At 49.9% G+C, this 127909-nt stretch overlaps 6 protein-coding genes and 1 pseudogene across 18 annotated transcripts; 6 read left to right on the top strand and 1 right to left on the bottom strand.

The window, feature by feature from the left end:
* The first annotated feature begins 16404 nt into the window (after nucleotides 1-16404).
* Rhebl1 (RHEB like 1) lies at nucleotides 16405-19826 on the top strand. Its single transcript, XM_038343188.1, has 8 exons — nucleotides 16405-16652; nucleotides 17220-17291; nucleotides 17842-17909; nucleotides 18168-18250; nucleotides 18339-18395; nucleotides 18598-18645; nucleotides 19091-19172; nucleotides 19335-19826. The coding sequence occupies exons 1-8, from the start codon at nucleotides 16601-16603 to the stop codon at nucleotides 19422-19424; spliced, it is 552 nt and encodes a 183-aa protein (XP_038199116.1). The 5' UTR covers nucleotides 16405-16600; the 3' UTR covers nucleotides 19425-19826.
* A 5499-nt stretch (nucleotides 19827-25325) lies between these two features.
* Kmt2d (lysine methyltransferase 2D) lies at nucleotides 25326-61932 on the top strand. 12 transcript variants are annotated; one of them, XM_038344236.2, is made up of 56 exons: nucleotides 25326-25503; nucleotides 29708-29793; nucleotides 30059-30185; nucleotides 30350-30573; nucleotides 30679-30788; nucleotides 30881-31043; nucleotides 31228-31393; nucleotides 31487-31601; nucleotides 31728-31876; nucleotides 32054-32199; nucleotides 32335-33768; nucleotides 33859-34955; nucleotides 35272-35382; nucleotides 35680-35790; nucleotides 36599-36703; nucleotides 37871-38052; nucleotides 38240-38404; nucleotides 38492-38601; nucleotides 38696-38743; nucleotides 39195-39416; nucleotides 39639-39758; nucleotides 39847-39951; nucleotides 40172-40302; nucleotides 40386-40530; nucleotides 40698-40763; nucleotides 40926-41042; nucleotides 41185-41322; nucleotides 41422-41506; nucleotides 41748-41989; nucleotides 42079-42152; nucleotides 42371-42421; nucleotides 42505-44319; nucleotides 44424-44606; nucleotides 44682-44818; nucleotides 45027-46879; nucleotides 48557-48680; nucleotides 48807-48891; nucleotides 48987-49053; nucleotides 49150-49382; nucleotides 49480-52224; nucleotides 52340-52480; nucleotides 52609-52776; nucleotides 52933-53092; nucleotides 53771-53846; nucleotides 53987-54162; nucleotides 54271-54401; nucleotides 54909-55041; nucleotides 55112-55239; nucleotides 55391-56531; nucleotides 57914-58050; nucleotides 58141-58271; nucleotides 58719-58766; nucleotides 59888-60173; nucleotides 60335-60408; nucleotides 60504-60612; nucleotides 60764-61932. In XM_038344236.2, exons 2-56 carry the CDS (start codon nucleotides 29745-29747, stop codon nucleotides 60854-60856), a joined length of 16482 nt encoding a protein of 5493 aa, XP_038200164.1. In that variant the 5' UTR covers nucleotides 25326-25503; nucleotides 29708-29744; the 3' UTR covers nucleotides 60857-61932. The 12 variants fall into 12 exon arrangements, with proteins under 12 accessions (XP_038200164.1, XP_038200161.1, XP_038200163.1 ...); XM_038344233.2 differs by having other exon boundaries at nucleotides 39847-39960; XM_038344235.2 differs by having other exon boundaries at nucleotides 35272-35385.
* A 1882-nt stretch (nucleotides 61933-63814) lies between these two features.
* Prkag1 (protein kinase AMP-activated non-catalytic subunit gamma 1) lies at nucleotides 63815-78937 on the top strand. Of its 2 annotated transcripts, none has more exons than XM_038342327.1 (12): nucleotides 63815-63892; nucleotides 70446-70491; nucleotides 75877-75986; nucleotides 76145-76226; nucleotides 76327-76385; nucleotides 76536-76581; nucleotides 76682-76736; nucleotides 77095-77221; nucleotides 77408-77573; nucleotides 77729-77766; nucleotides 78014-78160; nucleotides 78247-78937. In XM_038342327.1, the coding sequence occupies exons 1-12, from the start codon at nucleotides 63884-63886 to the stop codon at nucleotides 78352-78354; spliced, it is 993 nt and encodes a 330-aa protein (XP_038198255.1). In that variant the 5' UTR covers nucleotides 63815-63883; the 3' UTR covers nucleotides 78355-78937. The 2 variants fall into 2 exon arrangements, with proteins under 2 accessions (XP_038198255.1, XP_038198256.1); XM_038342328.2 differs by lacking the exon at nucleotides 63815-63892 and adding an exon at nucleotides 64117-64374.
* A 4401-nt stretch (nucleotides 78938-83338) lies between these two features.
* Nucleotides 83339-85887, top strand: Ddn (dendrin). The gene is given in 3 exon segments (XM_038341140.1): nucleotides 83339-83544; nucleotides 83956-85340; nucleotides 85343-85887. Coding segments are annotated over 3 exon segments (2136 nt in total).
* Nucleotides 85888-89478: 3591 nt separating this feature from the next.
* On the top strand, nucleotides 89479-89576 carry LOC119824088 (annotated as a pseudogene).
* An 8487-nt stretch (nucleotides 89577-98063) lies between these two features.
* Nucleotides 98064-100946, bottom strand: Wnt1 (Wnt family member 1). Its single transcript, XM_038344253.1, has 4 exons — nucleotides 100843-100946; nucleotides 99966-100219; nucleotides 99014-99279; nucleotides 98064-98552 (listed from the first exon to the last, which is right to left on the bottom strand). Exons 1-4 carry the CDS (start codon nucleotides 100944-100946, stop codon nucleotides 98064-98066), a joined length of 1113 nt encoding a protein of 370 aa, XP_038200181.1.
* Nucleotides 100947-113281: 12335 nt separating this feature from the next.
* On the top strand, nucleotides 113282-117587 carry Wnt10b (Wnt family member 10B). The gene is made up of 4 exons (XM_038343972.1): nucleotides 113282-113355; nucleotides 113465-113727; nucleotides 115770-116143; nucleotides 117129-117587. Exons 1-4 carry the CDS (start codon nucleotides 113282-113284, stop codon nucleotides 117585-117587), a joined length of 1170 nt encoding a protein of 389 aa, XP_038199900.1.
* Nucleotides 117588-127909: the final 10322 nt, after the last annotated feature.

The following is a 127909-nucleotide window of genomic DNA, read 5'->3' as shown; positions in this document are numbered from 1 at the left end:
ACATCCCAACTCGGGGGTGGGGTGGGGCTTACCGAGGGAGCCTGAAGGCTGATGCTCAATGCATTTGTAGTCTTCTATGAGCTGTTTTGGCCTATCCCTGTCGACTATAAACCAGACCAGCCGCCTCCTGCCCACTGATGGGATTTTGCTAGGCCAGTTTATGAATCATGGGTGTTCCTTACAGTTCACACACATTTGTGGCCTAGACAAAAATCCTAGAGTGACCAGGAATGGTGGTACCTGCCTATAATTTCAACACTCTGGAAATGGAGAAAGGACAAAACAGGAGGACTATGAGTTCAAGGCTAACTTGGGCTGCATTGTAAGGGGGGGTGGGAGAAGAGAAACTGGGGAGAGAACAGGTTTTTGCTTGGGTATATCCGAGGGAAACAGGCTCCTCTGTCAAGTTCTAGCATTACAGTGCGAGTTTCTTCCTCAAGTGCTACTCTGCCAGCTTCTCATCTCCCCCATTTCTTTCCCTTCTGTTACTGACTGTGTTTCTTTGGCTTGGGTGTTGTGGGAAATCTTGGGATTCTAACACAGTAGACACCTGAGATGCAGGTAGATCGATGCCCCTAGCTAGGAGTGCACAGGTAGAGACTGCTCTGGAACTGGGGTATGTAGGATCCTCGGGATCAACAGTCAATGTACTACCAGGGCCTGCCTGGGCTGAAACCTGTTAAGTCTTGTTGCTAGGAAGATTTACTCTGAATTTCTGAGCCGAGGCCGTTCTATGAATATGCTGCCCTCTGGTGGCATTAAGGAGAATTCTAAGCCTAGGGACACAAACAGTTGTGTGTCCGTGTCCCCCCTCCCGTTCTCTCTCTCTCTCTCTCTCTCTCTCTCTCTCTCTCTCTCTCTCTCTCTCACACACACACACACACACACACACACGCTGGACCAAAGGGGAATGTATTGCATGGTGCAATGGACTTGCTCACGGGAACCATGTCTGAGGAGGCAGAAGTGACGCACGGGGCTTGTTAAACTTTTAGCACTGTGCCAGTGTCGGAAGACCTGAGGGACCTGCTTGCTTGCTTTTCCTTCAGTCCTTGGCATTTTTAATAGCCTAGTTCAGCTCGTGGCTCTGGGAAGCAGGAGATATAGGTAATAGTGTAGACGTCCTCATGTCTCTCTGGTGACCCTCAAATCTTGTGGTCCAGAGGTAAAAGCAAATAGAGCTCCAAACAGTGCCTGATGAAGGTCCTCCCATTCACCAACATCCCCAGTCTACATCCTCCGGTACCCATTACCGACCTGCCTTCTCCTGGCCTCAGAGACACATCCCAAACAATAGTCTTTTCTACTTTCTTTCTTACCCTCCTCTTGTCTGCTTCTCTTAGATCCTGGTACCTTTTTTCCTATCACCCAGGTGATGAGCAATCTGATAAGTTAGTCTTTCTGTGTAGCTGGGCGACCTGTGTTTACTATGTTTCCCAAGTATTACAATGTATCTAAACTGCTGAGACTAAGGCTTTCAACCAGAAAACCATAATGGCTGGCTGGGAATATAGCTCAGTAGTAGAGCATTAGCCTAGTGCTCACAGAGCCCCAGGCTCAATCCCCAGTACCTCTCAAATGGCAATATATATGTGTATATATATATATATATATATATATATATATATATATATATATATATGTATACATATTACATATTTGGGGATAAGGAGAACACATTGGTTTTCATTAAATCACATCCTGTAGGTTACTTCCCAGGCTGTAGGATCACATGCCCCCTCTAAAGTCATCCCTTGAGGCCCCTCCCCTCATTCTGTCCCCTTGAAGCTCCTCCCAGCTATCTAAAAAATAATAATAATAATCCAGATGCTGTTTACAAGCAGGTAAATGCACCACCTGCTTGAAGCAGGCACGCTAACTCGCCACACAGCACCTTCCAGCTGCAGCAGCTCTCTCCAGCACAGGAACGCAGCAAACGTTGCCTACCCTCTGCATTCTTTTCTCACTGCTGCACTGCTTCCTGCGGTCATACTCCACTAAGAGCATTGCCAATGCAAGCAGTTAGGGGCTGAGTTTTGTTTTGTGTTTCAAGATGAGCATGATAGCCAGTGCCCATAATCCTAGCACCGAAGGCTAAGGAAGGAGAATAGTCTTTAGTTCAAAGGCAGCCTGGGCTACTTTGTAAGACCCTGCCACAAACAAACTTAGTTTTTAAAAATCAGATGCAATATGACACATTTGAATTTATTTATTTAGAAACTTAGGCTCCCCTTGATCTTACAATATTTCTGCCTCAGAATGCTCCTGCTTCCAGAATGGTGGGGTTGCAAGTATCTTAAAATGACAGTATAATTATGCAGGTGGTGGTGGTGCACACCTTTAATCCCAGCACTCTGGAAGCAGAGACAAGCAGATCTCTGAATTTGAAGCCAGCCTGGTCTACAGAGTACCAGGATGACCAGGGCTACACAGAGAAACACTTTTTCAAAAACCTATACAAAAAAAAAAAGGAAGGAAAGAAAGAATTATCACAAGTAATTGTTGCTGGGCACGTTGGTCTGTTAGTGCACAGCTTTAATTCCCACACTTGGGAGGCAGAGGCAGCTGGATCTCTGTGAATATGAGGCTAGCCTGATCTACTGAGAGAGCTCCAGGCTAACCAGGGCTACACAGAGAGACCTGGTCTCAGAAACAATAATAGACCTTCCAAGACAAAGATAGAAACATTTTGAGTGGAGAGATGGCTCAGAAGTTAAGAATAAATAGACAAACACACACAAAAAAACCCAAAACTAATGCTCTTTTGAGAATTTCAGACCATTTTGTGATAGCCCTGACAAGACCTCTACATACAGGGCCATCAGGGTTAGGGCCACTACCTAAAGGTTCAGCCAACTTTAAGTTCATCCTTTCCTCAAGCAAGAATTGCTGGACACTCACAGTTACACTGTGCTAGGCTTTGAAAACCACACAAAAGACCAAGAAACCACATTCTAGAGAAGTAACCATTAATGTATAAATGCAAAGGCTTACTAAAGCAATATTATTATCTAGGACAAACCCAGCTGGCAGCATATGCCATATTGGTACAGAAAAGGCCTTGTGGATAGAGAAGGGTTGAAAAAGGGTTGTTGATCATTATATAGGTGGGCAAGGTTGGAAACGGTGTCTCGGGCAAGAATTTGGCATCTGAGAGGATATGTGGCCTTTGACAATAGAATACTGGGGCTATGTGGTTTATGTTTCCTGAGGACTCAGTGCACATTGGGCCGTATTCTATTGTGGTATGTGCATTCTTATTCGGTCCTCACAATATTACAGTAAACCCACAGATGAGAAACCCAGGAAGACACATATTTGTTTGCATTTTTAACCCTTCCATGACATGGTATTCTTCTGTAGCCTGGGCTTAGAGTTCACTGTGTTGCTCACATTGGCTTTAAACTCCAGGCAGCTCTCCTGCCGTAGGCTCTGGAGTGCTGGGAGTCCAGGTGAGCCACCGCGTCCAGCTTAAGGCCAAGAGCTGTAAGCCATTCTCCTAGGGTAATACAGCCGATGCATGATAGAATGGGGAAGGTGTATATGAACGAGAAGAGTGTTCAGATGGCCGGGTGGGATATGTGGTCTTACGCTGCCATTCATTTTGCTTGGTCCTCTCATTACATCACTATAAAGCCCACACATCCCCCCCCCCACTTCAAAGTAGCAGAGTCATTTTATTTAGAGCAGAGAAGTAGAATACGTTACATGAGAGCAGTGGAACACATGGGTGAAGATATTCAGGGGACACTCACAGTTTAAAGACTTAGCTGGGCAATGGTAGCTCAGGGCTTTAATCCCATCACTTGGAGGCAGAGGCAGTCAGATCTATGAGTTTGAGGCCATCCTGGTCTACAGAGAGAGTTAGTTCCAGGACAGCCAAGGGTGCACAAGGAAATACTGTCTCCAAAACCAAAGCCAACCTCCCCCCGAAACGATATATCCATTTATTATTTTCTGTGTATGAGTGTTTGCCTATTTGTGTGCCTCTGCACCACATGCATGCCTAGTGCTAATGGAGGCCACAAGAGGGCACCAGATCCTCTGGTACTGGAGTTACAGTTATGAGCCACCATGTGTGTTTGTTGGGAGCCAAATGAGGGCTCTCTGCAAGAGCAGTAATTACTCATAATTACTGAGCCCTCTCTTAAGCACTCCCTGATATGTATTTGACAATTATTTATCATTCTCTTTTTTGAAATTTTCTTATTTAATTAATTTATTTTGCGAGTGTGTATGGATGTGTGTGTGTGTGTGTGTGTGTGTGTGTGTGTGTGTGTGTGTGTGTGCATGTGTGGATATGCATGTGCCAAGGCAAATATGTAGAGGTCAGAGGACAGTCTTTTAGAGTTGTCAGGCCTGGCAGCAAGCACCTTTACCCACCGAACCATCTTACTTATCCTTAGTTCTTATGTTCTTTTGCTCTTCTTCTACATTAAATGGCTATCCTCCTTAATTAAAACTAAATAAGCCAGCCGGGTGGTGGCGGCTCATGCCTTTAATCCCAGCACTCGGGAGGCAGAGGCAGGCGGATCTCTGTGAGTTGAGGCCAGCCTGGTCTACAAGAGCTAGTTCCAGGACAGGCTCCAAAGCTACAGAGAAACCCTGTCTAGAAAACAAAAACAAAAACAAAAACAAACAAACAAACGAAAAACTATATAAGCCGTCCGGTTAAGAAGACGTATGTCTGCCATCAGCCTTCAGGCAGTTGGGAAAAGGAAGCTGCTCACTGTTGGAGAGAGCATTCCGAGTACACAGTGAGCTCCAGATCATCAAGGTGGCCGGGAGGCAGAGGCAGACAGATCACTACAAGTTCAAGGCCAGCCTGGTCTACAGTGAGTTCAAGGTTGGCCAATGCAAATAAGACCCTATCTTTAAAAAAAAAAACTTCAGGTGTGGTGGGTCATTCATGTAATCCCAGCATTTAGGAGGCAGAGGAGGAATCCAAGGTCCTCCTTGAAGGCCATCTGGCCTGCATGATTCCCTGTCTGTAAAAATGTCAAGGGGGCTGGAGAGATGGCTGCTCTTCCAGAGGTCCTGAATTCAATTCCCGGCAACCACATGGTGACTCGCAACCATCTGTAACGAGATCTGGTGCCCTCTTCTGGCCTGCAGACATACAGAACAATGTATTCATAAGAAACACACAAATCTTTAAAAAATAATAAATTATGTTTATTAATTAAAACAAAACAAAACAAACATCAAAACAAAAGGTAGAATAAAGCTGTAACTGTGAACGGTGTCCTGGTGCTCAGGACTAGTGCACTCGTAAGAAATATCAAGCCTGGCAGTGGTAGCACAGGTCTTTAATCCTAGCACTCAGGAGGCAGTGGCAGGTAGATCTCTGAGTTTGAGGCAGCCTGGTCTACAGAGCAAGTTCCAGGACAGCCAGGGCTACACAGAGAAACCTTGTTGTGAAAAAATGAAAGAAAGAAAGAAAGAAAGAAAGAAAGAAAGAAAGAAAGAAAGAAAGAAAGAAAGGAAGGAAGAAGAAAAGAAAGAAGAAATATCAAAACATCCCATACATATGTTTTTAAATTTTTATTTATTTTTATTTTATATGTGTGTGTGTTTTTTTTTTTTTTTTTTTGGTTTTTTGAGACAGGGTTTCTCTGTGGCTTTGGAGCCTGTCCTGGAACTAGCTCTTGTAGACCAGGCTGGTCTCGAACTCACAGAGATCCGCCTGCCTCTGCCTCCCAAGTGCTGGGATTAAAGGCGTGCGCCACCATCGCCTGGCTTTTATGTGTGTTTTGACAGCTTGTATGTATACTGTTTGAGTGTAGTTCTGCTATAGGTCAGAAGAGGGCATTATTCCCTTTAAACTGAAGTTAGTTAAGGCAGTTAAAGAGCTACCATGTGGGTGCTGGGAACCAAATTCAGGTCCTCTGTAAAAGCAGTTAGCCACTGAGCCATCTCTCCAGCTCTCCCTACCTCTTGAGGAAGGACCACATATGAGAACATACGTGAAGGCTTTGTCTCTAACTTTTACTAGAAATTGAATTTGGAAGAACATTGATTTGGGTATTATGACATTACTATGATAAATCAATTATTTATTTTTTATTATTACAAGGGAGGGTCTCATTCTATAGCCCATGCTGACCTGCTGTGCACTTGGTAAACCAAGCTGGCCTCAATCTCATGGCAATTGTGCCTCAGTCTCCCTAATGTTAGGAATGCAGATGTGAGCCTACATGCCCAGCTAATATCTGGGATGTTTTATCACGATAACTAAAGAAGAAATACAGGCTTCCAGTCTTTAGGAAGAGACCAGTGTTAAGCAAAAGCTTTATTTAATGAAAAGAATCTTTGCTTTTGCTGGGTCTAGCAGCTCACAATATAACCCTGCTGTCAGAAGCAGAAGCAGGGAGATCAGAGGTCTGGGCCAACTTTGGATACGTGGTGAGCTTTAGAGCAGCCTGAGATTCTATCTCAAAAAAACAAAAAAGATCTGGAGAGATGGCTCAGTGGTTAAGAGCACTGGCTGCTTTTCATAAGGACTAAGGTTCAATTCCCAGCACCTACATGGCAGTTCACAACTGTCTTTAATTCTAGTTTCAGGAAATCTCACACCCTCACACAGACATATATATGTGGGCAAAACACCAATTCATATAAAATAAAAATAAATTATTAAAAAAAAATCTGGAGAGACGACTCAGCCATTAAGAGCAATCACTGTTCTTCCAGAGGACCAGAGTTCGGTTTGCAGAAACCACATAGGGCCATTCTCAACTATTGGTAACTTTAGCTCCAGGGGATCCAACACCCTCTTCTGGCTTCTGCAAGCACTGCACCCATGTGCTGCACACATAATTAAAAGCTAAAAGTAGAACTTTAAAAAATCATCATCTATCTTTTTTTATACATAATTTATTTTTATTTTATGTTCATTGGTAGTCTGTCTGCATGTGTGTCTGTGTCAGAAGCCCCAGAACTGGAGTTACAGACAGGTGTGAGCTGCCACGTGGGTGCTGGGAATAGAACTTAGGTCCTCTGGAAGATCAGCCAGTGCTCTTAACCACTGGGCCTTCTCTCCAGCCCTGAAACTTATCATCCCTTAAAAAAAAGAACAAAACAAAAAACCCAAAAATGATAAAAGAATGAAAAAAGGAAAAAGAAAAAGAGCATTTCTGATTAAGAAACTTGTATGAATCCATAACTATGCTTTTGTGGACTGTACTTTCTTTTTCTTTTTTTTCTTTTTTTTAATGTTTTCTTTATTATTTATTATGTATACAGTATTCTTCCTGCATATACACCTGCAGGCTAGAAGAGGGCATTAGATCTCATTACAGATGGTTGTGAGCTACCATGTGGGGTTGCTGGGAATTAATTTAGGACCATTCTGAAGAGCAGTCAGTGATCTTAACCTCTGAGCCATCTCTCCAGCCCTGTACTTTCTTTTTCTAATAAAACTTTCCTCTCAAGTGGAGAAACTGAGGCAGCTGTCTATTGAGAAAAAGACCATAAACTAGCTATGGTGGCACATGCCCTTAATCCCAGCACTTGGAAGGCAGAGGTAGATGAATCTCTAAATTTAAGGCCAGCCTGGTCTATAGAGTGAGTTTCAGGACAGCCTGGTCTACACAGAGAAACATTGTCTCAAAAAAACAAAAACAACAATAAAAACAAGCAAACAAACAGATTTGGAATTTTGAGCTGAAGTAGAAATGTAATTGAAAAATTAGAAGCAAGTAATTAAACTTGTATTTTTATCTTTTTCCTTTTATTTTGATGCCAGTTGGTTTGGTTTGTTCACTTGCTTTTTGAGACACAGTCTCTCTAAGTAGTCCAGACTGTTCTGGAACTCACAAGATCCACCTGCCTTCAGCCACCTGAGTGCTGGGATTAAAGATGGGTGCCACCACACCTGCCTGAATTTGTGTTTTAAAAGGGAAACTGAGGATAGGAGAGCCGGCTCAGTGGCTAACAGAATGTGTTACTTTTGTAGAGGACCCACCTGGGTGCCTCACAGTTGCCTGCAAGTCCAGTTCCAGGGGATCTGACATCTGGCCCCCACTTCCACCAGACAAAGGGCACACAGACATGCATGTGAGCAAACACCCACACACCAAATAAATAAAATAAAATAGAGACTAGCACTGGACAGGGCTCCGGGGTGGTCTTTATCTCTAGATGGAGTCTCTTGTCTGAACAACTGAGTTTCCTTGCCGCAGCTTCAGCTGTGAGTAGGAAATGTCCTCACGCTCATGCAGGGCGCTCCACGAACAGACGGAGGGACAGTGCAGGGATGTGACAGCAGGGTGGGCTGGGACAGGAGAGCAGGGTGGGCTGGGACAGGATAGCTTTCTGTTGTATCTCTAGTCTTGGCTTTGCTTCTTTGGAAACCCAAGTCCAAACTGTCTCTAAACCTATCTCCGTTGGGTCCTAAAACCTAAGTACGACAACTAAATAAAACTCTTTAGAACTCTTTCTCTGTTGCTTTAAAGTGGTCCTATCAGGAGAGCCTTGGCTTAACTAGGAGCTGATGTCCACAGGCTAAGACAGAGCTGCCACCTAACAGCCAGGCCTGGGCTGAACACTGCAGCTGCCCAGGGAACAGCTGCTTAAGCCCCCAGCAGCTGCAGCAGCTGATGGTAATCTCATTTTCACCATACACATCTCTTCGTTGTTGTGGTCCTTGGCTAGTCTACGCGATCTCATAGATTTGTTTTTTTAAAGACACGCTCTCAGTGTGCAGCCTTGGCTGCCCTAGAACTGGCTGTGTAGACCAGCCTGGCCTTGAACTGAGATATATCCTCCTGCCTCTGCTGGGATTCAAAGTGTATGCCACCACGCCCAATTTAAGATTACCTAAAATCTTTGAGAGTGGGTATTATGGATCTCTTTTTCTTTTAAACTAAATGAGCCAAGCCTCATATGTAATTTTCTGTGGCACTGGGGGCCCCGAGCCCCTTGCACTGCTCTAGTCTGAAGCTCACACACACCCTCCCTTTCTCTCTCCTTTTAGAAAATGGTGAGGATGGAGTTTTTGAGTGTGTAGAGGAAGAATGGAGTTTGGTTTTCAATAACCAAGTTGTCCAGGTATGAAGGCCCTCATCTGGCAAGGATGAGAGGTGGTAGATTTCTGTTTCTTTCGGAGACAGAAATTAGCATAGGCTAAGTCTGGGAAACTGTTGGAAGTGTCTTGGAGAGCATGAGTACCATGCCTGAGGTAGTCACTTTTATTTTATTTTAAGTGCACATTTGTCTGTGTGAGCGTGTTGGGTTCCCTGGAACTGGAGTTACAGACAGTTGTGAGCTGCCATGTGGGTATTGGGAATTGAACCTGGGTCCTCTGGAAGAGCAGCCTGTGCTCTTAACTTCTGAGCCATCTCTCCCGTAGTCACTTTAAAACTGATTGCATTTCATGGGACGGCGATTCTACATTTGAAAACCAATAGATCTATATATGTACTCTTAGGAGGTTCTTATTCGTCAGATAATAAGTGTGTTGTTGAGAAAATCACTTTGCCCAGGGTGCCAGAGGCCACCATGAAGTGCTGGACAAGGTTGGAAAATTAAACAAGGAGAATTAACACATAAGAAGAGGTCCGATACAGGGACTCTCCCTGCCATGACGATCAGGCCCTGCAAATATTGATAGGCTTTATACTGTACAAAGGATATTTTATACCACGCTCCCTTTCTGGTTATGCTGAAAGTCTTTTTTTTTGTTTTTTTTTTTAAAGATTTATTTATTATGTATACAACATTCTGCCTCCATGTACGCGCACACACCAGAGGAGGGCACCAGATCTCATTACAGATGGTTGTGAGCCACCATGTGGTTGCTGGAAATTGAACTCAAGACCTCCAGAAGAGCAACCAGTGCTCTTAACCACTGAGCCATCTCTCCAGCCCCCCCCCTTTTTTTTTTTTGGTTTTTTGGAGACAGGGTTTCCCTGTAGTTTCTAGAGCCTGTCCTGGAACTAGCTCTTGTGGACCAGGCTGGCCTCGAACTCGAGATCCGCCTGCCTCTGCCTCCCGAGTGCTGGGATTAAAGGCGTGCGCCACCACTGCCCGGCCTATGCTGAAAGTCTTGCTGCCTTGCCTACCCAGCCCTGAGCACCCGACTCCACTTGAGTATCAAAGAGATACTCCTGCCCCAACTAACCCAATAGCTGAGATTATAGGCGTCCGCCACCACACTCAGGAGACTTTGGAGATGGAGTTGAGTAGGTAAAGGAATACAATTAAGTTTTAGCTTGCAGGGGATGGTAGGATCAGACCTTGGGCCTGTAATTTAAGGCTAGCCTGGGTAACTTAGGAAGACTCTGACTCAAAATATAAGTTTAAAGATTTATTATTTGTATTTTAGGTGTATGACTGCTTTGCCTGCCTGCATGTATGTGCACCAAAAAGGGGCCCAAAAAGAGCATCAGATTCCATGGACCTGGAGTTATAGATGGTTGTGAGCTGCCATGTGGGTGCTAGGAGCTGAACCAGAGTCCTCAGGAAGACTAGTAAGTACGTTTAAGTGCTGAGCCATGTCAGTCAGCCCTACAAAACATACATTTAAAAACTAGATAGGGGGCTGGAGAGATGGCTCAGAGGTTAAGAGCATTGCCTGCTCTTCCAAAGGTCCTGAGTTCAATTCCCAGCAACCACATAGTGGCTCACAACCATCTGTAATGAGATCTGGTGTCCTCTTCTGGCCTGCAGTCATACACACAGACAGAATATTGTATACATAATAAATAAATAAATATTTAAAAAAACTAGATAGGAACATAGCTCAGACTCAGTAGTGTAGAGCTTGCCTAGAATATGTGGGCCCTGCATACAATTCCCAGGACGACCACCATCACTATTAATATGCATACAAATATATGAATTTGTTTATGTGTAAGTAAATGAGACCCAAGTATACAAGTGTAATACTAGCACTTCATAGGTGGAGGCAATAGGCCCCAGAGTTTAAAGTCCAGTTTCTCAATTTTGCAGCAAATTTTAGACCATCTTAGGTAACAAGATACCTGTCTCAAAAACAAACACACAAACAAACTAAAATACAATCAAAATAAAATCGACAGGGCTGGGAAGGTGGTTCAGTAGCATGTTAGAGATACAAGTATGAGCCCCTGAATTTGGTCCCCAGTGCCAGGTCTAAAGCTGCATGTGGAGTCCTGCTCGTGTAGTCCCAGCAATGGAACAAGTAGGAAGAGTCCTGGGGTTCACTGGCAGACAGCCTAGCCTTGTAAACCCAGGGTTCCAGTGAGAGACCGTGTCTGAAAAACACAGGGTGAGGCTGGTGAGAGAGCTCAGTGGGTAAAGGGTTCGCCTTGAAAGTCTGGCAGCCTGAGCTCAATCCTGGGAAGCCACAAAAAGGTGACAAGAGAAAAAAAAACCCACAAAGTTGTTCTTTGACCTTCACATGTGTGCCATTCTCCAACACTGTACACAGAAAATAATAATAATAATAACTACAAGCAAAACAAAACCCAAAGTGGATAGGTCCTGAGAAATGACATCCAAGATTGATATTTGACCTCTACATACACATGTTCACTCCTGTGAATGCACACGCACACACACACACTTTTGTCTATTTATCTTTGTGGGGCTCTTGTTTTGTTTTGTTTTGTTTGAGACAGGGTCTCTCTCTATGTAGCCCTGGCTATCCTGGAACTCAATATGTACACCAGGCTGGCTTCAAACTCACATTGCCTGTCTCCTGAGTGATGGTGCTAAAGGCATGTGCCATGGTGTCTGGTCAATATTTAATTTCATTTTAGTTACATGTATATATTTGTGTGTATGCCATGAGTGGGCACCAAGAAGGGCAGAGGCAGCATCTGATGCCCTGGAGCTGGAGTCACAGGACTACTCCATAAGCAGCCTGACATGAGTCAGGAGGAGCAGTATGCAGATTTAACTGCTGGGTCTTCTCTACTGCCCTCCCCCAAAAAAATTAAAGAAAAAAACCATGAATGAGTAAATTGATAAGAATCACCTGCTGGGCAGTGGTGGCACACATCTTTAATCCTAGCACTCAGGAGGCAGAGGCAGGTGGATCTCTGTGAGTCCGAGGCCAGCCTGGTCTACAAAGAAAGTTCCAGGGGCTGGAGAGATGGCTCAGAGGTTAAGATCACTGACTGCTTTTCCAAAGGTCCTGTTCAATTCCCAGCAATCACATGGTAGCTCACAACTGTGTGTAATGAGATCTGATGCCCTCTTTTGGCCTGCAGGTGTACATGCAGGCAGAATACTGTATACACAATAACAAAAACCATAAAAACAGAAAGTTCCAGGACATCCAGTGCTCCACAGAGAAACTGTCTTGAAAACAGCAAAACAAAAAATTATAGTTTCATTTGAACTTTTTAACATGAAAATTTTGCTTTTAAGTATCAATACAAAATATTAGAACTTAGATGTGATACCTGAAGGTGACCTAGTTGTGAGGCCATGAGGTGACAACATCAGAAAAAAGTCAAGAATGATAGAGGTGCCAGACCATCTTAATACCACTTTCTTCAGCTTTGTTATGAGGTTTGTCTAAAGTGTCAGAGCTGTGCTTTCTGTAATTGTATCCATGTAAGGTTTATTATTATTATTATTATTATTATTATTATTATTATTATTATTATTATTATTATTATTATATTGTACCCAGGCCTTGTGTTTTCTCACAGGTGCTTTCCTATTGAGCTATGTCCTCAATAATCTCGAGTAGGTTCTTAACACTCAAGTAACTAAAATAAACTAGATACCGGCAAGTTCAAGTGCCTGTAGGTTAGATACTCAGCTTGGAGGTTTCCATAGTTGACACAGATGACCTCGTTGTGTCGTCTGCTATGATGCTCAAGAGTGGGTGGATGGGGACGGTAGAGTAGTAGGACTCAGTTACAGATGTGGAAGGATGCTTGCCTGGCTAAGTGGAGAACTCCAGCCGTCATGACCAACATAATCTATTGTGAGTGGGGAACCTGCCCTAGGTGCTAGAAGAGAGATGGCTCAGTGATGAAGAGCACTAGCTGGGAACTGGGTTCATTCCCCAGCACCCACCTAGAGACTCATAACTATAACTCCAGTTCCAGGGATGGCGATGCACTCATCTGATGCCCACAGGCATCACACGAGCATGTGGTGCACAAACATACATACATGCAGGAAAACACACACACACACACACACACACACACACAAAACAAAATAAATAGAAAGAATTGCCACAATACTTCTCTGCTCTTATCAACAATTAGTCTATCTCACGACTTGAATCTGGGGGGACCTGTACCCCTTTTGGAGTAATAATGTGTGGAAGAAGTCATGTTATTGGATGAACTGACTCCGGATGCAAAGCCCGAGAGACTTCAGAAGAAGGCAAGAGTTGAGCCTGAAGTTCAGTTCTGGCTGGATCACTCACTGATGAAAGACTCACATGGTGGGGTTTGGGGGGATAGAGACAGAGAGTCTGACTTAGCCAATAGTCAGCACCCAGGCCAAAGGCTCAAGATCCTTCTGGACTTTCTACTTCCATTGAGATTTCAGCCCCATTAGCAAATATAGGACAGGAAACAAGAGAATGGCTAATTCAACCCACAGATCCCTAAGAAAGATACATTGTTTTTCTGAGCCAGTACTTAGAAGACAGAGGCAACTGCATCTCTCAGAGTTCAAGATTAGGATCTATGGGAAAGAGTGCTTTAGGCCAGCCAGTGCTACATAGTAACATGTTGCCTCAGACAAAAATACAACAAAAACAAACCCGGCTTTGTGGCGCACACCTTTGTCCCAACACTCAGGAGGCAGAGGCAAGTGGATCTCTGAGTTCGAGGCCAGCCTGGTCTACAGAGTGCGTTCCAGGATAGCCAGAGCTATGGAGAGAGACCTTGTCTTAAAAAAAAAAATACAAAAACAAAAGTATCCCCCAGGCCCCAAATTGTTTTAAGCCATAGCTATTAAGTATTGATGTTTATTATTATTTATTATTGCCTTTTTGAGACAGGGTTTCTCTGTATAGCCGTGGCTGTCCCTCTGTAGGGATCTCTGGCTTTGAACTCACAGAGATCAGCCTGCTTTGCCTCCTGAGTGCTGGGATTAAAGGTATGCACCACCATACCCAGTGTTGTTTATGATGATAGTGACGCTTATCAAACATCAGCAAGACAGTGAACTCTTTTTATTTTTAATAATTTGTTTTTGTTTTATGTACATTGGTGTTTTGCCTGTGTGTATGTCTGTGTGAGGGTGTAGGGTCCCCTGGAACTGGAGTTCAGACAGTTGTGAGCTGCCATGTGAGTGCTGGGAATTAAACCTTGATCCTCTGGAAGAGCAGCCAGTGCTCTTAACTGCTAAGCCATCTCTCCAGCCTCAAGACAGTTGAACTCTTAGCTGTGGAAAACAAAGAAGCCCTATAAAACATTGCATTAGTCAGAATTTTGTATCGCTGTGACCCAAGAAAAACTACCTCAAGGAGAGAGAGATCTCTTTTGGCTCTGAATTCTTTAGGGTTAGTCTATGGTCACTTGGTTCTCTTGCACACTGTGAAGTGTCTCATTGACAGTAGGAACATGTGATGGTGTCACAGTAGTCAGGAAGCAAAAGGAGGCCAGTTGTGAGCTGCCATGTGGGTGTTTGAATTGAACCTGGGTCCTCTGGAAGAGAAGTCAGTGCTCTTAACTGCTGAGCCATCTCTCTAGCACCCACCCCGCCCCACTTTGTGTGTGCGCGCACGCATGCTCACTCATGTGCACACATATGTTCTGCGGTTGAACACAAGGCAGGCCTCATGCATGCCATTGAGTTACAACCTCAACCTCTGTGAATAAATTTAAATGCCAGGAAAACAGAGATGCCTATCTCTTTCAGCAAACCTGGGACAGTGTCTGGTTCAGCATGTGTAAAATATACTCAGTAGACTTTTTCGTTTTTTATGACAAGGCTCTTGGGCTCACACTCACTACGTAGCTGAGGCCATAATGAGTTTGAACTCCTGACCTTCCTGCCTTCACCTCATAAATCCTGTGATTATAGGCCTAGGCCACCAAGCCTGGCTTTTTTTTTCTTGACAAGGTCTTACATATGAGTCTTGGGTGGCTTGATAATTGTTTAGCCCAGACTGATCTTAAATTCTCAGCATCTTCCTGCCTCAACTCTCAAGTTCAGAAATCAAAAAATATTTGTTGAGCCCGGCGGTGGTAACACAGGCCTTTAATCTCGGCATTCAGGAGGCAGAGGCAGGTGGATCTCTTGAGTTCAAAGCCAGCTTAGTCTACAGAGGGACAGTCAAGGCTACACAGCGAAACCTTGTCTTGAAAAACTAAAACAATTCAAAACTGTTGAATAAATCAATGTCCTGATTATAAAAATGAAACCTCAGACTGCACAATCACACGCTGAAGCTATTTCCCCAAGAATAAGAACTCCAGGCCTGTGACTATGTCCTAGACGACTAACAACTACCAACAAGAGGTCCAGCCTGAATGCCGGGGAAAGCAGGGATATACTGGAATTCTGTTTATTATGCTTTTTTCCCCCTAACCCAAGGATGCTAGAGACAGAAAAGGAAGACCCAGAATCTTTTTTCCCCTCCCCACAAAGAAGCTTTCTTTCTTTCTTTCTTTTTTTTTTTTTTAAATTACTTATTTGTTTACATTGTTCTGCCTGCATGTATGCCTGCAGGCAAGAAGAGGGTACCAGATTTCATTACAGATGGTTGTGAGCCACCATGTGGTTACTGGGAATTGAACTCAGGACCTCTGGAAGAACAGTCAGTGCTCTTAACCTCTGAGCCAACTCTCCAGCCCCACAAAGAAGCTTTCTTCGTGTAGCTCTGGATGTTCTGGAATTCACTCTGTAGAGCAGGATGGAAGGCCTCTGCCTCCTGAGTATTGGGATTATAGGCATGTGCCACCATTGCCGGTTTCAGAGGCCTAGAATCTTTTCGATACAACCTCCTGTCCAAAGCTACGTGTAGCGGTGCAATCCTTTAATCAGTACTGGGGAAACAATTGAATCTCTTGTGAGTTTGAAGCCAGCATGATCTATATAGAGAGTTGCAGGCCAGTCAGAGTTTCAAGGTGAGACCCTGTCTCAAAAACACAAAACCAAAAACCAACACTCCAGTCAACCACAGCAGGTATTTTCCTTTTCCTTTTATGTTTTCACAACAGGTGTTTTCCATCTACATTCACAGCCTCTGTGGCTAGACTGCAAATGGGCAAGTACCTCTAGGACCCCGAGTTTCTCTTTCTTTATGAATGAACAAGTTCAGGTCTACGCATGTGCAGCTCCTAAAGCTCCCGCTCCACGTGAGGCCCACCGGTCCCTCCTTGTGGGCGACTCCGCCCGCCTTCATTCTAATGGACCAATGGGGAGCAACCTAGGGGGCGGAGCCTGGAGCCGCCCGGCCGGGTATTCCGCCCCTCCCCAGCCCCCGGTGCCCGGCTCCCTTGCGTAGAGCCGCTGTGTTGTGATCACGTGGGCTTCCCGGGGCGCGCGGCTTGTTTTGGTTTTTCTTCCGCTTGCCGGGCGTAGCTTCGGTGAGCTGCTGTCCTTCCCGGGCTCCACCGCCGCCTGCACCCCGGCTGGTGTTCGGGCTCTCTCGGCCCGCGCTCTTAGGAGTCCTTCCGGGCGGCGTCCTGTCATGCCGCTGGTGCGCTATAGGAAGGTGGCCATTCTTGGGTACCGCTCCGTAGGTGAGTCTCCGCCCTCCGGAGAGCACCAGCGCACCGTTGCTTTGTGGCCAGAAGAGGCGCGCTGTCGCGGGAACGTGACACGAGGAGCCAATGTGGCCTGGGAAGAAGTCAGCTTTTCTGCTAGGCTATGGAAGGGTGGAGGGATGCTGGAAGAGGAGCGCTCAAGGGTTAAAGTGGACGGGGCTGTGGTTGCATCAGTGGTCCCCGCATTACTCTGGGAGCAGGGGTGGGGTCAGCATCTGAAGGCTTGGTGGAAATCTACACTTGCAAGTGTCCTTGGGCTGGTGCACTAGATCCTGGGGAGTCCTGGATCTTCCAAAGGGTGAGGTGGGGTGGGGCACGGAAAGGCTTCCTGCGGCGCCGCTGAATGCATCCCAATAATCAAACTGCTGCGGAATCAACGCGTTAGGATGTTGGTAATAATAGGCCAACGGGAAGCATTGGTTGGGGTCTCTCACTGACTGGGAAGCTGATTTGGGGTGTGTTTTGGTCCTGGTCACAGTCCGAAAGGACAAAAGTGTAAATATGGATGGATGATTGTATTACAACAATCTCTGGTCCTTAAAGGGAAGACATCTTTGGCACATCAATTTGTGGAAGGCGAGTTCCTGGAAGGCTACGATCCTACAGTGGAGAATAGTGAGTAGTGTTCTTTAGTGTGAAGGGGGTGAACCTAGATAGATTGGGTGCCCTTTCCAGCTCCATAATTTGAGATTTCTTTGTTGCTAAGGGGCTGATTTATTTGTGTTAATCAGTTCTGGGAACCCTGTTCTGTGAGTGTCTAGACAGCAGTGCTTCTCAGCCTTCCTAATGCTGTGAACCTTTAATACAGTTCATGTTGGGATGATTCCCCCAACCATAAAATTATTTCGCGGCAATTTCGTAACTGAATTGTTAATATCTGATATGCAGGATATGTGATACTTAATCCTCCAAAAGATTGTGACCCACAGATTGAGAACCGGTGGTCTAGAGAGTTCTGCAAGGTTCTAGCCCAGAATAGTGTAGAATCTATGCTGTACTATAGATGAGGACAGCAAGAACCCTAGCGTGTCTCTCCAGTTTTCTGGAGAGTTCCCTGGAACTAGTCTGTCTGTGTCACTGCCAGGGTCAGGCATATAAAGGAAGACACGTTACTGGCCCTACAAAGCACCTCACAGTAAATACATTTTCTTCTTTGTTTTTCCAGCTTACAGCAAGACAGTGACTCTTGGCAAAGATGAGTTTCACCTACATCTAGTGGACACAGCAGGGCAGGTACAAGTTGGGGTAGGGTGCCCAAATGTTGCAGTTCAGCCCTACGTAGTCTTGTGGTCTGTGTGGTTCGTGTGTGACGTAGTATGGAAAGAAAAACGTTTTAGCTGTTAAACAGTGTGCAAGGCTCATTGGAGCTACTACATATTTGTTTAATGGGAATAAGAAACATCCCAGGGAGGGTCACTTGTATGGTATCTCACCAGTTTATGCTATTTGAATGGTGTGGCCCCAAATACTCATGTTTCTGTTTCTTGTTAGGATGAGTACAGCATTCTGCCCTACTCGTTCATCATTGGGGTTCACGGTTATGTGCTTGTGTACTCTGTCACCTCTCTGCATAGGTATGTGACTAAGATTCTGAGTGGGGCTTGGCAGGGCTCAGCAGTTATCCTAGAACTAAGATTATTGCTCTATTTCTTATGTTTGAAGCTTCCAAATCATTAAGAGCCTGTACCAAAAGCTACATGAAGGCCATGGTAAAACTCGGTAAGTGGCCCTAGGAAGTAGAGTGTGGGCATGAGGGTGTGGAAGAAGGCAAAAGTGTGAATTCCGAAGAGACTGGACATAGGTCATGCCTGACTTATTTGGGGGAATCATCCAGCTTTGCTGTCGTTGGAGTAGTTGGGATCCGTAGAGAATGGGAAGGGGCTGTAATTGTGATCCAGTAGTAACTGCTGCTTCATCACAGGCTGCCGGTGGTGCTTGTGGGGAACAAGGCAGACCTCTCTCCAGACAGGTGTGTAAGTCTCTGCTGCTCAAGGCATAGGAAAGAGAGTCGTACTAGAGATCAGTCAAGCTGTAGTCCTTCCTTGACTCTGAGACAGGATTTTCACCTTGTAGCCCAGGCTGTCCTTGAGCTCCCTGGCTTCCTGCCTTTCTGAGAGTGACGGCTGAAGTTTTAGGGTGGCTCCCCACGCCTAGCCATTTTCCCCTTTTCATCATTACCTTGATGGTTATTTAAGGCTAGTCCTATCATACAGCAATAATTCATATTTCCAGCTTCAGTCTTAACTTTTACCCATCATGCTTTTGTTTACGTGTATTTTCTCTCACCTTGCCCTCATCAGACCTTGGGGGAGGGGTGTGAAACATCAGAGGAAATCTAAATCTTAAAGAATTCTCAGAGAGCTTACGGACATTGTTCTCTGCCTTCCATCTTTATGTTCCACATTTGCTTCCAGAGAGGTGCAGGCCATCGAAGGGAAGAAGCTAGCAGAGTCCTGGGGCGCAACGTTTGTGGAGTCGTCTGCTAGAGATAATCAGGTGCCTAACCCAAAGACTAACTTGGTGATATGGTTGACAGTGTCTTTCCTTACACACCTCTTGGTGGTGGGGATGGTGAGGGAGTGGTGTGTTTGCCTCAGGGCTGTGTAGTATTGGCACCCAGCCAACTGACTGACTTCTGAATCTGCTTATTCCTTGTAGCTAACTCAAGACATCTTCATCAAAGTCATCCAGGAGATTGCCCGTGTGGAGAATTCTTATGGGCCAGACCGCCGATGCTATCTTATGTGAGCTCTTGGCATGGAATAACTGCTTTGTTTCTGCTGCAGGCATTTTCCAGCTTGCAGTGGGGGGCAGACCCTCAGGACTTAACTGGTATGGTTGCCAACTATGTCCCTGGCCCTCTGGGCACACAGTATGGTACCCTCATTTTTGCACACTCATCCCAGGTTCTGGTAGCCTGGATGTTAATGTTTACAAAGGGGCAAGATGTCTCATGGACACTGGCTTCTAACTCCTTGTTTTTCTAAATGAACTTTTACAGTCTGCACAGTTGGGATATGAGTCTTGGGCACTGATTATCCAGACCCCACCCTCCTGGGTAGGTTTTGGGTGTTGGTTGGGTAAGGGTATTTGTTGCTTGGCAGTTCTGAAAGTAGAGCTGGTTCCTGGGCTGACAATGTGTATTTGCAAATAAACTGAGAAATCTTTCGTTGTCGACTTCTGTGTCTGGGGAGCACTGAGGAGTGGACAGTACAAAATCTTGTCTTACTTCTCATTCACTAAGGACCACTACCCTCAGCTTTAACTACTTGCCCTTTTCACTTATTTTGCTGTTTGTTTTCTAAACTTCACCAAGTTCTATCGGGCTGCCCCACCCATCTCCCATCTAAGTTTGTGGGTGCTGAAGATCCCCCTTAACTGCAGATCTACTGCCCCCTAGTGACCAGCTGCCATGTGCTGACCAGCTGTTGTCCTCGGACCTTGACAATTGCTACACTCAGCATGGAGGAAGTAGAATGAAGGAAGCCCCTCATTTCTAATGAAGTCAAGGAGAGTAGAGGCAGAGGCTAGAAGTATGTGAAACCTAAGAAAATTGAGAAAAGCAAGAAATGATGTTTTTGGTGGACATTAGTTCTGCCATCCCTAATGTCCCTTGTTCCTTTCAATATAGTGCTTTTTAAAATTTTTTTTGTCTTTTTCTTTTATCCATTTAGTTATCTTTTTGCCTTGCGCACCTTTGGAATATATATAAAATGCTATATATTTTAAGTGTCAAGGACTTGTTTCTGCCCTGTCTGATTAACTGTTACAGTAGGATGGATATTTCAGCTAGTAAGGGGCGGGCCTTTTTCACTCGACTGTTAAAATTATGTGTGGGGGGTGTACATGTGAGTGCAGGTACCTGAGGAGGCAGCAGCATCTGATTCCTTGGAACTGTAGTTCCCAGTGGTGGTGAACACGGGTACCGGAAACTGGACATGGTCCTGCATAAGCTGAGCTGTCTCTCCAGCCCCTGCCTCTGTCTTCCTTGACCTCTCACCCACCTCCACAAATTCATCTCAAGGGGAGTTGTAAGGGTTACCTAAGAGGCACCATAGTGTAACAGAAAACAATGACCTTCTCTGCTAAGTGGAGAAAGCTGAAGTACCCAGTTAGCCTGATTTTCCCATTTGTGAAGTATGGTTAAATTGGCTTCAGGTGTGGTGGTACACCTCCAATCCTAGCATTTTGAAGGCTGAGGAAGGAGGAGGGGGGCATCCTGGGCTGTATATGAAGATTTCACATATCAGCCAAGTACTCTGCCACTGAGTTATAGTTCCAGTCCGTTTTGCTGTTGAGACAGGGTTTCTCTGTGCAGCCCTGACTCTTCTGGAACTCATTCATTCTGTAGATCAGATCTCGAACTCAGATATCTGCCTGCCTTTGCCTCCAGAGTGCTGGGATTGAAGGTATGTATTAGCATCACCCAGATATTCCTTTTTTAAAAAATTAGTATTTTAAAAATATTATGTGTGGGCATATGATAGCATTTAAGTGGAGGTTAGAAGGCAACTTGCAAGAGTTGATTCTCTTCTACAATGTGTCCTGGGGATCGAACTCAGATCTTCAGGTATGGCAAAAAGTGTCTTTTATTCATTGGGCCAGTTAGCCCTCTAGCGAGTTCTTTTTAAGTTTGTTTTTTTTTAATTTTATTTTATTTATTCATTTTTTTATTTTAGCTGGGTGGTGGTGGTGCATGCCTTTAATTCTAGCATTTGGGAGGTAGAAGCCAGTCTGGTCTACAGAGTGAGTTCTGGGACAGCCAGGGCTACACAGAGAAACCATGTTTTGAAAAAACAAACAAAAACAACCAACCAAACAACAAAAAAGATTTATTTTTAGCGTATGGGTGTTTTGTCTACAGGCACACCTGTGCCCCACTCACGTATTGTGCCTTCTGAGGCCAGAAGAGGGCATCAGATCTTTTGGAAATGGAGTTATGGATGGTTGTTAGCCACCAAGAAGGTTCTGGGAATCAAACCTAGGTCAGCTGGAAGATCAAGCAGTGCGTGTTTTTAACCGCTGAAATTCAGCCTCTGAATATACTAAAATAGAGTCTCCCTTAATTGCCTAGGCAGGCGTTGACCCTGTCAGTGCTGTTAATCCTCCCAATAGCTGGAATTACAGATTGGTGCCACCAAGCCTGCTATTTTTTTGAAAATTGTTTTTGTTGTCCTTTTGATAGGATTGTGTGTGTCTGTGTGTAAAACATGCTGTGGTGCATTGTGGAGATCAGAGAGCAACTTTCAGGAATTAATTCTCTCCATCCACTGTCCTGGGGATCAAACAGCCTTGGTAGCAAACTACTTTACCTCCTGAGCCATTTAACTCCGGCCTTCACATTACTGCAGTACCAAACTCGGGTTAAGACTTTATATTAAAAAGAAGCCTTGGGGCTGGAGAGATGGCTCAGTGGTTAAGAACACGTATTTGTCTTACAAATGGACCAAAGTTCAATTCCCAGCACCCACACTAGGCAGCTTACAAGTGCTTATAATTCTAGCTTCAAGGGGTGGCCCTAACCTAAGGTACATGTAAATTAAAAAAAAAAAAAAAAAGAAAGAAAGAAAAAAAGACTTGGAGCTCAGTGGTTAATAGTGCATAATGCTTTTGCAGAGGACGAAAGTTTGGTTCCCAGTCCCCACATAGTGGCTCCCAAGTGCCTGTAACTACAGTTCTAGGGGCTCCACTGCCCTCTTCTGGCCTCTGGAGGCTCATGCATCTATGTAGTACACACAAACTCACAAGGATACATACAAATACACATATAACTAAAAGTTTTAAGTCTGTTTCAGAGGAAAAGTGAGAAATGAGGGGCCAGGTGTAGCACGTCTTTAATTCCAGTGCTCAGGAGGCAGAAGCAACATGGATTTAAGTTAGAGGATAGCCTTATCTAGATGGCAGAGTCCAGGTGGGTCAGGGTTACATAATATGACCTTGTCTTAAAACAAAAATGTGAGAATTGAGGTAATATACATAATGTTCATGATAGTGCATCATAGATTAACCAGTCAGTACTAGTATCTTCTAGTAAGGGTCTGCTTTTCCTTTTTGGGTACAGCCAGCAGAGAGGTGCCTTCTAGTTTTCAATTCCTAGTTCTTCTACAGCTTGGGATCATTTAGAAATTTCTTCTTTAAAAAAAATTGCTGAAATAGGGTTTAGTGGTTCAGTGTTGAGACTAGAAAACATGATGCCAATGTATGGATAGCAGGATGTGTCTGCTACTGATCCCTCCTACGGCCATGGCCTGATCAGCACTATCCAATATGGAAGGTCACACGTGACTAAGTTTAACATAGTTATAATTAAGTTGCTGAGTTGCACCACCTACCAACATTTCAAAGTACTCAATAGCTACATGTATCTAATGGCTATATTCCTGTGGATACAGCACATTTCCATCAGAATGAATCATTCTCTGCTTTTCCCACAAACGTTGCCTCAGACCTAATTTGCCAGCTTCTTTCTTTTTCCTCTTAAAAAAAAACTTTTCAAAGTTACACTGATTTATTACTGTGTGTGTGGGGGGCACAATGGGTATGTGAAGGTTGGGGGGCACAATGGGTATGTTAAGGCCAGAGGACAACTTGTTCTCCGTTCTCTCTCACTAGGTGGGCCTCAGGGGTCGAACCAGGTCTTCCGTTTACCCTTCAGGCCATCTCATTTTCAGGCCTTTAATTTTTTTTTTTTTAAATCTACGGGGAAAACGTTGCCTTTGGTTTGAATTATGGATTAATTTCTTAGGGTGATTCCTTGATTTCCTTTAGTTTAGCCTCAGTCTTTTCATCTGTAATATGGAGATAATTCTCACCAATGCTGGTGAGAAAAGCTAAGTCGATATAAAGTATCAAGTAAACAGTTAATTTGTCTCAACCTGCTTACTCCATGTATAGTCTATGCAGAAAAAGTAATTCTATTTTCCCTATCATTCAGACTTGGGGTGCGAGCGCTTGCCAAGGTCTTATCCAGATTAACAAAATTCCAGCCAACTAGCAGGGTATTTAGCTTTTTTTTTTTTTTTTTTTTTTTTTTTAAGAAAAGAGAGAGAGAGGCAGGTTCAGAAAATTTTCGGGAAAAATTAAATACGGGATGGGATACTCTAGATAGATGTTTTGGGGATCGTGAGAACACCGACAGTCCTTCGGCACGAAAGGGTCTTGGAGTTAGAAGACCTGAGACTCGTCCAGCTCTCTTCCGGCCCCCGAACGTGGCAAGAACCCACCCTTTGCAGCGCCAGGCGCCGTGCCTCACTTTCTCCATTTGCGGACTCCAGTTCCCAGGATGCAGAGCAGCGGCCAATCTCGAGGCTCTTTTTCCATTCCCCCCCCCCCACCCCATGGCAAAGATTGTCCCCAGCCAAAACAAGGAGTTTCAAGGGCCAATGACTTTAGGAAACAGAATTAAGAAGTGGCTAAACTCTTAATTTCACCACCCAGGAGGTAAAGGAGGCAGTTCCTGAGCCGCGGCGAAGAAGAGGGGGGCTTTATTCCCACGTGTCTGCCCGGCGGCCAGCCTGGCGCAGTAGGGGTTAACCTGCGGCGGAAGGATCCCGAAGCGTGTGCGTAGAACTGCAGAGTCACAGCCTTTCCTGCGAGAGGGTTGTACCCCTCCGCCGCCCCGCTCCAACACAAAATAGGGCCTCCTCTTCTCCTTTCTCCCCTTCTTGAGTGGGGTTCCCTAGGCAAAAGGCACCCCCTGGACCTCGCTCCGGACGCTCCTCGAGTCTCTACGACCGCTGCCCAGATCTCTGGCGAGGAAATAGGCTCTTCGCAGGAACCACCCTACCGGCCGAGCAGGAGGCGGAGGGGGGGGGAGGCGGAGCGGCGCCGTGCTGCACTACTTTCCTCTCCGGTTGCAAATGGCTGCCTCGTTCCCCACTTTCCGCTCAGTTTCCTGACCCCCCGGCGCCGGGAGCCGGGGCTGGACCATGCACCTCTAGACCCCCCGCGATCATAGCCTGCCGGGGGTCTAGGGGGTGCTGCGGACTACAGCCGGCCAGGCCGGGGGCGGGGCAGCTCCCGAGGCCAGAGGGGAAGGGAGGCGAGCGCTGGGCCTGGAGCGGCCGGAGGGGAGCGGGCAGAGGGCTCGCACCGCCCGCCCCTTCCTCTTCCTCGCCCACCAACCCTCCTCCCTTCCCCGGGGGGGGGGAGCAGAAGGTGGGGGGCTCGAAGCCGCCGAGGGGGGACGCTCGGGGTCGCGGAGCCCGGCGCTTGGGTGTGTGTCAGGTTCGGCCCCGCCGGCTCCGCGGGCTCCGTGTCGCCGTAGCTCGCGCGGCCCTGGGGCGCCGGCCGGGCGGGGAGAGGGGCTCGGCGCGGCTGCGAGGGGCTCACGTTCCATCCGGGCCCGGCGTGCGGCGCGGCGCGGCGCGGCGCGGCGCGGCATTCCTTCCGGGCTGCTGGGGAGGCGCCTCGACGTTCCATCTGGAGAGCCTCGACGTTCCGCCCGAGCCCGGCGCGGGCGGCCGGGGCGCTGGCCGGGCCCTAGGACTGGGAGGCCGCCCGGCGACGCTGATGCGGAGCCTGCTCGCCCAAGATCAAAGCCACCGGTGCTCTCTTTGTGTCCGCTCGGGATTCGCCGCCCTGGGGCTGTCCATGGAAACCTAAACTGCTGGAACCCGAGGCAGAGAACCCCTCTTGGCTTCTTGCTTTTTTTTTTTTTCTTCCCGGGGAAAGGGTGGCCACTCCGACCTGGATTTACCGTTCTTGGCCCCCTTAAGCCCCCCCGAGTGGGGGGCGGCTGTGATCGCTCTGGCGGTTGGAGGTCGGGGAGCGGCCCGGGCTCTGGCCATGTTCTCGGATGAGGATTTCTGGATCGCCCTGTGAAGAGGTGAGTGAAGTCCGCCCGGCCTGGGCCCAGAAAGGGTTTGACTGGGGGCACAGCCAGATGGACTATCTTGGCCGGTGCTGGCCTTTAGGTTGGAGAAGGGGGTGCCAGAGTTGGGAAGGGTTCCTTTGGCAGGGTCTGTCAAGGGAACCTGAGCCAGTCACCAAAGCAGAGCTGAGGCCTGGTTTCTTGGGGTGTGCCTCTTTAAAGATTTGGGGTTCAGGGAACTACAGGAGTTTGGGAACATGTCCAGATAGCCTCTCTGCCTGTTTATTTTTGTGTTGAGGGAGTTCCACCAAACTAGGACCCAGGCCCTGATGCCAAAACCAATCCTAGGCTGTTGTCCCCCACCCCCAACCTCCAGGATTCCTTGGGACCTGGAGATCGACCTGGAGTGGGGGTGCCGCTGCCAGGTCGGACTTACTGCCAGATTGGACTTTAATGTTGTTCCTACCTAGCCGGGCACCCACAACAGTCTGGGAAACTCAAGGAGCTGTGGGTCCTTCAGCAGGGGGAGGGTGGGTGGAAACTGGTGTGATGAAGAGGGGTGGCTGGGGCAAGGAGGTGGGGCTGGGGCAGCTCTGGCCTTGCTGGTTCAACTTTAAACTACCCCTGCCTGGCAAAGTGACCCCAGAAAGGCCTAGTGGTGTGTTAACCTGCTTTGCCTCCCTTCCTCTCGGGATGGACATAATCTCCAGGGGATTATAGAGGAGGCCGTTGAGATTTGTTCTCTACGAATGTGGGCTGCAAAAAAATGGCTTTTGTCTCCTGCTTTCTCTGGGCCTAGTGTAGAGAGTTAGCTGTCCATGAGTCCCTGACCAATCCTGAAGGCCCCTGCCAGACCTCTAAAATGCTTTTCTGGCTACTGAGTGGTAAATAGTTCTCTGATGCTCTCCTGGCCCTTCAGAATAAGGTGGCTTGTACCTCTTTGGTGGAGAAATGACTTTATTTGTGCTCTTTTCTGCTGGAAGCCAGTGTTTCCACCCCTGGTAGGAGGTGCTGGGGAGAAGGGGTGTGTATGTGCTGCAGGAAGGGTGCAGCATGAACCTCCCGCCTCAGCCTCTGGGCCCTGGGCTGGGACAGCCTCTCACACCTGTCGTGTTGCCCAGCAGGGATTTGGCTAGTGCATTTTGCTCCCTTATTTCACCCCCTCTAAAATACATTTGCTAGATCTCCTTGAGTCTTGTCTCAGAGAGGGGAAAGTAAGGGCTCTCTCCTTGAAAGGTTTCGGAGAGGTGGCACAGGAGTGGTGGAGTAAGGTGAGCTGTCACCTGTGGTCTCTGTGCCTGTTGTCTGCTCTCCAGTGACTTTCTTAGGTGGCACTGTACCTTGTTAGCTCTCACTACCCCCTAGGCTGACCCGACCCAGGGACAATGTGTTACCATTTGGCTCCTTCCTAGAGGACTGCCCGAAAATGGGGGTGGAGAGAGGTGTGGTTTGATTCTCTAGCTGGGAACCAGGAAGTCCTGAGCCCCACTGAAGAGCTGTTCACTCAAGGGCCTGCTCCAGCCTTTCACCCCTCCAAGCCTCCATTTCCTCCCTTGCAGAGAAAATGGAGTGAAATCTATTGGTCTAGGGTGAACACAGGAAGGAGAGTGGCTGAGTAAATCTCTGCCTTCTTTCTTGTTGTTTGGGCCTTTTAGATGTAAGACTAAGAGGTGTCAGCTCCTAGAACAGAGGAAGCCTGGCCCAGGTACTAGCCTAGTTTCGATCCAGGGAAAACCCCCTTGGGATATATATGTGTGTGTCTGTGTTTACTGACTGAATGATGGGATGTGGGATGGGGGACCTTTGCCTTTATTTGTTTAAATGCCTCCAGGGACTTGATTGCTGTGCGCTTGGTATTTCGGTATAGATGTTGGACTTCAGGCTCGAATAGTCAGGGTCTAAGGTTTCAGCTTCTTGGAGATGCTCCTGGATTCTTTATGGTACAGAAAAAGGACAGTTTGCTCTTTGCTGTTGAGTCTTTCACCCTCCCTAGCTCTATGAGTGGGACTCTTACTTTGGAGGACATTGCTGCTCTGTTCCTCAAGGCTAGATGAAGAAGGTAGTTTCTGTACCTTCTTGGGCAGTGCTAGCTTGCTTTACCAGCCTGAGAAAGCTGTGCTTGGGGGAGGGCAGAGGAATTTGTCCCTCTGGCCTTGTGTGAGGCGGCCCTCCTACCCACTGTGTTATCACTGTTGCTTTCTATTTGTTGCTGATTGTGGCGCCTTTGGCCTCCACTCTGAGAACAGAGTTGGTGGAGGGTCTGTGAGGAAAATATGATAAGGTGCAAACATTTAGAAAATTTTGAAGTCCTCTTGGACCTTTGGTGTCACCACTGAGTAGGAAGAGGGGGCTGACTTGAGTCTTGACCTCCAGTTCCCTCTTACCACAGGTGACTTGTAAGGGCCTCTTGAAGTTCAGAGCCCTTTTCTGTAAGCTGGCCAGATAAGCATCCTGCTTTCTTTTAAATGGACTGTTGTGTGTAAGGTTTGGGAAAAGGTGGTTTGGGAATGGAGGTAATAGGTGTCAGGTGAAGCTTTGAGTCCCTTACCTGGCGAGGCCTGAGTGGTCGGAGGAAAGTAAGGTAACATCCTTTACTTCGACATGGCTGGGGGGGGGGGGGTATTGCCAGCGTTGGAAATGAAATTGTGAATGTAGGGAAGGAAAACTGATGCCATGCTAGCTGGGGAATTGATTTCTGATCGTGGGCACTCTGAGTGTTTCCCTTGTTGTTTAGCTTCCAAGTGATTGACCGGGATATTTGCTGTCCAGTGTTAGAGCACAGGATTATCTGTACCCAGGTTGGTGTGATCACTGGCTAAACAGGAGGAGAGGGAATGATGGGAGATGAATTTCCCAGACCGTTAGTATTTACAGTTTTTTTTCTGGGTTCTCTGCACCTCACCATCGCCATCTGATTAAGAAAAGGGCCCACCCTTCTCACCAACAGCTGCAGGCACTTATCCTTTTCACCCTTCTTACGTAGGGTTCCTTTCCTAGTTATAATCTGGTAATTCTTGTCTGTTTAAACAGTTTAACTATGTAGCTCTGACTGGCCTGGAGCTCTCTGTGTAGACCAGGCTGGCCTCCAACTTGGATTGATCCCTCTGTTTCTGTCTCCCAAGAAATGGCATTATTGAATGTGCCACCAGGCCTAGTATCTCTGTAATTCTTACTCTTGACTCCTCTCGGCCTTTGTACAATACTTACTGTGCTGCCTTAGAGGTCAAGGAAAATTCACCAAATGTCCTGTGGGTCTTAAGCTTTTCAGGTGTAGATTTGTATATTTCATTGGGTTTTGATATATGATGGACTCTATGAGAAGGGAGAGAGGGACCGTTAACTGAGAGTATTTGGAAACCCTGCTTGACTTAAGAGGAAGGAAACTATTCTGCTCTGTTATGTCCTGCCCCATTTAGCCCTCCTCCAAGTAGCAATGTGCTTCCTGAGACTACAACTCCCAGCATGCTTAGCCCCAGGCCTGCTTACACATGCTCAGTAACTCTTAAGGCCCACTTCTGTTAACTACTAAGAGCCTCTAAGGAAGAAGGGCAGTTGGCGTTGCCAAGGGCAACAACCTGAGGCCTTCATGCTAAGTGAGACCCAGAGCTCCTTTAGGGCTGGGGCCAGTGGTGGTCCTGAGTCTCATGACTGGCAACTGAGGGTTCTGTTTGTTGTGTTTGGGATGTCCTTGTTGAAAGCAGTGGAGATCCATTCACAGCTAGCCTTTAGTTTAGTGCTGTGTTGAATTTCTTGCAAGACCCTAGGACTCTTCCTTTTGAGAAAGGGATTTTGGCATGACTGAGACTTCTGGGTCATGATTACCCAGTGATTACTTCCAGGACTGTAGGATAGTAGCTAACCTGAGACCTGAGAATAAAGGCCAGGGAATAGGGCCCAGGAGTTAAGATGAGACAATGAATTCTGCTAAATGTAACTGGATGTATTTTTAGTTATATGTGATTGCCCTAGGAACTGTTATGGAGTAGGGTAGAAGTGGGAAAGTGGGAACCAGGATGAGAGGAGGTATGTGTTTGGGGAAGAGGTTGGTAGTGGAATACTATTTCGAATACTTTTACTTGTCATTACTATAGAAGTTTGCAAGACAAGGTTTGTCTCTGATGTTTAAAGGGTCTGATTACCATTAGTTGATTTCTTATAATGGGAAAAAGGCTCATTGGAGAAGTTTACTGCACATACGAGTATCTTTTGGCACCAACAGGTCTCCCCGAGAGGGCCCTGCCCAGTCGGAGAGAGGGATGGACAGCCAGAAGCCGCCTGGTGAAGATAAAGATTCAGAACCGGCAGGTAAGTAAGGACAATTTTTTTTTTTTTTTTTTTGGTTTTTTGAAACAGGGTTTCCCTGTAGTTTCTAGAGAGTAAGGACAATTTTTATGTCTAGTTCTGGCACAAGTCCTGGCTAAGTCTGTAATAGACAGGAAATTGGCGAACTTTGTTCTTTGAGACAAAAGTTTCAATGCCACTGTGAGCTATTGAGGGTTTAGGTAATTTTCATGCATCCGATGAGTAAACTTGGTAATCTAAGTCAGTACTGTTCTGTTTGTTTATTCAGCTGATGGACCTGCAGCCTCTGAGGAGCCGGGTACCACTGAGCCAGACCTTCCTAACCTGTGTGTTGGGGAGGTCTCTGTCCCCAGCTCTGGGAGTCCCAGGCTTCAAAAGCTTCCTCATGACTGCAGGTAACTGTGTGTGGAAACGGGACTTTCTGTGCACATAAAGATTTGATTAGTGTGTCTAGGGCTCTACAGGAGAGGCTGTGGGGAATAAAAAGAGGAGGATGCATGCATATGGCCATCATGTGGTCATCAGGGCCTGCATAGTGCTGATGTTTGTGTGTCCACAGCGGGGGTCCAGCACGGCGGTGTGCTCTCTGTAACTGCGGGGAGCCCAGCCTGCATGGGCAGAGGGAGCTGCAGCGCTTTGAATTGCCATTTGACTGGCCCCGGTCTCCAGCGGTGTCCTCTGGGGGAAACCTGGGGCCCTGTGAAGCAGTGCTGCTCAGTGAGGACCTGTCACAAATTGGTTTCCCTGAGGGCCTTACACCTGCCCACCTAGGAGAACCTGGAGGTAAGTGAGAGAGGTGGGCTGGAAGCAAAGTAGAGGCTGGGCAGTCTTGAGCTCCTGGTCACTGTGTTAACTTGTTCCTCTCTTTACCCCTTCCCACCTATAAAGGGCACTGCTGGGCACATCACTGGTGTGCCGTGTGGTCAGCAGGTGTGTGGGGGCAGGAGGGCCCAGAACTATGTGGTGTGGACAAGGCCATCTTCTCAGGGATCTCCCAGGTAGGGCTGAGCTGACAGTTGAGTAGGTGAAAGCAGGGTAGAGTGGGGCACTCTGAGCCTAGAGAGAGCTGACGTTCTTCTCATCCTCACAGCGCTGCTCCCACTGCACCAGGTTCGGTGCCTCCATTCCCTGCCGCTCACCTGGATGTCCACGGCTTTACCACTTTCCCTGTGCAGCTGCCAGTGGTTCCTTCTTATCAATGAAAACCCTGCGGCTGCTCTGCCCAGACCACAGTGAGGGGGCTGCACATTTGGGTGAGAAGTCCTGTTCTGTGGATACAGAGAAAATGAAGGGCCAGGTGTCCTCCATAAAGCATTCTTCAAATCTAAAATTACATAGAGTCATTCTGAACCAAATGCGTGGTAGTTATATTTTACAGTGTTCAGTGGTATGGGCACCCCAAAGCTGACCTGCACTGTCCTTTCCTTCCTGTTGCAGAGGAGGCTCGCTGTGCAGTGTGTGAGGGGCCGGGGGAGCTCTGTGACCTCTTCTTCTGCACTAGCTGTGGGCATCACTATCATGGAGCCTGTCTGGACACTGCTCTGACTGCCCGCAAGCGTGCTGGCTGGCAGTGCCCTGAATGCAAAGAGTGCCAAGCCTGCAGGTAAGAGTGTAAGGGCTGAAGTGTAGCCATATGCAAAGTATGAGCAGAAAACGGTACCAGGAAGGACCCCATAACGTGTCCTGTGCCCCTCAGGAAACCTGGTAATGACTCTAAGATGTTGGTCTGTGAGGCGTGTGACAAAGGATATCATACTTTCTGCTTACAACCGCCCATCGAGGAGCTACCTGCTCACTCGTGGAAATGTACGGTGAGTGTCTTCTGATGCCAGCTCCTTCAGCATCTCCAGAGTTTCTTGCGTTTGCCAGTTGTGTGTACTTCTTTGTTTTCCACTGTGGTTTGAGTAGTGCCTGTCTTGCCTGCTTGCTTCCCCTAGACATGCCGGGTATGTCGGGCCTGTGGGACAGGCTCAGCAGAATTGAATCCGAACTCTGAGTGGTTTGAGAACTATTCACTCTGTCACCGTTGTCATAAAACCCAGGGAAGTCAGCATGTTGCTGAGCAGCGCCCACCTGGCTGTAGCAGGTAAGTGGTATAGACAGATTGGGATGGGGTATCAGAAGGGGTGAGACTGGCAGGGGCCATGTTAAAAGTGGGCAGTCAGTAGTACAATCCATAGTATTTATGCCTTGCCCCAGTATGCTCTCTGGGAGTTGTTAGCTGGTGAGAGCCACAGTGCCTGCTCCCCTGTACCCTCTGCAGATTTTCACCCCCAGAGCCTGGTGATATCCCCACTGATGAGCCCGATGCTCTGTACGTTGCATGCCAAGGGCAGCCAAAGGGTGGGCACGTGACCTCTATGCAACCCAAGGAACCGGGGCCCCTGCAATGTGAAGCCAAACCACTAGGTGAGTAGGGTTTAAAGGTCCCTGAAATTACTGTTTTGTTCTGTGGTAGAGGCAGAGTTTGCTTTCTCCAGACCCTGCACTCTTTGTGGAGTTAGGATCTGAGCTAGGTGGGAATAGACTGTGTTGTGTCTACAGGGAGAGCAGGGACCCAGCTTGAAGCCCAGTTGGAGGCTCCCCTAAATGAGGAGATGCCACTGCTGCCTCCGCCAGAGGAGTCACCCCTGTCCCCACCACCTGAGGAATCCCCTTCATCTCCACCACCTGAGGCCTCACGCCTGTCCCCACCACCTGAGGAATCACCTGAATCCATGCTACCTGAGACATCACACCTGTCCCCACCGACTGAGGACTCTCCTTTGTCTCCCCCACCTGAATCATCACCTTTTTCTCCACTGGAGGAGTCAGCCCCCTCTCCTGCATTAGAGACGCCCCTGTCCCCACCTCTTGAAGCCTCACTCCTGTCTCCACCATTTGAGGAATCTCCTCTGTCCCCTCCACCTGAGGAATTGCCCACTTCCCCACCACCTGAAGCATCTCGCCTATCTCCACCGCCTGAAGAATCACCCATGTCCCCTCCACCTGAAGACTCACCCATGTCCCCTCCACCCGAGGCCTCTCGTCTGTTCCCACCATTTGAAGAGTCTCCTCTGTCTCCTCCACCTGAAGAGTCTCCTCTGTCCCCACCTCCGGAGGCATCACGCCTGTCCCCACCCCCTGAGGACTCACCCATGTCTCCCCCACCTGAAGACTCACCTATGTCCCCCCCACCTGAAGTGTCACGCTTCTCCCCTCTGCCTGTCCTGTCACACTTATCTCCCCTGCCTGAGGTCTCACGGCTGTCCCCACCACCTGAGGAATCTCCCCTCTCCCCTCCACCTGAGGACTCTCCCACATCACCTCCACCTGAGGCTTCACGACTCTCCCCTCCCCCTGAAGACTCTCCAGCTTCACCGCCACCAGAGGACTCACTTATGTCCCTGCCGCTGGAAGAGTCGCCCTTGTCACCACTGCCTGAGGAACCGAGACTCTGCCCTCAGTCTGAGGAACCATACCTGTCTCCTCAGCCTGAGGAGCCCCGACTCTGTCCCCAGCCTGAGGAACTGCCTCTGTCTCCACGGTCTGAGGAGCCATGCCTGTCCCCTGTGCTTGCAGAGCCGTGTCTATCTTCTCAGCCTGAGGAGCTACGCTTGTCCCCTGTGCCTCAGGAACAACATCTGTCCCCTCAGCCTGAGGAACCACACCTATCCCCTCAGCCTAAGGAACCACATCTGTCTCCCCAATCTGAGGAGCCTTGCCTGTCCCCTATGCCTGAGGAGCCATGCCTGTCCCCCAAGCCTGAGGAACTATACCGATCTCCTCGGCCTGAAGAACCTCCTGAGGAATCAAGCCAGTGCCCTGCACCGAAGGAGTTGTCCTTGTTTCCCCCAACTGGGGAGCCACCTTTATCCCCCATGCTTGGAGAGCAAGCCGTGTCTGAGCCTGGGGAACCACCTTTATCCCCACTTCCTGAGGAGCTGCCCTTGTCCCTTTCCGGGGAGCCAGCCTTGTCACCTCGGCTGATGCCACCAGGTAAGGATATGCTAATGTCCCTCTGCTCTGGGGCAGTCTTAACACTTTACAGCACATCTAATCTAAGTCTCTCTTTTTCTTCTCCCTCAGATCCTCTTCCTCCTCCACTCTCACCCATTATCCCAGCTGCAGCGCCTCCCGCCTTGTCTCCTTTGGGGGAGTTAGAGTACCCCTTTGGTGCCAAAGGGGACAGTGACCCTGAGTCACCGTTGGCTGCCCCAATCCTAGAGACACCTATCAGCCCTCCACCAGAAGCTAACTGCACTGACCCTGAGCCCGTACCCCCAATGATCCTTCCTCCATCTCCAGGCTCCCCCATGGGACCTGCTTCTCCTCTCCTCATGGAGACCCTTCCTCCACCTTGCTCTCCACTCCTTCAGCATTCCTTGCCTCCTCCAAGTTCTCCTGCTTCCCAGTGTTCACCTCCCGCTCTGCCGCTGTCTGTCCCCTCCCCATTGAGTCCTGTGCAGAAGGCAGTGGATGTCTCGGATGAAGCTGAGCTGCATGAAATGGAGACTGAGAAAGGTCCAGAACCTGAGTGCCCAGCCTTGGAACCCAGTGCCACCAGTCCTCTGCCATCCCCTATGGAGGACCTTTCTTGCCCTGCCCCCAGCCCTGCCCCCGCCCTGGATGACTTCTCTGGCTTGGGAGAAGACACGGCCCCTCTAGATGGGACTTCAGAGTCACAGGCTGGACAGACCCCCGGCAGTCTGCCTAGTGAACTTAAAGGTTCTCCTGTGCTCCTGGATCCTGAGGAGCTGACTCCTGTGACCCCTATGGAGGTCTATGGCCCAGATTGCAAACAGGCAGGGCAGGGCTCACCCTGTGAAGAGCAGGAGGAGCCTGGTGCACCAGTGGCCCCCATGCCACCCACTCTCATCAAATCAGACATTGTTAATGAGATCTCTAATCTGAGCCAGGGCGATGCTAGTGCCAGTTTTCCTGGTTCAGAGCCCCTCCTGGGCTCTCCAGATCCTGAGGGGGGTGGCTCCTTGTCCATGGAGCTGGGAGTGTCTACAGATGTCAGTCCAGCCCGGGATGAGGGCTCCTTGCGCCTCTGTACCGACTCACTGCCAGAGACTGATGACTCACTGTTGTGTGACACCGGGACAACTGTCAGTGGAGGCAAAGCGGAGGGAGACAAAGGCCGGCGGCGCAGCTCCCCAGCCCGTTCCCGAATCAAACAGGTAAGAGGCTTCTCAGCCACCCGATGTCAGTTACAGCCCTGAGCTCCGAGCTGCCTTTGCACCTGACTGCGTAGTCTAGACTCACACAGAGATTCTTTAGTCCAGCTTTGCCTAGCCTACTACTGTGCGTAGAGGAGTAAATGGTTGACTCAGGTTCATGGTCACTCAGAAAGACAACTGGGCATAAAACGTTGGTCCTCTCAAGTCATTTTTGTTGTTGTTCTTTCTGTCCTTATCTCCCATTCACCATTCTTGGTCATCTTTCTTCCCTCCAGGGCTGCTATGGAGCCTTGTAATGTCCTCTTCTCTGTCGCAGGGTCGGAGCAGTAGTTTCCCAGGACGACGCCGGCCTCGTGGAGGAGCGCACGGAGGACGGGGGAGAGGGCGGGCCCGACTGAAGTCCACCACATCTTCTGTTGAGACCCTGGTAGTAAGGACGGGCTTTGCCACCCTGCCCCACACCCTGCAAAGCATGCTTCCCCTGCTCCTGGAGAGATGAGCACTGTTAAAATCCTGTCAGTCCTTTGCCTGCTAGCCTAGGGCTTGATTAGGGTTTTTAAAACCTCTGCCCTTGGGTCCCCCAGCTGGGGAATTGGAAGTTTTCTGCCTCTTAGGCCTTCATCTTAGCCAGGAATTTACAGCTCTTTCCTGAATGTTGGAGAGAGGACAGCTTAACTGGGGCAGGCTTCTCTTCTTCACTTTCTGCAACTTTTTCCTTGTTCAGGTGGCTGATATTGATAGTTCTCCGAGCAAGGAGGAAGAGGAGGAAGACGATGATACCATGCAAAACACCGTGGTTCTCTTTTCTAACACAGACAAATTTGTCCTAATGCAGGTACCGTAGTGAACTGGGATGGCTCCAGCTTTAGTGGTGAGAGTAGGCACGCAGAGCTGTGTATGTATATGTGTGTGTACACGTGTGCAAACCTACTTTGCTGAGAGGGTGGATAGGCAAAACAGGGACCTACTTTGCTTCTTGGGATACTGAGCTAAGAGGAAGTGGCTGGGAGTGTGAATTGTTGAAGCCTGTATGTGTTGCCACCTACATAACCTTGAAGCCGCTGTGTTCTTTGTCACTTATGACTCTTCCCAGACAAGTCTTCACCCTGGCTTGTCTTCCTGTGGCTTCTTACATTTGCCGATTTCTGGTTACTTGACCAGACCAAGAGGGCATTCTAAGGAGGTGCAGCTTTTGTGAGATGGGTGGGGGATACAAGGGACCCTTGGTGGCCTAGTAAGTGTCTTAATACTATGACATGGGCTTCTGATTGCCTCCTAGTCTTTGTCTGGGACTCACTTGCAGGGCTAGGTAGATGGCTTAGGCGTAATGTTTGCTCTGTAAGCAAGAGGACCTGAGTTAAGATACCCAATACTTATTTAAAAGCTGGATATGGCCATACATGCCTGCACTTCAAGTGTTGTGGGGAGGAGACAGATAGATCCCAGGAACTTGTTGGCCAACCACCTTAGGTGAAACTGTGACCTTCAGGATCGCTGAGAGACCTTATTTCAAAAAATATGCTGGAAAGTAGTAGAAGAAATCTTTGACTTCTTCCACATTGCCTCCCCTGCCCCCCCCACCCCACCAGACACACATACAGAGGCAGAGGCATGCTCAGATGTTCGGTTTTCTGTTTCCACAGGACATGTGTGTGGTGTGTGGCAGCTTTGGCCGAGGGGCCGAGGGCCACCTCTTGGCCTGTTCCCAGTGTTCCCAGTGCTATCATCCTTACTGTGTCAACAGCAAGGTGAGTTCAGGGCTCAAGATGTGTGGGCTGCAGACAGTCAGTCACCCTAGTCCCCAATTCTTGCCACACTGTGCTTATTAGTTTATTACGTTTATCTGGTGTGTATGGTGGGGGAAGGGGACCATGCATGTGTCAGAGTGTAATTGTTGAGGTCAGAGGACCACTTGTGGGATCATTTCTTTCCTTCCACCATGTAGATTTCAGGGATCAAATTCAGGTCACCAGACTTGGTGACAAGAGCCTTTATCTGCTGAGCCCTCTCATCAGCCTGACACACGAAATCTTAAAGTGACTGTGGCTGTTAGAAGTCATTGATTAGTTGTCAGTGCTGTCAAACTCAGAGAGAAGTGCTTGGGAATTCATTGCAGACTTTGTAGTTTCTTTTTATTTATTTTTTTGTTTTTTGCTGGAGCTTTGGAGCCTGTCCTAGAACTCGCTCTGTAAAGTGGTCTGGATCTCTGGTCTCGAACTCACAGAGATCCGCCTGCCTCTGCCTCCCGAGTGCTGGGATTAAATGCTGTGCCACCACCACCTGGCGACTTTGTAGTTTGTTTGCATAGACAAAACTTGCTGGTGTAATTTAGTCCACTGTATAAGTGCCGACAATTTTACTAGTAGAAAACATGGTATATGGCCAGGAGTGGCAGCATACCTTTAATCCCAGCCACAGGCAGGCAGGTCTTTTGTGAGTTTGAGGTCAGCCTGGTCTATATAGTGAGCTCCAGGATAGCCAGAGCTACATAGTTGAGACCCTGTTTCAGCAAAACAAAACCAGGGTATAGTCTGGAATTAGATCATGAACTCAAAACAAATAGATAGCAATGTCTTTAACCTAAGGCATAATCAGTCCTTTGGGGTTTTCCCAAAACTGTTTATTAATTAATCTACTGCTACATATATTAACTTATATTAGTAACAGGTTCTAAAAGGTGAATAAAAGTGGGGGCTGCTTAGTGAAGGGTGTGTCATTCATTCTCAGAGTATAGCTGTGGCTAGTGAGATTGTTCTGTGTTCAGCAGAGACCCCAGGAGCCTCTGGAGATGTACTTTGCAGGGGGAGCAAAGAGTGATCTGTACAAATCTCTCTGCTCAGAGGTCTGGCCTTCAGCCATATAAGCCCTGTGAATCTCCCCTCCCCACAACTGAGGCATCTCTTTCTCTGTACCAGATCACCAAGGTGATGTTGCTAAAGGGTTGGCGTTGTGTGGAGTGTATCGTGTGTGAGGTATGCGGCCAGGCCTCCGACCCTTCACGCCTGCTGCTCTGTGATGATTGTGACATTAGCTACCATACGTACTGCCTGGACCCTCCACTGCTCACTGTGCCCAAGGGTGGCTGGAAATGCAAATGGTAAGGAGCCTGGGAGTCTTTCAAGGGTATGACAGGAGATGGTGACTGGGCCTGAGATACAGTTAGAGTATCCAGTGTTGAATGCATGATGACCTGTGTTTAGGAGACCAGCCTGCTGATTTGATTCTCAGTTGAGGTACCTCCGGGAACCTAGGTTAGGCGCTGAAGGTCTTTCTGTGTCTCCTAGGTGTGTGTCTTGTATGGAGTGTGGGGCTGCCTCCCCTGGCTTCCACTGTGAATGGCAGAATAGTTACACACATTGCGGGCCCTGTGCCAGCCTGGTGACCTGTCCTATCTGTCATGCTCCCTATGTGGAGGAAGACTTGCTAATCCAGTGTCGCCACTGTGAACGGTGAGAGCATTTCTTTCTCCTCATGTCTGTTCTATGTGCTACTGTCAGCTGGCTTTGCCTGTGCTCATCCCATCTCCCTATGTCTAGGTGGATGCATGCTGGCTGTGAGAGCCTCTTCACAGAGGATGAAGTGGAACAGGCTGCCGATGAAGGCTTTGACTGTGTTTCCTGTCAGCCCTATGTGGTGAAGCCTGTGGGTGAGTGTCAGCTTGGAAGAGCAAAGAGGACACAGGTGTGTCTTAATTTGGTACAGTGTCCTAAGCTGCCTATGGTTTGTCGTTCTTCCCTTAGCACCTGTTGCCCCCCCAGAATTGGTACCTGTGAAGGTAAAAGAGCCAGGTAAGTCACAGAGATTCTGAATACCCAAACCAGCTAAAACCATAGACTATCTCCTCTACTCCATCCTCAGGGTAAATGGCCTACCTAAGGTCACTTACCAAGTTAGTGGCAAAGTTATTGTTAGAACTAAAGCTTTCATATCTCCAGATGTGTTCCTTTTACCAGGCAAGTCAGCTTCTCTATTATGAGAATTACATTCAAGAGAGCACACCTTCTTCTTACAGAAGGGGTTAATAGGTTCTGGACATAGCTAGGTTTCTGTAGTAGCAGACTCATCTCAGGACCCCTCAGTCACTGGTAGAGCCTCTGGTGCTATTATCTCTAGCCCTTGGAGTCTGACAGGACTTGGCTGTCACTGCTTATGTCTCAGCTGGGAACAGGGGTTGAAATTTGGAGTTTTGGTTTCCCTGGGCTTCCGTCCAGGGGTCATATGTTCTTCCCTGTTGTCCAGAACCCCAGTTCTTTCGCTTCGAGGGTGTGTGGCTGACAGAAACTGGCATGGCGGTGCTGCGTAACCTGACCATGTCACCACTGCACAAGCGGCGCCAGCGGCGAGGACGGCTAGGCCTCCCAGGCGAGGCAGGGCTGGAGGGTTCTGAGCCCTCAGATGCCCTTGGCCCTGATGACAAGAAGGATGGGGACCTGGACACTGACGAGCTGCTCAAGGGTGAAGGTTGTGCTGGGGAATCTCAGAGAAAGGCAGATAGTGGGAGAAGCACAGCCTGCTGGAGTTGGGATGTTGGGTAGGGCTACATAGCTGCTACTGGCCATCCTCCAGCACTGTTGGTCTTGCTCAGGTGGCACCGTGGCAGGTTCCTGGGTTCCCTCTTGCAGGATGCTAAGGATAAAAGGGCCCATCCCTCTGACCTGCCTCTGTCTCTCGTGTTACGTGCAGGTGGTGTGGAGCACATGGAGTGTGAAATTAAACTAGAAGGCCCTGCCAGCCCTGAGGCAGAGCCTGGCAAAGAAGAGACAGAGGAAAGCAAAAAACGCAAGCGCAAACCCTATCGTCCGGGTACGGCCCTGGAGTGAGGTTGTGGGGCAGTAAAGACCACTCACCAGGTCTCTAGTGGCTTCTCGTTCCTAATTCTGCTTTCTTGCAGGCATTGGTGGTTTCATGGTACGACAGCGAAAGTCTCATCCACGTGTGAAAAGGGGGCCTGCTGCACAAGCGGAGGTGTTGAGTGGGGATGGGCAGCCCGACGAGGGTGAGACGGGTGAGGGCACCAGTGGGGCCTGGGAAGAAGGTGGGGATCACGGCACATGGGCAGTGCCAATGAGACCAGGGTGTGAATTCACTTCAAGGGCAAGGTGGGTGGAGGGTTTAATTGGGTGGGAAAGGAGTAGTTAGGGGGAGTCTCCCCACAGAGTTGACCCTGCCATGCTTGGTGTCTCCAGAAAGCCTGAGCCTTTCTCCTTTGTCCATAGTGATTCCTGCTGATCTGCCTGCAGAGGGCTCTGTGGAACCAAGCCTTGCTGAGGGGGATGAGAAGAAGAAGCAGCAGCGAAGGGCTCGCAAAAAGAGCAAGCTGGAAGACATGTTCCCTGCTTATTTGCAGGTAGGTTTCAGACTCCCTGGGGTGAAGGGAGGGTCTGCATCCACAGGGCATCAAAAAACCATTTCTCTTGACTCCTCCTGCAGGAAGCCTTCTTTGGTAAGGAACTTCTGGACCTGAGTCGGAAGGCCCTTTTTGCAGTTGGAGTGGGCCGGCCAAGTGGACCAGGAACTCAAAAGCCCCGGGGGGATGGGGGTTCAGAGAAGAAGGAGCTCTCGGCCTTGCACAAAGGTCAGTTGATGGAAGTGACGTGTTCTGGTGTGTTCACCTTACCTTTCTGCTTTGTAGTTGGCAAAGGTGTCTAGGAGGAGGGCTGGTCAACTAAGGGTGGTCCAAGGGACCCATTCTGGGCGTCACGTGTCCCTGACGTCTGATGGGAGTGGTACTGTTGTTCCTAGGAGATGATGGTCCAGATGTGGCAGATGAAGAGTCCCGTGGGCCTGAGGGTGTGGCTGATATACCAGGTGAGGGCTGTTGGGGGGTTGGGTGCTGTCTTGGTTTTGCTTATTGTCTCTGCCCAGAACATTGCCAGAGCTAGTGCCTGAGTGCTGTTCCATGTGTCCTGGGGTTCATACTGGCCTGTGTAGTACCTCTATACCTCTGTAATTGGTGGTTTTCTTCTGAAGTTACAGGGCTTGAGGATGGGGGTGTCAAAGCATCACCAGTGCCCAGTGACCCTGAGAAGCCAGGGACCCCAGCTGAAGGAATGCTTAGCTCCGACTTAGACAGGATTCCCACAGAAGGTGAGGCTTGTATGAGGTCTTCTGTAGAAGGGTCCTCCATGGGAAAAGAAGGTCTTGTCTGTGGGCCTGATCTGGTGATCTCGTTGGCCATGACCATGTATAGACCTCATACTCAGCAGTGTGCTTTGTCATTCTCCTACAGAACTGCCCAAGATGGAGTCCAAGGACCTGCAGCAGCTCTTTAAGGATGTCTTGGGTTCAGAAAGAGAACAGCCTTTGGGTTGTGGAACTCCTGGCCTAGAAGGCAGCCGTACACCACTGCAGAGGCCCTTTCTCCAAGGTGCTTATGGCAGGGGGCTGATTCCAAGTCTGCCGAAGCTAGCCTTGTTCTCTGAGTAGATCCACTGCTCCTTTTTCTCTGATCCCATTGCTCTTGCAGGTGGACTCCCTTTGGGCAGCCTCTCTTCCAGTAGCCCAATGGATTCCTACCCAGGCCTCTGCCAGTCTCCCTTCTTGGATTCTAGGTTGGTATCTATTCTTAATTGTCATGGTGGTCCCTATTGTCCTTTCCCTCTACGTAGTCCCTACTGTGCCTCCTTTTGACTCTGAGCCACTAAGAGATTACTCTCTTGCTCTTCGTACACTACACCCTTATTAGTGATCTTCCTCAAGTGGGTCAGAGCAGTGGCTTCGGGCTCTGGGCAGTTTGTCTGGGGTGGGTCTTGAAATCCTTACCCTCTGTGACTCTCTGCCCCTGCGCCCCAGGGAGCGCGGGGGCTTCTTTAGCCCAGAACCCGGTGAGCCAGACAGCCCTTGGACAGGCTCAGGGGGCACCACGCCCTCCACTCCTACTACCCCTACCACAGAGGGTGAGGGCGACGGGCTGTCCTATAACCAGCGGAGTCTACAGCGCTGGGAAAAAGATGAAGAACTGGGCCAGCTCTCCACTATTTCACCTGTACTCTATGCCAACATTAACTTCCCTAATCTCAAGCAAGATTACCCAGGTACCCCTGGGCGAGGGCAAGGGAAACAACCTGTCAGTTGGAGGAGTCACCTGCCAAGCCTCCTTTGACTTAATCTTTCTGCTCTCCAGATTGGTCCAGCCGATGTAAACAAATCATGAAACTCTGGAGGAAGGTTCCGGCCGCTGACAAAGCCCCCTACCTGGTAAGGCAGAGTATGGGCCAGCGTGAGACCTGAAGCAGAGCATCTTTAGGGGCTCATCTCAGTTCCTTCCTCTCCTTCTGTCCCTCTTACCCTGTCTCCTGCCACCCCTAAAGCAGCTGGGATAGGAAGGACTGATTTCTGGAGGAGGCAATGTGGCAAGGTTGGGGGCTGAGCTTGAGGCTAAGCGTGAAGCCCTGTGTTGTATCCTTGTCCCTTAGCAAAAGGCCAAAGATAACCGGGCTGCTCACCGCATCAACAAGGTGCAAAAGGTAAGTGGATGGCTTTTCTAGGACTTGGGGCCATGGTTCATTTCTACAGCAGTCTGACTGTTCTACTTCGTCAATCTCCGTAGCAGGCTGAGAGCCAGATCAACAAGCAGGCCAAGGTGGGCGACATAGCCCGTAAGACTGATCGACCGGCCCTCCATCTCCGCATTCCCTCCCAGCCAGGGGCACTGGGCAGTCCGCCCCCTGCTGCGGCCCCCACCATATTCATTGGCAGTCCCACCACCCCTGCTGGCTTGTCTACCTCTGCAGACGGGTTCCTGAAGCCACCAGCGGGCACAGTGCCCGGCCCTGACTCACCTGGTGAGCTCTTCCTCAAGCTCCCGCCCCAGGTGCCCGCCCAAGTGCCTTCGCAGGACCCCTTTGGACTGGCCCCTGCCTACCCCCCAGAGCCCCGCTTCTCTGCGGCACCACCCACCTATCCTCCTTACCCAAGCCCGTCTGGAGCCCCTGCCCAGCCTCCAATACTGGGCACCACAACTCGACCTGGGACTGGCCAGCCAGGGGAATTCCACACTACCCCACCGGGTACCCCCAGACACCAGCCTTCCACGCCTGATCCCTTTCTCAAACCCCGCTGCCCGTCATTGGACAACCTGGCTGTGCCTGAGAGCCCAGGGGTAGCAGGAGGCAAGGCTTCCGAGCCTCTACTCTCACCCCCACCTTTTGGGGAGTCCCGGAAAACCCTAGAGGTGAAGAAGGAAGAGCTTGGGGCATCCTCTCCTGGCTATGGACCCCCAAACCTGGGCTGTGTTGACTCACCCTCCTCAGGCGCCCACCTGGGTGGCCTGGAGTTAAAGGCACCTGATGTCTTCAAAGCCCCCCTAACCCCTCGGGCATCTCAGGTAGAGCCCCAGAGCCCAGGCCTGGGCTTAAGGGCCCAGGAGCCACCCCCTGCCCAGGCTTTGGCCCCTTCTTCTCCCAGCCACCCAGAAGTCTTTCGTTCTGCTTCCTACCCTGACCCGTATGCCCAGCCCCCATTGACTCCTCGGCCCCAACCCCCACCTCCTGAGAGCTGCTGTGCCCTGCCTCCTCGATCACTGCCCTCTGACCCTTTCTCCAGAGTGCCCGCTAGTCCTCAATCCCAGTCCAGTTCCCAGTCCCCATTGACTCCACGTCCTCTGTCTGCTGAGGCTTTCTGCCCATCCCCTGTTACCCCTCGCTTCCAGTCCCCTGACCCTTATTCTCGTCCACCCTCACGCCCTCAGTCCCGTGACCCTTTTGCCCCATTGCATAAGCCACCCCGACCCCAGCCCCCTGAAGTTGCCTTTAAGGCTGGACCCCTAGCCCACACTCCGCTGGGAGCTGGGGGTTTCCCAGCAGCCCTGCCGTCTGGTCCAGCCGGTGAGCTCCATGCCAAGGTCCCAAGTGGGCAACCCCCCAATTTTGCCCGTTCTCCTGGGACAGGCGCATTTGTGGGCACCCCATCTCCCATGCGGTTCACTTTCCCGCAGGGGGTAGGTGAGCCTTCCCTAAAGCCCCCTGTCCCTCAGACTGGTCTCCCTCCACCCCATGGGATCAACAGCCATTTTGGGCCTGGCCCCACCTTGGGCAAGCCTCAAAGCACAAACTACGCAGTAGCCACGGGGAGCTTTCACCCATCAGGCAGCCCCCTGGGGCCCAACAGTGGGCCCACAGGGGAGGGCTATGGGCTGTCCCCACTACGCCCCGCATCAGTTCTGCCACCTCCCACACCCGATGGATCCCTCCCCTACTTGTCCCATGGAGCCTCACAAAGGGCAGGCATCACTTCTCCAGTGGAAAAGCGAGAAGATGCAGGAGCTACGATGAATAGTAGCTCTTTGGTAACACCTGAACTCTCAAGTGCCCAGGATGCAGGCATGTCTAGCCTCAGCCAGACGGAACTGGAGAAGCAACGGCAGGTGAGTGAGTGGATGTCCTATAACTGGTCCCACCATATTTCTATTCTTTCCACCAGCCCTATGATGAGAATGGAAAGAGGCTTAGTTTTCTGTTTTCTGGACAGCGCCAGAGACTACGGGAACTGCTGATTCGGCAGCAGATCCAGCGTAACACCCTGCGGCAGGAGAAGGAAACAGCTGCAGCAGCTGCAGGTGCAGTGGGGCCTCCAGGCAATTGGGGCACTGAACCCAGCAGCCCTGCCTTTGAGCAGCTGAGTCGAGGCCAGACCCCTTTCACTGGGTCCCAGGTAGGTAGATGGACAGTGGGTGGTGGGTCTAGCATACCGAAGGTGGCTATACCCTCATCTGCTTTTGCCGTCTAGGATAAGAACAGTATTGTGGGGCTACCTTCAAGCAAGCTAGGTGGTCCCATCCTGGGACCAGGAGCCTTCTCCAGTGATGACCGACTCTCCCGGCCACTTCCACCAGCCACACCTTCCTCTATGGATGTGAACAGCAGGTGAGGTTCAGGAGAGAGAGAATGGACAGATTTTCACCGTCGCTGTGCTCTCCCTCTGATCTTCCCTTGTCATCAGTCCTCTGTTGTTCCTTTTCCTTTGTCATTCTTTCCCTCACTGTTTCTTCTTTTGTCTTACATCACTATCTTAAGCCTCTGTTCTGGCTCTCCATGCTGATGGCTTCTCACTGACTACTGAATATTTTTCTAGGCAACTTGTTGGAGGCTCCCAGGCCTTCTATCAGCGTACACCCTATCCTGGGTCCCTGCCCTTGCAGCAGCAACAGCAGCAGCAGCAACAGCAGCAGCAATTGTGGCAGCAGCAGCAGCAGCAGGCAACAGCAGCGACCTCCATGCGACTTGCTATGTCTGCCCGATTTCCATCCACTCCTGGACCTGAACTTGGCCGCCAAGCACTAGGTTCTCCCTTGACAGGAATCCCCACCCGCCTTCCAGGCCCGGCTGAGCCAGTGCCTGGTCCAGCTGGTCCTGCTCAGTTCATTGAGTTGCGACACAATGTACAGAAAGGACTTGGACCTGGAGGACCTCCGTTTCCTGGTCAGGGTCCCCCTCAAAGGCCCCGTTTTTACCCGGTAAATGAGGAACCTCATCGACTGGCTCCTGAAGGTCTTCGGGGCATGGCTGTTTCAGGCCTTCCCCCACAAAAACCCTCAGCCCCACCAGCCTCTGATCTGAACAACAGCCTCCATCAGACACCCCATGCCAAGGGTCCTGCCCTACCAACTGGCTTGGAGCTGGTCAGCCGCCCACCATCAAGCACTGAACTTGTTCGTCCTCCTCTAGCCTTGGAAGCTGGGAAGTTGCCTTGTGAGGATCCTGAGCTAGACGATGACTTTGATGCTCACAAAGCCCTAGAGGATGATGAAGAGCTTGCTCACTTGGGTCTGGGTGTAGATGTGGCCAAGGGTGATGATGAACTCGGCACCCTGGAAAACCTGGAGACTAATGATCCCCACCTAGATGACCTCCTCAATGGAGATGAATTTGACCTGCTAGCATATACTGACCCTGAGCTAGATACTGGGGACAAGAAGGACATCTTCAATGAGCACCTAAGGCTGGTGGAGTCAGCAAATGAGAAGGCTGAGCGAGAAGCCCTGCTGCGGGGGGTGGAGCCAGTATCCTTGGGCCCTGAGGAACGTCCTCAGCCTGCCACAGATAATTCTGAGCCTTGCCTAACGTCTGTGCTCCCTGAGGTGAAGCCCAAAGTGGAGGAGGGAGGGCGCCATCCTTCTCCTTGCCAGTTCAACATTAACACCCCCAAGGTGGAGCCAGCAGCTCCTGTCACTCCCCTCAGCCTAGGACTGAAGCCAGGTCAGACTGTGATGGGCAGCCGGGACACTCGAGTAGGTGCAGTGCCATTCCCCAGCAGTGGGCACACAGCTGAGAAGGGCCCATTTGGGACCACAGGAGGAACACCAGCTCACGTGCTGAACCCCAACTCTCTGAGTGGCCCAGGTGGATCCTCCCTTCTGGAAAAATTTGAGCTAGAGAGTGGGGCTCTAACCTTGCCCAGTGGACATGCAGCATCTGGGGATGAGCTGGACAAAATGGATAGTTCACTGGTCGCCAGCGAGTTGCCTCTGCTCATCGAGGACCTGTTAGAGCATGAAAAGAAGGAACTGCAGAAGAAGCAGCAGCAGCAGCAGCAACAGCAGCAACAGCCGCCACCACATTCCCTCCATCCCACGCCAGGCCCTGCACAGACCCTGCCTTTGCCACATGAGGCTGGGCCCCCACAGCAGCTTGCGCTGGGTCTTGGAAGTACTCGACAGCCAGGTTTGGGCCAGTCACTGATGCCCACCCAGTCACCAGCTCATGCCCTTCAGCAGCGCCTGGCCCCATCTGTGGCTATGGTGTCTAACCAAGGGCATATGCTAAGTGGGCAACAAGCAGGGCAGACAGGCTTGGTGCCCCAACAGAGCTCTCAGCCAGTGTTAGCACAGAAAACCATGAATGCCATGCCAGCTTCCATGTGCATGAAGCCCCAGCAGCTGGCATTGCAGCAGCAGCAGCTGGCTAACAGCTTTTTCCCAGATACAGGTAACTTGATGCTGGTGTTGTTAAGTGTGGTCATGGTTATCACTGAGTGGGTACTTAGTACCCTGAGATATGTCTTAGTTAAGGGAGGTAGAATACCACCAGGTCTTCAGCTAAACTGCGATGTTCTGTAGGCAGAAGCAGTGGCCTTTGGAGAGGAGAGATGAAATGACTGACTGACTGAATGAGTCCTGATGAGTAAAGGCTCTGTGTCTGTGATGAAGGTTAAATTTGTCCTCAGAGAAAGACTATAAGGATAAGCACACCACATAAATGGAAGAGTAAATGAAGCTACAGGGCAGGAAAAACCTATGGAGAGCAATGAGTGATGGCAGAGGGGAGTGGGCACTGCTGTTATTTTGGAGAGGGATGAAGTGAGACCATATTGAGGAACACCCCACACTGATTTCATTTATTGAATAGTTACTGTATTGAACTGTACTATTTGCCATTGGTTGTTTGATTTCATCATAGCAGATTCATCAAATGGGTACTGTAGTTGGCTTTGATTACAAAAGAGGAAACAGGCAAAAGTAATGTATCTAAGATTATACAACTAGCAGAGCTAGGTCTGAACTTACAGCCTTAGAATCAGTCCTTACAAAGGTGAGTTTTCTGAGCAGATGGTGCACTCTGTAGAACTTGAGAGGCAGAGGCAGGAGGATCTCTGAGAATTCAAGGCCAGTCTACTCCGTATAACTGAGTTCCAGATGGCTAGGACTACTTAGAACCTCCCTTAAACAAACGGATGGATGGATGGATGGATGGATGGATGGATGGATGGAAAGAAACGAAGAAAAGAACCCCAAAACAAAATGTAGGATTTTAGGAAAGTTTGAGTTTTGGGGTTTTTTTTTTTGCGATTATTTCTTTATGGTTTATTTATTTTTGAGTGGGAGGCTGAGAGTAGGGTGGGAGGTGAGCTATAGTCTCCAGTGTCCCAGGCTAACCTCGCTATGTAACTCAGGATGAAGATTACTTTAAATTTAGGATTGTCCTGTTTTCATCTATCAAGTGCTGGAATTACAAGCATACTCCATCACACCTGGTTTATTCTGATTTGTTTTGTTTTTTTGAGGCAGGATCTCACTACATAGCACAGACTGGCCTTAAATTCAAAATCTTCATGTTATAGCTTCTGAGATTACAGTTATACACCACTGTGCCTAGTTAATTTTTTTCAAAACTGTCATAGACTGGCAGGACAGTGGGTTATTAGGTGATGTTTTTATGTCACAAACTGCTCTGTTGTCTAGGGTTCTGCCACAGTGCCTATACCTTGGGTTCTTGAGCTGTGTTGGCTGTAGACTACTACTTTGAAGAGGACCGTCTGGCTCACATAGCATATAGCATGCCTTTATTCTTGTCACATGATCTTCTGTAACACAGTGAAATAGGCAGAGTAGCAATCATGGTCTCTCTTCAAATGAGGGAAACTCAGGCTTAAAAAGGTGTAGTAACGCTGACTGAGTGACTCCCTTAAGCAGTGTGCAAATACAGGACTGTGAGTTCAGTTAATGTTAGTGCTGCAGCTCCAGGTCGTGTGGCTCCTGCATAGCATAGCTGAGTGCACTTGCCACATTGTTCCACATGTAGAGGTCAGAGTGTTGGGAAAGAACAGCCATCGTGCCCTGGAGCCTTGACCTCCTAACCCAGCTTATTTATCTCTTCCCTCTTCAGACCTGGACAAATTCGCTGCAGAAGATATCATTGATCCTATCGCAAAGGCCAAGATGGTGGCTTTGAAAGGCATCAAGAAAGTGATGGCTCAGGGCAGCATTGGGGTGGCACCTGGTATGAACAGGTGAGACTCCAGGCTGGTGTGCGCAGACTTCTTGTCACACTGTTCTCTTGGGTTCCGTTCCAACTTTTTCCATTGCCCTGTGTTTGAACTGTGCCCTCACTGACCCCTATGTTTTATGGACTATAGGCAGCAAGTCTCACTGCTGGCCCAGAGGCTCTCTGGGGGCCCTGGCAATGATCTGCAGAACCATGTGGCACCTGGGAGTGGCCAGGTAAGGGAAAAATAGGAACTTGTGTACTATTTCACTGGGCTACGTTTCTTAGGGTCTGGCATAGAACAATGACCTAGAAATCTCTCTTTCCACAGGAGCGGAGTGCTAGTGACCCTTCCCAGCCACGGCCCAACCCACCCACTTTTGCCCAAGGAGTGATCAGTGAGTTTGGGCAGAGAAGGAGGCTGTAAAGAAGTGGTTAGGAATCTGGAAGGGGTCACTGTTTTGCAGATCTTAACATACAAGTTCTATTCCCAGATGAGGCTGACCAGCGACAATATGAAGAATGGCTGTTCCATACCCAGCAGCTCCTGCAGATGCAGCTGAAGGTGCTAGAAGAGCAGATTGGTGTGCACCGCAAGTCTCGGAAGGCTCTGTGTGCTAAGCAGCGCACTGCCAAAAAGGCTGGCCGTGAGTTTCCAGAAGCTGATGCTGAGAAGCTTAAGCTGGTTACAGAGCAGCAAAGCAAGATCCAGAAACAGCTGGATCAGGTGGGAAAAACAAAGTTTAGCCAAGTACCCAGAAACCAGGGATAAGGGGTGATGAATGGGCAGCCCCTGACTGACCTCTCTAACCCTCCAATGTTAGGTCCGGAAACAGCAGAAGGAGCATACAAATCTCATGGCAGAATATCGCAACAAGCAGCAGCAGCAGCAACAGCAGCAGCAACAGCAGCAGCAACAGCAGCAGCAGCAGCACTCAGCTGTACTGGCTCTCAGCCCTTCTCAGAGTTCTCGGGTACTGACCAAGCTCCCTGGCCAGCTGCTCCCTGGCCATGGATTACAGCCACCACAGGCACCTCCAGGTGGGCAAGCTGGAGGTCTTCGCCTGCCTCCAGGAGGTATGGTACTACCTGGACAGCCTGGTGGTCCATTCCTCAATACTGCCTTGGCCCAGCAGCAGCAACAGCAGCATCCTGGTGTGGCTGGATCCTTGACTGGCCCCTCAGGGAGCTTCTTCCCTGGCAATCTTGCTCTCCGAAGCCTTGGACCTGACTCAAGGCTTTTACAGGAAAGGCAACTACAGCTACAGCAGCAACGAATGCAGCTGGCCCAGAAATTACAGCAGCAGCAGCAGCAGCAACAACAACAACAGCAGCAGCAGCAACAGCAACAGCAACAGCAACAGCAACACCTCTTAGGGCAGGTGGCAGTCCAACAGCAACAGGGTCCCGGAGTACAGAACCAGGCTCTGGGTCCCAAGCCTCAGGGCCTTCTGCCTCCCAGCAACCACCAGGGCCTCCTGGTCCAACAATTGTCTCCCCAGCAATCACAGGGGTCCCAGGGCATGCTGGGTCCTGCCCAGGTTGCAGTGCTGCAGCAGCAGCACTCTGGAGCTTTGGGTCCTCAGGGCCCTCACAGACAGGTGCTTATGACTCCGTCCAGGGTGCTGAGTTCTCCTCAGCTGGCGCAGCAGGGTCACAGTCTTATAGGACACCGACTGCTCACAGCCCAGCAGCAACAGCAGCAGCACCAACAACAGGGATCTATGACAGGGCTCTCTCATCTTCAGCAAGGAATGATGTCACATGGTGGACAGTCCAAAATGAGTACTCAGGCGTTGGGCTCCTTACAGCAGCAGCAGCAACAACAGCAACAGCTGCACCTTCAGCAGCAGCTGCACCAGCAACAACAACTTCAGCAGCAACAACATCTACAGCAACAGCAGCTGCAGCAGCAACAGCAACAGCAGCAGCAGCAGATGGGCCTTTTGAATCAGAATCGAACTTTACTGTCTCCTCCTCAACAACAGCAGCAGCAGCAGCAGCAGCAGCAGCAGCAGCAGCAGCAGCAGCAGCAGCAGCAGGTGACACTTGGCCCTGGCATGCCAGCCAAGCCTTTTCAACACTTTTCTAGCCCTGGAGCCCTAGGCCCAACCCTCCTTCTAACAGGCAAGGAACAAAACATTGCAGAGACATCACTTCCTTCAGAGGTCACTGAGGGACCCACAGCACATCAAGGAGGGCCACTAACAGTGGGGACCACACCTGAGTCAATGTCTGTTGAACCAGGGGAGGTAAAGCCCTCCATTTCCGGAGACTCACAACTCCTACTTGGCCAATCCCAGGGCCAGTCTCAACCCACCTCAATGCAGCTGCAGCCACCGCTAAGGCTCCCAGGACAACCCCAGCAGCAAGTTAACTTGCTCCACCCAGCAGGTGGAGGAAACCACGGGCAGCAGCTAGGGAGTGGGTCCTCTTCTGAGGCTTCCTCTATACCCCACCTGCTGGCCCAACCCTCTATTTCCTTAGGGGAGCAGTCTGGGCCTATGGCCCAGAACCTTCTGGGTTCCCAACAGCCCCTTGGGCCCATTCAAAATAACACAGGACCACAGCATCCCAAGCCAGGACCTGCCCCTCAGTCTGGGCAGGGTCTTCCTGGGGTTGGAGTCATGCCGACAGTGGGTCAGCTTCGAGCGCAGCTCCAAGGAGTCCTGGCCAAAAACCCACAGCTGCGGCACTTGAGCCCTCAGCAGCAGCAGCAGCTGCAGGCACTCCTCATACAGCGGCAACTGCAGCAGAGTCAGGCAGTACGCCAGACTCCGCCGATCCAGGAGCCTGGGACCCAGCCCTCTCCCCTCCAGGGCCTCCTGGGCTGCCAACCTCAATCTGGGGGTTTTTCTGGATCTCAGACTGGACCCCTACAGGAGCTAGGGGCAGGGCCTCGACCTCAAGGCCCACCCCGGCTCCCTGTCCCACAAGGAGCCTTATCTACAGGACCTGTGCTTGGCCCTGTACATCCCCCACCTCCACCATCCAGTCCCCAAGAGCCAAAGAGACCTTCACAGTTACCTTCCCCCAGTGCCCAGCTAACTCCCACCCATCCAGGGACTCCAAAGCCCCAGGGGCCAACCTTGGAGCTGCCTCCTGGGAGGGTCTCACCTGCTGCTGCCCAGCTTGCAGATACTTTCTTTGGCAAGGGGCTGGGACCTTGGGACCCCTCAGACAACCTAACCGAAGCCCAGAAGCCAGAGCAGAGCAGCCTGGTATCCGGGCATCTGGAGCAGGTGAATGGACAGGTGGTCCATGAGCCACCCCAACTCAGTATCAAACAGGAGCCTCGGGAAGAGCCATGTGCCCTGGGTGCACAGGCAGTGAAAAGGGAGGCCAGTGGGGAGCCAGTAGGGACACCAGGCACCAGCAACCACCTTCTGCTAGCAGGCTCCCGCTCAGAGGCTGGCCATCTGCTCTTGCAGAAGCTTCTACGAGCAAAGAATGTACAACTTGGTGCTGGGCGGGGGCCTGAGGGGCCTCGAGCTGAGATCAATGGACACATTGACAGCAAACTGTCAGGGCTGGAGCAGAAGCTACAGGGTACTGCCAGCAACAAAGAGGTGAGTACTTTGACTAATGGGGTATGACATTGAAACCTGTAATTACAGAGGTCAGATGAGCAGGGCTAGGTCAGACAAGGTAGGGCAGCACCCTTCATAGACTTCTCTGGTTTAGGATGCAGCCACAAGAAAGCCTTTGACAGCGAAGCCTAAGCGGGTACAGAAGACAAGCGACAGGTTGGTGAGCTCCCGGAAGAAGCTGCGGAAAGAAGATGGGGTCAGGGCCAATGAGGCCTTACTGAAACAGCTAAAACAGGTGATCCCCGAGGAGCCTGTCCGTTGTTTGTCCCATCTCGGGATGGGGGATGGCTGCCTGCCTCCTGAGGTCTGAAGGTCTAGCTGCGAATGCTGTACTTTTCCGACTTTGTCATCTTGCCCCCCTAGGAACTGTCCCAGCTGCCCCTGACGGAGCCCACCATCACCGCCAATTTTAGCCTCTTTGCTCCCTTTGGCAGTGGCTGCCTAATCAGTGGGCAGAGTCAACTTAGGGGGGCCTTTGGAAGTGGGGCTCTACACACCGGCCCTGACTACTATTCTCAGCTGCTCACCAAGGTCAGAAACATCGCAATACTTTTTGGGAATAATAAAATTCCTGGGGTTGGAGGTAGGGATGGAAGACTGGAGGAAAATGCTGATGTAATGAGGGGCCAGGAGATTATGCCAGTCTCCCTATGCCATCTTGCACACAACACCCACCCCACCCCCCAGAATAACCTGAGTAACCCGCCGACACCACCCTCGTCGCTGCCCCCCACCCCACCCCCATCGGTGCAGCAGAAGATGGTGAATGGTGTTACTCCCTCTGACGAGCTGGGGGAGCACCCCAAGGATGCAGCCTCTGCCCAGGATACTGAAGGAACATTGAGGGGTAAGTGAGAAGCTGGTCTCCTGTTGCCAGTGGGACTCGATGGATGAGTGTTATCCTGCTGCTCAGTATCAGAAATGAGTATGTTGCATACTGCTTTGTGCACTTAGGCAACAGATATTTGGTGGGAAGGGCCCTTTCATGGTTGTTTGGTTCAGGACAGTATGGGCTTCTAGAGCCTGTTGCAAAGGCAACAGTAGGGAACAGTGAATCTGAGCTTTTCTGAGAAGAAGCAGTCCAGCATTCGTGGATATGGAGCCACAGTCTGACCTACATTTGAACTCCAGCACACGAGCGTATTTAGCTGTGTTACTTAGATAAGTAACCTGACTTTTGCAAACCTTGATTTCCTCCCTATAACCTGGATACTGTAAATTTCTCCGAACAGTTGTTAAAGGATTTAAATAGTATTAATGGTAATGGATGATCCCAGCCGACACTGAGAAGAAAAACAACAGGGCTTAAGAGTTTGAAGTCAACTAGCCTGTGCTACTGCATAAACGAGAGTCTGTCTTTAAATCAGTGTGGTACACAAGAAAGGTTCAGTGTCTGCATCGTTCTGCTGGCCACAGCTGTTAGTTGAGTAGAAAGCTGACAACTGTGACTAGTGGACCTGGAATGCTGGGACAGCAGCACCAGCTCTCCACTCACCTTGACTTTTCTTCCCTCCGCACCCCTCAGATGCTGCAGAGGTGAAGAGTTTAGACCTGCTGGCTGCTCTGCCTACACCCCCTCACAATCAGACTGAGGATGTCAGGTGGGAATGGGGTGGAGGACAGATGGTCTTGTATCTTCTTAGCTGGGGTCTAAGGATTCAGTCATGGCTATGCCTGATCGCTGCCTTTAAGAGGTAGAATCCATGGCCTGAACCAACACCTGTTTGCATTTGGCCTTCAGGATGGAGAGTGATGAGGACAGTGATTCTCCTGATAGCATCGTGCCGGCTTCATCCCCTGAGAGCATTCTTGGGGAGGAAGCTCCACGTTTTCCACAGCTGGGCTCTGGCCGGTGGGAGCAGGACACTCGGGCTCTCTCCCCTGTCATCCCCATCATTCCCCGTGCCAGCATCCCTGGTATGTGCGACTCCTGGCATGGGCAGGCCCAGTGTGGCTGGGTTGTCAGAAGTCAGGGACTCAATCTACACAGGGTTCTCTTTTTTTTTTTTTTTCTCTCTCATCCAGTCTTCTCAGATACAAAACCTTACGGGACCCTTGACCTGGAGGTCCCTGGAAAGCTGCCTGCTACAGCTTGGGAAAAAGGCAAAGGAAGTGAGGTGTCCGTCATGCTGACAGTCTCTGCTGCTGCCGCCAAGGTGTGTCCTAGGGGTGGGGGGGGTACCCTGAGGCCAAGGAAAACTTGGGTCAGAAGGCAGTCTTTGGAACTTGTCTGGACTGGAAAAAAATTTTTTTTCAACTGTCCAAATATTTGTCCTAAGTACCTGCTTTGTTTGAAAGACTGACCTAGGGACTTTGGAGGAGCAGGGGAAGTAGGGTCTTATAGGATAAAGATAACCAACAGAACGTCAAGTGACAGTTGCTACAAGACCACTCTCCGGTCACATTTGGTAGTCCCCTGCTACAGGGTTCTATGGTCAAAGCTGGGAAACAGTCAAAACAGCAGTACAGGTTTCTTTGCAAACAATCTGCAGTGTCGTCCATGCCCTCTGTGGAACTCCTGTGTGCACCTGGCATGGTTTAAGAGAAGGTGTGTGAGGAGAGCTCGCATGGACCAGGGGACACTGGTTTGTGTCCTTGCCTTTCCCTAGCAGGGCTCACTGAAGATGCTGCTGTTTTCTCCCATCCTTTCTTCTGCCCAACAGAATCTGAATGGTGTGATGGTAGCAGTGGCAGAGTTACTAAGCATGAAGATACCCAACTCCTACGAGGTGCTGTTCCCAGACAGCCCTGCCCGGGCAGGCCTTGAGCCTAAGAAGGTGGAAGCCGAGGGTCCTGGTGAGTAGAACAGACCACTTTCAGATCAGAAGATAGTTCTGGTGAAAGACTGACCCTTTTCTTTCTATAGGTGGGAAAGAAAAAGGTTTGAGTGGCAAGGGCCCAGACACTGGACCTGATTGGCTAAGGCAGTTTGATGCAGTGTTGCCTGGCTACACCCTCAAGAGCCAGTTAGACATCTTGAGCCTCCTGAAACAGGTAGGTCTGGGAGAAGGGTCAGTTTTAAGAAGAACTTTGCTCCCAGGGCAAAGAAAACAATTGCTTTTGAGGGATTGGAGTCTGGTTGAGAGGAGGGAGTGATTAGTTAGCTGAAGAACTGGCACTAATCACCCAGGGTGCCCTCCCGTAGGAGAGTCCTGCCCCAGAGCCGTCCACCCAGCACAGCTACACCTACAATGTCTCCAACCTGGACGTGAGGCAGCTCTCCGCCCCGCCTCCCGAGGAACCTTCCCCACCTCCGTCCCCTTTGGCACCCTCTCCTGCCAGCCCCCCCGCTGAGCCCCTGGTTGAACTTCAGGCTGAACCCTCTGTTGAGCCCCCAATCCCTTCACCTCTACCACTGGCTTCATCCCCTGAATCTGCCCGGCCCAAACCTCGAGCCCGGCCCCCTGAAGAGAGTGAAGATTCCCGTCCCCCTCGCCTCAAAAAGTGGAAGGGGGTACGCTGGAAGCGGCTGCGACTACTGCTGACCATCCAGAAGGGCAGTGGGCGACAAGAGGACGAACGGGAGGTGGCAGAGTTTATGGAACAGCTTGGTACAGCCTTGAGACCAAACAAGGTGCCTCGAGACATGCGGCGATGCTGCTTCTGTCATGAAGAGGGAGATGGTGCCACCGATGGGCCTGCCCGCCTGCTCAACCTTGACCTGGACCTCTGGGTACACCTCAACTGTGCCTTATGGTCCACGGAGGTGTATGAAACCCAGGGTGGGGCACTGATGAATGTGGAGGTTGCCCTGCATCGAGGATTGCTAACCAAGTGCTCCTTGTGCCAGCGAACTGGTGCCACTAGCAGCTGCAACCGCATGCGTTGCCCCAGTGTCTACCATTTTGCCTGTGCCATCCGTGCTAAGTGCATGTTCTTCAAGGACAAGACCATGCTGTGTCCAATGCACAAGATCAAGGGGCCTTGTGAGCAGGAATTGAGCTCCTTTGCTGTCTTCCGGAGGGTCTACATTGAGCGAGATGAGGTGAAGCAGATCGCCAGCATCATCCAGCGGGGAGAACGACTACATATGTTCCGTGTAGGAGGTCTTGTGTTCCATGCCATTGGACAGCTGCTCCCACACCAGATGGCTGACTTCCACAGTGCCACTGCCCTCTATCCTGTGGGCTATGAGGCCACTCGCATCTACTGGAGTCTTCGTACCAACAATCGCCGCTGCTGCTACCGCTGCTCCATCAGTGAGAATAATGGACGGCCTGAGTTTGTGATCAAAGTCATTGAGCAGGGTTTAGAGGACCTGGTCTTCACTGATGCCTCTCCCCAAGGTGAGCACGAAATGGGATTGGGCAGGTTTTTCTCAGAAGTCAGTTTACAGAGTCAAGAAGCTGCACGGCTTTTATGTAGTGCCCTGCGCCTACCTCACATGGCATGATGTCTTGAAAATAATGGGGTTCAACTGTACTCAAACACTTTAAATACCTTTGCAATTGAAAATACTTCTGTGGTATCTCACCCCTATAATACCAATACTTGGAAGATTAAGGCAGGAAGATCCTGAGTTCAAGGTCACATCCTTAGCTTATGTAGTGAACTGGAAGCCAGTCTGGGCTACAGGAGACTGTTTCTCAAAAGAAAACAAGTTTCATGTTTAGCTTTTTCCCCTAACCTTGGTAGATTAAATGATGACGTTTTTATGTGGGTTTTTGTTTGTTTGTTTTTTGTTTTTTGGGTTTTTTTTTTTTTTTTTTTTTTGAGACAGGGTTTCTTTCTGTAGCCCTGGCTATCCTGAAACTCTCCTTGCAGACCAGGCTGTCCTTGAACTCAAAGGCCCAACTGTCTGTGTCTCCTAAATGCTGAGATTAGAGGCATGTACTGCCACCACCCAGTTGAATGGTGATGTTTTGAGATCCTGTTATTTGTTATACACAATTCTAAATTCACTCTTTTTTGTCCGTATGTAAAATCTGTTTTAGAGTTTTGTTTCTGTGGTACTGGGGATAGAACCCAGGACTGGACATGGTAGGCAAACTTCTACCATTGAGGTATAACCCCACCCTACCACACATAAAATTTTTTTTCCATTTTAATTTTTGTGTGTATGGGTGATTTGCCTGAATGTATGTCTGTGTATCTTGTTCATTTAGGGCCCATGGAGGCCAGAAGAAAGTGTGTTAGATTCTCCGAGACTAGAGTTAAAAACAGTCGTGAGTAGGCTTGTGGGTACTGGGAGCCAAACCTGGCTCCTGGAAGAGCAGCCATTGCTCTGAACTGCTGAGGCTATTCCGTTTATCTTTGTTTCTGTGTTGATGATAAAGCAGCAGTAAGTGTGTAATCATGTAGGTTGTGTTGTCCATGTAGCCCGAGAAGGGGAGTATGGTCATTATGATGTAATGAAGACATACAGCGAGGGGACATGGGTATTTGGCTTAAGTCCCATAGCCATTACTCAAACTTAAACATAATTTTCCCAACTCCAAAGCATGTGTGTTCATTCAGTAGGAGCTGTGACTTCTGCTGGGTCTCTGGGATCTATGCTTGTCATTCCTCTCCAGAATTGAAGCTTCTGGGACTAGGAGACCAGGAGTGGGTCCTGAAGAGTCACAGGGAGGTGACAGTCACACGGTGGAAAGTAGTGCTCAGGAATGGGGTAAGGGTTGGAGATTCGTAAGTAAATGTTATTCTAGAGTGCTGTCTGTCTCACTCCTAGCTGTATGGAATCGCATCATTGAACCTGTGGCTGCCATGAGAAAAGAAGCCGACATGCTGAGGCTCTTCCCTGAGTACCTGAAGGGCGAAGAGCTCTTTGGGCTGACCGTGCATGCTGTGCTCCGCATAGCTGAATCGGTAAGCAAGCAGTGAGGAGCAGCAGCAAGGTGGGCTCTGGGAATCTTGGCTCTGCCTCAGAGGGGCTAAGACAGCTTTCTGTGCCCACAGCTACCTGGGGTGGAGAACTGTCAGAACTATTTATTCCGCTATGGGCGCCACCCCTTGATGGAACTGCCACTCATGATCAACCCCACCGGCTGTGCCAGATCAGAACCTAAAATCCTCACACACTACAAACGGTGAGCTTGTGCAACCGGGGCCGTGGGCTGTGGGTGTGGGCAGGACTGTCTGGCCACATTGTGGGGGTTTGAGGTGCAGATCAGTCACCCATAGACCTGGGTAGAGGTACACAAATGGCACTGGGGTGTCCCTTTCCTCTTCCTCGTCAGCTCAGGTGTCCTGGGTTGGCCAGGGATGCAGGGCAGAGTGCTCTGGGTACCCTGGGAATGGCTGCTGGGGAGGTTCTTGTTAGACAATGGCGAGATATGCATGGGAGCTGGTCACTTCTTCCTTCTTTGGTCTTGTTTCCAGAGGGGCCGGTGATACTCCCAAACCTCAGACACCCCATGAGTGCTAGGGTCACCATCCCTCTCCAAAGCTGAGTTGGTTTAGAAATAATTAGAAGTATTATAGAAAAATAATACAACCTTACATTTGTATAGCACTTTATACTTTTTTTTTCAAAGCGTTTTCACATCCATTATCTCATTTGATCCTCACAACAACCTTATGAGGTAGGTAGGGCAGGTGGTATGATCCCCATTTTATAGCTGAGAAAACTGACGCCCAGAAAGACTGCGTGACTAGATAAAGGTCACACAGCTGGGACTAGACCCTCCTCTTTTAACTGTGGGTTGCTGGTCTTTCTGTGTACCACAGGAGCCCAGCCATGGTCCTTGGGTAGAGGGAGGCAGAAACCATGGCTGGTATCAGGTCTTTCCATGAAGGCCGTTGGTGGCTCAAAGGCTGTCACAGAACATTGAACATTCTACCCTAGTTAGCCCTAGTCCTTGATGCTCTCCCGCAGTGGTTTTCAAACTCTAAGTCCGTGTGTCCAGATCCAAATCCCCAGAACACAGACTTGCCCTTCTGTGTGTAACTTCACCTTCCTCGGATTGCATTAGCCAGAGGAATTCCATTTTCACCTATGGATTGGTGTTGCAATCAACATTTTGCTGAAGAAAAGAAATTCTGCTAAATAAAACAGAAAAGCACCACAGATGTTTGAAAACCACTGCTCCGGGCAAGACTTTGGCTGGTGCCGGAGGGTGGAAGCTACCACCAGGCAGCCAGCAGTCCTTCCCCTGCACTGAGCCGCCTGCACAGCACCCAGCCAGAGCTGTGCTGCAGAGCAGGACGGTCTGAAGAAAGGCAAGGATACCGTCAGGCTGTGACTTCATAGCCATTTAAAAACCAGACACAGCCACTGTAGTACAGGGGGCCCCCGTTTTCAGGGTGTATAGCATATGCAGGAAATAGGACTCAGATGACTGAACAAACCATCAGCTTAAATTCTGGGCCTGGGCTACTTGGGGATGACCTCTAAGAGTATGGCCTTGAGCATGGTTTGGCCAGGGGGTGGTAGGAAGTGTGAAGTGGGAGAGCAGGCTCAGTGTAGGGGAATTGTGCCTCTTCCCTCTCTATACCTACTCCCTACCGTGGGCAGTCTGCTACTCAGGGTGTCCAGAAGGATCCCTGTGGCTAATTCCTGCCTCTTTCAAGCTGACACCCGGGTGTTTCCTCTCCATTCCCAAGGCAGCAAGCACTTGTAGTACTTGCTGATAGCACATATCCCAGGGAGGTGGCGGGCAGTGTATGCTTGGTCTGTCTTGTCATGGACTGTATCACCTCCCAGGCCCCATACCTTGAACAGCACCAGCATGTCTAAGGCGTATCAGAGCACCTTCACAGGCGAGACCAACACCCCATACAGCAAGCAGTTTGTGCACTCCAAGTCGTCTCAATACCGGCGCCTGCGCACTGAGTGGAAGAACAATGTTTATCTGGCTCGCTCCCGTATCCAGGGCCTAGGGCTCTATGCAGCCAAGGACCTAGAAAAGCACACGATGGTCATCGAGTACATTGGTACCATCATTCGCAACGAGGTGGCCAATCGGCGGGAGAAAATCTATGAGGAGCAGGTACTGCAGGGTGGCTGGGGAGCAGAATAGTGGAGTCCACCCTCTGCCAAGGAGCACGGGGCAAATTGGGATCTAGGACATAGTTGGAAACCTGCAGGGAGGGAGAAGGCAGGAGGAATTTCCTAAAGTTCTTATTCCTTCCACAACTTCTGCCTGTCTAGAATCGAGGCATCTACATGTTCCGGATAAACAATGAACACGTGATTGATGCTACATTGACAGGAGGCCCTGCCAGGTGAGCGAGGAAGGCTTATGTGTCTTCTAGTGGCCACTTTCTGGGTGCTTCTGGTTGCCCGGCATCACTAACGCTGACTTTGTCTTGCCATCTAGGTACATTAACCACTCCTGTGCCCCTAACTGTGTAGCAGAAGTTGTGACATTTGACAAGGAGGACAAAATCATCATCATCTCCAGCCGGCGAATCCCCAAAGGAGAGGAGGTGAGAGGAAGCTTCCTGAGTGGGTGACAAAGCAGTCCCTCTTCTCCTCTGCCACTGCCTAAGAGTTGGAGTTCAAGGCTACTGCCCTCAGATAGCATCTTGGTCCTTTACCCCCTTCCTCACCTTGATTCTGTGTGTCTTTTCTTCCCAGCTGACCTATGACTATCAGTTTGATTTTGAGGACGATCAGCACAAGATCCCCTGTCACTGTGGAGCCTGGAACTGTCGGAAATGGATGAACTAAGAAGCTTTGAGGCTACCAGGCAGGGGAACCCCCCCACCACCCGCCTCTTCCCTGAAAGGAATGAGGGGTCAGAGCGGTAGCAGCCAGAGCTAGGACCCAGGGCTGGGGCTGCCGGCTGACCGGAGCCCCTGGAGCAGGAGGCTGGGGCAGAGGGCCCTAGGCCAAGCCTACCCTGGGTACCAGGGACAACCTTCTTCCCTGCCACCAGCCCTTAGGCTGGCATCTCTGCCCCCAGCTTCAGGAGGGGACAGACAGAAGCAGCCACTGGGCATCTCAGGTTTGAGGGGGATATGGGCCGGGAACTACCCAGAAGTGTCTGGGAGGCAGCAGAGAGGGAGGAGGATGTGTGGCCGGGTCTCACAGCCCTGCTGCCTCTGCCGACCTCTCTGGCCCAACTCAAGGCTGCAAAGAGACTTGACTAAAGCTTGACAATCCCAAAGGCCGGGTCCCACACCTGGCCCTGCCTGCCGGGTCCTGCCCCTACCCTCACCCCCATCCCCTTCCTCTCGATCTGTCTCTGTCTCCCTCTTTTCCTCTGTGTTTCTGTCTCTCTATGGGTTGTGTTTCCTTGTTTTCCACTCTGACAAATGCAACATGATGGGAAAGAGGCATCCAGGTGCCCAGGAGGGCAAGCTGGGCAAGCCGGGCAAGGAGACCCCGCACCCACACCTACCTCATTTAAGTGTTGGATTTTTTGCTGTTTTGAAATGTGAGACCCTCTCCAAGCCCCCTACTGCCCCAACTCTCTCCCCCACCTCACTGCCCTCTTCTAGTGGGTGGAAGGGGGGTAGGAGGAGGAAAACAACAACAATAACAACAACAAAAATCCATCTTTGTTTTTAATTATGGGCATGGGATCGTGGTTGAGGCAAATGGTGATGAAGATTGGGGATGACTGGTCCCTAGTTGCTCTAGAACTTCCTTCTCCATCTGGACATGGAGGCAGGAAGGGTGTGCTAAACCTAGGACCAGGAACTCTCTCTCTCCTGTTTTCCCAGCCTCATCCTGAGCCCATTTGCCCTCCAGCCCCTGGATGGGGTGTGGGGGTAGGGTGAGGGCTATCCCGTGTGGCATGCCCATACCCAGTGAGGCAGGGTGTGGCCCAGAGCTCTCACTTTCCCTCAGTCACCAAACTGCTGCTGGTCTGGTGGGAACGGGTGGTGATGTGGGGGTGGGGAGCTTAGTGTCAGCGCGGGGAGGGTGGGGGGTATTTATCTATTTATACATGGGGTTGTACATAGTCTTGTGGGGCATGGGGGAGCCGGCAGGAGGTGAGAACCCTCCCCTCTCCCCCAACCCCCGGGGAGAGCAAATGTAAAACTACTAATTTTTGTGCTTTATATATTCTATATAAATATATCTATTTTCTTTTTACAAAACCAGTTTATAAATGGTAGGGGGGTGTGGGGCGGCCACATGGAGCTCCCCTTGTGGGGGGGCCCCCTCCACTACCCAACCTACCGCCCTTTCCTCACCTTTCCCACCCCCTGGCTGTGACTGCTGTAAGGTGGGGTATAGAGAGAAGCTGGGTGATCCTCACCCCAGTTGTATAGTTGGACTATGTTATAACGCACAAAAGTAAGCTGGCCCCAGGGGGAGCCAGAGGGTGCTGGGTTCCCTTATCTTCCTTTTTCCTTCCTCTTTCTGCCCAAGCTTGTGCTGCAGTTGAACCTCTTCCTGGGGGTGGTGGTAGGGTAGGGGGTGTGTGAGGCCTCAGACCCCTCTCTGGTAGCAACCATGGGGATGAAAACGAAGCTTATATGCAGTTCTCTCCTGGGGGCTGTGGGCAAAGGGCATTTTGTAATTAATATTTTCAAGAATCAGAATCTGGATTGTAGAGACGGGCTTGATGGTGGCAAATGGGCAGGCCTGCTGGAGTGGGTAGCACGGTTGCTGTTGTGATTTTTAGGGTTTTGTTTTGTTTTAAATTTGGGGGATTGTGGATCGATGGGGGTAGGGAGTTTTTTTTTCCTGGCTTTTTTTTTTTTTTAAGCTGCTTCCTCAACTGTTTCAAGCTGCAATGTTTAAGAGAATAACAACTCCCCCCACACACTCCCACAGAAACCATTGTAATTAGATCAGACAGTGGGAAGTCTGGGCTGCTGTCCCCAAAGCCACAGCTCTGAAAGGTCTAAGCACTAGGTGGGGGAGACTGTCTCCTGTGAGTCAGGCTCTGGTTGGGGCTTGGGCCCTAGAACTGCGGAAGGAGAAGGGGCAGACTTTGTAAGCATATGCTAGGTATTCGATAGTCCTGTAGAATTTAGTGAAGAAACCTTATACTTTTTAATTTTTATATAAACTATAACTCAGACCCACGCTACAAGGTTGGAATTTTGGTTGTTGGTTTTTTTGTTTTGTTTTGTTTTGTTTTAAGTACCCCGCCTGTATAATCGCATCAGAATCCCACCCCCGTGTTTGTATTTTGGGTTGGTTTACACTTGCACATACTCAATTTTCAGTTTCCCCCTTTACCTTCTACCCTCACCTCCAGGACCCTCCCCCTTTTTAAAAAATAAATCGCTGACAAGTGTGAAACCCGTGAAGAACTTTATTTTGTGTTGTGTGTATCCTGTACAGCAAGGTTGGTCCTTCGTAACAACGAATGAAATGGCTCCCTTTTTTAAAGCGCTCTCTCTTCCTCCACCCCCAGCGCCCCTGTCCTTGGCATGTTTTGTATCAGCGATCATTCTGAACTGTACATAATTTATGTTGCGAGAGGCAAAGGGCAAGTTTTGGATTTTGCTTCTTCAAAGTTTGTTTTTAAACGACAAATAAAAAAAGAACATTTTAAATACAAGCGCCTCCGTCCCATGACCCTCGCCGTCAGCCAGCTCTAAAGGTCCTAGAGGACCTGGGGAAGGGAGGTTACCCAAGCCAGGCTCAGCCACTGCCGGAAGGGTGGGTTCCCCGCCTTCCGCCCCGGGGCTGAGGTGTCGTGACGTAGCGGAAGTGGCGTGAGGCACCGGATATGGGGCGGGGTCTGCTGCTGGGGAGTTTTCTAAGCTGAGGAACTGGCGGGCGATTGCGATGGAGTCGGTGAGTGGCGCGGGAGGGCGGCGGGGGGCGCTGTGGAGCCGGGGAGGCCGAGCAGGGCTTGGTGCCGGAGTCCCCGACTCCCCTCTGCCTCGGTGGGCGCCTCGACTGGGCCACGCCCGTGCCGTCCTGGGGTCCGCAGTTCCCTGGGAGAGCGGGTTGTGAGCTTGGAGCCACGAGCGCCGCGGTAGTCTTGGCCTCCTGCTCGTGAGCGCCTCAAGCCTTTTCAGAAGTTTGCATGAGAGCGGGATTGTGAGTCCCGATTGCAGGGAACTCCGGGACCCCGTTTTGTGCAACTGTTTACTGCAATTTTTGGCACGGACATCTAAAAGACTGTACTGTATCCAGCGAGGCTACATTCCTTTAATAAGTTCAAGAACTGAAGTTTCCGTGAAGGAAGGAATCCAAGAGGCCACTGTGTCCCTTGGACAAGTTTAGGTCGTGTCCTGATCGCTATGCATGCGTGTTGACATAGCTTGTTTTTGGTAAGCAGCGTTGACCAATGGAGGCAGGTCCCTGTCATCTCTTACAGATGCTGCAGGTTACCTGCTACTTGTTTGACCTCCCTCATTCTTTGGAGCCTTTCTCTGGTACTCCGAAAGCCATAGTTTTTAACGGTGTATCCCCTGTGGGCATCTTGGGTTTTGTCATCCCCGCTGTGCAGACAGGTCACACCCACAGGTTCACTCTGCTTCTTTTTCTCCTCTTCTTTGAGTCAGATACTTGGTCAGAGTAGTTTTTGCGCCACACCTTTGTCTGTGAGTCGTGTACTTTAACTTAACAAAGAAAACAGATACAATGGGAAAAGTAGGATGCAATTGGTCATCCATGCTAGGATTTCGTTTTCTACAGAGAGGGCATTTTAAGCAAAAGTAGTCTAATTACATTAAATTTAAAACAATGCTGTCATTTTTTTACTTGCTATAAAAATATTATACTATAATGTTTTTAAACTATAATAACTATAACTTTTAAATTTTAAAAATTTATTTATTTCTGTTTTCTATGCATTGGTGTTTGTCATGGGTGTCAGGTCCCCTGGAACTGGAGTTAAAGACAGTTGTGAGCTGCCATGTGGGCGCTAAGAATTGAACCCAGATCCTCTGAAAAAGCAGTTAGTGCTCTTAACCACTGAGCCATCTCTCCAGCCTCTAAAAACCATTTTTATGTATATTTCCAAATTTAACCTTTATGCTATATATATGTGTGTGTGTGTGTGTGTGTGTGTGTGTGTATGTGTATGTGTATATATACTGAATTTCAGAGAGAGCAAGACTAGAGAGGCATAAGGAGAGATGTTAGTGAAGGTAGACTGTAGTGCCAGGCTTGGTGGCGCACGCCTTTAATCCCAGCACTTGGAAGGCAGAGGCAGTTGGATCTCTGTGGGTTCAGGGTCAGCCTGGTCTACAGAGTGAGTTCCAGGACAGCCAGGGCTAAACATAGAGAAACCCTGTCTCAAAAAACAAAACAAAATATAAAAAGCTGAGAGCATAAAAAGAAGGAAAAATTACACTGAGCCCAGGAGCACATTATAAATTGTGGAAGAGTGTGGGCCCACGCTCGAGGTTGTTGAGACTTTGGATTTTGGTCTTGGTGTAAGAAAAGTCAGTCAAGACCAAGTTGGAAAAAATATGCTGTGCTAAGGTAGACACACACTCATACACAATTATTTATTGAGACAGGATCTCAGTAGATGGCTCCAATCTTCTGCCTCAGCATAGGCCTCACTCCCAGCTCTGACTTTTGTAATAAGGGAGCTTGTGGAAGCTTTATGAGCAAGGCAGAGAATGCGCTTTTGAGAGTATCCTTAGCAGCTTTCTGTGAGTAGACGGAACCACTTAGAAAGTAAGGTTTTAAATTTTGAATTGTATTTATTGTGTGTAAGAGAGGAAAGAAAGATTGGGGTGCACGGGTGGCATGGGATGAATGTGGAGGCAGAGGGCAACTTTGTGGAGTTGGGTTTGGGGGTCCCTCACACTCAGGTCATCTGGCTTACTGAGTCAGCTCCGTTACTCCCTGGACCATCTTGCAAGCCTTGGAAAGTATTTTTACATGGCTAAAGATGAAAATCTCTCCAAAGGAGCTGATTTGGTTAGAGAACTTGGTCACAGCCCAAAGATAATTGAGGAGGCAATGGATGTGGGGCAAGGAGACTAGCATTGAGGGTGCTGTGCATCTGGAGCTGGGGCTTAGTGCCTGCCCACGATCCAGCACCGTCCAGCGAAGGCAGTGCAGAAGTGGGTGGTGAAAATGAAGAGAGAGAGGCTGAGGCTGCTTAACAGTTGGTTAGCATCGCAAGCTCCTCCGTGTTGAAGAAAACAGAAGAACTACAGCCCCAGACACCAGGGAGGTAGCAGAACTGCCCTGAAAAGAGAACAGGGTTGAAGGACAGACACTCCGTACTAAAGAGTGTGTTATGAACACTCCGTCCCACATGGGTGGCGCACAGCGGAAGCACAGGTTCTGTCTTAGTATCCGACCTAGCCTTTTTCTGTAGTAATGCCTTATACTTACATAAGTGATATATTCTTGACTCCCTAAAACGTTTTGTTTTGGGTGTTTTGTTGTTACTGTTTTGAGTATGAGTCTAACGTAGCATAGGCTAACCTTGAATTCACTCTGTAGCTGAGGCTGGTCTTGAACTCCTAATCCTTCTAACTCTACCTGCTGAGTTCTGGGAATACAGTTGTACCCCGTCTTATTAAAAGAAGAGGGGAGTAGACATAATTTGCCCACTCGTGGAGAAACAGGCAGGATAAAATCTTGTTTAATTGTGTCTGTGATGGCCAGGTCTGTCAACTTGATACAATCTAGAATTACCTGGGAAGAGAGTCTCAATGAGGGGTCAGTCTGTCTCATTGGGTTGGCAAGTGGGCGTGTCTGTGTAGTATTGTCTCAGTTAACGTGGGAAGACGTGTGAGTAGCACCAGTCTCTAGGTAGAAGGAAGGTCTTAGACTGTAAGAGTGGAGAACAGAAACAACACAGCAGGCCACAAATGAGAGTGTGTGTTATTGTGTGATGTTTTGCTCTTTTGACTTTTTGAGGAGCCCATCACCCAGCTCCCAAATAAATCACAGAGGTTTATTCTTAGTTATAAATTCCCAGCCTTAGCTTGTGTTGTTTCTAGCAGCTTTTTTTTTGTTTTGTTTTGTTTTTTTGTTTTTGTTTTTGTTTTTTGTTTTTCGAGACAGGGTTTCTCTGTGGCTTTGGAGCCTGTCCTGGAACTAGCTCTTGTAGACCAGGCTGGTCTCGAACTCACAGAGATCCGCCTGCCTCTGCCTCCCGAGTGCTGGGATTAAAGGCGTGCGCCCGGCTCTAGCAGCTTTTTAAAAAATTATCCTGACTACCTTTTGCGTCTAGGCTTTTACCTTTCTCTGTTTCTGTATAGCTTTACTTCTTTCTCTGTGGCTTGCTGTGTAACTGGGTGGCTGGCCCCTGATGTTCTCCTCTCCTTGTTCTCTTGCTCCTCCTCTTCCTCACTTCTCCTTCTATTTATTGTCTCTGCCTGCCAGCCCCACCTATCCTTGCCCCTGCCTTGCTATTGGCCGTTCAGCTCTTTATTAGACCATCAGGTATTTTAGACAGGCAAAGAATCACAGCTTCACAGAGTTAAACAAATGCAACATAAACAAAAGCAACTCACCTTAAAATAATATTCCCCAACAATATACATTCATTTCTCGCTACTCTTGACTGTGGCATGATGCAGTCTGCTCCCTGAAGTTCCTCCTGCTGTGGTCTCCCCACAGTGATGGGCTGTAGCCTGGAATTGTCAGCTAAGATAAGCCCCTCCTCCCCTAAATTGCAAATTGCTTTTTTTTTTTTTTTTTTTTTTTTGGTTTTTCGAGACAGGGTTTCCCTGTAGTTTCTAGAGCCTGTCCTGGAACTAGCTCTTGTAGACCAGGCTGGCCTCGAACTCAGAGATCTGCCTGCCTCTGCCTCCTGAGTGCTGGGATTAAAGGCGTGCGCCACCACTGCCCGGCTGCAAATTGCTTTTTAGCAGGGCATTTACCACAGCAACAGAAAAGAAACAAGAACATCTCTGATTCTTTCGTTGGTATCTGTATCTCCAGCTGTTCACCTGTTTACATCATTATAGGATTTCTGTGAACTGTAAATTATGTACAGTGCCTCATGCTAGGGGAGTCAAATACAAGGTACAAGGTAGTTGAAGGCTTCTGGGAATTTATAATGTTTCCGTAGATAATACACTAAGTAACTGTAGCACTGCGATGTGTTGTGAGATGTGGGTGCCATCTCTTTCAGAAGCAGCTACTTGTGTGCCTTTGTGTGGATCACAGACTGGTATGTGCGTCTTTGCTGTGGAAGAGCCCTCTCCGGGTTTTGTTCTGTTTTTATGTTGTTTTTGTTCTTTGTGTTGTTTTTGGTTTTTCAAGACAGGATTTCTCTGTAGCTTTGGAGCCTGTCCTGGAACTCCCTATGTAGACCAGGCTGCCTTGAATTCACAGAGATTTGCCTGTCTCTGCTTCCCGTGTGCTGGGATTAAAGGCTGCCCTCTCAAGTTTTAAGCAATAGGCTGTTGTTTGGCAATGAGCTTTGCCAAAAAAGCCAGACCAGACTGCTGGCTTTATCAAGCCCAGAGAGAAGAGAGAATTAGTTGCTCACTTCAGTGTACTGGAGGAAGATTTAGGGTTGTCTTGCCCACTTCACCCTGTTTGTTCACCCAGGGCTTTTCTCTTCATATCACTTCATAAGCTGTGAAAGTGAAATAATTTTTTTGTGTAGGGGACATCACCCAGAGCAGATGGAGCCAAAGTATGGATGACAGCAGCTAAACATTTTCATGATCCCTTTTGGGTTCCTAGATAGCAATACAATTTTTAAATGTTCCACTCAAAAGAGCTCTGTGTCTCTCTCTCTCTCTGTTTTCTTTCTTCTTCTTTTTTTTTGTTTTTTTTTGTTTTTGTTTTTGTTTTTCGAGACAGGGTTTCTCTGCAGCTTTTTAAGAGCCTGTCCTGGAACTAGCTCTTGTAGACCAGGCTGGCCTCGAACTCACAGAGATCCGCCTGCCTCTGCCTCCCAAGTGCTGGGATTAAAGGCATGCGCCACCACCGCCCAGCCTTTCTTCTTTTTTTTTTGAGACCGGGTTTCTCTGTGTAGCTCTGATAGTCCTGGAACTCGCTCTATAGACCAGGCTGACCTTGAACTCAGAGATCCACCTGCCCGCTTCCTGAGTTCTGGGATCAAAGGTGTGCGCTACTACACCAAGCCCAGGATTTTTAGACTTAACTCTTGTTTTGTTTTGGGATTTTTGGGACAGATTCTTACTGAGTAGCCCTCGCTAACCTGGAATTCACTGTGTAGAACAGGCTAGTCTCACCTTGCTATGATCCCCCATCTCTGCCTCCTGAGTGCTGATATTACCAGCATGCTCTACCACAGCTGTTTTTAGACTTAATGTTTTGTTTTGCATTGTAATATACACCTATAATCCTGGCACTAGGAAGGCTAAGGCAGGAGGATTGCGTTTAACCTCACCTAGTTAGTCTACACATTGAAACATTACCTTAAATAACCAACCAGCCAACAAAAAAAGACTTATTATTTCATTAGAAAATGTGGCCTATAAGAATGTGAGGGCTGGAGAATGACTCAGAGGTTAAGAGCCCTGACTGCTTTTCCAGAGATTCTGAGTGCAATTCCCAGCAACCACGTGGTGACTCACAGCCATCTGTATTGAGATCTGGTGCCCTCTTCTGGCCTGCGGGATACATGCAGGCAGAACACTGTATACATAATAAATCAATCTTAAAAAAAAGAATATGAGCTTTCCCAGGCAGTGGTGGCCCACTGCTTTAATTCCAGCACTTGGGAGATCTCTGTAATTTCAAGGCCAGCCTGGTCTACAGAGCAAGTTCCAGGACAGCCAGGGATGTACAGAGAAACCCTCCTCAAAACCAACCAAACAAAAAAACGTAAGCTTTGGAGTTCCTACTTCACCTTTTAACAGCCGTGTGAGCTTGGGCAGGAGGTTCCTTGTGGACACTTAACTCTCATTTTTCTACTGTTAATAACTGTGTTTACCTCAGGGTTGTTAGAAAAACTAAACTAGACACAATAGTATTTCTTTCTCTCTTCTTTGGGGGCATGTTGAGACAGAGTCTTATGTAGCCCAGGCTGACCTCAAATCTATTATATAGCCAAGGCTTGTCTCAAGCTCCTGATCCTCCTTCCCTCGCCCTCCCAAGTGGTGGGTGCCACCATACTTAGCTGCAATAATATTTCTTGAAGAGCCTTGCAATCCTTTTTAAAGGAAATCATTAGTTCACCAACCCTCTTTATAAGTACTTAAACATATACTGGGAATTGAGCCTAGGGCCTCACACGTGTTCTCCCACTGCTCTGTATCCCTAGCCATACCAGCAGGTTTCTTGTTTTTTGTTTTTGCCTTTTTGAGATGGGATTTTGCTTATATAAGCCAGGCTGACCTGGCTTCAAATTCATGATGCTGTTCCTCCTTTCGCCTTGTTCTAATGGGAGGCTAAGAGAGGACAGAGTCTCAGTTAAGGTGACTGTGCTTTTCTTGTCTTCCAGGTTGCTTCAGAGAATTTTCCAGCTTCAGAGAATGAGCACTTCCAAGGTATGTTTACCACGAAGTCAGCTAAGGAAAAGCCCAGATGTGAAAGCTGTGGCCTGAGCTTGGCTTCAGTGCTGCTTTAGAATCCTGGGATTCTCCTACGGAGAGGGGCAGGATTTCTAGGGGTGTAGTTCAGTGGTAGAGCACTTGCCTAGCATGTGTGAGGCCTTTGGTTCAAACCCTAGTACCACGAATGAATGAAAGAATCAGTTTGCCACCTTTCTGGGAAAGAATTTTGCCTGGGAGCACTTTTGTTTTTCCTAAGAATTTTACCTTTATTGTGTTAGACACATTTCCCCAAAAGATTAAAATAGAGACTGGGTATTAATTTCAAAAGATTAAAATAGAGACTGGGTATTAATTTCAAGAGATTATACAATGGAGCTGGAGAGATGGTGGTCTGGTGTTTTAAGAGCACTTCCTGGGGCTGGAGAGGCGGCTCAGACGGTAAGAACACCGGCTGCTCTTCCAGAGGTCCTGAGTTCAATTCGCAGCATCCACATGGTGGCTCACAACCATCTATAATGAGATCTGGTGCCCTCTTCTGGCCTGCAGGCAGAACACTGTATTCAAATAAATAAATCTTAAAAGAAGAACACTTCCCATGCAGTCGTGAGGACTGGAATTCACATCCAGGTGTTCCACACATCCTACAGCCCAAACTCCAAGGATCCCTGGGGCTTGCTGGCTGGCTGAGAAAACATGAGCTCTAGCTTCAGGAGAGACCTTGCCTCCAAGGAGTAGGTGGAGGGCAATAGAGAATGACACCCTCTTCTAGACTCCACCCACGAACAGTACTCGATCATGTCCCCTATGTGGACAGTCTTCCTGTAAGACTTACTGTTTAGACCTCGGCCCTCCTACACCAAGCCTTTCAGGTTTCTTAGGATTTGTTTGCATCACAGAGTCTCATGGAGCCCAGGCTGAGCTTAGATTTGATTTGTAGCAGTGCTGTCTAGTTTTATGTCAGTTTGACACAAGCTAGAGTCATCTGAGAAGAAACCTCAATTGAGAAAATGCCTCCATAAGATCTGGCTGTAGGCAGGCCTGTAGGGAATTTAATTAGTGATTCATGTGGGAGGGCCCACTCATTATGAGTGGTGCATCCCTGGATCCCGAGCGATATTAGGAAGCTAGTTTAGCAGGCCAGTAAGCAGTACTCCTCCATAGCCTCTGCTCCAGCTCTTGGCTCCAGGTGCCCTCCCAGTTTCCCTCAGTGGACTGTGATTCAGGGTATGCAAGCCAAATAAACCCATTCTTGCCCAAGTTGCTTTTGGTCATAACCCTAAGACATTAGCTGAGCTTCCGGTCGTCTTGTCTTCCAGCCCCTAAGCACAACTGTCCCTATTATTTGCAGGGCCTGGAATTGAATCCAGGGCTTTGTGCGTACTAGGGAAGTACAACAAGTGAGCCACACCCCAACCTGAACAATCCCCTTTATAAGTTTAATAATAATTTGTTTATTTATGTGTGTACCACATGTGTGCCTAGTCCCTGTAGAGGCCAAAAGAGGGTGTTGGGTCTTCTGAGACGAGAGTTACAGGCAGTTGTGAACCACCATGTGGGTGCTGGGAAATGACCCTGGATCCTCTGAAAGAGCAGCTAGTGTTGTCTGAGTCATCTCTCCAGCCCCTAAATTCCCTTTCTAAAAAAAAAATATCTTTTACTGGTTTCGTGATGAAATGTTTTTACTCGCGTGTGTTACATTGTTATCAAGGTTCCTGTTCTGTGTACAGGTTCCCTGAGCTTTCCCTCCAGTTGCCCATTTCTGTTTGTTTCCTTGTACTGCTGTATTTGGTATGGGGGCAACTTGGATCACCTTTATATTCTAAAAAACTTTTTTGCATGTGTTAGTGTTTTGCCTCTGTATATCTGTGCATTGTGTCTGTGCTAGTGCCTGTGGAGGTCAGAAGAGGGTGGTGGCTCCTCTAGCACTGGGATTACAGATGGTTGTGAGTCACCATGTGAGTGCTCAGAGCTGAACACCACTGAGACATCTTCCTGGGCCCTGCACTTTCTTTGGATGTTTGTGAGTCCTTGGTTTAAAACAAAATTCAAGGCTCTTGCCTTGAAAGTGGAGTTTGAATTTCCAGAACTTGGGTAAATGTTGAGCATGGAGGGCCTGTAGTCCCAGCACTCAGGAGTCAAAGATGGATTTCCCAGACCAAACTGTCTGTACAGATTAGTAAAGACCAGTGAGATTCTGCTCAATAAATGAAGTGGAAGGAGAGTGATTGATCAAGGGATACACTCAGCATCAAGCTTGAATCTCTGCACACACATGTACACTCTGCACACACATGTACACTCACATATATACACTCAGCATCAAGCTTGAATCTCTGCACACACATGTACACTCACATATATACACTCAGCATCAAGCTTGAATCTCTGCACACACATGTACACTCACATATATACACTCAGCATCAAGCTTGAATCTCTGCACACACATGTACACTCACATATATACACTCAGCATCAAGCTTGAATCTCTGCACACACATGTACACTCACATATATACACTCAGCATCAAGCTTGAATCTCTGCACACACATGTACACTCACATATATACACTCAGCATCAAGCTTGAATCTCTGCACACACATGTACACTCTGCACACACATGTACACTCACATATATACATGAGAAAAACAGGATTCAAATAATAGACTCAGATGCACAGAAACACAAAATTTTAAAAAGGTGGTCAACCAGGCAGTGGTGGTGCATACCCTGAAGCCCAGCACTCAAGAGGCAGAGGCAGGCAATCTCTGTGAGCTCAAGGCCAGCCTGGTCTACAAAGTGAGTTCCAGGACAGCCAAGGCTTCACAGAGAAACCCTGTCTCAAAACAAAACAAAACAAAACAAAACAAAAAACCTAGTATCCAACAAAATCCAAAGACATGTTATTAAGACTTCTCTGAGGGGCTGGAGAGATGGCTCAGTGGTTAAGAGCATTGCCTGCTCTTCCAAAGGTCCTGAGTTCAATTCCCAGCAACCACGTGGTGGCTCACAACCATCTGTAATGAGATCTGGTGCCCTCTTCTGGCCTGCAGACATACACACAGAATATTGTATACATAATAAATAAATATTATTAAAAAAAAGGCTTCTCTGAGTTCTTAACAAGAGATTTAAATTGTTCTGTTTTATTGGCTTAAAAAAATCAGCGGATTATAGGCATTATCTAGTAAAAAAAAAATCAGCTGAGCTGGGCAGTGGTGGCACATGCCTTTAATCCCAGCACTGGGAAGGCAGAGGAAGGTGGATCTCTGTGAGTTCAAGGCCAGCCTGGTATACTGAGCAAGTTCTAAAACAAGCCAGGACTACATAGAGAAACCCTGTGTCTTATTTATGGTTTCTATTGCTGCAAAGAAACACCATGACCACAGCAACTCTTAAAAAGAAAACATTTAATTGGGGCAGGCTTACAGTTTAGAGGTTTAGTTCATCGTCATCATGATGGGAAACATGGTAGCACGAATCAGACATGGTGCAGGAGAAGGGGCTGAGAGTTCTACATTCTGATCCAAAGACAGCAGAGAGAGAGAGAAAACCTCTGGACTTGGCTTAGCGTTTTAAAACCCCAAAGCCCACCACCAGTGACGTACTTCCTCCAACAAGGCTACACCTGCTCCAACACGACCACATCTCCTAATGCCACTTCCTAAGCATTCAAATATGATTTCCTGGTGGCCATTCTTATTCAGACCACCACACCCTGTCTTTAAAAACAAAAAGCAAATCAGTGTTACTGCCTGTTTCATAATCTAGATGACTTCTCATAACTGAATACCACACATGATATCCGTACTATTGTGTGTTTCTGAGTATGTCCATTGTAGCTCCAAAACAAGCAGCAGAATTCAGTTGTTCCTGTGGACCAGGCAGATGAGGAGGACTAAATATGACAAGTAACAACTTATAAACCTTGTGTCCCGCTTCAAAGGAGACAGCAGCTGTCTATAGCTGCTCAATGAAGACCTATTTTTGTGAAGAAACTGAGAATTTGGGATTTTTATATAAATTTGTAGAGTTTTTAAATTTGGAAAGTGATTTAAATTATTTTTAAAACTAGAAAATCCAAGTCCAATATGTTTGTAGGCTGTTGTCTTAAAATGATGTGTCTAAGTCGGTGTAGTATATCTTCATCTGGTATCTAAAGCTATGTCTTGGTAGCTGTGAGTTGGGTTTCCATATCTGAAAAACCGTGGAAGTCTTCAGCTAACATGGTAGATGGAGTGCCTCCATCCACCTTCAGACCTTTGAAAAACAAAACAAGGGGCTCAGAGATAACTCAGCCATTAAGAGCGCTGGTTGCTCTTCTAGAGGACCTGGTTTAATTCCTACCACCCCTATGGCACCTCATGCTGTCTTGTCTGTAATTCCAGTTCCAGGGGATCTGATGCCCTCTTCTGGCCGCCACAGGAACTGCATAAACATAATACTAGGCAGACACAGATTCAAGCAAGCAGTTGAAAACACAGACTGCCTGACATGGTGTTGCATGCCTGAAATCTCAGCACTTGAAGAACCAAGGCAATAAGATTACTACAATCTTGAGGCGAGCCTAGGCTACATATCAAGACTCTGTCTCAAGAGAATGAAGGGTTGGAGAGCTAGTTCAGTGGAAGAAGACTGGCTTTTCTTCCAGAAAACTCAAGTTCAGTTCCCAGCACCCACATGGCAGCTTACAACTGTTAGTAACTCCCAGGGACTCCAACACCCTCTTGGCCTCAACCCGCACCAGGCACACATATGGTACACATAAATACAAGTAAAACACCCATACACACAGAGAGAAGTTATTTATTTTAAAAAACTTAGTTATTGCCGGGCGGCGGTGGCTCACGCCTTTAATCCCAGCACTCGGGAGGCAGAGGCAGGCGGATCTCTGTGAGTTCGAGACCAGCCTGGTCTACAAGAGCTAGTTCCAGGACAGGCTCCAAAGCTACAGAGAAACCCTGTCTTGAAAAACCAAAAAACAAAAAAAAAAAACAAAAAAAACAAAACAAAAAAAAAAACAGTATTTAAAAAGAAATACATAAATCAGAAGAATGGAGGTAAATGTAGCCAGGCTTTCCCTTTGGGATTTCTGACTCACAACTGTTATTCTGAGTGTCCTGGCCAAGTTGATTGAGTACTTGATGTTGTTAGAACCATGAATTTCCCACCTGCAGGTCTTCAACAGACATAAAGAAAAGACAATTGAAAATATGTTAAACAGGAAGAAAAACTCTAATGAAAAGATGAGAGACAATAAAAACAAAGCAGAAACATCTTCAGAGTTGAGAAGCTAGAGCTCTTTTTTTGGTTTTCTGTCTCTTCTGACTATGAGTTCTTGCATAAAAGAAAGACATCAACTTTCTCCATGTGCAGAGAACCCAGAATCGAACAATGGTGTGTATACGTCCTTCATGAAGTCTCATCGCTGCTACGACCTGATCCCCACGAGCTCCAAGTTGGTTGTGTTTGATACTTCCCTGCAGGTGAGAGGGACTCTTTCCTTCCTCCATATTCCTCAGACCCACTGCCTCTGTGCCCCTTTTCACACCTCACACTTCCTCACGCCCCCCCTCTTCACACCTCACACTTCCACACGCCCCCCTCTTCCAGCCGCCTTAGGACCTCACTCTTTTGGCTGTAGGTAAAGAAAGCTTTCTTTGCCCTGGTGACCAATGGTGTTCGAGCTGCCCCTCTGTGGGATAGTAAGAAGCAGAGTTTTGTGGGTAAGCAGAAGTTCTTTCTGAAATACACCTTTTGGCATCTTTTGCTGGTTGGGTGGAAGAAGCCTTGAACTGTGCTGAGGGCTCTTGTCTTGACCTCTAGGCATGCTGACCATCACTGACTTCATCAACATCCTGCACCGATACTATAAGTCAGCCTTGGTAAGGAGCCTGAGCCGCCAAAGCAAACCACACCCCTAGCTTTGGTCCTCACCTGTAGGCCCTTCAGGCCTGGTTTTTCCCTCCAAGCAAAACCATATGGGTTAATGAAGAAGGGAGAGCAAGTCTCAGATCTGCTACTTCTGCTTCTAGGTACAGATCTATGAACTGGAAGAACACAAGATAGAAACTTGGAGAGGTACATAAAGAATTGGAGGTTGTGGAAGATGAAGGGATGGAGGGTTTCCTGGGAAACACTGACATGGCGGTGTTTTGTGAACTACCCCTTTTCCCTTCAGAGGTATACCTGCAAGACTCCTTCAAGCCCCTGGTCTGCATTTCTCCAAATGCCAGGTAAGCTCTGGCTGTGTGTTTATCCCTAAATACCTGAAGGCCCAGGAGCAAGGACATGACAGAGGGGAACTTCTTCCAATGCACACAGCCATGGTTTTTTTTTTTTTGTTTGTTTGTTTGTTTGTTTCTTTTTTGAGAAAAATATCTCTCACAAAGCCAAGACTGGCCTTGCTCTTACTCCAGAGTTCAGGCCGGCCTGAACTTGTGACTCTTCCGCTTGTCCTCAGGCTGACAGTACAGGTGCATTTCCACACCACTCTCAGTCTGTGTACTCACTGCCCCTTCCTCTGATGCTGAGCTTTCGCTGGCTGTAAACACTATCTAAGGAACCTAACCCTGACCTTCTACCTCTTCACAGTTTGTTTGATGCTGTCTCTTCACTAATTCGAAATAAGATCCACAGGCTTCCAGTTATTGACCCAGAGTCAGGCAACACCCTGTACATCCTTACTCACAAGCGCATCCTCAAGTTCCTCAAGTTGTTTGTAAGTGTACTTTAACCTAGATCTTATGTCTTATGTGCTGGATTGGAGGTATAGACTCGGCAGTTTGGGGGGGGGCCTTAAAAGTCAAGCCGACTTAGTGTTTTGCTTACTAAGGACTAAAACCAGCATTTTATGCTCTACCATAGATACCATAGAACCCCCTAATGCCGATGATTCTCCCCTCAGATCACTGAGTTCCCCAAGCCAGAATTCATGTCTAAGTCTCTGGAAGAGCTGCAGATTGGTACCTATGCCAACATTGCTATGGTCCGTACTACCACGCCTGTCTATGTGGCTCTAGGCATCTTTGTACAGCACCGAGTTTCCGCCTTGCCTGTGGTGGATGAGAAAGGTGAGAGACTGGAAAAGAAGAGGGAGGATCCTGGGGATCAGGTAACTCTGGGAAAACCTGCTTTCCCCTCAGATCGGCCTGGAAGGTGATCCTGTGGGTAGTAAGAACTTTGGCTAGCAGATTTTTTTTTTCCTGAGCTGTCTCTGTCTCCCTAGGGCGTGTTGTGGACATCTACTCCAAGTTTGATGTGATTGTAAGTGACAGTGGAGGGGCTTGGGAGGGAGAGGAGGGAGGTGTGTCGAATATGGAGAGGGGATAGAAGGGGGCTCTTCGGTGTCAGGCGTTTCTGTGTTTTGAGTCCTGTCTGAACAGTATCTGAATGGACTGGTCATGGCTTGTGAGCAGAGCTAAAGAGTGCCCTCAGGTCCTCTCGTGAGGTTGGGTTGGTCCGGTGTTTGGGACCTGGCCCCTTTCAAGCACACACCCCCCCCCACCTCCAGAACTTGGCAGCAGAAAAGACCTACAACAACCTAGATGTGTCTGTGACGAAAGCTCTGCAGCACCGGTCCCACTACTTTGAGGGTGTTCTCAAGTGCTATCTCCACGAGACACTGGAGACCATCATCAATAGACTGGTGGAAGCGGAGGTAGGAAGCCAGCACCCCCTCAAGCCACTAGGCCCTCGCCCTAACGGAAGTTGGCACTGACGTTACTTCCTGGTGCCCTGTTCTAGGTTCACCGTCTGGTGGTGGTGGATGAGAATGATGTGGTCAAGGGCATTGTATCGCTGTCCGACATCCTGCAGGCTCTGGTGCTCACAGGTGGAGAGAAGAAGCCCTGAGCATGGGGAGGGACAGGCAAGCCGCTCCAGTGCCCTCCTTGGCCCCTCCTTGCCTCCCGGAAGCTCTGGGAATCATGAAATCCTGGAGGAACTGAGTCTGTTCCCTCAGGAGCTCCATAGCCACTGTCTGGAACTACAGGAGACCGGGCAATGAAGAGAAAGGACTTTAGCTTCCCTTGCCATCATGTGTACATTTGAGAGAACTTTCAGCCTAGCCAGTCCTAGAACCTGTGCCCTTAGACTTGGCCCGCTTCTGGGTGAACCATGGGCTTTGTGCTCCTTGGGCGGATTCTGATCTCTAAGAGATCCCTCCACCTCCCCGTGCTCCACCTGTCTCTGCGCTCACTCTCTGCAAAGGTCTTCTTAAAAATATATCTATTCATCCTGCTTCATTTCTGTGGAGGAGGCTGAGTCCATTTAATGTCACTCCTTCCCGTGAATGTTGTGGGGAGGTGCATGTCTGGGTTCCTGTTCTGTGTGCATTGAAGGCAGATGGCTATGTGGAGGAGGGCAATGGGTAGGTAGCCAAGATTAATGCTTTTTGTGGCAAATCTAATTAAATAATGAGGTTTTCATCATGGTATTGCAGTGTTTGATTTCTGCATTTGATAGACACTGTTTCTACATCCTTACTCCATGAAGCTGCTTCATCTCATTATTAACAGCAGCAATAATAGTACATATAAAAGCTTTAACTACACTGCTTGTGTGGGACCATAAGTGTTTTGGTTTTGGGAGGAATTATGATTATTTTTTTGAGACAGGATTTTGTACTACACGTAGCTCAGGCTGGCCTCAGATTTGCAGTAATCCTCATGCCTCCGACCCCTAAGTACTGGGATTAGAGGCACATGCTGCTGCTGCACTGGGGTCAGTCTCTGGGATTAGAAGAGGCACATGCTGCTGCTGCATCAGGGTCAGTCTCTGGGATTAGAGGAGGCACATGCTGCTGCTGTACCAGGGTCAGTCTTTAAGGAAGGTCTTTGTGAGCTGGGCATGGTGGTGCATGCCTTTAATCCCCAGAGGCAATCTCTTGAGTTTGAAGCCAGCCTGGTCTACAGAGTGAGTTCCAGGATAGCCAGGGCTACACTGTGAAACCCTGTTGGGAAAAAAAAAAACCAACAAAACAACCTTTTGTGTATGCTTGTGTGTAGTAATGGTGAGTAATGGTGGCTGGAGGACAACCTTGGGTGACAGTCCTCGCCTTGCACTTTATTTGACACAGGGTTTGGTTTGGTCTCGCACTTTTTTCTTGAGACAACGTCTCACTGGCTTGGGATCTCACCACATAGGGTCAGCTGGGCAGCTCGGGGCTGCTGCTCCAAGGATCCGTGGAATTAAAAGCACACACTACCAGATACGGCTTTTTATGTTGGTTCTAGGGAGCTGAACGTAGTTCCTCAAGCTTTCGAGGTGAGTATTTCTACCAACTGAGCCATCTCCCCGCACCTTTTCTAGTTCTGTTTATTTTTCTTGGTTTGGTTTGGTTTAGTTTTTCAAGACAGGATAGGGTTTCTCTATGTAGCCCTAGCTGTCCTAGGACTCACTGTAGATCCACCTGCCTCTGCTTCCCAAGGGCTGTGATCAAAGTCCTAGGCTGCAGCTACCACCACCACTGCCACCACCGCCATTACCACTGCTGCCACCACCACCACCACTGCTGCCGCCACCACTACCACTGCCACCACCACCACTGCCGCCGCCACCACCACTGCTGCCACCACCACTACCACTGCCACCACCGCCACTGCTGCCACCACCACCACCACCACCACTGCTGCCACCACCACCACCACCACCACTGCTGCCGCCACCACCACCACCACCACTGCTGCCGCCACCACCACCACTGCTGCCACCGCCACCGCCATTACCACTGCTGCCACCACCACCGCCACCACCACTGCTGCCGCCACTGCTGCCACCACCACTGCTGCCCAGCAACCTTTAGCAGTTTTAAGAGAATTTGAGACAAAAGCACATACTTACTTACAAGTTGGCCCAGAGCCACAAACCTGATAAAAAGCAGAGCTAAGAGTAAAGGCCCTTGCCAAGCAAGCCTAGCTACCTGAGTTTAGTTGCCAGAACCCATTTAGAGGTAGAGAAAAAACAGGCTCCACAAAATTGTCCTCTCATATCCACGTGCAATCATGGCATGCACCGACATACACCATGCTGCATATTCATGAATCAGTGTTTTTAAAGCAGAGCCGGTAGGTATGGAGACGTGTCTTTAGTTCTGGCAGAGGCAAACAGATCTCTTGAGTTTGAGGCTAGCCTGATCTACATAGCAAGTTCCAGGTGCTACACAGTAAGACTGTCTCAAAAAAAAAAAAAGGCTAATGTTTAAACTTAAACTGTCTGGTTCAAGGTTTTATTCTTCCCTGTCTTTACACTAATTTTCCTTTCTAATTCTTCTCTCAGGACTGTTCCTATCTTATTTCCTGTAGTTCTCTTATCTTGGACCATAGTTAGGGTCCAGGGTAAATTCAGAGAGATCTGCCAACATTATCAGGGTTTCTAGGGAAAGGTTGAATTGTTTGGATTTTTGACTGGCATTGTGAACCCACAGATCCCTTTCTTGGAGAGTAAATCATAAAGAATCAGCCCACAGACCCACCGTCTGTGCTGAAACCTTACACAGACTGAACGTGGCACCCAACACCATGAGTACCGCCAGACTGGGTTCCTTTCTACCAGTGCTTTGCTGATAGGACAGTTTGCATCCAAGCCAGGAGTAGGTTCTGAATAATTCCTTGGCTCTTGTTCCTTTGCCTATGCCTTCAGAGGAACCTCTGCCATATTATTCTTGTTCTTCCAAAGCAGGTTTGCTAATGGGACCCAGGGAAACATCATCTCTTGGAAGAGGCCAGCTTGCAATGCTGGCGACGGAGCCACGGCCCCTGCATCTGCATCCTCCCAGCTCAGCACATTCCCAAGCTTGGGGGAGGAAGGCTTCCAAATATTAGAGCGTGTTTGTGTGTGTGTGTGTGTGTGTGTGTGTGTGTGTGTGTGTGTAGGGGGACACGTGGTGGGAAGGACAAATGTCTCCTTGTGTCACATTCCTTCATCAAGGAGGATTTGTCTAGGGAAGAGACAAGGCTTTAAAAGCCGTGGGACTCTGGTGGGACCTTGTGGAAAGCAGCACCGGGAAGCCATCTTCAGTGCAGCTGGTAGGTGCAAGGTATCATTGGGGGGAGTGGATGGGACAGCAGAGAGGCGGGTTCTACTTGCCTGTTCTTCAGTGAGTCCTGTCTCTGCCCTTTTATTTATTTATTTATTTTGGTTTTTCGAGACAGGGTTTCTCTGCAGCTTTTTTAGAGCCTGTCCTGGAACTAGCTCTTGTAGACCAGGCTGGCCTCGAACTCACAGAGATCCGCCTGCCTCTGCCTCCCGAGTGCTGGGATTAAAGGCGTGCACCACCACCGCCCGGCCTGTCTCTGCCCTTTTAATAACCCTTTTGGTCCCTGTCCCCTTAAAAAGAAGTCTCTGTACCCAGATGTTCCATGTACTTTTTTGAACTACAAACAGGGATCTCTCATTTCTCTCATTTCCCCCCTAAATTCCCACCAAGTCTCCATCTGAGGATGGTGCTGAAGACACAAGGGTTATGACAATTTGGAAGCTCACAAGCTCCTGCTCCTAAAAGTCAGGAGAAGCAAATGGACCCTTCTTCCTCAGGAGCCATCGCCATTCTCTTTCCCTCTCCCTGCACCCCTCCACTCTACTGAGCTGCTGCCATGGTTGCCAGGCATGGTTGCTAAGTCTCTGCATGGAAGGGTTGGCGTGGGCTGTGCTGCCACTAACATTACCATGGTGAATCAGGGGACACCTGGTACAGGCTTAGGGGGAGGAAGCCTGAGGATGCAAGCAACAACCCCCCTCCCCCGAACAGAGTAAGTCCAAAAGGTGAGCTGCACTTGAGGGTGGCCAAGTGAACTAGACAATTGTGAGCTAGACATCCTAGGAAAGGGAGGCTACTTTTATCCTTTCTGTTGCTAGGGGATTTGGCACACCATGCTTCCTCCACCCCTCTCTGTTAGGGTACAAGTGTATATAAGCGCTCTGTCTGCACCCCACATAAGGCTTGGTAGAGCTGTGTGGGCACAGAACTGTGTAATCCCAGAATCCTGGCTTCTGGGTTAGGGGAGCCAGCATGCCCAAGGGCACCCATATCTCCAGTGAGAGTTGTCCTGTTGCTTAGGTGGCCAGGACAGACTGAGTTCTGCCTTACACACCTGCAGAGAAAAAGGTGAGGAGTGAAGGTTACAGGAGCCACCATTGTGGGGAGGGCCTGGGGGAGAAGCTGTCCCCCAGAGTCGCACAAAAGCTTCCTGAAAGCTTCTCTCCACTGCTTGAACTGGTTACTCATCCGCACCCGAATGCCACCGACGCTAAAAATAGCCCGCCCCCCCCAGCTGTGGGCCAGCCTCTCCTGCACCCCAACCCCATGGAAGCCAGCAGAGAGTGGCAGGCAGAGACCTTAGTTCTATTCTCACCACTCCCTGTCAGAGAAGAGTCCAGGCAGACAGGGATAGACCACTGGTGGTCAGGCAACCTGACAAGCAGGAAAGCAAAGGGTTAAAACTTCGGGAAGTGTGCAGAAATAGAGGCTGGAGGAGGGGGCACTGTAAGCTTGGTAAGAATCAGAAGTCTCTCCTCCGCCCATTTGTGGGTCCCTTTAGGCTTGGGGGACCCAAGCAGTGGGAAGGGGCGTCCAATCCCAGGCCCCAGGGGGCGGCCGTGTACATGGGGGAGGTAGCAACGCAGAGCCGTCCACGGCAGCGTGTCACATGCGCGCGCGCCCGCGCGCGAGCACACACACACACACACACACACACAGGCAGGCACACACGTGTGCCCGGGTATATATAGTTGCCAGTCCCTGGGCCTGCCGCTCTGCAGTGGGCGCCGGCTCCCTGGGTTGGGAGGGGGCTCACGGGGCGGGGGGGGGGGGGGGGGGGGGGGGGGTGGGGGGGGCAGGATGCTGGATGGCCCGTTATTCTCCGAGGGGCCCAACAGCCCCCGGGAGCTACAGGATGAGGAGTTGGGCAGCTGCCTTTGGGTGCAGAAGTCCAAGCTGCTGGTGATTGAAGTGAAGACTATTTCCTGTCATTATAGTCGCGCCCCTTCTCGACAGTCCATGGACGTCCAGGCCAGCTACTGGGCCCGTGGGCCCCAGAGCCGCACGTGAGTGAAGGAGGGGGTGAGGGGCAGCAAGTGGTGGGGTGGGAAGTGGGGTCCAGACCTCCCCGCTGGCACCAGCAATTACTGCTGGCCCCTTCTCTTTCCCGCGCCTCCCTTCCCCTACTCGTCGAGGACTGGGGCCTGACTTATTCAGCGCTGTTTAGGGGGACAGAAGAGGTAGTGAGAAAGGGCAGGAGGTGAGATGGGGCAGTCGCTGCTAAAGTGTGCATGGAGAGATGGCGAGGAGTCTCGTTTCGACTTCAGCCCTAACATATACGCACGTGCACTCGCACACACACTCACGCATACCCTCCCACATGGCTGCCCCAAGTGGTCTCCAGTACTCCCAGCTCCCCGGACCTCGGCTCCCTTTCCCCACAAACTGCTCACCTGGGTTCCTGCTCATTGTCCCAGGTGTAGGCTACGCCCAGGATCCCCTGAGCCGCCACCCCGCCGACCCTGGGCCACCAGGGTGCTGCAGGAGGCGACCAACTGGCGGGCGGGGACCCTCGCCGAGGTCCGAGCCCGGGAACAAGAAAAAAGGAAGGCGGCGTCGCAGGAGCGGGAGGCCAAGGAGACCGAGAGAAAAAGGCGCAAGGCTGGCGGGGCCCGACGGAGTCCCCTAGGTCAGCCCCGCCCAGAGACCCGGAACGCCCTTCGGGCGGCCCAACCAACAGGGTTCCCAGTTTTCTCCAGACCAGAGCGCTTCGGGCAGGTGGGGCGAGCGCCCCGTCCATCCGCGCTCCAGCAGAGCGACCCAGGGGTGGCATGGGCGGGGCCGTGGGGAGGTAGGAGACCAGGGCCCCCTAGCTACGAGGCCCACCTGCTGCTGAGAGGCACTGCAGGCACAGCCCCAAGACGCCGCTGGGACCGGCCGCCACCCTATGTGGCTCCACCTTCTTATGAAGGCCCCCACAGGACCCTGGGGACTAAGCGAGGCCCGGAGCTCTCCCGGGCGCCCACCTCATCAGCCCCAGTTCCAGTCGCCACCAGGACAGAGGCAGGGCGCGCGAAGAAGAGGCTGGATCCTCGAATCTACCGGGATGTTCTAGGGGCTTGGGGTCTCAGACAGGGACGGGGACTCTTAGGAGGAGCTCCAGGCTGTGCAGCGGCCAGAGCCAGGCCAGAGTCCTGCAAAGGGGCGATAGAGAAAAGCTCGGGCCTAGCTGCTGCTGGCCTGAATAGTGGTGGCGAGGGCCGTCCCCAAGCCAAAGCTACTGGCAGTCCAGGCACTACGGAGGCAGCTCCAGCTGGGTCTACGACCCGCAGCCCCCCATGTCCTGCTCCCAGGTCCAGGCAGCACCTCAAGGGCTCAAGGGAAAGGAAAGAAGGAAGTGAACATATCTGGCTTCCCAGGTGTTGGCTTTCCTCCCCTACAAAGCCTCCAGTTAGGCACAGCCAGACTCTCCCCAGACCCTGGGCTCCTGGGGGCACCGGGTGGAGAGAGTCCCTGGGTCAAAGAGAGGGGACAGAACATGAAACCCTGGAAATTTGGAAGGCGACCCGCCGCGCCCACACCCTGCCCCGCAGTTCCCGAGGCCCCTCTCGTAGAGAAGGCATCTTTGTCATTGATGCCACGTGCGTGGTGATAAAGTCCCAGTATGTTCCGACCCTTCGGACCCAGCAGGTGCAACTCTTGCCCTCTGGGGAACCATGCATTGTGAACGACAGCCCCAGGCAACCCAAGCCCTGCCACGAGGAGGGTGAGGGGGTCGCTGCCAATCCCTCAGTTTGCCAAAATCTACTGTTGAGCAGTGACATCTCAAACCAGCTGGGCGGGGGTCGCGAGTGCGAACGCCGCAGGGACGGATGAGCCCTGGGGGGATTCTTCCACTGGAGGACCGCGCCTCCTGCAGTTTAGGGTTCCCTGTCGGCGAAGTGAACCTACGAGACGCCCCCACGCAGCCAGGTAGCCCTGAGCACCCGACCTTAGGCCCAGCGGCTCCGGGATGCGCGGGCAGCGTGAAGGGCTCAGAAGCGGTTGGGGTCCTGCGGCGCACGGGCGGGGGCTGGGCGCGGACTCCAGGACCCTACGCTGGGGCGTTGCGGGAAGCCGTGTCCCGCATCCGCCGCCACACCGCCCCAGATTCGGACTCAGATGAAACTGAGGAGCTCAGCGTCCATAGTGGCTCCTCTGATGGAAGCGACACAGACGCCCCAGGCGCCTCCTGGCGGAATGAGAGAACCCTGCCTGCGGTTGGAAACACCCATCCCAGGGAAGGCGGGAAGAGAGCCGAAGTGAGCGACAGCATCCGGGAGATTCTAGATGTCATCAGTCAAACTGAGGAAGGCCCCTTCGGGGAGGACACCAGGAAAACGCCACAGGGGAAAAGAGAGAGAGAGTGAGCGATGCCCCATTTTGTTCTCGTGTGGCTCAGCCCATCCATCCTCGGGCTCACTGGCCTCCTTTACTCTCTACAGGCTTCGTTTGCTTCCCTTTTCTTCTTTCCCCACCTATACCTGTTCCCACACTTGAAATAGAGGAAAGAGAGGCAAGACAGCAATCGCCAATCCAAGCACTAGCTTTCAGGGAGATGGGTCTAGATTCAACCCTGCTACACCTGGGCGGACCGCTTGCTCAGAATGCGAAGGGCGGGAATGTTGGCAATTATAAGAAAGGCAATGGTCAGGTCAGAATCTCCTGGCAGGAGAAAAAAACCAGTAACCGGAAGAGGGCCTTGAACCTAGTGACCACGGGTACAGGTGATAGAGGGGCTCTTTGGCAGAGAAGGACGGCTGCATACCAACAAGCAACTGGAAGAGGGCTGTCTTTGATGTTATAAGCAGCTCTGCCACTTAGCTGATTGGATAGACCTAGGACTAACTACTTTTGCCCACCTAAGCATCCCGGATTCCTGTAAATGTCAAATGAGCGATCTCTGCCGCCCCATTCTTCCATCCCCTGGAACCTTGGGAATAGTGAATAGAATCTGAGGCTATATCCGTTTCACTCTTCCTCAGTTCGGAAGACTGTCAAGGATTTCAGATCTAAATGGACAAAGGGCTTCTATCCCAACTTCCCAAGTTTAGGTGAGTGTTTCGCAAGGCAGAACAGGATACCAGCCCGATCTCTGCCTCTGGCCTGTGGTGGACCAAAGTGGAGAGGGAAGGTAGCCAATGAATAAATCAGCTTGGGACGTTTTTTAGGCCTTCCTCCTTTCCTCCATCTCCGTGTCCTTAGTGATGCTCTCAAGTGTTAGCGGGATTTCCCACGCAGATGGTATCGCCCTCCTGAGAGGACCCTGACAATTTCTGCATCTCTCCTAGAAAACAGCCAGGCGAGGGGGGGAAGGCTGATCTTCAGCGGTCGGTGTGGGGTGTGATACTCGCTGGAGCCACTACGGGGCGCGCGCAGGTCGCAGATTTCCCCCGGTTGCTGGTGCTCGAGTGCCCCCACACCAGCACTGCCAGTTACCTAGTTATCTGGATCCCTAGTAACCGAGCGCCGGTTTCCCGCCTTGACACCTCCAAGCAGCGCGCGGGGCCGGGAGCAGGCCTCCGGTCTCCCAGACCTCTGGGGCGCGCCGAGCCCTTCTTTGTATTGATCCATGCCCATGCCAACAGGCTTATTAAGACTGACGTTTAAGCCTTTTTTTTTTTTTCTTCTTCTTCTTCTTCTTTCCAACCTTGGGCACTTCCTCTGTGTCTGCCATTTACTAGCCATGTGACCTTGGCCAAATCACTTCACCTCCCTGAGCCTCAGTTTCCTCATCTGTCAAATGGGGTTTATAAACACCTACCTCGCAGGGTTGTTGTGAGGATTTAATGCGATAATGTATATAAGGCGCCTTGCACAGTGCCTGGCACATAGTAGGCACCCAATAAATCTACTTTTCCCTTTATGCAGCTCTGGAGTCTTTCTTTTGATCTAGCTCCACCTGTCCCTCCCTCGAGCCTTCTTGCCTTCTTCCCGCTCACTGTAAAGGGGGGGGGGCACTCCTCTCTGGTGGAAACTTCGGGTCCATCCTGTCTTCCTGGCTGGGACTCTCCCTTTCTTGTCCCCCCTCCCGCCCCACCCCTGCCCGCTCTTCCCTCTGCCCTCGTGCACCACCCCGCCCCCCATTCCGGGCAAGGGCTGAGTCAGTCTAGGTAAATTTAGCCACTGGGCAGGAGCGGGGGCTTCGCCCAGACTCGGTTGCCAGGTCGAACCCGTCCCCCGCCCGCCTCTGTCCCTATTCCCATCGAATCCCGCCAACCCCGACTCCCGCAACTCTTTAGACCGCTTTCAAACCACTTAGACTTTCATTCTTCAATTAGCTTGACAACACACCCGGAGAGACCCAAAGGCGGGACGCGGAGGGGGCAGGGCTCCCGGTCCACAGCCAGCCGCGGGTCTTGGTTCAGCGGATAAGGGTCTCCCATTCGGGTTTCCCAAGTCTAGGGGCGGCGTTCACCAGTCGGAGCTTCCCAGGAATATTCACCTGCCATCTTGTTTGTCACCTACACATTTCCTGTTGCTCTTGGTGGAGGAGGACAAGGAGGGGCCAGGTCACCTTGGGCAAAGATCAAAGGTACCAAAGGTCTTACCCTTTTCCCTGCAGTTCTAACCTACTATTTCTGAGCGCCGCCTGGGCTAGAAAGAGTAGAAATGGCAAGGCCTGCCTGGCGATGTGATAAAGATGAGAACTGAACTCTTGCGTCAAATTCTGGGAGGAGCCTGTCAAGAGAGATCCTAGTTTTATAAGATCCAGGGAAAGTCCATGGAGGAGAAGACATTTAGATACAAATTAGAAAGGAACCTGGTTGATGGCGCACACCTTTAATCCCAGCACTCAGGAGGCAGAGGCAGGTGGATCTCTGGGTGTTTTAAGGTCAGCCTGGTCTACAGAGTGAGTTCCAGGGCATCCGGGCAAAAATAAACATATATTTTAAAAAGAGAAAGACTCCAGGCATGGTGGCACTTTCCTGTAAACTGGAGGCAGAGATAGGAGAATGGTTTTAAGTTTGAGCCTAGCCTGGTTTACATAGTGAATTCCAGCCCAGTCCAGCCCATCAAGATCCTCTCTCTAAAAAAGTAGGGGTCAGGGAGCACAACCCATGCCCGGGAGAGGAAGGTTGAAGGGCTCAGCGGTACTATGGTGGTCTAGACAGTACAAAGTCCTCAGTTTGATTCTCAGCACTGAAAATTACAAATCCTAGGTTAGATAACAGCCACCCCCTTCGTGCAAGAACCATTTGGGTCTTTAGGGTGTGGGGAAACACATGCCTTCTTCCAGAGTTTGCCAAGGATGAAGTCAGAACCAGCTGCCAAAGTTCTGGGAGAGAAGGAGAGAGAGGGAGAGAGGAATAGCTACAGGGTTCAGGGCCGGACCCTGGTAAATAGTATCTTAGGCTGTCCCCACGGGGCTCTGTGGGTGGCAGGTTAGAGACTCCCTGCTGTGAAAATGACTTCTAAATCTAGCTGTGTCTGCTAGCCACCCAGCCTCCTGAAGGAGGCCACAACCATCCCCCTCCTTGGAACTGCCTCTCTGATTGGGAGAAAGGAGAGCAGGTGCAGGGGGACTACTTGATTAGGGCACCAGATCTTAGGTTAACAGGGGACTGCAAACAGGGACTCTCGGATTCCCCAGCAGCCAAGTTCTTCCTTGAGATATTTTCTACCCCACACTTCTGTCATACTTGATAAGGTGTTAGGGAAGCCTGGAACCCTGTCCTTTTCAGATTTAGGAGAACTCGGAGATGTCCTGAGGCTAGCTGGATAAGGAGACCCAGACACAAGTTGTAACTGCATCACCAGAGAAATCAGTGGTGTGGATGTGCTCTTGAGAGAGGAGAGGGGGGCAGGAGAAACCGCTACCACAGGGAGGGACTTGGGATGTGTGCAAAGTGTGTCCACGGAAGATAAGATAGTGGTCTTTCAGTAATTCGTCATTTGCTCACTCGTCCCTTTACCATGTGTGCCAGGAGCGCAGAAATTCAGTCATGCTTCTGCCTTCAGGGAGCTCACACATACTAAAATTGGAGCCATACAGGGGAGATCAGCATGGTATCTGTGCAAGGGTGACATTCAAATTGGGGAACCCTCCCAGCATGTTAAATAGGATTGGTGAGGGGCTGGAGAGATGGCTCAGTGATTAAGAGCATTGCCTCGTCTTCCAAAGGTCCTGAGTTCAATTCCCGGCAACCACATGGTGGCTCACAACCATCTGTAATGAGGTCTGGTGCCCTCTTCTGGCCTGCAGGCATACACGCAGACAGAATATTGTATACATAATAAATAAACAAGTGTCAAATAAGCCAACCAAAATATACAGCCTGATTAAGATTGGTATTTAAAATAAATAAATAAATAAATAGGATTGGTGAGTCGTTTTGTGGATGGATGCTCCATCCATGCATCCAGGCATTCGTGCATGCATGCAGGCACACATGCATGAATCCATACATCCCACCTATCCATTTACTTATCTATCCACTGACTCACCTGCCATCCATCTGAGCCCCTCTCCATTTCCAGCTACCCATGCGTCTATTTTCTCATCCATGAATTCACCTATTCATCGTTTAATGGGGCCATATGATGCCCCCATCTCAGGGCTGGAAAGGATGGCACAGAGCTTGTGTCCTCAGCCAAGTAACCTAGTCCATCCCATACAAGGATGGCCAGTGGATGTCATCAAGAAAAGTCCTGGGCTGGAGAGATGGCTCAGAGGTTAAGAGCATTGTCTGATCTTCCAAAGGTCCTGAGTTCAATTCCCAGCAACCACATGGTGGCTCACAACCATCTGTAATGGGGTCTGATGCCTTCTTCTGGCCTGCAGGCATACACACTGACAGAATACTGTATACATAATAAATAAATAAATATTTTTAAAAAAAGAAAGAAAAGTCCCAACAGCAAAGCATTTCAAGAGCTCAGACAGGCAAGGGCACTTTGCCAAGGGAAAATGGAAGAGTCTTCGGGTGGTGGGGGCGGGGGTTGAGGCTGTTCTCACCGAGATGAGGGAAGAGGTAAGTCCAGCATATGGGAAGACATATGGCTTCCACAGGGAACCAAGTCCCAGAGAAGAAAGAGGAACAGATCACAGAGAGCTTAGAGGTGAGAGCAAAGCCTCTGACCTTCAAAGAGGCAGTAACAGATTTCTCTAGTTCCGGTTATCCCAGTTACTTGGGAGGGTTGAGAGTGGAGATCCCTTGAGCCCTGGAATTCGAGGTCAACATGGGAAAGGCATTGAGACCATAATCTGACCAAAGAAACGCAGGGACTTTTGTGAATTGATTCAAAAGAGAGATGACACATAGTTTCAAACTGGGAATATCTTCCTGTATTTCAGTGGTGAACATTTTCCTGATTCTTGATCACACCCCCTGCTGTGTTTTCTCTTTTTGGTTTGTTTTGGTCTTGTTGTGGCAGTGGTGGTGGTACTCTATTTGAGACAGGGCCTCACTATATAGCCCTGGCTTACCTGGAACTTTCTATTTTGACCAAACTGACCTTGAACTCCCAGAGATCCACTTGCCTTTACCTCCCAAATGCTGAGAGTAAAGGCCTGTGCCTGGAACCTTTGTTGAGTTTAAAAATAATTTATTTGTTTTTATTTTATGTGCATTGATGTTTTGCTTGCACATGTGTTAGGTTGTCAGATCTCCTGGAACTAGAGTTACAGACAGCTGTGAACCACGGTGTGGGTGCTGGGAATTGAACCTGTATTCTCTGAAGAGCAGTTAGTGCTCTTCGATGCTGAGCCATCTCTCCAGCTCCACCTTTGTTGATTTATTATTTTTGATGCTATCTGAGTTACTTAACAATAATGTTTGACTTTGTAGCCCCTAAAGCCGGGCATGGAACACATCCTCAGTAAAGGATGGTGTAAGAAGTGGGTAATGGAGCCTGGGGGTGTAACTCTGTTGATAAGAGTACCTGTCTACCATGCCCAAAGCCCCTCATCTGGCCCCCAGAACTCTATAAACAGCATGGCTGGCCCACAAATCCTAGCACTCAGGAGGTACAGGCAAAAGGATCAGGTATTCACCATTATCCTCAGCACATGGGAAACTTGAGGCCAGCCTGGGATGCATGATACACTCCTTTCAAAAAGATGGAGGGATGATTTTTTTTAAATAAAAACTGTAAAAGGAGCCCTGCCATGACAACATAACATAAAGGAGGATGGTTGCCCGTTTAGACCCCGCCTACAGCTTTATCTTCTCTACCAGTGTCTCCGGAAGCTCTCCCATATCTACCGCGAGGTGGCGCTGCTCGAACTTTAGCGCTGAGATCTGCCAGGATCCTTAGGGCTTCAGCGGGTCAGTTGCCCAGCCAGGACTGTCCAGGAATGATGTAGACAACTCTTTCTACCGAGTGCTAGATGGATGAAGAGCCTGAGGATAGCTGTTTAAGAGAAGATACAACAGACCTCAACTTCTGCAACTACTGGCCTGATCTATCTTGTTAGACTAGGTATAATATTAGAATCTTGTAAAAATAACAGTGACCAAAACATAATTTTTGCCCTCAAGAATCTCACGTCCTAATCTCACTCAAGTCTTCCCTTTTTATTATACCTTAAACACACACACAATCACACAAGCACACACATGGTTGTACACAGCATACATGTGCACACACATATGTCATACACACACCATATGAACACACACACTTGCTTCCAAGGACCAATCCTCTTGACTCAGAAAACCATCTTCATATGACATCTACTCTTTGGGACCACTCACATATCTAAGCTAGTTTTTATTTAACCGTCACATTGGTGTGGCCGTGGGGAATAGTCTGTCTGACTCTGGACTGCTTCTGCCCAGGGTGGCTCTTCACCTGCCTTCTGCTCCCCAACACACCCATCCTTTCTGTTCTTTTTAGCCTTCTCCAACATACCCACTGCCACTCTGTCAGCTCTGGTAGCTTCTGAAACCTCTTCAGAGCACACCTAGGAGGGAATAGTTTGCATCCCAATATTCCAGAGTCCTGTTGACTACAGGGGCACCTTGATGCCATCTACCCAGAAAGGAGTGCCAGCCTGGATGTGGCTCTAGGGCTCTGTGTGACAAACCTGTCTGCTTTCTTTTCTCACCTACTTTAGGAGAATCAGGGGTTTCTCTGCAACACAATGCCATAGCGGTGGTGGCTTTGGGAGACACTACTTGAAGGTGGAACATTATGGAACATTGTCCATTTTCCCAACATGCTCCAGGGCCCATCCTAGCCCTTGGCGCGTTTTGGGGAGGAAGGGAGGGAGGGTGGGTGCCGAGAGTGGGAGCCAGGCCCATCGAGGTCCCGGGAGTGAATGCGGCATTGTTGGCCAGGCCAGAGTCACAGATAATTACCTCAATTAGTGACAATGGGAGAGTAATAAATACAGGCTTAGTGTCTCCTACCCCACCAGGGCTCCGAAGATTAATCCAGGCTGACGGGCGGGCCCTGAAAGGCGTGATGGACAATTCATTAAACTCCCCAAATGCCGCACAACCTGGGCGTGAAGGCTGAGTTAGCCCCCTGGGGGCTGCGCCTTTGTCCTGATTGTGTGTCTCCGCCACAGCAGAGCCGAGCAGCCCCCAGAGAGCCGGGAGGTGAGTGGGGCTCCCTGAGCCCGGCCAGGCGGAGGGGGGATTAGGCCTCGGTCTGGCCCTGGTTGCCCTGGCACACTGGCCCGGCCTGACAGGAATGTCCGTCGGGGGGAGCGGGCCGAGCGGAGGGGCGGGGCCGACAAGGTGGAGTAAGGGGGGCACACAAAACCAGGGGCAGGAGGAGTTAATTAGACGCCAGCCGAGGAGGGCGAGGGGCCACAATAGGGCTGAAGGGCCGCCAGGGACGGCCCCTTCACTTCCGAGGATTAATAGGGAGGAAGGAGTAGGGAGGGGTTCAGCTCTGGAAGAGGAGGGCAAGCCCCTCTTGCCTAGATGGGCACCTACTTAGCAAAGTGGCTGGGAGGCTCTAGTAGCCTGGGTGGGTACCCTCAGCATCCCACAGAATGGCTCTCCCTTCCTACCTGCTGGAACACTGCAGTCTTGGAGAGGATAAATGGGAAGAAAAAGAGAGATCTCACCTACCAGGAAAAGTTAGGCAGGCAACGCAATGAGGGATCTTATTCTCAGCTCCTTTCATCCAGCGCCTCATATAACCTACTCCAAGACAGTGCTAATGCTAGATTGCCAACCTCCCCTCTCCCGAGGATGCTGCCAGGTTAAAGGCAGAGCACCCTGGATGCAGGTGGAGACTGGGACCGATGTGAACACACAGGAATAGAACACGCGTGCATTTGTGGCAGCAGTTGTATGTGCACGTCTTGGAATATGCCTGCTAGTGAGCGAGTGAATGAATGATTGAACTATGAATGAATGAATGAATGATTGAACTATGGATGAATAAATGATTGAACTATTTTATTAAGGTTGTAGGAAAAGAAGCAACTCAGGGTTGCACCTTTACCCTGAGTGCTCAGCAGAGTCCTTTCATGCTAGACTTATGCTCACAATGCCAGGGAGGGTGGGGAATCCTATGCGTGAGTCTGTGTGTGTAGTAGTCAGTGGTGGTTCATTCACCTGGGAAAGGTCTAAACAAACAAACAAACAAACAAACAAATATTGCAGTAGCTGGTTGGAAGTCCCACTTCCTCCCGGGCCTCAGGGAAGAGGGCAGCCCTGGTTCCTCCCTAGGTGCCACCCCACCCTGCCCCCTCCCAGGGGATGACAGGAGAGCGAGTTGGCGGCAGTTCCCTGGGCATATTTATAACCTGCTGCTCTCTCACCAACCCAGTGTGTCTGCTTTTAGCCCAGACGGGGGAGGGGGCAAGGGGGTGGTCTGTCTCATGCTGGGCCCTGGCTGGGTGTGGAAAAAGTGAGTGAAGATGGGTGGTGGGTAGCTCTGCACGGATATTCCTGCTCACACCACAGCCCAACAGCTTATTTTCTCCTCGTTTTGTTATTTTTCTCCCTCTGGCCTGGAGGAGAGGACTGAGCCTGCCTGGGGCCATAGGGAAGGGGGGCTGGACCCGAGGGTATTTGCAGCCCCACTGACAGGGTTTTTCCAAGGTGCAAGGGCAGGGTGTTCATGGAGTTGGCTTGCTGACCCCCCAGGGACTGCGCAGCCCGCTGGCTGTCTTGGTCTTCTCAGCTTTTCCTCCACCCTGGGATATTTCAGGACTAGTCCTTATATCATTTACTGAAGTCAGCCTTCTGTCCAGGGTCCTTGGCAGCCTCATCTCCCTGCTGTGTATTTGTGTGGCACCTGAAGGTCAGAGGTGGGTGGAAGCTGCAGGAAGTTTCCTCGGGCACATTCCCAATGAGGAGGGATGACGACTGTCTTATCTTAGGCCATCAGGCATCACCTGGTGTTTGGGGCCCTGAGACTCTTTCTAGGTACAGCCCTTGCCAGATCCTGACCCCATATCTACTGATATACTGATTCTAGCTCAGTGTGTACAGGAGAGATAACGCAGGTAACACTCAGCTCCTAGGCTGTATTTGTAGAACCCACAGCCCATTTACCTCGCCTCCACCAAGTGCTGGGGCTCAGACCCAGGTCCTCACAATGCTCCACCTTAATGCACACTCCCAGCCCTGTGCATTCTCTATTAGGTCCTAGCCTTATTCTGTATTTTACTACAGTAGCCTTCTTCCAAATTCCAGCCCCTGGAAAAGAAGGGTGTTTGCCATGCTGAAAGCTAGGGTACTGGTCTGTCTTCAAATTTCCTGTGCACACAGAGGGCCTTCTTGGCAGTTGATTCCCTGGCTGGATCTCTGACGTGCACATCACCACATTGCCAGCATTTGACATATGGCTGGTACAGAAAAGGTATCAGTAATTGTCTACATAACCCAAGCCATAACAAATACTGTCTCATTTAAACCTTATCACGTGCTTAAAGGACAGTGGACTATTCCCAATTAACAGTCAGGGCAACGGAGACTGAGAAAGCAAGAGATATGCTGAATACCTATTTAGGAACACATGGACATGTGCACACACACACACACACACACACACACGAGAGAGAGAGAGAGAGAGAGGAGAGAGAGAGGAGAGAGGAGAGAGAGAGAGAGAGAGAGAGAGAGAGAACTCAGGACCCCCAGTTTTCAGGTCCACAAACCTGGAGTTAAGAATTAGGTGAGTGTGATCGGAGAACTGGCCTGGGTTTTCCCACCCTGTTGCTTCTCCCTGATACTGGGTATTGTCTAGCAGTGACCCAAGCTTACACACAGCATACACACACACACCCTGGGACAGCCCACTAACTTATTACTTAGGGATAATTGAGGCGTTATTAGTTCTTCTTGGGTTAGGATTGACTCTTCTCTGCTGGATGACCTTCATTGGAAACCCAGGGCCTTTTAGATGCCTGCTCCCCAAAGTTGGATCCACTCATCAGACCCGAGATGGTTCTAGCTTTGCCAATGAAGAGAAAGGGAAAGGAATGTCACTGCAGGGTTGAGAAGGCCTTGATTCAGAACCAAAGGGGTCATAGTTCATTCCCTCCAGGATAGCCTTCAAAGACAGCAGAGGACTCTAGGAAGAGGAAGAAACTCTCAAGTCAACGAAGACCAGTTATTGCTCTTGAAAAGGTGTTCTGGTAGCTTCCATTGCTGTCTTTCTGGTCCCCTCTTTTGGGGAAGAGGCTATGGCGAAGAACAGGCAGTAGAGTTTAGGAAGGATTCTTGTTCCCTTGTCAGGGGTAAGGGTACAGTTGGTTTGCTGAGGAAGGCAGGAAGACAGGATTGGAGTTGGGTGTCCTGTAGGTACTGTTAATAAGGGAACCCTCATCCTGGTTCTCTGTGGGAGTTGTTAGCTTAATGATTTGGCTGTGGAACAATCACTCTTGGGTTTCCTTTCTTTTGGTTGTGCTACTTTAAGGCTCACTCCGGTTTGGATACTAATGCCCTCTGCTCCTTTCTTCTTTTTTTGCTAGTGTCCCTAAGCTTTCTGGTCCAGGTCTAGGGCCGAGGACTTGTTACCTGGATCTTCCTTACCTCAAGGCTAGAGTTGAGATACTCATAAGGTAGCTCCAAATCTTATAGGAGAGCCGGGCGGTGGTGGCGCACACCTTTAATCCCAGCACTCGGGAGGCAGAGGCAGGCGGATCTCTGTGAGTTCGAGACCAGCCTGGTCTACAAGAGCTAGCTGCAGGACAGGCTCTAAAACTGCAGAGAAACCCTGTCTCAAAAAAACAAAAAACAACAACAACAAAAAAAACCCAAATCTTATAGGAAACGTGCGGGAGATATGTCTTTCCACTACCCAAGGCCCAGACTCCAGCCAAAGAGACATCTATCTCAGGGACAATGGCACCCTTCCGCTTGGGCTTTTTCTTTCTGTTTTTCAGGACTTGGTCACAGCTATCATTCCATTGCAACTATTTCCCAGCTCTTTCGGGTAGGAGACGACACTGTTGGTCTGCTGAGTGTCCATCAAGTTGGGGCAAATCATCACAAAGCCAGCTGCTGCCAGAATAGTAGGGAGAGCCCTGCAAGGGCTCCTGGGTAGGAGACCTGGATCCCTAGTGGCCATGGTTAGGGTCATCCAAGGGTCAGACTCTCTGGGTCCTCTTTCAGGACCAGGAGAGGAGTTCTTCAACAATATATCTCTTCTATCTGGTTAAGGAAAGTTAAGTATCCTGGAGGGTAAGCGGACAGTGTAAACCATGCTGTGTTCTGGATGTAAGGAACAGAGTCATTGATAAAAATAGTGATTTTATTCTTCAGAGAAAGATACATTGGTGGGGGCGAAGAGCCACTAATAGCTACAGTGGAAGGAAATACTGATCCGGTGGGCAAGGGCATCTTTGAGAAATTGGGTGAAAGACAAAAGGTTGGATAACAACAAGGTCGAGGGCAGAACAGAGGAGTAGGGGTGAAGGTGTTCTCTGCAAGCCAGGCTGGAACCCAGCACAATAAATAGTTTTATTTACATAACCAAACTCGTGGCTTTGTATCCACGTTTCAGTGCAAATTATTTACACACTGATGAGGAGGCAGGACAGGAAGGGGTGGGAGGTGGCTGAGGGAGGCATGGTTTGCAGCTGTTCAGTGGCTCCATAACTAGGAGAACTGAGGTTTTTCTGCCCGGTTTCCTAACCTCGTTTCCCACATCACCACAGCCGCCCTCCCTGTCACCTTGGAACCTACAGGTGGAAGGGGAAAGACCCTGACGCCCAGGTGTGTTGGCTGGAAACTGGAAGGGCCTTGAGGGACGCACGCTGAGAGACTAGAAGAAAAGGGAATAGAAAGGTGACCAATACAGCAGGGACTGCAACATCTCATAGCTGACTCCCATTCCTCCAAGAGAAGAAAAACCTCCTCTCACCCCCTGGCCAGTGGGCAGTGCAACAAGGGGTCTCCCACGAAGAGGGAGGTAGGTAGGTTGGGGCAGGGCCCTCAGGATGGCAAAAGGGTTAGTGCTGCCTAAGGCAAGTGGTTTAAGAAGCCCCCAGGTAGGAGGTGGGAGAGATGGGTCACTGTGAACCTCGGGAATGTGCTAGAGGTGCTGGGGTGGCCGAATAGGGTGGGTCTTGAGTACCAGCGAATTTGTCAGGGGACAGAGAACCGAAGAGAGTTCCCGGAGGCGCAGCGCCTCATAGACACTCATGCAGTACGCGCGTGTGCGTGCAGTTGCGGCAGCTGACGTGGCAGCACCAATGGAAGGTGCAGTTGCAACGCTCGGTGACGCGCTGCGTGCGCGTGCGGTGGCCCCGGCCACAGCACAGCAGCTCGCAGCCGTCCAGCGCGGGAGACGAGCTATTGCAAGCACGCCCGGCTGTGCCGACTGTGCCCAGGCGCCCGCTGTATGTGCAGAAGTTGGGCGATTTCTCGAAGTAGACAAGGTCGTGAGGGGAGGGCGGCTTGTGCGCGGGGTCTTCTGGCTCCAGGCGCAGCAGCTCAGCCCGCGAAGCGCGGTTGTTACCCCGGTTGCCGTAAAGGACGCGGGAGGCGCCGTCGAAGCGGTCGCGCAGCACGTCGCCCACAGCGCGCAGCGTGGGCAGCCGCATCCAACACGTGCGCACCGTGCATGAACCGGACATTCCGTGGCATTTGCACTCCTGTCGCATCTCAGAGAACACGGTCTGGAGGAGGAGGGAAGGAAAAGTATCGCAGGGTCAGTCAACATCCCATACACCCTCACCCACTCCACTCCCTCCGCCCTCATCAGTGGATGCTGTGGAAACTTTAGCCAAGGTCCAGGTGTAACAAAGCCCAGGGGAGGGGAAGTGAGAAATAGCTTGCTGAGATGTGGATACTTGGCCAAGCACTGCTCCATCCACATGAGTGAGTCAGTTTTATTTTAAACAAATGTGCAATGGAGCCATAGCAATACATTCTATGTGTTGTTTAGCCTGTTAACCTAATCTAGTCTGTCATGAGATCAGGGATCCCGTTGCCCTCAGCCACCACCTCTTCTCCGTCTTCCCTGCGAGCCACCCACTCCCTCAGGAAGCCCTCTCCGTGTGCCTCTGGCCTCATCCTGGACCTTTACAGCACTCCACCCCCTCCCCTGCCGCTGGCTCCAGCGTACAACCTGACTTACCGTGCGCCCTGCCTCGTTGTTGTGAAGGTTCATGAGGAAGCGCAGATCCCGCCCCTTCTCCCCAGAGTCCACGAATTCTCGGCCGAAGAGGCGGCCGAAGTCGATATTGTCGCTGCAGCCCCCCCAGTGCCAGTCGGGACCCCCAGGGCCGCGCCGCCGGTAGTCACAGGTGCAAGACTCAATGGAGCCTTCGGAGCAGGAGCGCGCCACCGAATGTGTGACCCCGGCGGAGGTGATTGCGAAGATAAATGCTGTTTCCCGGCAGCCTGTGGGTGAAGCGACCCCGCACCAGTTGAGAGAACGCGTGGGGCCGAGTCAGCACCCTCTTTGGAAGGTTTGGTACCCTACAGTCCAACACCCGGCCACTCGGCCCTTGGAGTCCTGACAACCCGACAGGCCGAAGTGCTGAAAAGCTGGTCTCCAGGTCTCATAGAGAAAGCAGGTGCGCGTGCGTGAATCCATGAACACACTTCTCACCGTGCTTTACTGAGACTCGGATCTGGAGCGTAAATGGGACAGCTCCAAAGAAGATATCCCAAGTAGATCAACTCTGCATAGCCAAGATCTCTATCAGACAAACTCTCGGGGCGGTGTTGGAGGTGCAAACTTTGCTGAGTGCGAAGCATAACCCTGGCCCTCAGCGAGCAGTTTCCCAAGGCACCTTTGAGGGAGGCTGGAAAAGGGCAACTGTCGCCCAGTGCCCACGATCCGGAATTCCCCTTTCTGTGGGTCAGTGGCTCAGAAAAGTTAAAGATCATGCCCAAAATGCGTAGCTGGAAAGAACCTGGTGCTTAAGTCTGACCTACGTTAGCACAGGGCATCAGGCCATCCTCAGGTTGATCGCGGAGCCCTGCGACATCTGAGACATCTTCCCTGCATTCGCCCGCCCATGCCCTGGAGCTGACCCTGCTTTTCCCCTAATCCCGGAAGCGTAGCTTTCCTGGGCACCCACCTCGGTTGACGATCTTGCCGAAGAGGTGGGGCCCCGGAGCGGTAGGGCAGTTCCAGCGGCGGTTCCGGAATTGCCACTTGCACTCTCGCACTGCGCTCTGCAGCCCTCCACTCACGCTGTGCAGGATCCCCGGGTTCTGGCGGATCAGTCGCCGCTGCTTGCGGCTCAGTAGCTGCAGACTGGGCTCTAGCACCAGCTGCAGACTCTTGGAATCCGTTAGCAGGTTTGTCGAGGAGGCTATGTTCACGATGCCCCTGAAGGGATGCATAAGGGCTCAGTCTGGGGAAGGGGGCCTGAACATTAACCATGCAGACTGTACCAACCCTGTCCTTGCCTGGGCCTATGTGCCTAAAGAGAGCACCGGGCTCTTGAGTTTGGTAGAACTGAGCCCCAGGAACTCTAGGTTTAGTGAGTGGACAGGGAAGGCACTATGAGTCCATGCATGGCTTCCTTAGCTCTTCCATCTTCCTTCAAGGCAGCCCCTGAGAGGAATCAAGCCTGCAGCCTTGCCCACCTTGAAATGTTTAGGAATCCCATCTTTTTATTCCCTCTTTTCCAGGCTAGTAACTGGTTCTTTGATTCAGGACCCGAGGGACACCTAAATACCCATCACTGTGAGCCTGTGCTCAGTGGGAAAGGGTTTTATTAGATGGGGGTGGGCTCTGGTGTATCTGAACTTCTGCTTGCAAATGATTCGCCCCTCTTCAGCAGAGCTGGTCTTTGGGTTAGTTTTAGGTGAGAGCACCCTGGATGTGGTGAAGTCATAGTGCAGGAGGGAGTCTGTGGGTTGGTGATCCTCACAGCGTGGGAGCTGGGTAGGGCCGGTTCCTGGCTCTGTGCCCCAGAACAAGTGGCGACCCCATACTGGCTCACTTACCACCATCGGCCACTGCTGTTGGCGGCCAGGGCTGCGGGCAGGGCGGTCAGTGCCAGTAGCAACGTAGCAGAAACCCAGCTGGGCAGCAGCACCCAGAGCCCCATGGCCTGCCTGGCCTTGCCGGCTCTGTGCTGCAGTCCTGGCGACTCTGGTTGCTGCCCGCGACGGTGGGACTGGACGCGGCGGCGAGGGCAGTGGTGAGAGTTCGCAGGCTGGCTCTAGTAACTCTGGAGGCGGGCCGCAGGCAGCATGGTTTGCTGCCCTGGCTGTTGGGCTGAAGCAGCCACTGCGGGAGGCACCGCCTCTTATAGTTGCGGCTCTGACTGCAATGACGAGAAGAGGCTGCCCCTCCGGGCCGCACTATGGCACCAGGGCGCACCGGTCAGGGCCACAGACAATGAGTAGCGAGCAGAGTTGTGGCTCTAGCCAGTCTGAGCAAAGAGCTGACGGACTAGCCATCGGGGCTCACCCCCGCCCCCTGCCTGGTGGCCCCCGCCTCCAGGTCTGCACTGGCCGCCGACCCCTCCCCTTGGGATGGCCTCCCACGCGCGCCCGCCTCACTCTTCGCATCCGGAGCCCGTCGGGGACCAGTATCCGCCAGGGGGCGCGGAGACAAAGTGCTTAGTGACAACCTGTCTGTAGTCTGGATTGCCTCCCCACGCGGTGGGGCTGTCCCATCGATGTCACCCTGTCCTTCCCCCCCACACACTATGGTCCTTTCCCTTCCTTCTCCTGAATGGCGGGATGAAAGCTGTGTAGTCTGGCCAGCGACGTCCCAAGAGATGCTTCCTAGTCCAGGAACCCCGACGGCGGGACAGAGAAGGAAAAGAGGGAGACAGCGCATGGGTGGAGCTGTGGTCAGGGATTCCCGGGCGTGGGGTGTAGGGGTAGGCTGATCAAACTGAGCTAGTGGTGAAGAGAAACTCATAACCCTGCAGCAGTTTGCCGTTGTGTGGGTTAGGAGAGTGCAAGTGTCCGTGTGTCACAGTGTGAGGTCGAGCGGAAACAAACATCTATTCCAAGGTGCGTGCTCCTGTGCTCTAGTGTATCCAGAAACTTCGAAAAAGAAGGACGTTTGAGCCTTTTCCAAATAATCGTGTTAATTGGCTCAGGACAGGGAGATCGTGAAGTCATTTTTGCTACAGTCACCATTTAAAGCAGTGTATCAGAAAGGAGGTGGGGGCTGTGAAAGGAGAGAGGTCCAGAAGCCTGACTCAAGAGTGTCTGGACTGTGTTTGCAGGTGGGTGGATGAGTGTGTGTGTGTGTGGGAGGGATTAACTGTGTGCCTGTATGTGTCATTCTGTCACTCTGGGTCCCTCGTGTCATGCTATGGTGTGTCACGCTACGGCATGTGTCAACCTGTGCACGTCATTAGCAGAGAGAGTCATGAAGATGAGCCAGGCTCGTTTCTCTGGCAACTAGACTCAGAAAGGATGGAGCAGAGGAGCAATTGTCAGGTAATGATGAGAACTGGGAAGAAAGAATGCTCCCGAAAGGAACCTGTAGCAGCAGGTTTGTTTTGTTTTTTGTTGTTGCTGCTGGTTTTGTGACAGGGTGACAGGATCCTGCCCCGTCACTCTACCTAACATGGAATTTTAATGTAGTCGCCTGGCTGCGGGACCTGTGCCACCCTACCTGCTTAGCTCAAGATCAGGGAACGTGGGGGCCTGGAGAGATGGCTCAGTGGTTTAGAGCACCTGCTGCTCTTCCAGAGGTTCCAGCCTCTGCTCTTGGCACCCATGTGGTGGCTCCCAGCCACCTGTAACTCCAGTTCCAGAGTCTGGCGCTGTCTGAACCCCACTGGCATCAAGCACACACAGGTGCGTGTACATACACACAGGCAAACCACTCGCACATACATAAAATAAATATTTTTAATTAAAGATTAGCAAATTTGTGCCTCCCATGCATGTTTTCTGCTTTTCATTGGATTTTTCTTCCAAATTTTTGCAGTACCCCAAAACCCTGTTGTTTCCCCACTCTCACCCCAGTGCCTGTAACTCTTCTTTCCCAAGACTCTAATTACCTTCAGAGCCTTGGCAGCCTGGGATTTCCAGGCTGCTGTTCCCTATGTGGGATACAAGAGGGCCCTGCCCACTTGAATATCATGCCCCAGGACCACACAGAGAAGCCCCACCCCTAGAGGATCTAATCTTTTCCCTCTCTTCCACTTTCCAGAGGAAACAATTGACGAGGCAGTGGTTCCAGGTTCAGGGCCCAGCTAATAAATGAAGCAATGTTAAAGTTGTGTTGCCAGGCACTGAGGTAGAGTGCTTGCCTAGCATGTATAAAGCCCTGGTTTAGATCCCGAGTACTACAAAAACCAGGAATGGGCCAGGCAGTGGTGGTGCATGCCTTTAATCCCAGCACTCGGGAAGCAGAGGCAGGTGGATCTCTGTGAGTTCAAGGCCAGTCTGGTCTACTAGAGCTAGTTACAGCACAGGCCCCAAAGCTACAGAGAAACCCTGTCTTGAAAAACCAAAGAACAAAGGAAACCAGGAATAACCCCAGCACTCAGGAGGCAGGAAGACCAGAAATTCAAGGTTATCCTCCACCTCCTTGTGTACAGAAGACACTCTCAAAACACAAAAGCAGTACCAGGCATGGAGGCACACGCCTTTAATCCCAGCAGTTTCTGAGAGGTAGAGGCAGGCTGAGTTCCGTGAGTTCAAGACCAGCATGGTCTACATAGCAGATTCCAGGATAGTCAGGGCTTCACAAAGAAACCCTATCTCAAAAAAAACAGAGAGAGAGAGAGAGAGAGAGAGAGAGAGAGAGAGAGAGAGAGAGAGAGAGAATGTGCTGCTTTTCCAGAGGACCTGAGTTTGTTTCCCAGCACCCAAGTTCCAGCTTCCTTTTCTCGACTCCAAGGGCATCCACATGTGAATGTGCACACGTGTACAAGCACATATACATTATATACATAAGTAAAAAGCAGATGAAAGTGCTTGCTGGCAAACCAGATGACCCAAGTTCAATCCCTGGGATTGATGAAAGGAGAGCTGACTTAAAAAACTTTTAATCTCTGCATGTGTACACACACACTCTAAATAAATACATGTAATCAGACCAGCCAGGCATGGTGGAGCATGCCTATGATCCCAGCACTTGGAACTCTGATATAATAAGATGGCTCTAGGGTTTATCTGTGTAGCAGCTCTAGCTGTCCTGAAAATAGCTCTGTAGACCAGGCTGGCCTTGAACTCACAGAGATCCACCTGCCTCTGCCTCCTGAGCACTGGGATTAAGGGTGTGTGCCACTACTGCCCAGCTTGATGGCCCCAAATTTGAGACAACCCTGAGATAGGTAGCAAGATCCCACCTCAAACAACAACAAATTAATAATTAATGAAAAAGTAGTAAGTAAATCTCAGACCAACTCCATATGTGGTACATGCCTGCCAGATCCAGAACTTGGAAGGCTAAGGCAGGAGGATTAAAAAGTCTTGAGAAAACAAAACAAAACAAAAAACCCAAAAACTACCAGGCAGTGGAGGCGCATGCCTTTAATCCCAGCACTCAGGAAGCAAAGGTGTAGTGATGGGAGCTGCGGACCGGCTTCCCGCCGCCCTGCTCCCAGCCACCGGCTAGCTTTATCCGAAATAATTACATGGAAACTGTATTCTTTTAAACACTACCTGGTCCATTAATTCCAGCCTTTTTCTCACATCTTGATTAACCCATATCTAATAATCTGTATAGCACCATGAAGTGGTGCCTTACCGTTTAGTTTCTAGCATATGTCCATCTTGGGCTGGAGCTTCATTGCATCTGGTTGTAGAGGCAGGGCAATTGTCTGAGCCATCTACCTCACTTCCTTTTTCCTGTTCTGTCTACTCCACCTATCTAAATTTTGCCCTATCAAAAGGCCAAGGCAGTTTGTTTATTAGCCAATGAGAATCCTCTATCACAAAGGTAGCAGATCTCTGCGAGTTTGAGGCCAGCCTGGTCTACAGAGTGAGTTCCAGGATAGACAAGGCTCCATACAGAAACCCTGTCTCAAAAAACAAAAACAAACAACAACAACAGCAACAAAAAGTCTTGGAGAGGCCAGGAGTGAGGGTACACGCCTTTGACCCGGCACTTGGGGGTTAGAGGCAGATGGATGAATCATCTTTGTGAGTTTGAGGCCAGCCTGGTCTACACAGTGAGTTCGGTACCAACACAGCCAGTCTGGGATACATAATAAAATCCTATCTCAAATTCGAAAGCAAACCAAGTGGTTATTTTTTGCTCTTTTTATTTTGTGGGGAAAGGAGAGGGTCCTTTTGTTTAAATTTTTTAGGTATGTGAGTACTTTGCCTGAATGTTGCATATGTACCATGTGTGTGCAGTGTGCAGCGTCCTCAGTGGCCACAAGGGGCTTTCAGATTCCTGGGAACTGGAGGTACAGATGGTTATGAGCCATTATGTGGGTTCTGGGAACCAAACCCCAGTCCTCTGCAAGTGCTCTTAAATGCTGAGCCTCTTTTACTATTTATTTGTTGAGATAAGGTCTTCACGTAGCCTAGGCTAGCCTCAAATTCAGATATAGTCTAAGCTGGCCTGAACTTCTGATCTCCCTGCCTCTGCCTCTGAAGAGGAGATTAGAGGCATGCTCCACCAGGCCTGGCAACCCAGCTGGCCTGAAAATCTCCCCACCTCCACCTCTGGAGCAGAGGTTAGAGGCATGCTCCCCTAGGCCTGACAGCCCAGTGTTTGAACTCAAACCCTATGTAGGTTCTTTCTACCTATCAGCGGCTCAGTGGGTTGCCAGTCTGCAGCAGAGCAGGCTGGGGTCCCTTTTCAAAATTGATGCAGAAAGAAACTGAGTTTTAGGTCTTGCCTGCCACCCTTTTGGGACCTCTTGTTTCCATCTCTTCTGGCTTTTGGTATGATGTCTGACTAGATCACCTAAGTCTGATCCCAAAGAGTTTGGCTCCCAGAATTGATTGGGCTTTCCCCCTGAAGTGTGAATCACCCTAAGGAAGAAATGACTGATACATTTAGCTACTGTTCCTGGGGCACTTGTGTTTCATTGATTTCTTAAAATCACCTTTGTGTGTGGGTGTGTGTGTGAGAGAGGGAGGGAGGGAGAGAAACACCATCGCATGCATAATCAGAATAATGCATAATCAGAGTTGGCTCTCCCCTTCCATTATAGAGGTCCCAGGGTCATTAAACTTGGTGACAGGTTCCTTTGCTCACTGAGTCATCTCACTAGGTGCAAATGTTTTAAAATGAGATCTACATTAAACCAAAAGAAGCTTGGTGGAGTCTTTGTTTGTGTTTAAAGGAAGTGTCCTTCCGGACCCCATCTTAGCCTAGTGTACTTGCTTCCTCCAAAGACTCCTTCCTGAGGATTAATGTGGAGGGGTCAAGCATCTTACACAGGTCTAAAAGCCAGGAGTTTCTGCAAATAGTGCCCCACATAAATAGGTCAAAGGAATGAACAATATACATGGGTAACCTGACTTTATACCCAAGAAATTTCTCACCACTGAGGCCTGGGTCACATACACCTCCACCCCCCGCCCCCACCCAGGACAAGGTTTCACTGTGAGGCCTTGGCTGTCCTGGAACTCACTCTGTAGACCAGGTTGGCCTTGAACAATCTGCTTGCCTCTGTCTCCTGAGTTTGGGATTAAAAATGTGCACTATCAGGGCCCAGTGTCATACACCTTTTCCAATCTGGTATGTTGGTGAAATTCTATGGAGATGGGAAGAAGGCTGAGAACAGGGAATCCTATCATCCACGTGCTGTGGATTATGTTCCTTCTTAATAAAATGCTGATTGACTGATAGGCAAAAAAGTATAGGTGGGGGGGCGATCAGACTGAGGATGCTGGGGGACAGAAGGGGTGGAGTTGGAGAGACACCAGCCAGCTGCTTAGGAACAAAACATGCTAGAAGACAGGTAAAGCCATGAGCCACATGGCAATACATAGATTAGTAGACCAGGCTGGCTTCAAATTTATAGAGATCCAACTGCCTCTGCCTCCCGAGTGCTGGGATTAAAGGCGTGTGCCATTACTGCCCAGCTGGAATGGGTTGTTTTGAATGTAAGAGTTAGTTAATAATAAGCCCGAGCTATCAGTCGAGCATTTATAAGTGATAGAAACCTCAGTGTGGCAATTTGGAAGTGACTGCTGGGATGGGAAAACTCCACAGACATTTATGACCACTGGTGCCAAAGTGGGAAAAAGAGAGAACTGACTTCACAAAACTGTTTTTGACCTCCAGGTGTTTGCCATGATGCACACTCGGCACTCCTAACACTAATAAATAAAATAAAAATTAAAAATAGGTTGAAAAGTAAAAATAAAAAAAACAAGGTAGACTACTAGAAACTACAGGGAAACCCTGTCTCGAAAAACCAAAAAAAAAAAAAAAAAAAAACAAAAAAAAAAACAAGGTAGAAAGCAACAGAGGAAGCAATCTCACTTTGACCTCTGGTCTCTGCATGGGCACACATATGCATGTGTATACTGTACATATACACACATACATAGATGACTTGCCTAGCATATGACATCCTGAGCTTGGACCGTGGATATGGCAAAACAAAGAAAAGATAAAGCCGGGTACGCTGCCACATATCTGTAATCCCACCACTTGAGAAGCAGAGGTAGGAATTCAAAGTCATATTTAACTACATATAGAGTTTGAAGCTAGCCTGGGCTACATGCAGCTCAACATCCTCTACAGTTATCCCATCATCCAAAGAGACTCTGGATATCGTAATTGTCCTGGGGAGGCATGTCCTGCACCATGACTGGGAATGACTGGACCGTGGAGTCCAGAGGGGTCATTAGACATCCTGGGAGTGGAGTTACAGCTGGTTGTGAGCACCATGTGGGTGCTGGGAATTGAACCCGGGTCCTCTGAAAGAGCAGCCAGTGCTCTTAACCACTGAGCCATCTCTCCAGCCCCCCAACACTAAATTCTTAATCTTGCCATTGTTAAATTTGCTCTTTCTTTGCTCATTTATATCTCAGTAAGTGACAGCTCTGGCCTTCATCTTCAGGACAAAAATCTTGGAACCAGGGCTAGCCTCTGCAGGCACCAGACAAACATGTAGTGTTCAGACATTCAGGTAAAGGACCCACACACATAGAGTAAAATAGATCAGGCTGGCCTCGAACTCAGAGATCTGCCTGCTGCTGCCTATTGAGTGATGGGATTAAAGGTGTGTGACACCACCATATGGCTATATATATCTTTTAATTTTAAATTTTGGAATCAACCTTTGGCTTACGGGTTTTACACTTCATGTTAAACTGATCCCTTTTCATGCCTCTGCTGTTGCATGGTGGCAGGAGCCACTGTCACCTCTTCCTATAGAATCTCCATGTTTGTCCCTTCCACCCCAGAGTCTGTTTGCCAACAGCAGTCAAGACCATCCTTCTAAAGAGGAGGTTGGGGCTGGAGAAATGGCTCAGTGATTAAGAGCATCTCCCATTCTTGCAGAGGACCTGAGTTCAATTCCCTGCACCTACTTCAGGTAGTGCACAATTCATTGTAACTCCAGCACCTCTGACCTCAAGGACACACCTACAAGCACACACAATTTAGAAAGTAAACAAATAATTATTTCCATGATCAAGTCTTTCCAGGGTTCCTCTGTGTAGTCCTGGCTGTCCTGGAAGAACTTGCTTTGTAGACCAGGCTGGCCTCAAACTCATAGAGATCTGTGTGTCTCTGCCTTCTGAGTGCTGGGATATAAAGGCATGCACCACCACCACTGCCTGGCAAAACCAAAAATCTTTACAGTGGCTTAGGAGGCCTCCTTGGATCTGAGTTCCTTAGATCACCTGTTTCTTCCCAGTTCTTCAATCTCAAGCCAACCAATCTTCCCCTGGAGAATTACTCCCCTCGCTGGCCTTTCTATCCTTTGGAAATACCAGGCATGTTCCTTTTTCAGGGTCTGTGTACCTTTCTGTCTTGGAATTTTGCTATTGTTGGTGTGAGGCAGGGTCTCACTATGAATCTCAGGCTAGCCCGGAATTCACCAAGTATACCAGGCTAGCCTCATAGCCTCGAACTCCCTGAGATCCATTTGCCTCTGCCTCTCCTGTGTTCAGACTAAAGGCATGGCCTAGCGCTGGTCTTGAATTCTCTCTTTTCAAAATGTATTTGTTGAATTTACTTGCTTTTCTTTATAGTATGAATGGTTTGCCTACAAGCATGTATGTGCAACAAACTCATGCCTGTTGGATCCCATGAAAGTAAGATTGTGAATGGTTGTGAGCCCCCATGGGTGCCATGGATTGAACCTGGGGCTTCTGCAAGGGCAACAAGGACTCTTCACTGCTAATCTCCACAGGCCCCTGGCCTCAGATTCCTTATTAGGTGCAGGTTACCTAGAGCTCTCTGTCACTTGTGGCTACAGTTAATGTCTGAGGATTGAAGTAGAAACGCAGCAGTAACAAAACAGGCTCATTGAAATAGGTATAGGGGACCAGTGATGGAGTGGGAGGAGGGAGCTTCGCTTAGACCTTGAGATCTAGAAAGAGCTTGTAACCAGGGCTCAGAGTTCTTGCATTTGAAGCACAGGCAGGCAGCAGGCACCACCCTTCCGGCTGGGAATGGGCAGCCCATCCATGGGCCTCTAATGGACAAGGGGGTAAAATTCCCAGGGTGATTCACAAAGATTTGTTGGGGCGAACTGCTGAATGTGGGGGTTTCCTTGGAGTCCAGCAGGTTTGTCTACAACATCTCTGGCGCCTCTGGGTGGTAGCCTTCGGTACTGCAATGGAAGTGAGGTGGAGGGAGGCAGCACGGTTGAGCTCACCGCCACAGGCGCATCCATCCCTCCCGGGCCTATAATTTGGGTTCCCTGGGCTGGCCGCCCCTATCAGCGGCTTAGCAACAGATGAGTCACCCAAGACCCCAGCCAAGGCAAACATCAGGGAAGGGGAGGAGGAGGAGATTCCCGAGTGTAGCCTGGCTTTAGTCACCGCCTCAGTTGCTTGATTCCCCCATCTCCAGAGGCCCCCACTAGTTCGGGGCTTCGATGATCTTCCCACAGGGTCTCGCTACCCTCTTCATCCTCATGAGAGGAAGAGGGGTCTTCTACTTTTCTCATCAAACAGAAGGTGGACCAGGTTTGCTCTTATTTCCTCCCTGCCGTGATGGCAGCCCCTTTTCTTCCCCCTCTTGTCTTGGTCCCACCCTTGTCAAGGTCTCTCTGGTTCCTGTCCCTCCCCTTTCTTGGAGCTGGCTGCGTGCTTGGGGTATAGGCAATGGGTGTGCACCCACAGCCCTCTCCAGGCCCCGCCTGTCCCACCGCCCTCTAGCTGCCTGTGGGTCAGTGCTCAGGCCAGACGGTCGGCAGGAGGGCACCGTAGGCCAGTTCAGGCCACCCACTGCCTGCTATAGCCTCTATCCAAGAGCTAGACTTCAGCAAGGACAGAGAACTGCAGGGTGAGCTATTAGACTTGGGACAGTCCAACCTGGGGAGCCCCCAGGTCACTGAGAAGTTGAGCCTCTGGCTGCTAATCTTCCTTCGTTACATCAATATTATTATTATTGGTTTTTAGAGACAGGGTCTCTCTACATAGACCTGGTTGTCCTGGAACTCAATATGCAGACCAGGCTGGCTTTGAACTCAAAGAGATCCACCTGCCTCTGCGTCCCGAGTGCTGGGATTAACTATGTGGGCCACCACTCCCCAGCTTGCCTTAGCCCCTTAGTTACATCTGACTAAATGGCTGGAGCCACACAATGACAGCATCAAAGAGGGGACAAACAGGAACAAGACAAAATAAAATTCAAAGCATGAATGGGACCACGGCCATGTGGAGAAACACAATGTCCAAGAGATGCCCATGGAGGAAAGGGTGTATGAAATAGCCTTCCAGGGGCCTGGGTGAGTCCAGGCTGACAGGCAGGAAGAAGGATCCTGGGTTCCGGGGTAAGAAGGGAAAATACGGAGATAGTATTTTTCCATCTTGGAAGTCATACACGATGTGGCCTTCTTCCCCTAAATAAGGAGGTTTAGGAGGTCTCAGACTGCCTTTCCCGACTCCAGAGGTGGTGGAATCAGAAAGAGTACCCTACTGTGGCCCAGGCTGTCTAGCATACTGGCTCAAGCACCCTCTCCTCCCCAGTACTCATTGAGTAGCCCGGCAGACCTAACCTCCACTGTACTGTTTAGACACCTAGCCAGTGGTGTCCCTTCAGCACAAGACAAGACTTGCAAGAATGCAGACGGGGGCTGGCTGTCCAGCATTGCTGCTTGCCACCACCAATGGAGAGGTGGTTGTGGCTGTGGGTAGCAGCCCTGTGCTTCTGTTTCCTGGGGAGTCGTCCCTGAGTCAATGTGCCTTGGGTGCGCAGGGCCAGCCATGCTGTGCTTGGGGCTGCGGTCTGGCAGGGGCTGGGGGTGGTTGGGAAGCCTGAGGCCCCTCTCTGGCAAAAATAGTCCGCAGTGGTTAGAGCTAGGAGGGTGAGTCAGGCGGGAGTGCGGTGGCGCCTAACCCCTTCGCTGCCGCCAGAGGTAAGGCATTTATGCCTCTGCCTGCGCGCACCCAGGCAGGCCAGGTTCTTTTCTGGCTGCCCTGGAGTTGGGCTCCGTTTGGGATCCCAAGGCCTCCCTCAACCCTTATGAAGCAAATGTGCGAGCAGGGAGCAGGAACATGAATCTGGGTCAGCTCAAGCGTTCAATCAGGAATTCTGGTTAGGCGACTCCTGGAGAGAATGCCTACAACAGAAGGAAAGCGAAGGAACGGACTGAAGATCTTTGGGGCTACCCGAGCCTTTGACCGAGACCAAATTCTGAGGCCAAAGTTGACCCCTCCCAAGGGGCAGGCGCGTGGCTTCGAGGTGGGCGGGAGCCAAGCCGCACCGTGGCTCCTCTCTTGCAGGCTCACAGTGCCCTGGTGCGCACAGGCTTGTGGGCTCTACAAGAGACTGTCAAAAACCCGAAGGTCGCCCAGCTCCGTCCTCAGGTCCTCAGCGTGTGAAAGGGGCTCTCCAGTCACCCACTCTTGGTGGACAAACGGAGGCAAAGAAAAACGATGGAAGATACTGCCGTTGGGACCAGATCCTGGCGCCTTAGTCAGGGTCACTGCACTCTCCAGACAGCCTCGGCGACCCCAGAGCAGGTGAGAGGAGCTCAGGCCACTGGAACCATGAAGTGGAGCTGATCGTGATACCGGGCGTCGGGGCAGAGGGTATGCGTGTGTATGTGTGTGTGTGTGTGTGTGTGTGTGTGTGTGTGCGTGTGCGCGCGCGCTTGCACGCGCTTTTGGGGGAGAGCAGCTGCTTTCCCCTGGTCAAGACGGGGTGGGGTGCGGGTGGGGTGGGGATGCCTCGGGCTCTGGGAGGGGCCGCAGCTCCGTCAGCTCCAGCAGAACCACCCGTGAGTTAGGTCGAGCCCAGCCAAAGCCCCCGGTGCTTTGTCGCGGGTTCGCTCGCTAGCTGTCTCGATCACTCTCTCCCTTCTACCCTCCCTTCCTCCCGGCGGCCGCGGCAACGCTGGAGAAGCGGCAAAGAGGAGTGGCCCAGCGCTGGAAGAATGCTGCTCTGCCGAGGGGGCCGAACCCGACCCAGTCTCCCCACGGTTTAAGTGGCACGAGAAGAGCCCAAGTGACCCAACCACGAGTGTTGTGGATCCTGCACCTGAACCGCTGGAGGTAATGGGGCGGGAGAGAACAGGGTGGGAAGAGACTAGACAGGCACGCGGACAGACAGACAGACAGACAGACAGACAGAAGACAAGCACAAGCGTTCACCCTCAAGAGCACAGACTCCCCGAGAAAGCCAGAGATGTCGCTAGAGATACCTACAGAATAAAGGAGTGCCTTCGGATTTAGAGGGCAATGGACGCCAGCAAAGGGGGGTGGATGGGGAAGTGGACTCAACTAGAGCCACCCGTGTTTGCCGAGGGTACCTGGGTTCCCTGTCGCCTTTGCTTCACCTGACCTTTTTCCCCTGTTGGGCATAGAGATCAGAGTGTGGATTGAGCGCTTGGTCTCGGACCTTTCTAATATAGCTTGCCTGGTAGTGCCAGCACTAGGAGGCGACGCCCCTCCAGGTGGTGGGGAACCCCCTTCTGATCCCTCCCTCTAACCCTGTGAGGGCGGGTAAATCAGTCGTGGGGCCCTCAAAGAGGGAACAGTTGGTGAGGAGGGATCGAGGGTCTGAGAGGATCTGTTTCAAGTCCGCATGTGAATGTCTCGGGACCCTGCGACGTGTCTGGCTGGGTCGGACTCCAGGGGCATTCCGAGGGTCCTGAGCTGCTTGGATTCTTCCTCTTTGAAGGGTTCCAGAGCCCAGACACTGGAAGTCAAGGGGTGACTATTATTGTTTAGTTTGGGAAAGAGTGAGAAAAGCCAGCGGGGCCACATTGGTGGCTTAGGGAACCGAAATAGAACACCCTTCGGTTCCAGGGAGCCATTCTATTCTTCCTACAGGCGCTGACAGATTCGCCCACCGGAGCCTCCGGGCTTCGACATGCTGGAGGAGCCCCGGTCTCGGCCTCCGCCCTTGGGCTTCGCGGGTCTCCTGTTCTTGGCTTTGTTCAGTCGGTGAGCATTTTTCCAGTTCTGGGAAAAAGCACCGACCTGGGCTAGAGGGTAGTTGAGGGGCGTGTGACTAGACCACAGACCCCCGAGACGGCTTGTCCCTTGTTCTCAGGGCTCTAAGCAATGAGATTCTGGGCCTAAAACTTCCCGGTGAGCCGCCGCTGACGGCCAACACCGTGTGCTTGACCCTGTCCGGCCTGAGTAAGCGGCAGCTGGGCCTGTGCCTACGCAGCCCCGACGTGACGGCGTCCGCGCTGCAAGGGCTGCACATCGCTGTTCACGAGTGTCAGCACCAGCTGCGCGACCAGCGCTGGAACTGCTCGGCGCTGGAGGGCGGAGGCCGGCTGCCGCACCACAGCGCCATCCTCAAGCGCGGTGAGCCTGTCGGGGTGGCTGTCTGTGCTGCCGCCCAGGGGTTGGGGGCAGGCCGAGGCGCGCGGAGGCGGGAAGGGACCGGTTCGCGGCTGCGGGAGGGGCCTCTCCGGGAATTTCCCCCAGGAGCCGCGCTCAGCTGGGTCTGGTCACCCGTCTGGGCCTCTGCCTGCCTGCCTTCCACCTGCGTTCCTGGCGAGTCATCTGGGTCCCTGCTCCCCCCTACCCTAGGGCCTCCCTTTTCTGCCTCCACCCAGCTCGATCTGGGATCCACCTGTGAACAAGAGATACCCCCCAACCCAAGAAGCTTCAAACACCCCCTCTACCCCCTATTTTCTCTCCCCTCCCTCTCCACCCGGACATGCCCAGGCGGGTGTCCCCAGAGTCTCAGCGGGGGTGGGGTGACGCCCCCAACCGTTTAAGGGTTAAACCTGCTCCCCTAATTGCTGGGGTTCCCAGGAGCCAAAGCTGGGAACAAAGACCCTGATGGCTTTGAAGCTGGGGAGCAGCCCCCTCCTCTGTGCTGTGGGGGCCCCAGGTGTCCCTCACCTGAACAGGTGAGGAATGGCTGGAGGGGCCTAGAGCAGGTCACTGCTGGCCTGGTTTAGAAGAAAAGGTCTGGGAGGCTCCACTGTCTTTCCCTGTGCTCAACTGGAGTTTCCTCCCCGAGGAGTAAAGATCCAAGGGGCTCAGTCCAGGGTAGGGTAGTGCTTTGGGGACTATGGGGTTAATAGGCAGCTGCCATCTGCAGGGGAATTCCCAAGACGTGTGCAAACAGCTTCACCCTTGGATGGTTGGGGGATCTTGAGGCTGGCCCTGGAGTCCTAGATTCCCTGGTAAGAGGCGCCTGGCCTCCGACTGTCTTTCATCTTCTCAATACTCCAAAGAGCCCTTGCCTAAAACCGAGTGAGGGACCCTACCTTCTCTGCAGGGCCTGGTGTAGTGGGAGGGTTTGACACCAAATGGTGAGGATGTCTCTCTAAGCCTGGTAAAGACTTGTCACCCCATCCTCCTCCTTGGTGACCCCCAAAACATAACAAAGAGGCCAACCTTTTAAAAGGGCCTTGGGGAAAATCTCCTCCCAGTGTTTTATAAGGTAATAGCAGGTTAGAATAAACATAAAGGGCAAATATAAAACTGGAACCTGGGAAGGGGGTGGGCAGTCCCTGTGTTAGGATTGTTACTGCGATAGTACATAGTAGCTTGCTTAAGACTCATTTAATAAAGTGGGGGGGAGAACCCCAAAACCAAAGGTCCCCCTCCACCCCTCACCTCTTGCTCACCTCCCTGCAGGGTTGGGGAATTTCTAAGCCTTTTAGATGTAGAATTTCTGGAACACATCTTCAAAAGTCCTCAGGACTCCCTCTGCCCCGTTGGAAACCCAGAAGGCTCTCCAGGCTAGTGGTTCTCAACCTGTGAGTTGATCCCCTATAGGGGGATGCTGGACTCTTTCACAGGGATCCCATAGCAGCTATCCTGCATGTCTGCTATTTACATTACGATTCATAACAGTAGCAAAATTGTGGATATGAAGTAGCAATGAAATAATTTTATAGCCCAGGTCACCACCACAGGAGGAGCTGTAGTAAAGGGTCCCAGCATTGGGGAGGTCGAGAACCGCTGTTCTTGGGCTCTCTCTTACAGTCACACCCCAAAACGACAGATTTCCAGAGGTTTGGCTTTAGCGACAGCTTGGCTCCATGGGTCTCTTATTAGAGCTGAGGGAACTGAGACCTGGTGCTGTTTCTTGTCTCAGGACATTGTCCCAAATCACTCAGAGGGTAAATGAAGAAGCTGGGATTCAGTTAGAAATTTCTGACGTTGGCTGGTTGGGCAAGGTGGTGGGTCACACCTGTAATTCTAGCACTTGGGAGGCTGAGGTAGGAGGTTTGTCAAGAGTTCAAGGCCAGCTTGGACTATGTGACAAGACCCCATCTCAGTGTATGAGGATGATGAGGGTGGCTGTTTGCTTTTTTCCCCACCTGCCTTCTCCTCTCAGCTGCCTGCAAGCCTTCTCTTGACCCTCACACCCATTTCCTCCCCAGGTTTCCGTGAAAGTGCTTTCTCCTTCTCCATGCTGGCTGCCGGGGTCATGCATGCTGTCGCTACAGCCTGCAGCTTGGGCAAGCTGGTGAGCTGTGGTTGTGCCTGGAAGGGCAGTGGTGAACAGGACCGGCTCCGGGCCAAGCTGCTGCAGCTTCAGGCACTGTCTCGGGGCAAGAGTTTTCCACACTCACAGTCCAGCCCTATGTCCGGCTCAGGGCCCAGCCCTGGCCCCCAGGACACGTGGGAATGGGGCGGCTGTAACCATGACATGGACTTTGGAGAGAAGTTCTCTCGGGATTTCCTGGATTCTAGAGAAGCTCCACGGGACATCCAAGCGAGAATGAGAATCCACAACAACAGGGTGGGGCGCCAGGTGTGTGTGTGTGTTCTGCTGGCTCCCTTACTGTCTTTTGTTTTGAGATGGGGTCTTGCTATGTGGTACAGGCTAGCCTCAGATTCGGAACCCTTAGTCTGAGTGCTGTGATCATGGGTGTGGCCACCAAATCCAACTTTTCTCAGTCTCTCTCTCTCCCTCCCTCCTGAGAGGCCCCACAGAGTAATAGGATGAGGTATGATGGAAGATCACCACTTGTTACTAGTAAGCTTGTCACTAGTAAGTCACCCAAAACATGTTTAGAATCTATAGGAAGCTGCCTGATAGTGCTTACCATATCATATATTAAAACTGAGGCAGCACATAGTATCTTATTTTATTGATTTTTAAAATTTATTATGTATGGCAGCCTGGTCTACAGAGCAAGTTCCAGGAGTGACTTCATAGCTTCTGAGAAACTGTCTTGAAAAACCAACAAAACAAAACAAATTTAATGTGTATGGTTGTTTTGCCTGCGTGTATAGTTCTGTGCACCACTGTGTACCTAGAGAGGGTATTGGAATCCCTGGAACTGGAGTTATAGACAGTTGTATGTCACCATGTGGTTGGTGGGAGTTGAACCCAGATTCTCTGAAAGAGCAGCAGCCAGTGTTCTTAACTAGGAGGCACATCTTCAGTCCCGTGTATAGTGTATGTGCTTAGTACTTGGCTCATTGCATAGAAATTGTTCCAGCAGCTAGCTTCCCCACACTCTGCTCTTACCTGTGTTTACTCTGGAAAGAGCACTGGCCTGGGATTTAAGACAACTGGGGGTCATCTCTTTGCTCTGTCACCAGCTAGTGATCAAAGATGAGCAAACCCCTGTGGCTCTACCTTTACAAAATGAGGTCCTTGGGCTGGTGGCTAACTTTCCTGACTGTCCCCTCTTCAGTTAGGTTCCTTTTCTTCTCCTGTGTCCCCTGCTGTATTCATTTGCCCCGCCCCGCCCTCCATCTCCTCTCTTCTTGCTGTTCTGATGTTCTAGGTGGTAACCGAAAACCTGAAGCGGAAGTGCAAGTGCCATGGCACGTCAGGCAGCTGCCAATTCAAGACTTGTTGGAGGGCAGCTCCAGAGTTCCGGGCCATCGGGGCAGCATTGAGGGAGCGGTTGGGCAGAGCCATCTTCATAGATACCCACAACCGCAATTCTGGAGCCTTCCAGCCCCGCCTACGTCCCCGTCGCCTCTCAGGAGAGCTAGTCTACTTCGAGAAGTCTCCCGACTTCTGTGAGCGAGATCCTGCGGTGGGCTCACCAGGCACTAGAGGCCGGGCTTGCAACAAGACGAGCCGCCTGTTGGATGGCTGTGGCAGCCTGTGCTGTGGGCGTGGGCACAATGTGCTCCGGCAGACACGGGTGGAGCGCTGCCATTGCCGTTTCCACTGGTGCTGCTACGTGCTGTGTGACGAATGCAAGGTCACAGAATGGGTCAATGTGTGTAAGTGAAGGTGAGCCTCACCTCGGGACTAAGGAGGAACACTGTGTGACGGGTGCTCCTTTTCAGCCCTTTGCTCTGATTTCTGTCCAGGAATAATCATGGTCCCTGGAAGCTCAAAGTATCTACCTGGAAACAGCTTTGGGGGGAGTAGGGTCAGGTGAAATCCGCGATGAGCATCCTTTTGTGGGGAAAGTGGTCATCGTATTCTGTTCTTAAACACCGGAATGGACTAAGATGAAATGTACTGTATTGTTCCCCTCCTCTCAACCTCTGGGGTCTCTTGGGCCCAGATTTAAACTCCTTTAGACAGGGAGGCTATTGTTTAGACACTCGCCTTCCTTGAAGGCTAACACTGGACGTTGTGTGGAGTCAGTAAGATCTGTATGTAGAAAGAGACCACCTCTTCCTATTTGTGGTTCTCCAACCCACCCACTACAACCCAGAAGAACCTCCTCTTGTGGGGCCATGGGCGACAATAATGAGAGGCTTTTGGTTGGAAAAGGACAGACGACTGTCCTCAGAGGGCTGTCTTGTCGGGCTTGTAGGGAATTGTTCTCCTTCCATTCAGTTGTTGAGAGGGTCCCCCCAAAGGGAAGGTTTAGCTATGACCCGTGGAGGCTCTTTTTCCTTCTTCAGCAGGAAGGGTGGGAATGGATAATTTATTGTACTGAGACATATTCTTGGTTCCTGTTTGAAACTAAAATAAATGAAGTTACTGGACTGGTTGCTGGTGGACGCAGATGGTGATATGTCTAGCCACACTTGGGGCAACAGCCTGTGGTTTTGTGTTTTTTGTTTTTTCCTATGTGAAGCCTACACTCCTGTACTCAGTGACTTTTTATGTATATCCTGCTGACTTCCAAAAAGGATTTGAAATAATGCTCAGTGACGGATTCAGATTTTTAGTCTGTAAACCAAGGTGGACTTTGGGGTGGTAAGACTTATAGATCCAAATGTACCCAGCCCCTGCTCACCCTGAGCCTTCAACTCCTGGTATCTCCTTCATCATTACTTAGAACAAAGGTTGGCGATGTTTTTTTTTCCCTGCAAGAGGGCTAGATGGTAAATATGCTAGATTATTTATATTGTGGTCTTTAGGCCATCTATTCACCTCTACCATAATTGCTCAGTTCTGCTGTTATAGACCCAAAATAGTTATGGTCAGGGGAATGGACAAAAGCAGACACAGACTACATGTAAATCGATGTGGTATAGCTGTGTTCACTACAGTCACAAACTGGTGTGCAGGGCCAGACTGCTCCTCTGGCTGTCATTCGTTGACCCCTCTTCTATATAAGCTCCCATCTGTTCTGGGCCTTTCAAGTCTTAAGTACCACTTAACAATGAACATGAACTTAGAAGAGCAGGTACTATTGTCTCTAAGTCTGAGCCAGACAATTCAGGGGTACATGCAAGGCTGATGGGAAAATACAAAAGGGTTTTCTATCTCAAAATGCAAATTATATATATAGGTTGCCTTCATTCTCCTGAATACTGGGATTATAGGTGGGCCTTACCAGGCCCAACTAAAGTGAGATTTTTTTTCTAGCAAAACTAGTATTTTCTGTCATTGAATTATTTGCATATACATTGTTCTTTATTCATTGTTCTTTTGTATTTAATCAGAGTAAAATAATTCCTTTATCTTTATTTTTTTCTACATTTATTTGTGGGTGTGTGCATGCACATGAGTGTGCGTGCACGTGTGAGTGGATGCAGGCATACCATGGCACTCATGTAGAAGTCACAGGACAACTTGCAGAAGCCAGCTCTCTCCTTTTACCACATGGGTTCCAGGGACTGAATTTAGGTCTTCAGGCTTGATGGCAAGTAATCTTACCTGCTGGGCTATCTTGATGGCCTCTCCCTTATCTTTTCAGATATAACTAGAGAGAATAGAATTTCTTCTCCAACAGCTTCAATTACTAGCCCAATATCATTGAAAAGAAACATTTTTGTTTGTTTGTTTTGTTTTGGATACAGAGCTTTTTGTGTGGCCCTGGCTGGCCTGGAACTCATGCTGTAGACCAGGCTGGCCTCGAACTCACAGAGTACCACCTGCCTCTGCCTCCCGAGTGCTGGGATTAGAGGCGTGTGCCACCACCTGAAAAGAAACATCTTTTTTTATATTTATTTATTCTGTCTGTGTGTATGCCTTCAGGCCAGAAGAGAGCACCAGACCCCATTACAGATGGTTGTGAGCCACCATATAGTTGCTGGGAATTGAACTCAGGACCTTTGGAAGAGCAGGCAATGCTCTTAACCTCTGAGCCATCTCTCCAGCCCCCAAAGAAACATCTTTAAGATGAAATGTGGTGGTGGTGGTGGTGGCTGGAGAGATGGGTCAACACTTAAGAGCATTGTCTATTCTTCCAGAGGACACGGATTCAGTTCCCAGCACCCATATGGCAGCTCACAACTATCTGCAACTCCAGTTCCAGGGATTCTGACACTCTCAGTCAGACATACATGCAGGCAAAACACCAATGCACATAAAATAAGAATAAATAAATCTCAGCCAGGTGGTGGTAGTGCATGCTTTTAATGTGAGCACACAGAAGGGAGAAGCAGGCAGATTTCTGTGAGGCCAGCCTGGTCTACAGAATGAGTTTCAGGACAGTCAAGGCTACACAGAGAAACCATATCTCAAAAAACAAAACAAAACAAATAACAAAAAAGAATAAATCATTTTTTAAAAAGGTGCATTGTGGACAAAGGACCTGCAGCACACTTTCGGAACACCTGCCTATTTAGGGGGCCACAATATGCTCACAGGAGGTTTGGAGACAGCACCTGCTGCCCTTGCAGAGGACATGCATTCAGTTCTCAACACCCACGTGGTGGCTCATCACCCTCTGTAACTCTAGGGAATCTGGTGCCCTTGTCTGGCCTCTTCAGGCTCCTGCATACGCATGGCAGGCATACATGCAGGCAAAACACTTACACAGAAAATAAAAATAAATATTAAAAAAATACCTAAAAGATGTCTCCAGGGTATGCAGAAATAATTCTCAATACTTCTCCAGGCAATAGATATATCCGCTGCCCATGTTTCTCTTAAGTCAGGTGAGAAAGTGCCAGGGGAACCGGAAGAATTTGAGAAGTGTTGGATCAGGGCAGTTTTGCTCCATGGTGACATTAAAATTTTTATTTTGGGCTGGGCAGTGGTGGCACACGCCTTCAACCCCAGCACTTGGCAGGCAGAGGCAGGTGGATCTCTGTTTGAGGCTAGACTGGTCTATAAGAGCTAGTTCCAGGACAGCTAGGACTATTACACAGAGAAATTCTGTCTCGCAAAAAAAAAGTAAAATAAACTTTTTATTTTGGGAGGCCAGGTGTGATGGTGCACCTTTAGTCCCAGTACTCAGGAGGCAGAGGCAGACAGATCTCTGCCTGGTCTTCACAGTGAGTTTCAGAATGGCCAGGGCTCTGTAGAGATACGATGCCTCAAAAGCAAAACAAAACAAAATAACAACAACAAAATTTTGGGGGAGTTGAAGAGATAGTTCCATGATGAAGAGTACTTGCTGCTCTTGCAGAGGACCTGGGTTTGATTTCCAGCTGCCACATGGCAGCCTTCAACTGTCTGTAACTGCGGTTCTAAGGGATTCAACACCCTATTCTGTCTGCCACAGGCACTATACATGGTACACAGACATACATGTAGGCAAAACACTTATACACATAAATACGTCTAAAAATTTTTAAAAATACGTGTATATGTGTATGTATGAGTATCCAAAAGAGAGTCTTGAATTAGCTGGAACTGAAGAATTAGGGTGTTGGGAGCTGCCTGACATGGGTCCTCTGCTGAGCCATCTCTCAGCTCCATGGCAACAGTCTCACAGAGGCCAGGCACTTGCTCACCTAAGGTGTGAATGAGGAGAGGAGAGAGAAGGGACCGAAGTAAGGAACGGGCTTGGATGGACCAAGAATAATAGGGAGTATCCAGAATGGGATTGCCTTCCACTCGGGGGTCGCCCTCACTCCCCAGTGGCCTTGTGGCCGGAGTATTTTAACCATTTTAACCTTCCCTGTTTCCGTCTTCTGCAGTCCCTTTGGCTCCCTTTCTCTGCTAGCTTTCCCTTTTCTTTCATCACACACTCTGTGGCAAACTTAAGCCCCAAACCACAACCTTGACAAATTCCAATTGGATTCTGTCAGCAAGACCAACACCCCCTCCCGGCACAGGCACTGGGCTCAGGCCCAGGCCTGGGGTCAGTGACAGGGTGGGAGTATGCAACCCACAGCGCTGGTGGCTACAATTTCAGCTTTTACTGGGCTCCCGTGGCAGCTAGAGGGAGGAGAGACTGATGAACACTAGGCCAGGCTGTGGGGCCTCCTTTAACCCTGGGTGAGCAATCTGTCCTCCAGCAGTGCTGGTCAGCAAGGTAGCACTTTTCTCGCTTGTGCCAGTCAACCCCTCTGATGCTACAGCTGACGTTCTCTTCTCCATGTCCAGGAGGGTGAAGGACAGATCTGAGAGATTCTCAACCCTATCCATCATCCCCAAATTAAATAAGCTGCTAACCCTCTCTCTCTCTCTCTCTCTCTCTCTCTCTCTCTCTCTCTCTCTCTCTCTCTCTCTCCTCTCTCTCTCTCTCTCTCTCTCTCTCTCTCTGTCCCCATTTTGGTTTGAGTGTTCTGCCTGCATGTATGCCTGCAGGCCAGAAGAGGGCATCAGATCTCATTACAGATGGTTGTGAGCCACCGTGTGGTTGCTGGGATTTGAACTCAGGACCTCTGGAAGAGCAGTCAGTTCTCTCAACCTCTGAGCCATCTCTCCAGCCCCCATTTTTTATCTTTTTTCCACTGTGGCATACAACCATGAGAGACTTTAAAGTCTTCATTCATCTATAGGCTCCAATTCCTTGTTGGGGTTCCACACAGCATGCGGCTGTGGCTGGGGAACCAGAGAGTAGGGTGAGAGGTTGTAGCGCATAGTTTTGGTAGTGAGTGTGGGGGTGTACAGTCTGGCAGAGTGTGGTTAGAGAGTTTTAGGAAAGAAACGGAAAGGGGAATAATCACATAAAAGATATGTCACAGGACACCACATGAATCTGTCTTAGGGGTTCTATTGTTGCGATAAGCACCGTGAGCAAAAGCAGCAGAGAAGGAAAGGGTTTGTGACACCTCACAGACTATAGAGTCCATTGCTAAAGGAAGTCAGAGCAGGAGCTGAGGGTCGGAACTTAGAGGCAGGAATGAAGCAGAGGCCATGGAGGAGTGCTACTTAGTGACTTGCTCCCCATGACTTCCATAACCTGTTCTTATTTATTTATTTATTTATTTATCCAAAAACAAAAACAAAAAAACAACCTTTCTTAACCGGGACAGTTGCACAGACAAACTCTGTTTAAAAAAAACTAAAACCAAACCAAACCATTTTGCTTTTTTTTTAAAATTTTATTTATTATGTATACAATATAGTGTGCTGCCTCCTTGTATGCCTGCAGGCCAGAAGAGGGCACCAGATCTCATTACAGATGGTTGTGAACCACCATGTGGTTGCTGGGAATTGAACTCAGGACCTCTGGAAGAGCAGTCAGCATCCTTAACCTCTGAGCCATCTCTCCAGCCCCCTGCTTTTTTTTTTTTTTTAATGAGCATCGGTGTGAGGGTGCCAGATCCCCTGTAACCGATTTACACAGAGCTGTGAGCTGTCATGTGGGGACTGGAAATTGAACCTAGGCCCTTGGGAGAGCAGCCAGTGCTCTTAACTGCTGAGCCATCTCTCCAGCCCCTCAGTCTGATTTCTTTTCTTTCTTTTTTTTGAGACAGGGTCTCTTTTATGGAGTCCTGCCTGTCCTAGAATTTGCTCTGTAAATCAGGCTGGCCTCAGAGTCAAAGAGAATCACCTGACTCTGCTCCCAAGTGCTGGGCTTAGAGGCATGCACCACCAGGGGTGGTTCAGCTGCTTTCTTAATTTTAACCCATTTTTTATGTGTATGAGTATTAAGTGTTTTGCCTACATGTCATTTTCTACACCCCCTCACACACACAGCTGAGAACCAAACTCAGGGCCTTATGCTTGCTAGGCAAACATGCTACCACATGCATGCATACAAGTGACCACAGGTGCCAGAAGAGGACATAGGATTCCCTGGGACTGAAGTTACAGATGGTTGCTAGCCACCATGTGGGTGCTGGGAATCTAACACAGGTCCTTGGGAAGAGCAGCAGTGTTTCTAACCTCTTAGTCATCTCTCTAGCCCTTATATGTGTTCTTATACAACTCAGGGGTGGCACTGCCCTCAGTGCTCTGGACCCTCTCGCATCAATCATCAGTCAAGAAAAGCGTCCCACAGGCTTGCCCACAGGCCAGTCTGATGGGGCATTTTCTCAGTTGTGGGTCCCTCTTCCCAAATGATTGTAGCTTGTGTGAAGTTGACATTAACCTAGCCAGTACAACTGGCCTCCTGTCAATTTGCCACAAACACATAATTCAGCTAGAACATTTCCTTTCTCAGTTGCCCCTAGTATGGCATGTCAATATTAATATTACAATATAAAACATCCCAATGTTTAAATTTTCCACGGTTGTTAAAAATTCAAACATTTTTTTAAAAAGTATCTTTAGAAACATTCAGTCTCTCCTTTTTCCTTTTTTTTTGTTTTTCGAGACAGGGTTTCCCTGTAGCTTCTAGAGCCTGTCCTGGAACTAGCTCTTGTAGACCAGGCTGGCCTCGAACTCAGAGATCCGCCTGCCTCTGCCTCCCGAGTGCTGGGATTAAAGGCGTGCGCCACCATCGCCCGGCCATTCAGTCTCTTTTAAAGTTCAAAGTTTCTCTAAAATATCTGAAATCTCTATAAAATTCCAAAGTATCTTAAGTGTGGAGTCCTATAAAATTAAAAAAATAAGCTACATACTTTTGCATACTTCAAAAGGAAAAACCAGGGCAATTACAAACGGATTAATGCAAAACCAAAGTCTAGCACTGTAAAAAGTTCAGTGTTTGCTGGCTGGAACCCACTCATGATTCTCTGGGCCCCAAAGGGCTCCATTTCTCCATCTCTGTCAGCTTGTCTCCTGGGCTCAGGCCACTCTACTCCACATTCCTCTGTCCTTGGCAGTTGTCCCATGATACTGGCACCTCCAAAATGCTGAGGTTTCTGCTGCTCTTTCATCCACAGCTCTTCTTGGGCTCTTTTTAGGGACTCTAACTCTGCCACATGGTGCCAAGTCTCAACTTCAATGACTTCTTCAATCCTCTGGCTTCTACTGCAATAAAGGCTGCAACTTCACCAATGGTGTCTCAGTATGCCAAGCCTTAGCTACTCTCCATTGCTCCTTTATACCTTCAAGACCAGTAATGACAGGGAGACTTGTGTTTTGTTTGTTTTTGGTTCTCTGTTTAACAGCCTTAGCTGCTCTGGAACTAGTTCTTGTAGGCCAGACTGGCCTCAAATTCATAGAGATCCACCTACCTCTGCCTCCCAAGTGCTGGGATTAAAGGTGTGTTTCACCACTGGCTCCTCTAGTGGTTCTTAATTGAAAATATCAAACAGAATCTTTAAGGGACTCTCAAGTTTCTCCCAGTAACTTTACAAGCCATGTCTCTCTTGTCTGCACAGCTTCAGCATCATTTTCTAAGTTCTCACAACAGTCTACTGAGCTCTCAGCGAGCAATGGCTTTTCCAGCCCAGAGTTCAAAAGCCACCACGATCCTTCCCCCAAAACACACGGTCAGGCCTGTGACAGCAATTACCCCACTCCTAGGTTAGGGTCTCTTTGCTGTTACAAAACACTATGACCAGAAACAACTCGAGGAGGAAAGAGTTTCATTTCATTTCACAGACTGGAGAGTACATCACTGCATGGAAAGTCAGGGCAGGGACTCAGGGCAGGAACCTGGAGGCAGGAGCTAAAGCAGAGGCCATGGAGGAGTGCTGCCATGGCTTGCTCAGTCCGATTTCTTCCTCTCTCTCTCTCTCTCTCTCTCTCTCTCTCTCTCTCTCTCTCTCTCTCTCTCCCCGCCCCCTCTCTCTTTCTCTCTCTTTCTGAGACAGGGTTTCTCTGCCCTGGCTGTCCTAGAACTCGCTTTGTAGACCAGGCTGGCCTTGAATTTACAGAGATCTGCCTGTCTCTGCCTCCTGAGTGCTGGGATTAAAGGTGTGCACCACCACTGCCTGGCCAGCCTGATTTCTTATACAATTCAGAACTACCTGCTCAGGAATGGTACCTCTCAACAGTGAGCAAGGTTCTTTTGTATCAGCTATCAAAGAAAATATCCCACAGGCTTGCCTGATGTGGGATGTCTCTTTGTATGCTGTGAATATGTTTTATTACCATTAGTTAATAAAGAAGCTACTTTGGCCAGGCAGCGGTGGTGCATGCCTTTAATCCCAGCACTAGGAAGGCAGAGGCAGGAGGATCTCTGTGAGTTTGAGACCAACCTGGTCTACAAGAGCTCGTTCCAGGACAGGTTCCAAAGCTACAGAGAAACCCTGTCTCGAAAAAAAAAAAAAACAAAAACAAAACAACAACAACAACAAAAACAAAAAACAAAAAAGCAGCAGCAGCAGCTTTGGTCTATGGCAGAGCAGAATAGAGCCAGGCTGGAAATTCACGCAGAGAGGGAGAAAGAAGGCAGAGTTGGGGAGGTACCAATAGCCACTGGAAAAGCAAGATGTGAGGTAACAAGCCATGAGCTTCAAGGTAAAATACAGAATAGAAATGGGTTAATTTAAGTTGTAAGTCTGACCTAATAGGCCAAACAGTTTGTAATTAATATTAAGCCTCAGAGTGGTTAATCGGGAACTGGTGGGCGGGAGAGACACCTCCAGTCACGCTTGCTCACAGGCCCATCTGATGGAGTCATTTTCTCAATGGAGGTTCCCTCTTCCTGCGTGACTCTCTAGTCTGTGTTGAGTACACAGAACTAGCCAACACTGTAACTATATTTGGGAAGTCTTTTGCCTTTAAAAACCCAGAGTTTGGGCTAGGGAGATAGTTCAGCCATTAAAAGTGCTAGCAAGACAAACCTGATGACCTGAGTTTGACCCCCGGAACTTGTGTAAAAAGCTCTTGCCTCTAAAGTACCAGCTGCCCAGAACCCATGTGGGACAGCTCACAACTGCTTATAAATCTAGGTCCAGGCATTCTTACAGTCGTCTTCCTGCAGCAAATACTTGCACTTACAGGCACACACTCACACACAGACATCTGTGTATACACATAATTAAAAATAAATCCTTTATGCCCAGTGTTGCGCATGCCTTTAATCTCAGTGCTCAGGGGGCGGGGGCAGGCAGATTCTCTGAGTCCAATGCCAGCCTGGCCTCTAAAGGGAGCGCCAGGCCAGGTGGAGCTCATAGTGAGCCTGTCTCAAACAAAACAACAAAACCAACCAAACAACAACAAATATTTTTTAAAAAGCGGGATGCCTGTGGTGGGTCTGTAGTCGCAGCATGCTGACAGCAAGACGGGGTGTGGAGTCAGGAGAACTGAGTGAAGCTGGAGGGGAGTGTGCACCACAGCAGCAGAAACTAGAGATCCTGCACCGACAAGGTAAAAGGCAAGAACCAACTCCTGAAAGACGTCCTCTGACCTCCATGCCTTGCTATGGCGCAAGTGCACCCACAGTCTCTCATACAAGCACATTCACACTAAATTAATACATGATAAAACAACAACAACAACAACAAAACCATCCCAGAGCTTACCAGAGGAAAGACACACAGCTGCAGTGAGCAGAGCTTACCAGAGGAAAGACACACAGCTGCAGTGAGCAGAGCTTACCAGAGGAAAGACACACAGCTGCAGTGAGCAGAGCTTACCAGAGGAAAGACACACAGCTGCAGTGAGCAGAGCTTACCAGAGGAAAGACACACAGCTGCAGTGAGCAGAGCTTACCAGAGGAAAGACACACAGCTGCAGTGAGCGAGTCTGGACAGGCACCTCGTACACTTCATCTCTCACCTCCTCAAATTAAGGGCCTCCTGGTTTCATATTTTACAATCAGGCTATTCTTTATTGTTTGCTTGTTTATTTTTGTTTTAGGTTTCCCTGGCTGTCCGGGAACGTGCTCTATAGACCAGGCTGACCCTGAACTCAGGGATCCACCGGCCTCTGCCTCCTGAGTGCTGGGAGCCAGGCCAGGGCCAGTCATGTTATTCTTCTTGAGGTGAACATATGTGAGAAGACAAACTGGTATAAGAGGATGTGGTGGGTGCATAAACCAGAGATGGACAGGATAGACACCGAGTGGCTGCTTTCCTGCCTATTTCTTGGAAGAAGGTAAGAGCAATGATTTGGGAACAAACTCTAGGGAAGAACTGTGTTCCCTTATGCTAACTACATGCATTTTAAAGAACGTGACGCTCACTG

This window comes from Arvicola amphibius, chromosome 9 (assembly GCF_903992535.2).
Source record: "Arvicola amphibius chromosome 9, mArvAmp1.2, whole genome shotgun sequence".
Classification (NCBI taxonomy): domain Eukaryota; kingdom Metazoa; phylum Chordata; class Mammalia; order Rodentia; family Cricetidae; genus Arvicola; species Arvicola amphibius.
This window is presented reverse-complemented; position numbering and strand designations above follow the sequence as displayed.

Coding starts and splice junctions, on each gene's coding strand:
- Rhebl1 (XM_038343188.1), top strand. CDS start 16,601: ATGCCGCTGGTGCGCTATAGGAAGGTGGCCATTCTTGGGTACCGCTCC. Junction 16,653..17,219: donor TCTTGGGTACCGCTCCGTAG/GTGAGTCTCCGC, acceptor TGGTCCTTAAAG/GGAAGACATCTTTGGCACAT. Junction 18,396..18,597: donor GAAGGCCATGGTAAAACTCG/GTAAGTGGCCCT, acceptor GCTTCATCACAG/GCTGCCGGTGGTGCTTGTGG.
- Prkag1 (XM_038342327.1), top strand. Junction 76,737..77,094: donor TGCATTTCTCCAAATGCCAG/GTAAGCTCTGGC, acceptor ACCTCTTCACAG/TTTGTTTGATGCTGTCTCTT. Junction 77,574..77,728: donor GCCTGTGGTGGATGAGAAAG/GTGAGAGACTGG, acceptor CTGTCTCCCTAG/GGCGTGTTGTGGACATCTAC.
- Wnt1 (XM_038344253.1), bottom strand. CDS start 100,946: ATGGGGCTCTGGGTGCTGCTGCCCAGCTGGGTTTCTGCTACGTTGCTA. Junction 100,220..100,842: donor AACAGCAGTGGCCGATGGTG/GTAAGTGAGCCA, acceptor GCATCCCTTCAG/GGGCATCGTGAACATAGCCT. Junction 98,553..99,013: donor ACAACGAGGCAGGGCGCACG/GTAAGTCAGGTT, acceptor CTCCTCCTCCAG/ACCGTGTTCTCTGAGATGCG.
- Kmt2d (XM_038344232.2), top strand. CDS start 29,745: ATGGACAGCCAGAAGCCGCCTGGTGAAGATAAAGATTCAGAACCGGCA. Junction 29,794..30,058: donor TAAAGATTCAGAACCGGCAG/GTAAGTAAGGAC, acceptor TTGTTTATTCAG/CTGATGGACCTGCAGCCTCT. Junction 52,225..52,339: donor GTACTGCCAGCAACAAAGAG/GTGAGTACTTTG, acceptor TCTCTGGTTTAG/GATGCAGCCACAAGAAAGCC.
- Wnt10b (XM_038343972.1), top strand. CDS start 113,282: ATGCTGGAGGAGCCCCGGTCTCGGCCTCCGCCCTTGGGCTTCGCGGGT. Junction 113,356..113,464: donor TTCTTGGCTTTGTTCAGTCG/GTGAGCATTTTT, acceptor CCTTGTTCTCAG/GGCTCTAAGCAATGAGATTC. Junction 113,728..115,769: donor CAGCGCCATCCTCAAGCGCG/GTGAGCCTGTCG, acceptor TTTCCTCCCCAG/GTTTCCGTGAAAGTGCTTTC.